Source organism: Echeneis naucrates, chromosome 4 (genome assembly GCF_900963305.1).
Source record: "Echeneis naucrates chromosome 4, fEcheNa1.1, whole genome shotgun sequence".
NCBI lineage: Eukaryota > Metazoa > Chordata > Actinopteri > Carangiformes > Echeneidae > Echeneis > Echeneis naucrates.
The window spans coordinates 20931336-21075049 of record NC_042514.1 but is presented as its reverse complement, the minus strand read 5'-3'; the positions used below and the strand labels follow the sequence as shown (position 1 = coordinate 21075049).

Genomic DNA, 143714 nt, shown 5'->3' with positions numbered 1-143714 from the left:
CACAACAGAGACATAAAAAGACAAACCGTCTGGGTGAGCGGCTGCGTCTATAACGAGGTGACGGAGAGCGTCGGGGTCTGTCATTGTCACGGTAACTGCGTCTGTGGGGCTCCGGGGTTTGGATTCGCTCTGGCTGCAAGTGGAAAAACCAAGGGCAACACATCATACAACTGACCAAAACCTCCCTTTCTGATGGTCGTAATTTACTTCACAGGAAGCTATGATATGTTTACCTTCTCTTCTTCCTCGTCTTCCTCTTCACTGCTCTCCACCTCATCCAGGTCTTCCTCCAGAGCGCTGATACGTGGATCCAACATCTCAGCCTCCTCCAACACTTGTCTCTTCTGTAACAGAAACAAATGAAGTTAATTTATAAAAAGAGTAAGGACCAGATGCAACATAAAAAGCAAAAAAAATTTCACTACGATACCACGGATGGCAGTTCAACTTATTTTGTAGTTCAAAGAAACAAGATTCTTTAAACAGAGATTTTTAGGACGTCAAGTGTTTAAACATGATGTAAATGTACCTGAAGCCTTGGCAGAATTATGTCACACATCCTCTCTGCATGAAGAAGCTCGTCGATGAACTCGTCCACGTGCATCAACTCAAACTCTGAATCGGAAAAAGACAATCAGCATCTAAAAGAAATTCATCATAAACCCACAAAATAACCAGTCTTCAGCCACCCTGAAGTTCATCCTGACAAGGCCGCAGACCACAGTAGACTGAACACACGTTAACAGGTTTTTAACTTGTCAAGTTAAACAAAGATATTTATATATTTTGCATACCATAAGGCGCAATATCAATGAACAAATATTTTCATACATAAGGTGCATGATAAAACAATTATAAAGCGAAACAAAACAGTCAGGTAAGTCGAACTTGCACTACATAATTAGCTATCTAACGTTGCAACCCACATCTAACCGAGGAAGAACATTGATACAACGTCCCTGTGTCAGCTGGGAATGCTCCAATAATCCATCAAGCGGAGCAGCAACTAGACTCCAGACTGCAGGAAAACTTACATTTGGAGGGATTAAATAAATGTTAAAAGCTAAATGTTTTTATAGGAGGTGTTAGTAGTATAAAATAATGATTTGCCTTGGAATCATTACAAATACAAACAGCGCAAATTAAAATTGTAAGTGCTTTAAATGGCTCAATCAGAAGCACATGGAAAGCTTATCATTCAATTGACCTAGAAATTCATCATAGCATCATAAGAGTTTTTGTTTCTCTATCCCTAGAGTACATTATATGCAACTCTATGAGCCTCTGATGTATGGTGAAGCAAGTTTTTCAGCTCTCAAGGTTGTGTAGTCAGTGTGACTCATGCAGCGACTTTAAAACTCACCTCCATTTCTGTTTTGGCTCTTGATCTTTCGGTAGTCATTATACAATGGCTCCAGATATTTGTAACAATCCACTGCAGTGCCAGTTAGTCTCATATACATGGCTCCAAGTAAACGAACATATCTGATGAAACAGAGAGACATCCTGATGAGAAATATGAGATTAAACAACAGCAGAATGAGTAGGCTGACACAAGCACATGCAAACTGACTTGAAATCCTCGTTTTTAATGAACTCGACTATGATGTCTTTCTCTGGCTGAATCTGAAGCATCTTCAGCGTCAAACAGAGGAAAGGAGTGGGCTTGATGTTCCCACCATAAACTCCTCCCACGTATTTCAGCTCCATGGCTTTATCCACAACCAGCTCAGCTGTGGGAAATCCAACACATACAGTTTCATTAAAATCAGAGAAGGTTGCATGGTCACAGAGCCTAAATTTCAACTGTGATGTCATCATTTTGTAAATTTAAATTGAATTTGTACAAGTAACCCAATTGTTATGTCTTCTATCATACAAGGAATCCAACATAGATTACAGATTTAAATATCACGAGAACATATTCAATTTATCCAGCTAGTTTCACTTAAGAATATCTGGGGAAACCTAAGAGTTCATTTCAATCATTTTCTGAAGAAGAAATATCAAATACCTGAAACAGAAACAGAATGGAGCTAACGATCACTATATGACCTGTTGTCACCTGAAATTCCTATTCACCTTCTTCACCAGCTCTACAGTAAACAAACTGTTTTCGTTAAACTGGGCAAATCCACACTGTGTTTCTGTAATAATCTATTATCAAAATAATATTTTTTTTGCCCCAAAGCTTTGGGAAGCGTTTACTTCCCGCTTTCATGATGATTCCTTTTTTTAAATAAGAAAACCGCCGCTTGCTAATTTTAGCTGCCAGGCTAACACGCTAACATGCTAACTGACCGGTGAGGCCGAAACATTCCTCTTTCCAGAATTTGGACTCGTAGATTCGAGTGCGGATGATTTTCTCCACCAGATACTGCGGATTGGTTCCGTGTATGCTGTTGGCATCTTTAACCGTCCTGTTAGCCATCAGAGAAAGACAGATGTGTTAGCGTTCTGGCATGGACAGCATCAAACTGCGGGCTTCCGCCGGAAACGACGCAAGAGAAAACGTTTCCGGGGTAATTCCTTCACATTAAAAGCTCCCACAGAGACACTGGCCGCTTGAACTACTGGACAATAGTTTGAGTTTTGTTTATTTGTACAGTTGAAATCAGTAAAATAACAATAAAAACAATGTGTGTGCAAGGAAAATTAATAAATAATAAATTAAAGAAGAAATTTCCTCACAGACGCTTTTGGAGTGCAACTAGGGACAAGGTGTCTGTGTGTCTCTGCCTCACTCAGTCCATAAACAACTTGGACTGCAATGCTTTCTGTGTTTGCCTGTTTGTGTATGCCGCTGAATGTGTGTGTGAATAACTTTGTGTATATGTATCTGTCATTAGTTGAATGAATGTTGAACTCAGTTTAGCGGTATGTCTACATGCATTTCCTCATCAATACTTAATTTTCCACATGAGCTTCGGCAGGAAGTTCTGCAGTGCATGATTTACATCCACTATCAATATTTACTGCATGCAAGTAACATGTCCTTTATAGAGCAGGCAGTGGCGCCTCCAGAAATCTTTCATAGGGGTGGCCAGATGGGGCCAATTTAAATCTTCAGGCGGCACACAGAAACTATAAGTCATAATTTCAGAATTTTATTCTACTTTTGTAGTAAACCGGCCTGTAGTGTGTTATATTTAATGTTACTAATGATTACTAATTATTTTGCAATTATATTTGGCAAAAGGTGTACTACAAACAAAACAATGACAGATACTGATACAAAGCAGATACTGGCATTTAAGTGATTATGTCATGGTTTGTAATTTAATGGAAACACACTAAACAAAGCATACATTTCTCCAGATGATGTTACTATCTAGGATAGCCATCAATTTCATTATTAGGGCCACATGATCGTAACCTGTTGGTCCAGGAACAGGTCTAACACCTGCTTTTGCTGAGTCCTGCCACCCTCTGTGACCAAAGGTGCTGACTGTCCCTGGTCTGCTGCTGTCTCATGCTGTTGGTCCAGGAACAGGTCTAACACCTGCTTTTGCTGAGTCCTGCCACCCTCTGTGACCAAAGATGCTGACTGTCCCTTGTCTGCTGCTGTCTCATGCTTTTCCTCATCATTGTGTTCTGTCACTAATGCTGCTCTGTCTGTTCCTCTCCTCCTCACTAAGCCTCTGTTGATCCCCTACCATCTCTTGTTCTCCTCCTGCTGTACTTTTCTTCTTAAAGTAAGAAGAGATGTCTGTGGACTTTCTATTCATTGTCTGAAAATTGACATAACATATACAAGCACCAGCTAAGGACGTTAGCGAGGTGTCTGCTGTGTACCAAAGCGGCTTGCCTGCTTAGTTGGCTGTGCGTTTGGGATGAAATGCGTAACTGGTGCTGCTGCAATTTATACTGGACAGTGGGGTGGCGCCATTGATTGTTTTGTTAGAAAAAATTAACTGCTTATAAAAGGGAAAAAGCTTGTTCATTCCTCACAGTACAGTTTTGTAAGTAGTATTGGATTATTAAATCCTGCACCCTGCGACAAGGTGTAATGGGGAGGAGTCAAATGCGCAGGACCCCCCACAAAAAATAAAAAATAAAAAATAAAAAATCTAAACATTTTATTAAGGTCCCACTCAAGGATAGCTGTGTATGTGGGGGGGCTATCCAAAACCAGCTGATTTTTGGCTTGGTGAAGCCCTCAAACTAGGGCATCTCATGAAAATACTCTTATCAGAAAACTGACTCGATAGTGATCGCTACAACAAGTTCCCGAATATGTGTATGGCTTTTGGCATTTCTAGAGCCTAAAATGTGGACAAGACGTAAATAATAGAGACTGTCCTGATGTTCTCCGGAGGAGCTGTGTTGGAGTGAATTGGTGAATTCGACTGTGGAAATGTCCTTCAGAGGCATTCAGATCAAATTCTGTCTGACTCACTGCTGAAGTAGACACATTGTCTGAAACAGGACAAGAATCTCTTCTGCTTTGGGAAAACAAATGGTGTGGCTAACTCAAACTGTGTGCCTGTGAAGAAGATTCCCTAATATTTTTTTCAGATAGTTTTCCCCTCGGCTCTGCACTGTAGTGAAACTGCACACCGCTATCCCTTCAATGCACGCTCATTATAATCAGACATTTTGATTAAGTTGAGCATGATATTTGAACAGTTGCTGCCCAAAAAGCATAAAAGGCATGAAATAGCTGAAAACTCTGACAAGAACACTTTTTTCAACGCTTTCAAATTTGCAGCTGTAATTATGGGGGAGTTGTACAGGTATAGACATAAATAGACATAATCGACACCAATTCATTTTTACATGGCACACTAATCCATCACACAAGTTTTGAATTGCATGAGTTGTTTTTTTTTTTAATCCTACGACAAGTGACGAATTAAAATTTTGACGAAAGAGAAAGAAGAAAAATGATCAGAAATGCGGCCGGTAATATTAGTGACTCCGTGCAGGGCTCCCACACACTAAACAGGATAGACATGCATAGGTAGGTCTCCTCCGGACCACAAGATGGCGGTCAAGTGATAAATAACACTGACACTGTAACGGAAATTACGCAATTTTCGCGCGAAATCTTGTTTGTGTGGTGTTGGTAGATTTTCAGTGTTTCCGGTGTAGTTTGATCAAACGTGGACAGACGCTTGGTGACCAGTGGGTTTTGAGAAATTTCAGGTTTTTTTTTGTTTTCAATATGAAATATTTCGGCAGACTGAGAGTCCGCAGGGTTTACAGGTGGAGCGAAGAGCCTCTGCGCTTCAACAGGAAACTGAAAACTTTCGACTATAGGTGAGACCCAAACTCTTTAATACACATGGAGATCGGTAGAGATCTGGTTGATGGAGCTTTAAATTAGTGGCTGATAATCGATCATCAACAGTTCGATCGTCTCTGTGAACGTTCACTCTTTAAATGCAGCAGTCTTTAAACTTTAAAGGTAGTTAAGAGTTTTAAAAATGCAGAAAATATTTATATTATTAATTCCTGCCCACTGTATATTAGTTTGTTTCTCTCCTTATTGATACGTGTTCAGAATATTTTTAAACCGTGCTAGTTATCTATTGATGGTCAAAATATTACATTTGGTTAAGTTATTCATCATTATTCAGAATTATTCTGCTAGGTTTTTCTTTGTTATTGAATAACATTGAGAATATCCAATGTTATATTTATCTTATTATTATAAATATCCAGAATGAGTTGGATTTAATTCACCTTAATATTGATTAGTAGTACCATTAGAAGTACCAGATGACTTGAACACTGAAATATTAAAAAGTGCATTTTTATGTCAACACATTGGTGTTTGAATCCACATGTTCAGAACCTGATGACCCTGGAACAACCCCAATAAAACACATAAAACATTTCAATGGGTTTACTGTGAAAGTTCCTGCTTTTGTTTCGTCATTCAAACTGTTTAATATCTCTGTGTCTCAGGTCTCTGGCCATCAGCGTGGATGGACTCCCAGGCGTCACCGTCATCACCACTGGCCAACACATCCTCATCGAGGGCAAGGACGAAGACAGTCCATACGTGGCGCGAGTCATGCGGCTTTTTGGTGATGGTGAGTCCCAGACAGCAAGAAGTTACTAAGCCTTTGATACTTTATCTCTGTTAATATAGAACTTGGACCTGATTTAGACCAGATGAGGATCTACCTTTAGGACACCTTTAGAACGTACGCCTCAAGGATGTAATTGTACATGAAAGTGACATTAAACCATAAATTTTATTTGTCTCTCAGCTCTTGCAAAACATAGATTTTCTTTGTGATAAAGAAAGAAATGGAAACATCACTTTGTACAAGAACATGGGACCTTTAACTGGATGAAAAGCTCCTGACTTGAAACATTTCCTTGAAAATATCAACACTCGACTGCCATGTGAAAAGCAAATCTCTTCTGTCTCGTGTTGTGTCTCAGAGAGTGGAAAGCAGAAGAAGGCATCGATTCGGTGGTTTATACGTACATCAGAAATTCCTACCGATAAACTGAAGCTGCTGGGCAGAGAGCCTCACACCCAGGAGATTTTCTACTATCAGAGTCTAAACTGTGAAGAGGAAGTTGACGTTGAGTCCATCCTCAGGCCTGTGCAGGTAAAAAGTTTTTCTAAAGGTGTGTGCATGTGTTAATTTAAATAATCTTTTCCTCCCAGAGGAATCTGGCCTTTCAACGAATGATGGAAAAAATGGCATCACTTAAAAAGGCAGCATCGTATGTGATTGGCCTGAACTGACCTGGACACCGCTCCCCTTTCACTCAGGTGAAGCACCTGGATAGTGCGGCTCCCTTCCCTGACTCTGATGGAAAAGACACCCTGTATGTGAAGCTGTCCTGGGACTGCAAGGCCTTCATGGAGGTGGACTCAACTGTGGTGGAGTCTATGTCTGAACCTGCTCTGACTTACTCCCTCCATCCTCACGCCTCTCGTCGCAAGCCTTCCCTCCCCCCCTTACTACCCTGCTCACCGCCTGCGGCAGCGCCGGCATCTCGAGCCCCCTCCTGCCACGCTCTTCCAATGCCAGACCCCTCCATCATGCACAGGGCTGCTTCAGGAGAAGCAAGGTACACAACTGAGGTCGAGTCCATGCACTCGGCCACCAAACTGTCAGCCTCCAAATGTCTGAGTGCCAAGAGGAGAAACGCCTCCAGCAGGACACCAGGTGTCCGCAAGAAGCTGGAGCTCAGCAGTAAGTGTTGAGCCTCTTTCGACTGGAATTTGGTTTGTGGGTTGATCTGGAGAAGGAACCCAAAATATTAGTTTAGCTGAAATAAGGAGATGGAAGATGAAAGTGAACACTTTCCAGAAATTCTGTCTTCTTCAGGGTGTTATTTAAAAAAAAAAAAAAAAATGTCCAACAGCCATAAATTGCCATGTGTGACTTCATTGATGGACTTCTGGGGATAAACTGATGGAGCACCTTAGTTCAGATTTGGATCAGGCTGACTATTTGACTGGAGCTTTGCTTCTTGACTTCTGTGTGTTTGTCCATCCATTCTCATCTTCCATCTTTGATAGTGAGACACAGGTTTGACCTTTTTACTTTGTGAGTTTGTGAACGTTGTTGTTGTTGTTGTTTGTCCTGTTTGTTTCAGGTCCAGAGAAGATATCCTGTGTGGACGCTGTGGACCGGCTGCTGGACGAGGAGCCTGAGGCCTTGCTTGCTCAGAGGCTGTCATCTTCTCCTCCTCAGGCGCTTCCCCTTAGCCATCGCCTCACGCCACTCAGGAAGAGCCGTAGAACCCCCACCAGTCAGTATGGTGTCCCCGTTAGTCCCTCCCTTGTGCTCAACAGAGTCTCCGTCTCTGACATCAATGGACACACATCGCCCTCCAAAGACGATGCCAGCAGGTTAGATTCTGAAAGTTTATTGCCTGGGAAAGACGAAGAACAACTGTAGTGTGCTCTGTGTTAGATTCATGGGGTTCCTAATAATCCAACCACCTCCATGGGTCATTGACATTTCATCAGTTCAACTGGGGTTAACAGAAAAACAGTTTTAAAATGGGACAAATTGAGTGCTATGAACCACAGATGGACTAGTTTATATGGCATTTTAAAACAGTTAAGGTTGTTTTTTTTTTTTTGTTTGTTTGTTTGTTTTGTTTTGTTTTTTTTAAAATGTCAAACCGGATTTGAACCATAAGAACTGCTTTAATTGTTTTGGTAGGTTGTTAAATGGAGATAAACAAACAGGATTAGCACAGTGGTGTAAATGTGAGATAAATCATTATGACCTCACAGACTGGTTGGTACGTCTTTCAGCCCTCAGCGGGGCAACTCGATGGAGGCAGAATTGCCCCCTGGCTCGGTTAAAACACCGAGGAGAAGAAGAAACACCACGCTGAGGAGAACGCAGTGAGTCTGAGGCTGCTCTGTTGGTTTAGTTCAGCAGCACTGGAAACGGGAGGTCTCTCTGTTTTTCCTCCCAGCTCCCCAGGAGCTGCTGGGAATGAGCACAAATCTATTCACAGCAGGTGGTGTTTTTTTGTTTGGACCCCCCCCCTCTTCCCGGAGTCTGCACATCAGCTTGGAGTCCACATATCACTAATGCTTTAGTAAAACTGGAACTTTTGATGATGATGCTGCATCATTATTACTGATGTAAATATGTGATTCAGATTTATCATCCAATTTGTCCTCAGAGCAATGACTCCATCCAGAAGACACCCAAAGACCCTAAGAATACCTACTTTGGGCGTTCTGTGAGTACAACGTCACGTCAAACACCAACATTAACAGTCAGTGTTTAATATCAGTCTTTCTAGCTTCATTAGCAGGTAAAGGTGAACTAAACAGTGTTATTTAAGGCATTAAACAGAATCATCACCAGAAACCTGGGAGGGGGGGTTGTTTAGTTGGGATTTTTTGTTTTGATTTTCTAGTAAAATAGTGATTTAAAAGAAAAAACTGTCACCATCCTTCAAGGGATACCTTTAAGCCGCACCAACCTGGGTCTGCCATCAAACATGCAGGGTTTTCTTTTTCTGAAGGTTCACCTCAAATCTATATTTTTGTGGGCTAATTCAGCCAACCAGAAGAGACAGTCAGACTCTTCTGAGAGTATCACACCTTTTGATGTTATGATATAGAGATTTAAAATGCCTCAATATCGTGGGAATGTTTAACCATATAGTTACAGAAATTGTTGTTATGAGATAAAAGTTTATGTTAGAGGCCTGATGATGAAACCTCAGTTTGCTCTCAGTCTTAATAACCTTCATTTGAAATGACTTAAGTGATTTTTTGTCCTTTAGTTTGTGTCTTGCTGTCTCTCTATCGTGATGATGTTTGTGTGTGGTGTCTACAGGGCCGAGGTCATCGATGAAAAGTCTCAGATGATGCCAGCTGCCACCACACCGAGGAGTTCCAAGAGGAAATCCGCCCAGCTGGTGTCAGACCGCATCAGAAAACAACTGTGAGTGCAGAGACAGCATCGGCAACCTCTGACTTCCTGGTTGTTGACAGAAGGATGTTTGATTAATTATTTGATTAGCTCTCTCAGAGAACTTATTTTTTTAGTTGACATTAGTTATTTGTTGTCAGGAAAACTGTTATTTCTCCAACACCAAGCTCAGAAAATGACTATCTAAAAGAGTAATCATGGTGGATGATTTACTGGCAATATGAAACTGCACTCAGATGGTTTGAAAACCACAAATATATCTACTTATGGTTATCAACCCTTGAGAGTAAAACACCAGACAGAACATACAAAACATGGACCTTTTATTAAAGTTATTAAACACACTTATAATATTTCATCATTTGTCATAATTTAAAAATGTTATATTTACTAAAATATTGTTTTGAATACTACATATAGAGATGAATTCTGATTAGTTTCCGTCAAAACCAAATCATGATTCTGCTGCACTGTATGAATTGTCTCTCAGTTGTGTTACTTGAGAGTTTTTGTTCAGGAATCTTCTGGACAACCATCAGGAGCTAAACTCAGACTGTGAGGATGAAGAAGAGTTTGTTCCATCGAAGAAGGAGCTCCAGAGCAGCAGTGAGGGTGAAGAGGAGTCCGGGCTGGAAAGTGATGAGGTGGAAGTGGTAGCAAAGAGGAATCGCCGCATTGCATCGGGATCTCTAACTCCTCGTTCAAAGCAGCACACCCGCTCCTCGAACAGGACGCCTCAAAAAACCCCAAGCAAGAAGGTAAGAGTCCATACTCCGGTCATTGTGTTAAAAGTGTATTAAACACCCAGAACAAGACCACAACCATCCTGTGTTGTTTCCTTTTCCCACAGATTACAATCAGCACACCGCGGACCCCCCGTCACGCCACTCCCAGCATTCCCAGCAGGTCACTGCCGGCACGACAGCCGGCAAATGTCCTGGAGGAGGCCAGAGCGAGGTGAGCACAGGGTCCATATCTTAAGCAGAAGCTGAATCGGACAAGCTCTGTACTCTATCCAGATACAGTCTATCAAGCACACACTAGCCCCGCCCCTGAATCCATCTGCTGCTTTCTGGTCCATTTTCCTCTAAATGACACCATCATTTAAAAAATGAACATTATGTTGTACTGAAGACTTGAAACTAGAGACTGAGACCATAAACTGATTAGGAAAAAGTTTAATGAGCTAATAAATCAGGGAGGAGAGACATTTCCTTTCAATACAGTCTGATGTCTAATTGTCATTGGACCGAATAAAGGTCTGTTGGACTGACTCACTGCTGGAACTAGAATCTTATGGTCTTTGGAGGACCTGCAGGTTTTAGTTCAGACCTGGAGTTTCACGTTTTGCTTCTTGTCCCACCAGACTCCATGTGTCCTCGGTGCCAGAGTCACTGCCCTGCAGGGAGCAGGAGTTTCAGGACGTCTACAGTTTTGTCGAGAGCAAGATCATTGACGGCACAGGAGGGTGAGTCCTCAAGCCACCAAACCCTCCCATACACCCCCCCACGTCCACTCAGTGACCTCACTTTCTGTCTCTCAGGTGTATGTATATCTCAGGTGTCCCAGGCACAGGGAAGACAGCCACCATCCATGAGGTTATGCGGTGCCTGCAACACGCTGCTGATGTGGACGAGATCCCCCCGTTTCACTTCATAGAGATCAATGGGATGAAGATGACGGATCCTCATCAGGCCTATGTCCAGATCCTGCAGGTCAGTGCTTGTTGACCTGGACCCAGGAGCCGTGGAGGGTTGTACCCTCTTGATGAATTTCATCATTTAGTTTGCGTTTCCTTTTTTAGATATTTTGTAGATAAACTAACTGTTTATGAAAGAAGGGAAAAGAAACCAGATTGTTTGTCCATGTTGTTCTTTGTGTTTCAGATGATGATGATTATTTTCATGTTCAGTGTGCTGTTACATTAGACCAGAGTCGTAACATTTAGAGGAGACTAACTGATCACCAGAAGGGAGGAGCTGCATTTACTCGATTTAATTATTTGAAAGAAAAATGCTTAATCGGTTAATAAGTTGATGAAAAATATTTTTTTCGCCTCAAATATTAAAAAAAAATGGTGACGACAAAGTGAAACATTTAACTTTTTTTCACATTTTATGGACTAAATTAGATTTAAAAAATTTAACTAGTATCTTAATAATAGTACAAATAATTGTGTTGTGGGGGTTTAAGGACAGTATAAGACACTGGTTTACATCACTTATGGCCGCTGTGGGGCAACAGTCAAAATGCAGGAGTCCGGATGTTCCCATTCAGTGTGTTTATTGAAGATTGGCGTACAGTATGTGCGTGTGTTTGTGGTTCTATAACAATAAAACACATAATACAGATTGATTAACAATAATGACTCACATAAACATACATGTAAGAGAGATCATCCTGTTAGCAACTATTAGCTCTATTAGCATTATTAATATTAGCAACTTGTTAGCCAAACTATCGGCACACATCGCCATAATAATATAATATGCACAAACAGCCATAACTAACATAACACTTACTGGTATCTGAACGCACACTTGCAAACACACTTCAACCAGCTGATATCCACAATAAACGGCAAAGCAGTCTCTCTCTCTCTCTTTCAGTGACACGCTTTTAAATAAGATAAAAAAAAAAAAAAAACAGGTTTATCAATTAGTTGATTAATTTTTGTACCTACTCCTATTGTGTTCTCAGCCAGGCTAAACCCATCCTGGAGCTGATGTCAGGCTTTTCCTCTAGGAGGACAAATCTCAGGGGTTTACTTGTGTGCTTCTGTGATAAAACTGCGTCTCATCTCTGCAGAAGCTGACAGGTGAGAAGGCCACCGCTGACCACGCTGCCGTGCTGCTGGAGAAGAGGTTCAGCAACCCCGCACCCAAGAAGAAGACCACAGTGTTATTAGTGGACGAAGTACTAACCTGTTTCATATCCAATGTTTATTTTAGGGGCATTTTTATAAAACCTTCCCCTGGACTGATACAGATATGGATCATGATTGGTTTTGCGCCCGATAACATTTTTTTTAAATGCTCTTTTTCTGTTTGAATCTCAAAGCTCGACCTATTGTGGACCAGGAAGCAAAACGTGATGTACAACTTGTTTGACTGGCCCACGAGGCGCCATGCTCATCTGGTGGTGCTCACCATCGCCAACACCATGGACCTGCCAGAGAGGATTATGATCAACAGGGTGGCCAGCAGACTGGTGAGAGAAGAGCGAGGGGGGGGGGGTTGTCTGTCTGTCTGAGTGCTGGAGCCTGCATTTTGCTTCAGTGTGTCATCTGGCAAGAGGATGGCACCTGTTTTAGTCAATTAGGGGAGACTAATGTCAAAGAAGGTGTCAGAACCAGATACTTATGAGGGTTGAGGGGGCAGAACTGATGATCACTCAGCCGATCACAAGCTCTGCTCATTACAGAGCAATAAAAGCCATGAAGATGAAATAATTCAGAGGATTTGACCATGTGGGATTTTCTCTGGCCTGATGTTGAGCTGTGTCATGTGATCCTCTCCAGGGTTTGACCAGGATGTCGTTCCAGCCGTACAGCTTCAAGCAGCTGCAGCAGATCATCACGTCACGGCTGAACAAGGTGAAGGCTTTTGAGGAGGATGCGCTGCAGCTCGTGTCCAGGAAGGTAGGCAACAAAGACGTTCATGAACCCCCCCCAGGCTGGTTCAAAGGGTTTCAGCGTTCCTCTCTTCTGCCAGGTAGCTGCTTTGTCGGGTGATGCTCGCCGGTGTTTGGACATCTGCCGTCGGGCAACAGAGATCTGCGAGCACTCTTCCACCACAGGATTGGTGGGAATGTGTCATGTGATGGAGGCACTGAATGAGATGTTTTCCTCTGCCTACATCACTGCCATCAAGTAGGATTCTCTCACATCGATTGGAAACCAACAGATGGTTTTGTCACAGTGTAAAGAACACAGTCAGTGACTGTTGTCTGTTTTCAGATGGGCAGCGGTGCAGGAGCAGCTCTTCCTCAGAGCCGTCATTGCTGAGTTTCGGCGGCTGGGTTTGGAGGAAGCCACCTTCCAACAGGTAATGCTTCATGAAGGAATTTCGTCAGAGTGACGCACAGACAAGGTTCAAAATGACTTAAATGATCTCAGTGGAGGAGCTTTAGTGTCTCTAAGATGATGATCTCAAACCACTCACTCCAAACAGTTGGCTGTCAAATGGGGCCTTTGATTCTCAATCAGGTATCAATTCTACAGTATGTCAATAAAGTGAAAGTATCAAAGGTCTGTCCGCAAAGAAATGTTCATTCTGTACAGAAACTGACCCTCAAAACTAGCCATCAGGACTCTCGGGAATTTATGAGTCACAACAATGCAGACATCAAGTGGCAATTTTACACATAACTTCAAGTGCAGAAGAAACTGCGCTTTCTGTGCTACACTGTGTTTCTGCCTTCCACTGACTTCTACAGAAAAGCTTGTATTTGTATAAAAAAAAAATAGACCACCATTTTAAGCCACCTTTGTAGTGAACCCTGCACTTTCAGTTTGGTTGAGTCATGTGTGGACTGAACCTGGTAGGGTGAACAGGTCAGTGTATTTCCTGGAGATATTCGTTATCCTTGGCTGGGTTTATTTTTCCACAGTTTGTGCTGTGATGTTTCACCTCATTTCATCGGATTCATCAGACAATTGTTCTTTTCTTTTAGTCTGCAATTTCTTTAGTACAGTTTTGAGTTAATGTAGAGGAGGGTGTCTTCTGTTCTTAATGTCATGTTTATATGTCCTGCTGTTACTGATGCCTCCTCCTATTGGCCCTGTCAGGTGTTTGTGCAGCACCAGGCTCTGTGTCGAGTGGAGGGCCTGCAGCCCATCAGCGTGTCCGAGGGCATGGCAGTGTGCCAGCGTCTGGGAGCCTGCAGGTTACTGCTGCTCGAGTCCAGCCGCCATGGTGTCCTGCAGCGTGTCCGCCTCAATGTCAGCCAGGATGATGTGCTCTATGCTCTGAAGGCCGACTGAAAGCAGGCCCCCTCAGATTCCTGAATCTTGATGGACTCTAACTCTGATCCTGCTCATGATCAGATCTGAACTGAAAATATTTTTTTAAAACTTGATGTACTGGTGAGCTTTTACTTTTTATATTGAGACAGAAATCACTCTCTTTAGACAAACTTGAGTTTTGAACAAATTTTACAGTGTATTTAGATTTAATGTTGTTTGCATGCGACCACATTTTTTTCAGATTTTTTTTTTTTTTTGCTTTCATTTAGTAGCTTTTTGTTTTGGTTGGGTTTTTTTTTTTTAGGTGGGAGAGGTTGTAATGTCCCCAGTTTATTGAAATCTGACATTTTGCAATTTCAGTTTATTTTTAGTGCATTTTATTTTTATGTTTCAGTCTTTGAATATGCAATAAAACTCGTATGAACGTCGAAAATGAAATGCATTCTTTTGTTATTGTTTTTCTTAATTTATTGTCACATTATATGGTGTCTACAAAGGAATTTGTCTACAAGCAATTTGTATAAAAAGTGTTTATATTTTCCCCTTTTTCTGGATTCCAAGTAGAGCTCTTACATTGAGCATTTGTAATGTGGGCAAGTGAATCATGTCAGACTTATTTAGAGAGCTTTTGTTATAACTGAAACCTGCAGAAAATATGTTCAGCATACACATACTCATAGTTAGTCATCCACTGGGATGTGGACATCACAACACAGCTCTCCAAAGTCTGGGGCAAACTTCCAGTTCCAGCTCACTAAATACAGTAAGACACCAGTAGGTGTCAATGTGTGAGCACGTTCTTGCAGGATTTGCTCTCACATTTTAGCAGGAATTTCATAACACATAAAAAAAAAATTGTTCAATCTGTTACATATGTTCTTAGTAAAGATGTCTCTGCACGCCGCCTTTCTTTGAATTGAGTTCTAAGGTGGAGTGTAGCGTCCCTGATTGAAGGAGTTTTCATTCATTTTTTCCATCTGAGCTTTTTAGACTGTGACATGAAAACCTCCCAGGTGTGTCACGGGCGATTCCAGGATCTGACTTCTTTCCTGTGTTCCGTCAATAATAACGCAGTAACCCGGTCCAATTCACTTCCGTTTGACTTGGGCACAAAGACAGCTGCATACAGTGACATTATATTATTTCATATTTTCCTGTTATATTTATCACGTGTTCACACTGAGATGTGTTTTTCGTCCCTCCCTTTCTCTTCTCTTCTGAATTTCAGAGACCTGAACAGCACAGTGAAGGTTTTGGTCTTTTGGCTGAATTGGCGGGAGGAAATAATAACCACCAATCTTAAACTGTCACTGAGAATGTCATTTGTGTTACATGTGCTAATATGCACACCAGGATCACGGTATGAAATGATGTAGTAAGAATGAAGATGTTCTCAGCATCATGATCCATCGATCTCCGGAATGCTCTTCAATAGAAGAGCCTGCCTTGTTAAAGCTACTGAGTTAAGATGATGCTTTCATATTTAATAGATTCCCTATATATAATCTAAACTGCGCCCTCCTGTCTGAATTCTGGAGTCCGGGCTGGATTTGGTATTTTTTAGGTCTGTATAATAATCTCTTATTCTCATTCTCATTTCCATTTCCTGCAGATAACAAATACAGTTCGGTGTTTTGATAACATTATGTCACTACAACACCACCAGCTTTGACAACATTATTACAGAAACTTTGAGATGGAAAATAAATGAAGAAAGTTCATACCATTTAGTCCCGTTTAAAATTTTATTTCCTTTTTTGTCTTTGTTTTCCTTTCTTGTTTTTTGTCTGTTTGTTTGTTTGTTTTTAGCTATAACTACGTCAGCCAGTCAGCCGCAATCGTAACTTTTGTTGCCTAAAAAGAGGCAGGATCCGGATTGCTGTGCGGAAGATACCAATAGAACGAGAAAGAGGGGGAGCCTACGTTATAGTGACGGTATCAGTTCTGACTGGCAGGCACTGTTGGAACAATCAAACCGGGAGATAATGATGAGTGAGATGGACTTTTTAATGTTCCAAGCTAAAGAATAAACATGTGGGGCCGGGAGAGGGTCGGTGGAGCCAGGAGGACCAAGACGAACCCCTCCTCATTCGCAGTGGTGGTGGGGGTCGGAACAGCTAGGAGCTCCGGGCCCTCGTGGACGGACCTGTTGACACCGATTCCGGAGAATTCCTGTCTGCATCAGGTAAATGTGACTTCTCTGACATCAAGCTCGGTAAATATTTCCGTTTGATGATGCCGTTTGTCTGGAGATGAAGGCGTTGGTGAAAATAATAATAATTTATTTCAGACGCATTGTTCCATATTATGAAAACTACAACAAAATCAGCCATATAAGCACCACAAGGACTAAAAAAACAACATAAGTAATGTTAATCATATTTCATATTATACGGCTCAGTGATTAAAACATAGTAATTCAATTGTTTCTCGGACAATTGTACTAAGACAAGAGATGTACGAGACCTACAGTAGGGTCTCTACACAACTTTTTCCGTGTCTTGCATAATTTTTCATGTTTTTTTTTTTGTTTTGTTTTTTTTTTTTTGCCGCTTTCTATCTTCACAGAACTGAACTGAACTTTTATATCACCCATATAAATATGGATGCGCATTCACCTTCAGTAATAGTTCAGTTATAAAAACAAGCCTGTTAAAATATTCATCCTGATTTCTTTAACATTCATAAATTGTATAAATATTTTAAATGACAAAAACATTGTTATCAAGTGTAATTTTAATTATAATGCACCAGTCTACAAAAATTTAATCACACTGATGTATGAATTATGTATATATTTTTTGTGTGCCAGAGAATGGTGCACATTGTTCCAATCAGCCGTCAATTCAATATAGAAATCCGAATTGTTCAAATTTAAGATTGTTAAGAAAGTCGAAACACAGGAAAACCGCGAGTTAACGTCATACAATATGACGTTAACTCGCGGTTTACGTTCGTGGCTTACTCACACACACACAGTGTCAGTGAAGAACCCCTTGTCAACACATTTTCATGGCTTTCATGGGATTTCATGACTTTGATGCGTTTTAGAGTCCAGATCTGGTGTAGATTTGAAAAAAAAAAACAAAAACTACCATCAGCGTGGTTTTTAAAAATTCTTATTGCTGATTCAGACTGGATCTTCCGTTCGTTAACTTCTGTCGTTGTTAAAAAAAAAAAATATATATATATATATAGAAAGAAAAAAATTCTACATTACATTGAATTCTTAGATTTTAATATTTTCTCTTAAAGTCTCAACAATATTTTGCCCTAAACGCAGACCAGTGTTTGGGTGGAGTGTGTGTGCGGTGGACGGAGGGTCTCCATTTTTAAGACTCCTCTGTAGTGAACTTAAAACAAGCCTCAGAATTAGAGCTGGTATTAGAAATAATTAGCATAACATAAATGATGAAACCAATGGAAATAAGGCCTGGCTCTAAGATCAAGATGCTGGCATGAGCGAAGGACGGGTCTCACGCTCGGCCTCATTAACTGTGTCTACACTTGTTAATAGATGAAAAGAAATTATAAACTAACTATAAATATAATTATCAAAATTCCACATTCGGGACCTTAAGGACTCGTGTGTTTTGCCTCTTTTTTCTTTTTCTTTTTTCTTTTTTTTTTTTTTAAGACAATGCGATTAAGCGCGAGGAAGCGCCCCGAGTAGCAATAACTGGTGGATGAATGCGGTGCAGAGGCTGGGAAACTATCTACCAGCCCATAGAAGCTGGCTGACTTTCTATCTGTAAGGCCACAGAAGCAGCCAAGGCTTTGGTTAAAGACGGCTGATACCTATGACCTCAAGTCACAACACGGATGAGACGTTTCTTCAATAATGTAAAAATGATGAATATTTTATTAAAGCTGCTGTAAGTCTACATTTGGGTATGGTTAAACTAGAAAAAGGGGGAAATGGTGACTATTTCCTGAGCTGTTGTGGATCCAGGAAGGTCATGTGTTTGAGTTCATTCAAGCCTTTGATAGAGATCTGCCTATACAGATGTCATCTGTATATATGTACATATACAGTTACACACACATACAGCGGGCACGGAAAGTATTCAGACCCCCTTACATTTTTCACTCTTTTACGTCATTCATGCTACAATCATCGAAGTAGATTTTTTCCTTCATTAATGTACACACAGCACCCAATTTCTATAGAAAAACACAGACATTTTGACATTTTTGCTAATTTTTTTGAATAAAATATCACATGGCCATAAGTATTCAGACCCTTTGCTGTGACACTTTTATATTCGACTCAGCTGCTGTCCATTTCTTCTGATCCTCCTTCAGATGGTTCTGCCCCTTCACTGGAGTCCAGCTGTGTTTCATTAAATCGATTGTAGCAAGCAAGTAAGGGATGATGATGAGCACTTTCCTAATGAAAATTACATCCACAGGGTTGTCTCAGCTTCTCTGTCCTTTTTACACAAATGATTGTACAACCTCAAAGTCAAGCTGAAAACCAAAATCAGTCACCTTGTGCAGACAGCCATGAAGGTGATGAGAAGTGATTGTTATCAGACCTTGCAGTATATTTTTGAGCTAATTGTGCTTAGACAATACCAGAGGATAGTGACTTTAGAACATGAGCTCCTGCCCTCAGGCAGACAACAGAGTTTCCTAACGGTAAACTGTAAACTCAACTATTCGTTCCAATCATATTGTTAAACAATACTGCTTGAGGCCGAAGATTGTGCAATAATCATTATAGTGCTTTTATTTTGGTGATCTTTTAGCATGCGCTGTGTTCGTATAGTGTATTTGAGTGTTGTGTGTTAGGGTTAGGATGTTGGCTGGTGATGTGCTGTTCGTTGTCTTTGCAGCTGTCAAGGCATTTATGACTCAGCTGCTGAGTCCATGACAAAAAAAAAAAGTGGGACAATAAAGTTTATCATGTCGTATCACGAGGTTCCTAAGAGCACTGTGGCCTTCATAATCCATAAATGGAAAATGTTTGGGACGATCAGAACTCTTTCCAGAACTGGCCATCCGGCCAAACTGAGCCCTGAGGGGTATACTAAATAACTATATCACCATGGTAACTTAACCTGGTCCGGGCCAGTTTTTGCTCCGACTTTCGGCTTAAAGTAGGCTGTAAAAATCGTTGCTCTTTCACCGATCATCCTCCTTGAACATGAGCTCACCTCGGCGGGAGAGAGTTCTTCCAGGCCGGAGCGATCTGTTGGCATTTTCTGACGATATTCTCAATGAATAGGCTGCAGATTCTCAGCTCAGGGAATATGTTACACATGCAAGCTTGTTGAACCAGCTGGAAGCAACGGGGCCAAACGAAGTCATTTACAGTAACGCAGCCGTCAGCAGTAGTTTTTCACCCAACTGAAAAAAAGCCCACCAATCACAGAATGTGTTTCATTATTTATTAAAGTCTGCCATTCCTGTGAATAGGAAAAGTCACAAGTATAAAATGTCAGTCATGCTTAACAAAACTTTTTAAAGTAACATTTACTGCAGTGCCTTTTTCTCATACTCTAGTTCAGGGGTGGGCAATTATTTTTTCCATGGGGCCACATTAGAAACAGAAAATATTGTGGAGGGCCGGACCAAAAGGCTGAACTCAATTCTGCATAAGATTAATTGTATTTCTTTATAAAAAGCAGTAAATAGCATTGTTTTGACAAGCTGGTAAGAGTATATGTTATAGTTAAGCAATGAAAAAGTGAGGTTGCCTTACAAAAAATTTTATTTATTCAATCAAATTTCCCAAAACGATGGTAAACAAAATGTGAACGTTTTTTTTTTTTACCATTTGTGACTCATATTAATGAACATTTTCCGTCACATTCAATCCGAAACACATTTGAGTTTCATATACTGTTTGAAAGAGGTTCTTAGCATTCTAAAGACATCACAATATTGTTTTTGTACTCCAAACAAGATACATCATATTGAACTGTCACTGAACATCACTGAACTGTGATTTTGAGAAAAAGGCTTCCAAAGAAACCGTCCCAGTTCACTGCTAGTTGGTGCCTCTACATGCCTTTGTAGTCTAACCACCTCATTTGGTGTTTTCTAAGTTCTTTTTTCTTGTTCAGTGAGAGAAATCTAGTCTCTGCTGGGCTTCAACGAGCGCATCGAAGTCAGGTTGAATGTCTGAGGTGGAGATGCGAAGCACAGCTGACAGATGCGCATCAGTGAGAGAGGATCGATACCTGGATTTCGTAAACTTCATCATTGAAAATGTTTGTTCACAGATGTAGGTAGAGCCATCTACCTTTCTTCTAGCAGGAGCAGACATTTTTGAGGACTAAAGTCGTCTTGTGACCTGCTGGTGACAACGATCCAATCATGCGCACGTTTTGATATACGTATCGCGTCATTATGAACGTGAATAAAAAACAACTTCAAGATAAAAGAAATGCAGCTTTAGTCCATGCATGAGGTGAAATTAGAAAATATGTTTATTTTGTAATTTCCAATTAACCTTAGACAGGCCGTGTGTGGCCCGGGGGCGTACAATGCTGTTTTAGTCCCATGGGCAAAATGGTGTGGTTTGACTTTTACCTCGCAGGGCCGGACAGAACCATCATGCGGGCCGTACAATGCCCAGGTCTGCTGTAGTTGCTCGATCTCAAATTTTAGTTTCTTGATTTCCAATTTTTTTTTTCTGATTATCCAGCTCAAGATTTCATTTAAGGGCCCTCAAATTTTCAGCTCCAACATGTATTAATAGGACATCAAGCAACAGAGATGAGTGAGATAGACTTTTATGTTGGTGTACTGTGATCATTGTTCACTTATGTGTTCTTGGTCAGGATTGCTTTAAAAAAGTAGACAAAGGATTGAAATGGTTAAATCCTCACCCCTTGTTTTTTTCTGTGGGCCTAGAGGTGGAGGCCACAGGCTGAGGGGACAGTTGCACAATGTCCCCTCCCTGTGACATTAATGAGCAAGAAAATTAACTGTTTCTATTTTAATAGGACGAATTAAAAATTTAAATCAAATTCTTATGTAGATTATTAAAATATATACTGCTTAGGTACCTCTGAATACACTGATAGTGTCTCCTCATCATTGATTGATTGTCCCCAAATCCAGTTTGTACAATATATATATGTCACATCTATTCATGCATTTCTTCGCTTTAACATTTACCAATCATCATCAGCAAATCTCAGCTGATGTGACTGGTGATGTGTGTATCTTCGCTGACTAATTTAACTCAGTGAAAGGCCTTTAATGTAATGGTTGAGTGTGCTGCGGTGAGGACCCAAGTGCACGAGCATGTGTAAGCAGGTTGTAGGCGGTGGCAATAAATATGTTTAATCAGCAAGACCAAGATGAGAACAGGCATAAACATATGCCTACTCACAACTAAACTGGAGTGAGAAAAAAAAAAAAAACCCAAGGCAGGGCTCTCAGAGAACAGCTGTGACCAGGAAGAAGACAAAGGACCAAACAGACTGGACGGAAACCAAGACTTAAATCCAAACTGAACTTAACGAGACACAGGCAGCACACATTAGAGCAGGAAAGAGAATCATCCAGCTGATGTGTGAAATCGAACAGGGAAGGGAAGTAGCAAGAGCAACTCTAGATCAAATGAATTAGTCACATGCTTTTGATACCGGCAACACCCTGAAATAAAAAGTGACAGGAAGGAAGGATGCAGGGGTGAGTCATGTCTGTGTATCGTTCTGTCTGGACTGAATTTTGTTGTCTTCTCCATTTTCTTGTCCCTCAGGATGAACTTGACTTGTTTCATCCCAAAAGACCAAGAGGCAGCATTGGACTCCTTTCAGCTGTATGACAAAAACCAAGAACATGGGAGCCTCTGGGAGAGAGGAAATACAAGTGTCCCTCTCCCGAAGTGTCTCACCCACACCCTTCCTGAGAAGGGCTGCTTTGTCTGCGATGAAGACATAGTGTCTGTTGTGTGCAACAAACTGTCCAGCCAAATAGAAGCTGTCCTGGAGAATCATCTGGGGAATCACATCCCTCTCCTGGAGAGCAGTAAGGGGTCAAACCAGCTCAGCAGGAATAATGATAATAACAATTAATCCAATCTGCTGCCTGTCTGTCCTGATCACTGCTGTCTTTATCTCCACAGCCTGTCCAGTTCATCCCAAAGGTCAGTGGCTTTAAAATGTTCTCTTGCTGTTCTGTGAGACAGTCTGTCCCTCAGATGTGCCATAGCCCCACTAAAAAACACATATCCTTGACTGAAGTATTGCCTGTGCGGCTTAGCCCTGACTTTGTGTTCCCTATCTCTGTGTGCCCATTTCTGTGGTTTAACCGTTTCCAAGTCACACTCCAGGTGCTGGAGCCAATCCCAGCTCACACTGAGTGAGGGTGGGGCCACCCTGGACAGCAACCAGTCCATCAGAGGGCCAACACACAGAGACAGACCGAGACCAACAACCACTCACACTCACACTGTAGCGACGAATGGTGAAAAGTCACTGAGAGGCTGAGATAGGGGGAAACAAAAAAACGAGCACATGAACATTTAACAAATAACTCAGTGAGCCACGATGCCTTGATGGTCCCCTAAGTCATAACAACTCCCACTCTTCTGCTGAGGTCATTTTAAGATTTCAGTGTAGCACAGTATTTCTGTGGAATCTTTGTCCATTCACTGTTGTTGATCTCTGTTCTACTTCATCTGAAAGGGGCTTCCTTTTCCAGTCACATTTTTCCACACTGGTATCACCAAACCTTTGCTTAGTCATGCGAGAAAAGAATACCTCCCTGCCACAAAACTGTTAAAAAGCTAATATTCTCCTGATTTGTCACCACAAAACATGTTTGCTCTGAGTGTGGTGACACTTGTTGTTCCCACCGCTGACTATACCTACTCATGATTAATGAAATCTGTTAACAGTTCCAGTGTATCACTGAATGCGCTGAGCTGTGAGGATTACTCAGAACAGGATTACTTTTTTCGTTCTTTTTTTTCTCTCTTTTCTTAACACTTGTCACGTTTAAATGTTTCAGATCATCAACCCAACCATTAATATCAGAAAAAGATATTGTGATATTGTTAAATTGTGAGTTAACTGTGGTTTACCCAATTTTTTGGAAGCTGAAGTCAATTTCCCACACCACACCCAGCTGCCAGACCTGTAGAAACAACACTCACTCCAATAATAGAACCTGTTTGGTAAAAGCAACACATCATGTCGCAATCCAAGAGGAGATGGGAGTCTGGGACGGGTAACAAATCCATTTCTAAGGCTTTGGGACTCCAGCCATATGTAATATAATTCTAATATAATTTATTTATAGAGCACTTTTCAAAGCAGCGTTACAAAGTGCTTTAAAGGGCAGTAGAACGTTTTTGAGTACAAAATAAAAAGCTACACCACTGAACAAACAAAATAACATAAGATAAGATGTAGGTAAAAGGATTAAACTCAAATAAAATTAGGAAAGGCTCTGCAATAAAAGTATGTTTTAAGAAGGGATGTAAATCTAGTCGGTGTCATGAAGAGATTTAAACAAAACATATGGTAGCGGTCAGGTTTTTCGCATTTGCTCTTAGCCAAAAGTCATACGTTTGGCCCCCATGCTGTCCTTCTGTTGATTTGTTGTTTTTTTTTTTAGCAGGTTACGTTACATTAGGTCACGTTACTGGTTACCTGTGTTTCTTCCAGGTTACATTAATTTTTATGTAATCTGTCTATTTCTTTCTCAATTTCTTGAATCACTGTGCGATTTTTATTTTGCTTAACAGTCTAGCACTTTTGGTTGTTTTCGTTCAGTGCTACAGTATATTGGGGGCATGGTTATGTCACTCTGTGGTGTCCTCCTTGGGGTTTTTGTAACGCTTATTTTGTTTTTATTTTAATTCAGTCGAACCTTCCTTCAAGAAATTCCTGTAGTTTTCGCCTTCTTTTTTAAACATGTTTAACATTTTTAATTTCCAAGCTTCTTTTATCTTGTCTTTTCTTACTTTTTTGTCTTTTATTTTCCGATCTTTGATTCGCCTTTCCATGTCCTCACACACTGACACGTCAAACGTGCCATTCTTCGGCCATGCAGAGGTCATTCCTTTTGTTTGCAGTCTCCCATTTTTTAGAAATATTAGTAATTTTGTTTCAAGAATTCTGGATACTTAGCCCTAATCAGGGCTGTTAGCACAGCACTCATCTTGCTATTAGCACCTAAACACCTCACTCTATTTGTTCCCTTCCCACGGTCTCCCCTCAACCATACAACACACCTCTCTCATCCATTCACTTACGCCCAGCTTTGCAGATCAACATACATTTATGCATTTTTTTCAAAACGACCACACATTGCAGATTTACCAAAATAAGACAGCTTGCGTTTTTAACAAACCTTATGTTCATAGCATGGAGTTTTGCTCATGCAATATACTTTCAGAATTTCAGTAGAGAAAAATCAGTACTCACTTTTCTACACTCATACACACACACACACACACACACACCGCCAGTCCAAGTCACGTCTGGTTAGTTTTCTTTGTCAGGGGAAATTATCCACATTCATTTTTTCTATTATTTATTTTATGTCTTAATTCTCTGGATTTTTAAAATCTTGTTGTTCAGGAGATTTATGGGACTTGATTTTATCCTTAACCAACTAATTTATTGGGAGTAGGAGAACTGGCTGGCCAGACCAGTTCCCCCTGTTGTGACCTGTAATTTTTCCCCAGTTTGAACTTTTTTAAGTTGGAAATTAGAGAGGTCTGAAATTCACTCTTAGCTAGGAGTTACACACAGGCATTTGTAATTATAACACACACATGCCATCATCAGCAGCCATTAAAGGGACCAGAGTTTGTTAGCAATGGATAAACACAAGCAGTATTAAAATATCAGCGACACAACCAGTAGACAGAACTATTGTTACGGCTGACTGGAACCAATAAAAGCCGTCAGCTGCGGTGGGCTGAACACGGGAGAAAGTTTGACACGCACCCCAAACTCCATTCTTGCCTCTTGCTCCTTTATTTTCATCTCACCACAGTACAGAAGCTCCAATACTTACAGTCGTCCATGCAAAGATAATAAGGTAAGCACAATGTGATGCAATAGTGCTGCGGTCAACAGAAAGTTTCACTCCTGATGCTCACCACGCGCCATGTCCAAAACGCCAGCTGAGTGCAATTACAAATAACCACGGATCACACCCCCACAGCGACACACAAATCCTTCAGACAAACCCATGAGTTGTGATTACAGGGATGTTCACAGTATGAGAGACGTGCTGGGAGGAGCTGGATTCTTAGTACTCAGTGGTGCCAAGTACAATGAGAGCTATTATCCAAATATTCTGTGGACTGATGAGACAAAAGTGGAACTTTTGGATGTTGTATGTCCTTTTAACAGGTCACTTCACGAATAGAAGATCATACAAATGGTCAACAAGTTTTCTAAAAATTCTTTAATGACAGCACAGTGGCACAGTGATTAGTGCTTTGAAATCACAGTGGTTATTTCAAAAATAAAGAAGAATTGGGATTTTTGGCTTTTCCCTCTGAAAAATTCTTCAATGCAAAAACAGAAAAAAAGGAACGAACATGACTTTCAGTTAACAATTGCTTATTTCCGACTGAGAACATGCATGTTTCAAAAACACTTCAAAACTTCACAAAAAAGCAAAAGAAAAACAACAATTTTCAATTGTGGATTTTTTGTAATTGCGCAGAGCCCAAATGGATATAGAAGCAAGAGCAGCTTCTAATGAAGAGCTTTTAAACAGCAAGTAATGTGTGTTGGATTCCAGCCGAGATAACCGCTGCTGCTTTCCACAGAGATTCTGTCACTTCACTTTGTAGGTGAAGCAGTTTCTGAGCTCACCTGTCCTCATGCCTGTCTCTGTTTCCTCTGACAGATGACGAACCCTGGCAGCTGACTACAGGTCATATCATCATCATCGTCATCGTCAGCATCATAATCTTCATCACAGTTTTAAGCGTCATCATTTGTCGCTGCTGCTTGAGGAGGCATATGAGGTGAGTTTAGTTGTCAACAGTGAACCAACCCTAGAAACAGAAGAAAGCCAGGTTCCCAAAGTGGGAGCTTGAAAGACCAGATTATTACTCTATATGTCAGGTTCTGATTCCCTCCTAGCTGCTGACTTGAGAGAAGAATGCTGAGCTGTTTCTGTCTTTGCAAATCACTGCTAGTTCTTTTTCTGTGGTGCAAATATCAACCTTCATGATCTTGTTTTCAAGCAAACGCACAGAGCAGTGACTGGTGAACTTGAGCTGATTCGGAATATGTGGAGACTTAGAGACATTTTAAAAAATTAAGAACACAATAGGATGACAAAACAGAAAAGCCTGAATGTGTCGGAAAGAACCAGATAAACAAGCTGAGCAGAGATCAGCAACAGCACAGTGAGCAAACTTTGATGTTCACTGTAAGAAGCTGCAGGACCACAGGCGTCACCAAACAGCCGCACATACTGTTAACTTCACAGTCAGATCACTGTAACAGACATGCAACAGTTTGTTATGGATTGTGGCACTGCAGAGCTGCCTGGTACTTTACTGAAAACGGATATAATAAAGCAAACAATGCTCACGTGTCATATTCTGGATCTGTTTTCTTCTATTTCAGCTCTATCATTTTCTTGTTTATAGGAGACAAGTTAAGAACTACTCTTTCCACACAAACACACGAAAAAAAACCTTTCTCATTATTACTTACACACATTCTTTGTTTTGATAAAAACACAACAAATGTAAGATTTGGAATTTCATCTATGTAAATTGACCATTCCTTCTAAAATCAAGCATTAAAACTTGGAAAAAGGAACAGACATAACTTTTACCTGATGATTTTTCTGGCCAGGCACGACCGGGACCTCGTCACCAATCCTGCCAGACACCCCTCCCTCCTGCCAGAAACATGAAGACGAAGTGATGATGCTGATACATACATGCATGCATGCACCTCAGTTACTTTTTCAGACATGGACTTATAACTAATCACTTTTTTGAAAAGTAACGTCCCCGTACTGTCTTTGACTGAAAGAAAGCTTCTGTCTCCTTCCGAGGACATTCTTGGTTCATGACATTATCAATCCACAGACAAAGGAGGCTCCCTTGAACTGAGCCCCCCACAATACTCATCTTTTCACACCATTGTGAGAAGACAACCACAAACTCTAAATCCAGCTGCCATTGTCACTGTATGACATGTGATCCAGGTCTACAAAAATCTCTTTTTATTCTTCTTCTTTTTATTCTGTATGTCCACCGTTTTTTTCCTTGTCAATGTTTTTTGTTGCAGTTTGACCTCCTAGTGAGAGATTCTTTATTTTGGATAGTTTTTTCTGTATTTTTAGTTGATACTTTATCATTAAAACATTTTTTATTTTGAAATTGTCTCTCGAGTCGTGCATTTGGGCTCAGTCCTTCCCCCCAGAAGTTTAAGCCTACAGCAGCATACCTAAAGAGTAGAGTATAGTTTAACATTTTAACTATAAGCTCTGTCATACAAAAATGTTTTAAGCCTGGTTTTGAAAAGTCCTCCCACCATACTGATACTGGAAGTTGGTTCCATAGAAGAGGAGCCTGATAACTGAAAGATCTGCCTCCAGATTTACTCTTGGAGACTCTAGGAACCACAAGTAAACCTCCATCTAGAGAGTGGAGTGGCCTTCTAGGACAGTAAGGAACTATGAGCACTCTGAGATATGATGGAGTTTGGCCATTAAGAGCTTTATATGTTAACAGAAGGATTTTAAATTCTACTCTGTATTTTACCTGCAGCCAATGAAGAGCAGCTAACAGGAGAGATGTGATCTCTTTTCCTAGTTCCTGTTAATATTCATGTAGCAGCGTTCTGAATCAACTGAAGGCCTTTCAGAAGGTTTGTTTGGACATCCAGATAGTAATGAGTTACAGTAGTCCAGCCTAGAAGTTACAAATGCATGGACTAGTTTTTCTGCATCATCCTGAGAGAGGATGTTTCTGATTTTCCAAAAAGTACAATAACTTCTTTTTTGTCAGAGTTAAGGAGTAAAAAATTTTGGGTCATCCTGATTTTTATGTCTTCAAGACATGTCTGCAGTTTGACTATCTGACTGACTTAATTTGGCTTCATTGATAAGTACAGGTGATAATAATGCTGTGTTTCCTGATAATGTTGCCTAGAGGAAGCAGAAAAGGAATGAAGAGGATTGGTCCAAGTACCGAACCCTGTGGGACTCCATAACTGACTACAGTGCATGAGGAGGAGCTGTTGTTAACATGAACAAAATGTCTATCTGATAAATAGGATTTGAACCACCTTAGTGCAGTTCTTTCAATGCCAATTTCATGTTCCAGTCTCTGTAGTAAATGTTATGATCTATGGAGTCGAATGCAGCACTGAGATCTATAGTAATAGTTTAGTCAATCTTTGATAGCCAGTCACCAATGAACTACCTGGCACCAACAAATGTAAGTTATAACACAACAATGTGTTTGTGGCACAAGCCAGAACAGAAGAGCAGCTGCCCTACTTGGGCTTGTAATACCAGAAACTGAATATTTCTCCCTATAAAATCGGTAGTGATCAGTCTGAACTGTTTATACATGACAAAGTATGTAGCACTTGTGGTTGGACTTGATGGTGTCATTGTTGTTGGGGATTTTTGTACTCTACCCTTTGTTTATCTGTTTTCTCACAGAGGGAGTGTTTGTGTTTCCACCCTCTTGGATCAAATGAAGATCAAGCCTGGACAGATGTCTCGAGTGGCGGACCAGAGAATCCTCATACTATCAAAGGCGCGGCTGACACAGTGATTGTCATTTATAACTGCAAAGAATTGCATCATGTCTTCCTATCAACCATATCTAAAATAGTTGTATTGACACAATGATTCTAAAACTGATCACATCATAGTGTCAGAGAACACATGTAAAGTTTTCTTCGGTGGCTGTCATGAAAGGGAACTGATTCACAAATTCATCCATGTGAGGGGACTTGGCTTATTTGAATTCCTCACTCAACACACCCTGGTACTCTATTATCATCCATAGTTGATATTTGGTAACCTTTAACCAGCTGCAGCACTGAAACATTTCTTTCACAGGCAGTTGGGCTCACAAATAATGTGAGTCCTTATTTAAGGTGACTGCTATTTTACGCAATCTGAAGACTTCATGAAACACCCCGTGGTCAGGCTCAATGAATTTTGGTTATTATATTTTTCATCTGTGTTTGCTTGTTTTCCTACGCCTGCTTGGCTTTTCATCTTTAACATTCTTTTTAGCTGATGTAATTAAAGTCTCAAGTCCTCAGTGTTGCTTCTATAAACAAACGCAACAGCTAACAGAGCTGCTTCGTCATAAAAAAAAAAACCAAACCATTTGTAGGATTTAATGCTTAAATGCTCCTCATCACTTGACAGTTTGTTTTAGAAAACTGAGCTCAGTGAGCGTATGGTCAAAGAGTGTAAAAAATAACTGTAAAAATTGTCCTTAATTTTCCCAGAGAGTCAGACATGTTTGATAAAATAAAAAACACAGGCCAGGATTGTGACTCTGGTTCACAGAGCTGTTTCACTCCAGGTCATCTTCGGTCTTAATGAACCCTGTCTCACCCTGGGCCCTGTTTCATGAAGATGGATTAACATGCCCTAGTCATTACCCAGCTTCACTTACCCAGAAATCCGCAGTCTGGATAAACGGTCTCATGAAGCCAGTAGTGATATGTCGGCCGTGAACAATACGGAACCAGATCCTACCTGGTTCGGACTCACTTCATTTTCTTTCTGTTCAAGCCGCACGTGATCGGTCAGCTACATGAGCACTGAGCAGGAGGGCCGGTGGCTACACACGGCACAGAGAGAGGTCAGTCACCAGCACAGCCACACAGAGACGCTGGAAACAGGTGGGAACTGAAAATGAGTGGCAGGAAAAGAAGCTAAATTTTGATGCATTTCAGTGTCATTGATCAAGCAAAGTCAGAGTGGGAGACAGAGGCTTCAGTCTACCCACGCCTTGCATATGTGATGGCACAGAGACTGAGTATTGCGGCCACTGAGCGAATCTTCTTTAAAGAGGGAAGGAACAGAAGCAGCCCTTCAAAGCTGAGGCCTTTCTCAATGCCAATCTTCTCTAAAGACTAGCTGAAACTGCTACCTGTTTATTGTGTTATTTTGTTCTTTTTGTATTTATTGTTGTTTCACACTAAATATTTAAAAGTTGATAAATAAAGGGTCTTATCTTTTTTATTATTTATTTATACATATTTATTTTTTGTAGCACTCTGCTCCGTGTTGTGTAAAATAGAATGAAACATTTGATATAATTATACATATTACACATAATTTTACATTATTTATGGTAATAAATTAATTTAAGCAACAGAAAATCTGAGGAGCCCCTTCGCGTTCACATAAAGGGGCGGGGTTTGCTGTATCCGACCAATGACCATGGAGCAGCGTGTTACACGATGGAGGAGCAAAGTATGACATTACGAAAATATCAGGAGTATAAATCCATGATTCAAGCAAAGAGTATCACAGCGGCAACAGAAAGAGATAAGAGATAAATCGCTGACTCTGTCAAAGCGTAAATTACCAGGATTATAATGTTAATTCTGCCCCACACCAGCGTGGTTAAGGTATGTCCCCCACAAATTCACGATTTATTTTTCTCACTTTTTATTATTTATTTCAGTTGTAACGCCGGTGGAGCAAAAAGGAGAAAATGAAAAACAAAAATATAAGAACGTAGTTCAAAGTTGTCAGTAGATCTGATGTAATAGCTCATCGGCTGTATATGTGTTCCTGCTGTGGGCTACAACCAACGTGTATAAAGCTTTCCTTTTTTACACTGTCTCTTTGTTTTAGGATGATCACAGTGGTAATGATTTCATGTTATTTTCAATAAATGTGAAATATGTATTGCGTTGAAATGGTTCAGTTCACTTAGCAAAGCTAGAGCACAATGAAAACGACTAATGGGAGTATTTATGCACTGTTTTGTGAAAGTAATACATTTATTTACATTCAGTTAACACTTCCTTGTAAACGCTCAAAGTCCTTTTGAAACAAATCAACAAAGTCCAAATCCCAACTTGGAATATATATATATATATATATATATATATATGTGTGTGTGTGTTTGTGTGTGTATAAAGAAGAAGAATATAAAGAATTTACTTCTGTGGACTTTTTGTAGGGTAAAAAAACGTTTAAAAAACAACCTTCTGCTTCTTTTTGTTGCCCATAAGAAGGTGCAAGTGTCAGATTACTGAAACCAGCAACCTTCCTAGTCTGATGAATGTCTCATAACGAAACTGCAACATTTCATCTTCTTTCCAGTCAGACGGAGAATTCAGGTCATTTCTTGGAACATTTTTTTCTCACTTACGGCCATGGAAGCTCCGTGACTTGCATGACTGATTTGTTTTTAAATACCCTTCATGTCACGACCCCCCGCTTTTATCCGCTCACACAAGACACAGGTGCTACTGGTTTGCATTTTGTGCTGGACTGGACTTTTCCCCGGGAAAATACCACTCAATAATACCTGTTATTGTACAGCCAGACACAGTGTGTAAATGATGTGGTCTACAACACAGTTCCAATGATATGACAATGTCATTTTGTAAGAAACTTTGTAAACAGGGCAGATAAATGCTGCCACCACCTAAAATTAGCCAATATGGCAGCGGATTCAAACAAATCCACGCAGGTAACAGGAAGCAATTAAGATAAAAATATAGGCTTTGTTCATTTCTTTTAAAATGAACAATAATTTAGGGTGCAGGAACGCGGCACTGGGACAAGGATACAGTGCTATCCACCCCTGAACAACCAAACACACAATAATAAGACTGACGCGAACCCCCTGGGGTCTTCGCTTGGCCCTTCCCCGGGAGGAACAGCAGTAGTCCAGCGGCGAGTCCAGTCGGGAACAACAGCAGTACCGAGCATGAAGTGACACTTCCCCCCAGGGAAGCCCCCCCACCGTACCCCCTTCACCTTCTTCCTCAGCAGTCACAGTCCCCAGAGAGATCTCACAATGAACACCTCTCCACTCTACCTGCCCGACCTGACCATTAGTCTCTGTCTTACAGGGAAACAGCTCCGCCTGCTGTCTCTCTACAGTATTTCATTTATATATAAAATCACTTGAATGTTTTTTCTTCATTTTTCTATTTTATTTTAAATTTTTCATTGGGAACCACAGTCATACAAAAATGAAGCTCAACGTACCAGTTTGTGTTACAGTTATCCCCCCTCCCTTTTTTTTTTTTTTTTTTTTAAAGGTGTGCTATAACAGCAACAAAGCAACAACTTCCTTCAACAACCCACCCGCCCCCAAACTCAGAAAATAACCAGAACACAAAAAACAACATAAGATAAAATCAATAAATAAGGAGAACTAAAACTCAGAGGAATGTAAAAAAAAGAGGGATGCTCAGGGTGCCGACTCCACTGGATGCGCAGAATCAGTTGGGGTCCAGAGAAGTAAGAGGAGAGATACATCTGACTGTCCAGTCTTCAAGGCTGATATGTAGCCTCTCGTCTTAAAGGCTATTTTTTCTGTTCGGCAGCTTAAAAAAAAAAACTTAGATCAGGTTTCTTTAACCTGTTAGTAGTGCACCCTACCACGCAACAGCTTTTGGGCATTTGTTTGTGTTTGCTTGCACATACAGAGTGACAAGAGTCACCTTCACACAATACAAAGTCACTGGAGCGCTCTTGATTGTTTTCCCCTCCGTCGTGGACAGGGCTTAAATGAGCTGTGTCTCTATTTCTGTTGAAGTGGAACCATCATTAGAGAAATTTCAGTGAAAACAAAAAGTAGACAAAATAAATAGTGGAATAAAACAACAACATCGGCAAATTTTTCTATTCTTCTAAGTCTGTTTATGTGCCCGGTAGCCCACCACATGTCCGGACAAGCAACCTTTGGACCTGGAGTATCTGAACACTGTGAAGGCAGGTGCTGCCCACTTTCCCCCCATGTCTCCTGGGCTGGACCAGCTGTGAGCTAAAACCAGGTTCATATCCAGACGAGTCTGAAGCTCCTCCTGTCTCTGCTCTCATTCAGATATTTGTTTTTATCCTGGAAAACAAACAAACCCACACAGGAAACTGAAGTCTGCAGAGCTTCAGTGTTATTGGTCACATTCTGAACTTTGTTGCGCACATGGTTCAACAGTCTCTTTCGTCTTCTTCTTGCTCTCAAACACAGTGAGTGCCACTCTGATCACGTGTTTCCTGGTTCCTTCCCCCTCAGATCTACAGTCTGAAGAGGGTGGAGACATTTTTACAGCAGAGAGCAAACTAGTTTCACTTTTAACGGAAAGACGAGACGAGACGAGAAATGGAGCAGAAAGGATTTCAGCTGGAAACCTCGTGTTCCATCTGTCTGGATCTACTGAAGGATCCTGTGACAACTTCCTGTGGACACAACTTCTGTATGAACTGTATTAAATCTCACTGGGATGGTGAGGATGAGAAGAACATCTACAGCTGCCCTCAGTGTGTTAAGGCCTTCAAACCGAGGCCTGTCCTGGAGAAAAACACCATGTTAGCAGATTTAGTGGAGCAGCTGAAGACATTTGGACTCCAAGCTGCTCCTGCTGATCACTGCTATGCTGGACCTGAAGATGTGGCCTGTGATTTCTGCACCGGGAGAAAACTGAAAGCTGTCAAGTCCTGTTAAATTTGTTTGGTCTCTTACTGTGAGAAACACCTGCAGCCACATTATGATATAGCTCCACTGAAGAAACACAAGCTGTTGGAGCCCTCTGAGAAACTCCAGGAGAACATCTGCTCTCGTCATGATGAGGTGATGAAGATGTTCTGCCGTACTGATCAGCAGTGTATCTGTTATCTCTGCTCTGTGGATGAACATAAAGGCCACGACACAGTCTCAGCTGCAGCAGAAAGGACTGAGAGGCAGAGAGAGCTGGAGCTGAGTCGACAACAAATCCAGCAGAGAATCCAGGACAGAGACGAAGATGTGAAGCTGCTTCAACAGGAGGTGGAGGCCATCAACGGCTCTGCTGATAAAGCAGTGGAGGACGCTGAGAAGATCTTCACTCAGCTGATCCGTCTCATGGAGAAAAGAAAGTCTGATGTGAAGCAGCAGATCAGATCCCAGCAGGAAACTGAAGTGAGTCGAGTCAAAGAGCTTCAGGAGAAGCTGGAGCAGGAGATCACTGAGCTGAAGAGGAAAGACGCTGAGCTGAACCTGCTCTCACACACAGAGGATCACAACCAGTTTCTACACAACTACCCCTCAGTGTCAGCTCTCAGTGAAGCTACAGACTCATACAGCATCAACATCCGTCCTCTGAGATACTTTGAGGATGTGACAGCAGCTGTGTCAGAGCTCAGAGATCAGCTACAGGACATTCTGACACAGAAATGGACAAACGTCTCACTGACAGTGACTGAAGTGGATGTTTTACTGTCAGAACCAGAACCAGAACCAAAGACCAGAAGTGAGTTCTTAAGATATTCACAGGAAATCACCCTGGATATATACACAGCAAACAGACGTCTGTTATTATCTGAAGGAAACAGAAAAGTTACACGAATGAGTGAAGATCAGTCTTATTCTGATCATCCAGACAGATTCACTGTGTGGTGGTTTCAGGTCCTGAGCAGAGAGAGTCTGACTGGACGTTGTTACTGGGAGGTGGAGTGGAGAGGAGGAGGAGTTTATGTAGCAGTCGCATACAAGAATGTCAGCAGAGCAGGGAGGTCAGATGAATGTTTGTTTGGATCCAATAACAAATCCTGGGCTTTAGTCTGCGACCAAAACAGTTTAACATTTCGGTTCAGCAACATCCAGACTCCAGTCTCAGGTCCTCGATCCTCCAGAGTCGGAGTGTACCTGGATCACAGAGCAGGTATTCTGTCCTTCTACAGCGTCTCTGAAACCATGACTCTCCTCCACAGATTCCACACCACATTCAGTCAGCCTCTACATGCTGGACTCAGGCTTTACAAGTCTGCTGGAGACACAGCTGAGTTGTGTAAACTGAAATAGACGTTATTGAGTTACCGTATTTTTTGCAGTATAAGGCGCACTTAAAATCCTTGAATTTTCTCAAAAACCAGCAGTGCGCCTTATGTATGAATTCTTGTGCTTACTGACTTTGAACCGATTATGTGGTACACTGTGCTCAAAAATACGAAAAGAACTCCAACAGCCTGATATTGTTGTCAACAGGGCGTTCAAATATAAATTCCGGGGGGGTGGGGGGTGTCTGAGTCTGTTCAGGAGCTGGAGCAGTGGAGATCACTGCTCCTTGTGGTGTTAGTTTGACCTAAACTCATTTGTCACCATGAAAACAAACTTCTCTGTGTCCTGAATGTCTCTTTATATATTTGTGTGTAAAGTTTAAAATGTGTGTAAAGATGTGTAAAGATGTGTTTGTCTCGACAAAGCAACTTCTAAAAAAAGATCTATGAGGTTTAATCAAACTGGTTAATGAGTCATTATTTCATTTCCCTCTCTGAGCTGAAACAAACCGGTTGTGCAAATAAAGTGAATGAGTTCATAAAATCACTGAACAAAAGTCATTTAACAAACTTCACTGATTTATTGTGTGGAAAAAACTGAAGCTTCAAATCATCAATAAAGTTGATTTTCCCAAATCTCAAATATTTTCTTGTGTCTTTGTTCCAGGATCAGATCCTCAGCCGTCATGGTCATCTGAGTATAGAAGAAACTATAATGCTTTTAATGAATATTGATTGATTGGTTTATGATGGTTTTTCATTCACATTCATTCAAAGTGAGGCTCCTTTCTTGGTGGGATTCACCTGAATAAAGAAAGCTTAAAAACATACATGATATGATCTCTCATCAGGAGACAAGCATCACAGTGTCCTCAGACACTTTAATGTCACATCTTTTATGATTCTTGGCCTTTTCAGAAGATTTATGGAGCTCCAGACTAATGAAACTTTGAATGAAACAGCACATCTTCTACTTGACAGTAATAAAGCCAGTCCTCCTCCTTTCTTCTTTCCACTAGCTTTAGTGTCTCTGTCCTTCCATATGAGAGTGAAGCCAGGTAGTTCCACACAGTAATCACAGATGTTTTGATTCAACCAGGTTTCAGTAAAACACACGAGACTGCACTCACAGTACACTTTCTGAGTCTTCACCAATATCCCCATCTTATCATGTTTGTTGGGCAGAGAGGTGACACTTCCCACGACGATTGATGGCAGAAAGGGCTTGTATCTCCCTTTCCTGGCCTTCACCTTTACACCAGCACAGCAACTACGAAAACAACTCTTTGTCTCAGCTGGAATCGGGTGGCATCCTCCAGATTTGCCCAGTTTCAATTAAAGAAGTTCTTCTTTTGAGTAAACTCTTCTCCCCACAGAAATATCCATCAGCAATTGACAAAAAATGATAAAAGCCTATTTTATGGGCATGTCGTGCAAGTGATAACAGATAATGTGTAGGCTTTCAGGGAAAAAATATTGTAAGTGTTCAGTGAATGGATCATTGACTTTCGTATAAATCATGCCCTTACTTGGAACTAACCCAGGACATAATCTAATTCCCAACCCAGTTTCCCAAAGGGCGCAAAGGTGATACATTCGGGAGGCCAGGATGAGCGTTTGTCATGTTTGTATGTTCTTAAAATGGTAAACTTGTGTTCATGTGAATTATGAAACATACGGACACTATCCGGTGGGTGTTTCCGAGGAGCAGAAATGTGTCATTCGCAGGCGCTCTGCCCGTTTCCAAATGAATGGTAAGCAATAGTAACATTATACGTCAAATATAATGTCATCAATTCGTCAGCCGAGCATGCTAACCAGTTAGCTAACCAGTTAGCTAGCAGTCCATTTCAAAGCGACTAACTAGTGTAAGTGATCCGGCAGTGAGGTTTACTTAACGTAGGCTACTCTCGCACAGAAATGCTAGTTGGCATCCATTTACACAAAGATTGACAAAGAATGGCCGAACAAATGCATTCTCAATTTATTTTGTTATATAATAAATAACACACCAATAACCTATACATTGGCTTGTTCCATTGCGCTTTCCGTACACCCAGCTGTGTTTCTATTTGTGTTTCTTCTTTAATTACGCACGGTAACTTAGCAACTACGCACGACTCAGCAGTAAATCAGCGTAAAGGGGAACAGGAACTTGGGGGGAACCAAATCGGTTGACACACACGCTGCCAGCAACTGGGGATTCTTACGAAGATGCTCTGAAGGCTCTAAAGGCATTTTTGTACCAAAACTGAATGTTGTCGCGGAGAGCTCAAACAGCTGATGAGTCCACAGCTCAGTATACAGCTGCTCTACAGGAGCTAATGGCGACATGTGAATTTGGGACATTGTCTGACGATAAGATGAGAGAACGCTTGTTGCGTGATAAGCTTACACTTGAAAAGACTGCAACAATTGCTGCTCAGATTGAAAATGCTGTTTCAAAGTTCATCCCCTGCTACACCTCTGTTGTGGAGCCTCTTTGTGTTCTGCTGAGGAAAAATGCTGAATTTAAATGGACTGATGCTGCACACGAGGCTTTTTCGCGCATCAAAGAACTGTTTGTTAGGAGCCCAGTGCTTACACTGTTGGACCCTGCTCTCCCTATTCTTGCTGTGACTACGGCGTAGGTACAGTGCTCACCCAGTTGTACAGACACACCGAAAAGACTGTTGCATTCGCATCCAGGTCCCTTACTGATTGTGAGAGGAAATACTCTATCACAGAGAAAGAGGTTCTGGCTTGTGTGTGTTCAGCTGAGCATTGGCGCACATACCTGTGGGGAATACACTTCACCCTGCGCACAGACCATAGCCTGCTCACAGCCCTGCTGTCCTGCCTGAGATGGTCTTCTCAGCTCATGTGTTTTAACTATACTGTGGAATACAAGCCAGGTTGTGATAACATCATAGCCGGATGTTTGTCACGCATGCCCCTGCCATCTACTGACCCACAAGAGCTGAATGAGGACACCATAGCAATGGTGTCTGTGGACTTTGCAGCTGTTACTACAGAGCAGCTATGTACTACCTACCAAGATTGCCCAGTGCTGCAGCAGGTTATGGCTTATGTTAGAAATGGTTGGCCCTGTACAGCTAAAGCCCTTGATCCTGCTTTTCAACAGGGTTAGGGTTAGATGTACAGACTGAGCTGGCTGAACTTGATGAGGTTTGGGTTAGAGGAACTCACCGAGTTGTGATTCACCCGACTCTTCCACCACAACTCATACAGCTTGCAGCTGACATTGAAGGTCGGCCATGAAGCCCTTTGTCACAAACTTCCTCCTCACTTACCAAGCAACTCCCCATGCATTGACTCAAGTCTCCCCTGCCAAACTTCTACATGGCCATCCATTCATCACCAAGTTCGACATCAAAAAAATTGCTTTGCCTCATGCATCTGCTCAGCCTGAGGCTGTGAGAGACACTGTGACTCTGAAATAAGCCAAAGTGAAGCGCTAATGAAGAGTTTCAGTGTGGTTCCTATGTTCAGATCAGGAAGCCAGGAATCATAAAGAAAGGACACTTGAAGTTCACACAGCCCCTCTGGGTTGTTGTTCAGAAAGGCCCGGCAACCTATAAACCTTCTGGTGGTAAGGTATGGAATGCTGTACACCTGTCCCCTGCAAGTTCTCCCTCACCTGAGGTGCACACAACCTGTCCCTGTGTACAGCATGAGGATGTTTATATCCATCCTCAGAGGCCCCCGCCTGCTCAACCATCTCCATCAGCCAATGGGGACATTGGTTGACCTACAACGTCAAGGTAGTCTCAAAATTCACCGTACACATTTCTCTCACAAATGAGAGGACGTTCATAGGTGGCAGTGTCACTCCATGTAACCCATGCACTGTGAAAATACGTTCCACTTGTATCTGACTCTTGAGTAGTAAAGACCGTTCCTCTGGAGTAGCTTGCCTGCTATCTTTTGGTCATTCTTACAATACAACAAAGTCAAAGAAAATGAAACTTTTTTTTTTTTTTTTTTAATGATTGTTATTTGTTGCTATGTGACTATTTTTCTGTGTGTTTTATAGTTGGGCCATATAGTGTCAGCTTTAACATTTCATACCTGCCAACATTTGGCTGTGAAAAAGAGGGAGATTTTATGGGGCAGTGGTTAGAATACGCCTCTCGCAAAATCTCTGCCCCCATTTAACTACACCACAAATTAAATAAAAGGAAATTAACAAAATAATTTTTAAAGAGCCTTAAATTCATAGCTACAATGAAATGTGCTACAATGTACATAGTATAATAACTCTACAGCCTTCTCGGATATGTTTAATACTGATAACCAAAAATAAAATACAGTTACATACATAATAACAATAAGAATTGCAACATTGTGCCTCCACTAGCTGTTTGTTTTGCACAGTTAGCGTGCCTGCTAACGTCATTTTTACCTCCGTGTTCCATGCTGAAGTCAGCCAGAAAGACTTTACAAAATGCACGGTAATGACTGACACGGCTCACGATGACAAATGTGAAAGTGTCACACCATGCCGATTGGAAGTTTGAAGCGTGCTTCCTTTTGTTTACCGTGTCACTCATTCTGTGTAGCCCAGGAAATGACGTGATCTTGAACGTGGGTAGAAACGTATGGCACGCAAGGCACGTAACGGGGGCATTTGGAGGGGATAGCCGGGTCGTTAGGTACCACAACACACGAAACACAAATTTGACTCATATCACTTTGAAATCGGAGTGAAGTGGGATAAATTACAAATCGGGAGCAGGGCGGGAGAAACGGTTAAACAAGAGAGACTCCCGCATAAATCGAGAGTGTTGGCAGGTCTGGGACTGATCAGTTTGATTCTGCAGAGGCAATTTAAGGGAAGAGTTTTTCAGACAAAAACGTCTGTCTAGTCAGATAAAGGTTCCTCTTATATCTGGAATAAAGACTACTGGTCCAGATTTCCCGTGTCTTCTCTGGTCTTTTGAATTGAAAATGATTGTAGCGATAACCAATGCATTAACTGGAAGGCAGGGTTGACTAACCTAACACCAATCAATTTTCCAACAGTGACTTTCGAGACACTGGTTTGTTTTGTTTGTTTGTTTACAATATTAAAACTCCACAGAGACAGGAAATTCAAATCAGCCTAAAATGAAAAAAAAAAAAAAAAATCATAACACATCGAGTTTATACACAAATAAGACTCAATCAAATGAAATAAGAAAAGATATGTTTAGACAAAGACGCCAGAAAACATTATACAAGACAGGATACGATGAGGCGAATACAATAACTGAAATAAAGTATAATGTAAATAGAAATACATTTCTAAAAATTGAATTTTGAGATGAAGTAAGGATTTAGACCCCAAGAAAGAGTTTTTTTCCACGTAGAAAACTGGAAACTGTGATTTTGACTGAATGGATTTTTTAATTTTATTCTAAAACTTCAATTTGGGTTTTGCTTTGTGCTGTTTTGTGCTTGAAAAGCATCACCGGAAGCCCCCCCCCCCCCTTTAATTTTGCGTCACTTCCGGATTAGTGACAGTGAAGCGAGTTAACGAAGCCGTACGTGAGCAGAGAAGCATGGGGCCGACAGGTGAGTGACGTCCAGGTGTCCTAACGGGACCGACCTACCCCAGATTGCCCACGTGGCGTCTTGGATTGGCGGAGCTTCCCTCTCCGTTATACTTGTGACCATTTTAACTCTTTTTAACTTACGTCTGCGCGTTAACGTCAGCTGGCCTCGGCTCGGTGCTAACGGTACCTGAGCCAGGTAGTTCAGGCTCCCCGGAGGAATAACAGAACTGTCGGCTAACAGGGTGATGGCCGACAGGAAGCCGGCTTTGGTGGTTAAATTGCGGCTTGATTTTCCGCCATCCCCCGATTTTATTAGCGCTTTAGCTCACTATGCTAATTCATTGAGCTAACCAACAAATGGACAGCTCTGGGTGTTAGCCGAAGTTAGCTTCCCACTGGGATGCTAAGGGACAAGTTAAGAGAGACTTAACTGGATTGGAAGCCTTAGATAAGGCCTTAACACAGTCTGAAACTCACTTCAACATGGTGAGACGTCCGCACAGGGAGATTTCTCTGCTTTTTTATGACATGCTGCTTCAGGTCATTCCTCCAGCTCAGTTCTTCAGGGTGAAATCCAGATATTTGCATGCGATTACATAACCAATAGCTATGCACTGAGTATTTTTCTGTATCACACCCCTGTTCAAATTCTGCAATTTTGCAGGATCTTTGTGGCTTGAGGGAGCAAATATTCCGTTTTAGAAAATAAGAAAGATCAACATTATCCAGCTACAGGAGGTTGATGCTGACAGAATTTGCACAGAAAAGAGGAGTCTTCCTCCAAATGAAATACTCTGTTGGCAAACAGAACTGAGCTGAGTAATGTCCAGGTATGAATGTTCAGTAATAGACTCACTCATTCACTTAACAGTGATTGAAGTAATATTTTCTCAGAGATTCAGTAACAAGCATGCAATTCTTTCTACAGATGCAACAGGCAAAAACTGACCATGACAGTTGTCTGTTCAGACTGCAGGAATTTGACACAGCAAGATCATTATCATTCAGAACTGTAGATCAGAAAAAAAAACTTAAAAGTTCTGGAAAACTAGTGTCAATCACTAGTAATAAACTAGGACAATTTTAAATTATGAATGTATATAAATGTAGTTTATTTACAAAACAGTATAACTATATAAGGCTGTGACCAATATTTTCAGTATTGATTAATAAAACAATTAGTTTTACCTATTAAGAATTTTGTGTTGCTTATTTGCTTGAAAAGTGATATACAAATTAAGTTTGATTTGAAAGATAGGGAAACACGTTCGTAACAGTTGCCTGAATTCTGAGACATTTTCAGTAATGGTCAGAAATGTACCATCAAAAAAATGTGATTAAGTCAGTATCTAATCATGTCCTGTGCCCTGTCCCTTATCCCCTGGTAATGTCTTCTCAGGCGATCTGGTGTTTGGCAATGTAGTGCCAGTCTGCTCTAAGAACAGGCTGCGTTGGGACCTGAAGCCCGAGCAGATCAAGCAGCTGTCAGATGAGCTCATCACCAACACCAAGGCGGTGTACGATCGTGTTGGAGCACTGGATCTTGATGCTGTCACCTTTGAGAACACGCTAAAGGCCCTCGCTGATGTCGAGGTTGAGTACACCGGTCAGTGTCAACAGAGATTTATTGCATGTTGACATTTTCTCCAAATGTTCATCATCTTTAAATCAGAGAATTTTCATAGCTGAAAGAACAATGTTGTGTTTCCAAGACATTTCTGCGCAAGGCATAAGCTTGTGATTGGTTTGTTGTGTGACAACATGTCCACAGAATGGAGCTTGGACTTTTGTGCGTATAGAACAAAAGTCAATAAAGCCACAGTCGGAAACGTTAAAGTTTCTGAACATGGCTGCAGCTATGTGGACGTTTCATACTGATCACTGAATCTGATTGACGTGCTTGAGGAATGTGCATCACCCTCTTTGCTGGACCTCTTCATACTTTCACAATTTTAAAAGACAACTTGTAGCTGCATGAAGCCCTGACAGAGCTGGACATTGTGTTGATCATCTCAGTACAGTGTCATTGGCTGGGTTGTTGTGTTCAGTCCGTACTGGGTGACACTAATCCTGAACGACACTTAGTTATCATAACATTGGGGGTTTAATTACAAAATGATCCGGTTAGTGCAATAATCCTGCTCCTACTGCAGATCCCAGGAAGTGGGAGCTCTTCTCTGCGTGTGTTGAAGGACTCATGGGGAAAAGATTTTCAAAATCAAAAGAATCAAAAATACATTTACTTATTGTAAATTCTGTTGAGTTTTCAGAGACTAAAATTGAAGTCACTTAAATGTGACTAGATGTTAAACTCAGGTGACAAAGTTCAAGCTTCTTATTGTAGCTGAAACAAAATCCCAGCCTCATTTTAAACAAGGCTCCAGATATTTCTGTCGATGACAGATACTGAACCTGAACTCACCATAACTAAACAGCATGAACCTGAGAGCATGGGCAGGTTGGGGGGGATTCATTGTGAGCTCTGCTGTAAAGCTCTGAATCAGCACAAATGGTCTGTGAAGGTAAAGACACGTCAGCAATTTGCAGAGAAAGCAGCTGAACAAGCTTCATCTGTGACAATAGACTCAATAGAAAATCTGAAAACACCTCGGCAAAGTTTTCACTGCACCTGGATAGGTCGCCAGTCCATTGCAGGGCCAAAACATAGAGACAGAGACAAACAACCACTCATACTCAGACCTACTGGCAATTCAGAGTCACTAGTTATCCCCAACATGATGTCTCTTGATGGTGCGAGGAAACACACATAGGTACAGGGAGAACATGCAAACTCCACATAGAAAGGCCCCAGGCCCAGGAATTGAACCCACAGCCTTCTTGTTATGAGACAACAGTGCTAACTACTATACCGCCGTGCTGCCCAACAAAAATGTACAGAGTGAAAATAATAACATGATCATATTGATGACTGTAACCTTTCCTTGAGTAAAAATAAAACCTGGATAAATATAAATATATATATATATATATATATATATATATATATATATATATATATATATATATATATATATATATATATATATATATATATATATATATATATATATATATATATATATATATATATATATATATATATATATATATATATATATATAACTAGGATGATCCAGATGTCCATATTGTTGTAAATTATCTCTTTGAAGGGAGAAGCAGAATGAAATAATTTCATGAGTCAGTAGTAACATAATGACTGCAGCTGTAACTACAGTAACCTAAGATCTTGTTGGATTTAATGAGATTTCAGTTGCTTCTGCCTCCGCCCCTCTAACTTTTACCCCGCCAACCTCCAGTCCAGAGGAACATGCTGGATTTCCCACAGCATGTGTCTCCATGTAAGGAGGTCCGAGCGGCGAGCACCGAGGCTGATAAGCTTCTGTCGGAGTTTGACGTGGAAATGAGCATGAGGGAGGACGTCTATCACCGGATTGTCGCTCTGGAGGTGAGCCAGTCAGACACAGAACAGGCTAGCCAATCAGCAGACAGATTGATAGGTAGAAAATTGATTGACAGAACTGCTTGTTGTAGGGCAAATTTCAGACAGGTTCACATCTCTTCGGCTGTTTGAATGGTTTCTTGGTTGTCAGTCTGTTTTCAATTTTAATGGAGGATCTGTAGCTGCCCTGGTGACATTCGACGTGTAGCGTATTTCTCATTCTCACTGAGTGATTTTCTTGGTGTGCAGAAGAAGATCGACCCCAGCAGCTTCACCGCAGAGTCAAAACGTTACATGGAGCGACTGATTAAACTGGGGAAGAGAAACGGCCTCCACCTGCCCAAAGAGACCCAAGAGGTGACCACTGCCTCTTTATAGAGGGAAAGTTTAACCTCCAGGAAAGAGAACCATAGCTCGAGTTCATCACCTTCAAGTCCTGCTTGATGTGGGAGTGTACAGCCTGACCATGTGTATTTAATAATTGTTTTTGTTTATTTCATGTCCTTAGTCATTCCCACATTCCCACAGACTTGGGGACAGATCTGATTTGATTTGGGCCTTTATCAATTACACACAAACCCTGCAAAAATCTGCTCAAGTGTCTCATTAAATCAGTACTATTGCTTTCACACTTTGATTAAAACTCCATCATCTCTCATTTTTTTTCTTCCTCATTTTCTTTCTCTCCGCTGTAACAGGAGATCAAAACTATCAAGAAAAAGCTGAGCAACCTGTGCATCGACTTCAACAAGAACCTGAATGAGGACACTACCAGTCTGTCATTCACCAGAGATGAACTAGGTGAGTCCTGCTGCTCCTGGAAATTTCAGCCCGCCACCCATGGTATTTCTCTTTGTGTATTAAGACTTGTTGGTTTCAGGCGGCCTTCCTGAGGATTTCCTTAGCTCTCTGGAGAAAGATGGGGAGAAGCTCAAGGTCACTCTGAAGTATCCTCATTACTTCCCCACCATGAAGAAATGTTTTGTCCCAGAAACCCGCCAGAAGCTGGAGGAGGCCTTCAACTCCCGCTGCAAGGAGGTGAGGCAGGAAAGTGGCCTCTGAATCCAGACACTTCATAAACAGATGTTGAGAGACACTGAACACGGTGATGCTGCTGGGTTCTGCGTCCTCACTCTAATCATGTTAAACAGTTTGGTTGTTATTAGTTAGTAAACCATGAAAGAAAAAAAAAAAAACAAAAACGCTTGTGAACATGAATCAGCAGAAACCCATAATCACCTTCTGTCTTGTCTGTTTCCAGGAGAACTCAGCCATTCTGAAGAAGCTGGTGGAGCTGCGGGCTCAGAAAAGCTCCCTGCTCGGCTTCACAACCCATGCCGACTTCATCCTGGAGATGAACATGGCCAAGTCTGGGAGGAAGGTGGCCAGTTTCTTGGGTGAGTCCTCTAGAATTTTTTTTTTTTTTTTTAGTTTGGTTTTCTTGTTTCTTTGTGTTTTTTATGCAGCAGCAGCTTTAGAATACCAAAAACTGAACAGCTTGAATTTAGGTTTTCCTGGGTTGGACTTGTACTCAGTGGCATTTTGACATTGAACTCAGACATAGGACCCTGAACTTTAATACTGCTTATAAATATTGTTCATTCAACTTTTACATTTCTTTTTCTTACAAAGAGCACATTGTCTTCCTCCTCCAATGGTCTGATAATCAGTAGCCAAACCTCCACAGTGACCTCAGACAGTTGTGGCTTTATAATGTTACCTGATACAACTTGAGACGAACTGGAGGTGTAACTGTTGAAATAAGAAACAGCTGATGCAGAAACACTATCTAATTCAGCTTCATGTTTCTTTCCAAGTGAAATGAAACAGTCAGTGTTTTATTTCATTGTGAGGTGTTGAGGGGTTGCACTGAAAATCTTTCTACTCTCCTCATTTGATTCTTGCCTCTCCCTCTCTTTGGTCTTTCAGAGGAGCTGGCCTGTAAGCTGAAGCCTCTGGGTGATGAAGAGCGGGCAGTTATCCTCAGGCTGAAGGAGAAGGAGTGTCAGAAAAGAGGCCTGCCTTTCAACGGAGAGCTTCATGCATGGGACACCCGCTACTTCATGACCCAGGTAAGAGCTGCACACCTGGGATCCAACTGGGACGCTACTGCTCCTTGAGCCACAAACCTGCACATGTAGAAACATACAGAATAAGAAAGGACATAAGCAAATGAAAAGGAAATCAGTGAATATCCAATGGGGCAAAGTGACGGTTTAATTCATTATGTTCTTCCTTTGTGAGCTGATCAGGAAACAACCTCTGGTTGTTCTTCAGTCATAAATTAAATTCGATTCAAATTTGGCATAAGATTAACTTTGACTTGAGGAAGAATTGAATTAGTTGTTAAAGGTCAAAGTCCAAACTATAATTTTGTTAATATAATACAGGTACAAGTATTCCGGCACTGTGCCGGATCTCCAGAGAGTGTAAAAAAACAATCAAAATAATATAAAATTAAAAACAACAACAAAAAAAAAAAAAACTTGTTGATGCAGGATATTGTCAAGTTCGGGGAGCCAATTGAGTTTGCCTACCAATGAGTAACACTAGCCAATCAGAGGTAGGGTACGGCGGGTCTTGGAAAACTCGGTTGAGGTGCTGCTGCATTCTGAACAACTTGGGAAAATATTAGCTACATAACAGTGAAAATATGTCAAACTTATTTTTTCTCCTCCTAGTTAACCTGCCGTGTGAACGCTATAATATTGGAAGTCGGAAATTTTCAAGTCGTAACATAGAATTCTCTGTTCCAAGTTTGCATTAATGCAGCATCCAAGCCGGCGTTTTTTTTTTTTTTTTTTTTCTTTCATCGAAGGCACTGTTGGAGATGATGTAGAGTAAGTTTGTGAAGCCAGGGGAGGACGTCCAACAGACAAAGGACTTAAAAGATATGGATAGAAGAGTGGGACAGAGATGACAAGCCTTTTGGTTACTTATTTCCTATTTTGTATTTAGAATCAGAATAAAATAGTTTATTGATGCACTGTTACTGTTTGTAATAGTTTTTGTATGAATTGTCCTTTACTGAATTAAATGGTTGCTAGTCGAATAAACACAGTTCAAACAAGGTACTGACATCTGTGACCCTGAACCCCCCAGGTGGAGGAGACTCAGTATGCTGTGGACCAGAACCTGCTGAAGGAGTATTTTCCCATGGAGGTGGTGACTCAGGGTTTGCTGAGCATCTACCAGGAACTGTTGGGTCTGTCCTTTGAGCTGGTGGATGGAGCCGCTGTCTGGCATCCTGACGTCACCCTGTACTGTGTGAAGGACCGCAGCAGTGGACAGGTGGTGGGCCAGTTCTACCTGGACCTGTACCCCAGGTGAGCCATTGCTTCTTCTGCCAGCACGGTCTTTATCAACATGCTCCCTCCCTACAATCAATCATGTCACATACATTTTAATTAATAAAACCCAACTAAATAACTGAAATACGGATGATTTAACCAACAGGTAATATTAGACACACAGCAGAAGGTGTGTGTATGGACATCAGCAGTGACCAGTGTAGCTGTAACTCGCCGACCAGTGACGTGACCTCAGGTGTCCTCAGTGTCTCCTCTCCCACCTGTCTTACAGGGAAGGAAAATACGGTCACGCCGCCTGCTTCGGCCTCCAGCCTGGCTGCCTGCTGTCCGATGGCACACGGCAAATGTCGGTGGCGGCTATGGTGGCCAACTTCAGCAAGCCAACGGCTGACGCTCCATCTCTGCTACAGCACGACGAGGTGGAGACGTACTTCCATGAGTTTGGCCATGTCATGCACCAACTCTGCGCCGAGGTCGGTGGAAAAATCTGCACTCTAGTTAAAGATCCACAAAGTGTCTGACATTCATGTTTGTTTAAGAATGATGTTTCCAGTCAGAGGCCCAGAAACACAAACTAAAGTGTCATTCCCACATTTGGGTTTTATGATAAGCTTCTAATCGTCTACAGGTCAGCGCAGCAGCTTTTTTTTTCCTGCATGGATTAATGTAAAAAGACACAGATACGGTCCTATTGGTTCAGTAAAGATACATCAAGTATGTTAGATGAAGAAAATTCATAACCAGCAGTTTTGAGGTTCAATCTGAGGGCAGTGAATTTATCAGACATCTAACTTCAATTCCACTAGCATCATCATTGCCTCCTCCAACTATCTGTAATGTTTGACCAACAGAAAGACCGAAGGTTGACTCTGATTGAGAGGGGCAGTCTCACCCAAAGACCCTTTTTCAGTGTCTGTGGTTATGGTCATAAATACTCATTGTGGTCAGCAAGTGGAGCTGTTGTTCCAACTGTTCAGTACTGAAGGTGAAGATCTGCATGATGTGCTGTGTAGTTTCATCCAGATAGTCCTGAGAGCAGCAGCTTCAGTTCAAAGATCAAGAATAAGACAGTGTTGGACACAGTGGGTCATCTGAATGTGCTTGCAGGCGGACTACGCCATGTTCAGTGGGACTCATGTCGAGCGGGACTTTGTGGAAGCTCCATCTCAGATGTTGGAGAACTGGGTTTGGGAGAGGGAGCCTCTGCAGAGGATGTCTAAACACTACAAGACTGGCAACAGCATCCCAGAGGAACTGCTGGACAAACTCATCAAGTCCCGCCTCGCCAACACTGGTACGTCCAGCTGAAGCTACACTGCTTGTGCAGCACTGAGACTGGAACTGACAGATGGACTTCTGTTTCTTTCTGTTTTATCTGATTCATCATGATGCCCCAAATGGACTGAATGCCTCACAAAAAAAACTATTTTACCACACAGCTGGTCTCCTTTGACTGTTCTTCTATCTTTAGTTGTACAACAAGAACAACCAATTATGAGCCAGGAAACATGCTGAGGTCATTCGTGGGTCACAAAAATAAACCAAAGTAACCAGCATCTACCAGATGTAATGCTTTAGAAGACAGAATTTCCACTGTTTGTCTCTGATGCTGAAGCCCAAACTCACCTCAGAGCTGGTTTGTACTGTCTCCTGCAGGTCTGTTTAATCTGAGGCAGATCGTTCTGGCTAAAGTGGACCAGGCTCTTCACACCAGGAACGGTCTTGACCCTGCAGAAGAGTATGGACGCCTCTGTCAGGAGGTCCTGGGAATCCCCGCTTCCCCAGGTGATCTTTAACATCTCGTTTTAGTTTATTAAGAACTCACTAACATCCTAGAGGTTCACAAAAACCAGTGCAGGAATTCAATTTTTACAGTCTGATCTGATTTTGTACCAGTAAAATCCACTTAAAATGGATAGTGACCACAAGTCAAATAAAAGGCATTTCTGTGTCCATGAAATGCTTCATCCTCTGTCTAACCTTTGACATTTGCTTTGTGCCTCACAGGGACCAACATGCCGGCAACCTTTGGGCACCTGGCTGGTGGTTACGATGCTCAGTACTACGGTTATCTATGGAGCGAGGTGTTCTCCATGGACATGTTCTACGCTCGCTTCAAACAGGAGGGAATCATGAACCCCAAGGTCAGAACTTTGAAGAGGAGCTGAGGGAGGAATGAGCTCTGAGATCTGGTTCACTTTCAGTCCACTACCTTTTTTCTTCATGATTCTTTTCTTTCTTCATGAGCACACCACCAACCTGAGGACACACAAGTCATTGAATGACCAAAATGTTCTTAAAAAGCTCTGGGACATCTTCCTCAGGCCCAAGGATGTGATTGATTGATTCATTTGTGAATCCAGTTCCTATACTTGGTGGATTAGATGTTGACTAACTTCTGTCTCCTGACTGGTTCTCCAGGTTGGTCTAGACTACAGGAAGTTCATCCTGCGGCCTGGCGGTTCTGAGGACGCCTCTGAGATGCTGAGGAACTTCCTCGGGCGGGAACCCAAACAGGAAGCATTCCTGCTGAGCAAAGGACTAACAGTGGAGCAGAATACCAGCACGCCATGTCCCTGCTGACCAATTACAGCAGCCGGGTCTGCCCACCCCCCCATCATTCATGGCCCGTAAACAGCGTTTTCTAGAAAAACAAATGTGCCCCAACATTAAAAGAAACAGCAACCTGAAAATAAAATTATTTGATGTGATTTCTGTCTGTATTAACTCATGTTCTCAGCGTAGTTTCCCATTTCATCTCTCAGTCTGGAGAGTGACATCAGGTCAACTAGCTAATCAGATTGATGATAAAAGACCAAATAGAGACTTACCTTTATACCTGTAAATTGTATTCACGTGTTTAAACATGAGGAAGAAAATTCGGTTTGTTCTGTTCAGAGTCAAACCAACTAATTGTTCTTTTAATTAGATTCTAAAGTTTGATTGACAGGTGCTCTGTGGATGTGACTCCGCCCCTGGCAGGTACAGACATGTAACTCCAACTCCAATCATTCTCGCCAACTGGGAAACCAGTTGGCGAGAATGATGTAATGTCCTAGGAGAGTGGCAGATCCGTGGCAGATCAACAGCTCAGCTTTAAAAACAGCCCGAGGGTGAAAGTGTAGAACAAACAGGTTTACAGGAGAGACAGAGAAGCTTTAACAGTTTATCTGTCGATTTTATTTAAACACTTTGTCCACAGAGAGCACAAATCTGAAGTGTCTGTAAGTTTCATTTTCTTGGTTTACAGATAAAAAATCTCCACTGACTGTGCAAGTCAAACAGGTTTAATGTTTTTCAATTAAATTATTCTATTGTTCCAGTTAATGAGAAAATTGTTCTAACTTTGATTTCAGTCACCCTCTGTAGGAAATCAGCTGTTTGACTTTAGCACATGATAAATGTGCCTTGAACCAAAGATATAAAAAAAAAAAACTGATTCAGGCAGAGATTAATTTCACAAACCCGAGGATACAATTCTGTGAATTTAGTGGGTGAAGGGGCCGGGCCATATAAAGTATAGAGAATTAACATAAATGCTACAGCCTAAGGCAACATACAAGTAAGAAAAGATGTCTGAAGTGGGCTGCTTGACATTCTTCCATCCATTTTTTTATTCCAGGCCAATCTGACATTGTGTGATGGAAGAGTCCAAATAATCATTGATCACTGAAAACAAATCCAAATCAATTAAAAAGCAAAACATGTAATGATGTAATGAATGTAATCCAAGGATATGTTGTGTAACTGTCTCTGTGCAGCTAGTGTCGTACATCTTTACATTATATTTATCCTCATTATGATTATCCATCATCTTCAGATTCAGTTCAATGGTGGCAGGTGAGGTTTACAGTCTCAGTGATTCATCTTTTTTAAAGTCTCTACATATTCAGTAATTCTGAGTATGTTGAGACTTTAAACAAAAAAAAAAGTCTGAATGTTTCTGTGATACAGCTGAGTAGCGATGAGCAGGTTGCAGTAAACAGTTGAACTGGAATATCCAGAGCAGGTTTAGTCCTGTGGGACAGCTGGTTGTCCTGGAGCGGATCCACAGAGGTGATGAGCGGGAGGCTGAAAAGCAGCTGAAGGAGGGAAGCTCACACAAAAGAAAAAGGGGACGGAGAAGAAGGAGACCGCGGCTTCACGGTGGACACAATGGCAGAGCATCCAAAAGCTGGACCAGGAGGAGGAGGAGATGTCAGCCCGCAGGACGTCCTCAGAGGACGGATGGACGAAGCACAGATGACAACGCCCAGCTCCAACATGATCCGAGTCTTCATCAGCTCCACTTTCACAGGTCAGAGCAATCACTGTCCACGGTTATTTATCATGTTTTATTAACTGTTTGTACAGCCTTTACTCGTGTTTATAGTCAGTTAGAAGCTGGCAATAAGAATGAATTGGTTGCCATGTTCTGGACCACCTCTCTCCAACAGAGACTCAGTCTGAAGTTGCATGTAAACAGTAAAATCCCCCACAGCTCCATGCTACTGTGATGTTTATGTCACTTCCTGTTGTGTGTCTATTCTTTGGCTGTCAGATATGAGCAGTGAGAGGAAGGTTCTGCTGGAGAGAGCTTACCCAGAGGTCCTTGCTTTCTGTCGCGGTCTCGGGCTTGTGTTTGAGGTTGGGCCAATGTTTAAAACAAAAATTCAAGTGTGGAAGATAAACTGAAGGAATCCAGTGCAGCTGTTCAGTAAAAAGCTGCTCATGGTTCAGTTGTTGGTTGTTTCCTCCTCAGGTGGTGGATCTGTGTTGGGGGATTCGAAATGTCTATTCTGGAGACCACGAGTCCTGGGAGATCTTCCTGCAGGAGATCCAGACCTGTAAGAGGATTTCAGCCGGACCAGCTTTCGTTGTGCGTCTGTTGCCTAAATCCTGTTTCACGTGATCATCATCTGGTTTGGCCATATTTTTCTTCTTCTCCAAAACATTTTCTGCTGCTGTAAAGTTTCTCTTTAATGCAGAGCTGCTGCAGCTAATCTACAAAATCACCTACTCGTGGTCTTTATTTGAATGATATAGATTTGAAAATATTTATTTAAGACTTACTTTTAATTTAACTTTAGTCTAACTTATAAGTAAAGCAGCAAAGCTGCATGCAACAAGTCAGTCTGATCCAAATCTGAACTAACTGGCTAAGGATCTAAAGACAAAAAGAGACCTTGGCTCACTGAAGTTGACAAAGATCAGTCAAAGGTGAAAAACTTTGATCTGTATTCCCTTTCCCTCCATTTATCTTGGCTGATAAGCTTCTGCTGGGGAACCGGTATGGTCACCGAGCTCTTCCTCGCGTCATCCCAGAGAAACAGTTTGAAGTTCTTATGTCCAAACTCTACAAAAAACCTGAAGGCATCAAGCAGCTGAGTCAGTGGTTCTTAAAGGACAACAATGCTGTCCCACCCACCTATGTCCTTCAGCCTATCACGGCTCACTTCCCCCACTACAGTGACCTTCGACCTGAGAGCAGGCCTCAGCATGACAATGATGTCCTGTCCTGGCGTCTCACAGAGACTCAGTTGTTGCAGTTCCTGCGACTGGCAGCCGCCAATGCAGAGGCTGCTGGTGACATCACAGCCGAGCAGAAACAATGCTTCCACACATCAGGTGAGAGACATGTCATAGTTTGTCTCCTTATGTTTCAGGGGGATTCTGAGTGCATTCTCTTTCTTTCAGTGATGGAGTGGGAGCTACAGCAGGGTTTGTGGGCAGATGGCAGTGAGCGGTCCACTCTGCTCTTTGTCCGAGAGATTCCCCGGCAAAGGGTGAGGGAGGGCCCCAAACGTCTTGCCAAGTACATGGACCTGACTGCCGACGGGCTGCTAGACGCAGAAGCTCAGGGACTCCTTGCTAACCTCAAGTCCCGACTCTACGTCTCATCACAGAAGATCCTCAACCTGCACTGTGTGGAGCTTGGCAAGGGGAGCGTTGACCCCAAACGCAAAGAGCACGCTGAGTACCTGGACAGCATCTGTGAGCAGTTTGTGACGCAAATGAAGGCCCGGATCATGGCAGCGGTCTGTTCCCCGGCTGAGGGGAGGAGGAGCAAGATGTGGGGAAGCCCAGAAGAAGAGAACAGGGGAACGTCAGACTGGATGTTTGAAGAGGCCGGACAGCATCTCGCCATGAGTGCCAAGCTGTGCAAAGGCCTCCATGGCAGAGACAGTCTGCTGGGTAAGCTCTGTCTTGCCATGTGGGAGTCAACCAATGTCCGTCACGCCCCACTGATCATCCACGGGGCTGCTGGGATGGGGAAAACGGCTCTGCTGTGCAAACTGGCACAGGAGATGAGGAGCGTCCTAGATGCAGGATCAGTGGTAGCGATCCGGCTGCTGTCGGCTCATCACCCTCAACGACCAGACATTGACCACGTCCTCCACAGCATCTGTCTCCAAATCTGTCTGGCATGTGGTTTGTCTTTGCCCTCACCACTGACAGCTGGTGCCCACCTGGAACTGCTCAGGTTCTTCAGGAACATCCTGGCTCAGGTCTCCCAGCATGGGAACAGTCTGCTCCTGATCCTGGACTCTCTGGACCAGCTCTCAGACCAGCATCATGCTCAGAGGCTTCACTGGCTGCCCACTGACCTCCCGCCAAATGTCCACCTGGTGGTTTCCATGGACACAAACAGTGAGGTGTTTGCCAACATGCGGCTGAAGTTGGCATCTTCGGGTAACTTCTTTGAGGTGGAGCATCTGTCCCATGACGAAGGGAAACAGGTTATGGAATCGAACATGCAGGCATGGCAGCGAATGTTGACCCCTGAGCAGAGCGATGCCGTGCTGCGCTGCTTTGACTCCACCGGCTGTCCTCTCCATCTCAAACTCATCCTGTCCGCGGCCAGACGCTGGGCCTCCTTCACCCTGATTGCAGACATACACCTCGGCACCAACACGCAGGAAATGATGTCACAGCTCCTCCAGATGCTGGAAGAGAAACATGGGAAGGAGTTGGTAGGCGGGGCCTTGGGATACCTGGTTCTGGCAAGGTGAGGTGATGCAGAAACACCTAAAAAGAAGTTCAGTGTTTATCTGAGCTCAGCCATTGAGGATTATTGATGTGAATTATTTTCCTTATTTTTGGGGGAGAAACAACTCACAAAGTTTTTTATCATTGTTAAATCGTTGCTAACAACAAGAAGGTAAACAATCATCAGCTGATTGTCACATATCCACAGGGAAGGTCTGCTGGAGGCTGAGCTGCGTGATGTAATGTCCCTGGATAATGATGTCATTAGTGAGGTATACAGGTACTCCCTTCCTCCAACGCCCTCCTTGATCCGGCTGCCCCCCCTCCTATGGGCCCAACTCAAGCTGGACTTGGAGGACCATCTGGAGGAGCGGTGGGTGGGTGGGGTCGCCACCATTGCCTTCAACAACCGGTACGGGATGAGCAACCTGACAGATACAGACGACCATAAAAGGTTAGATCTGATTTGAGTCACATGGCTTTTCTGTGCTTCAGGCGCCTGGTTGAGGTGGTTTCATCGCGGTATCTGACATCACAGCGCCGGAGGCGGAGTCTCAGCATTCTGGCGGAGTACTTCCTGGGTCAGTGGTCTGGGAAACTGAAGCCTGCTACTCTGCCGGGTCTGTCGCTACTTGTCTGTGACAGAAAGGTACCAAGAGCCCCACCCCCCTCTGAATACAAGATGATGATAACGTTCGTCATCCACAGAGGTTGAACCCTTTAGATTTCAGGCCCTTTCCTCTTGCACCATCCTTAGGAAAAAACACTAAGCATAACTTCACGTTTCGCTCCATAGCTGTATTGGAAATGGTATTTGTCGTCTGACATCCGTTTCCAACTTCATGTAGAAAATTGAGCAGCATCTGAGTCAAGATGATCAGAAGTGTCTTTTTTCTGATACAAAAAGTTGTTGTAGCCATGCAGCCTCGGTCGAGTTAGTTTTATGTTAAGCAGAAAATCCCCACCATGGGGCAAGTCCTTTAGCAGTGGCAGCCGTTCTGTACCATCCCAGTGAACGTGAAGCTAATTTGATGTTAGGTTGCTTTTCTGTTTCCTGTCTCTGGACTTCCTCGGTGTGTAAAAATACTGAAGGTTCTTGTCCTTCTCTCATGGGGGTGTCACAGGTCCCGCCCCAGCCACTGTGGTTCGCTCCAGATGTGGCGAACGTCAGGAAGCTGCAGGAGCTTCCTTATCACCTGCTGCATGCCGGACTGTGGGAGGAGCTACGACAGGAAGTCATTGGTGAGATGACAGAGGAAGCACCCAAAGATTTAAGTCCCGCCCACTCGTGCCGCACACCAACACAGAGTCTGATATGCTGAACCCAACTTTACTGGGCTTTACCAATATGCCTTGACATCCTGAGGATCCTGAGGATCCACAGAGAGCTGATTAGAAAACACCACAACCACCCCAGAACGACCCAGCAACATCAAATACTTTCTGTTTGTATCCAACAGAAATGTCCTTTCAGAGCTAAATCATAAGCAGTTCAGGATATAAACCATGGTGAAGTTATAGAAACAGAGCAGACCTTTCAGTCTCCTTTCGTTGTTGTTGTTTTTCAGGCAACTCTGAGTGGCTGTACTGTAAGAGCAGGGTGTGTGGTGTGACCAGTGTGATCCATGACCTGGACCAGTGCTCCCAATACATGGACTGCACTGAGACCAGACTGGTCCGGGACACCCTGGTCCTCATCAAACCCGTTCTGGACCTACTGAACAATCACATCGGTCAGTTATTCTGGATCCATCTATTTGTTGGCATAAAACAGTCTTTAGAAACAAGATGATCTAATTTGAAGGAGTTCATTCCAATAAGAGTGAATGAAAACTGAACATAAACAGGCAGATCTGTTTTTCAGACATGCCTCTGTTCTACACCGAGCTTTTGGCACGACTCTGCTCCTTGGCCTCCACTTTCCCCTCTGTGATTGGCCGGCTCTGCAGTCAGTGTGAGGAATGGCTCCTGACGTGTCCGGAGCCAATCCTCGTACCGAAGTGCAGCTTCCTGCAGCAGCCAGGGGGGGCGCTGCAGCACACACTAAGTGGGCTGCACGGAGGTCAGTGACCCTTTCGGTACAAATCTTTGGTAAAGATTCAGCCCAACAGAGAATTAACCAACTGTTGCTGTGTCTGCAGGCGTTCTCTGTGCTGACGTGAGTGTGCCGGCAGAGCTTCTGGCTGCCGGCACAGATGACGGCGTGGTCGCAGTGTGGAGCCTCGCCGACCAGCAGCTCATCCACACTCTGCTGGGTCACACTGGTTTGTCCGAACCCATTACACAACAACACAACCACAATGAAATGAATTAATGTTAACTATAACAGCTGGATACGGCCAATGAAACGTAAAAATCTAAAGCCTCTAAAACAGTTGTTTGTCATTAGGATTCATAATTTCCAGTTATTTTGGTGTCTCGTTCCAGTGTTGCAAATTGAGATTTATTGACCAATAAGCCCCACCCACATTTAATCTATAAACACTTTTGGAAAATATTTGCCCTAAGAACATGTTCACCAAATTTGGAGGAATACAGATTTGGATATTTACATGTGCATTTGTAGGACCCCCTCAGTGGTCAGGCTCAAAAGGCTTTGGCCTCCTTTCTACCACGGCCTGAAGGTTCATGTTGATTGGTCAAATGGTTATCGAGTTACTGCCAGTGATTTGCCCTGCCCTGTTGATGTTTAAATAAAATTTTAAAGTTAAATTCATTTAAAAAGCTATTATCAACTAGCCCAAAAAATTGGGGGTTGAACTTTCATATTTCCTGTAGAGACTGTTGATTGGCCAAATGGTGTGCGGGACTAGGCCTTAATTACAGTCACACCATGTTGGGACACGGTGTGTGTGTTGTGCACTCATTGTTTTCTTTCTAAGTTCAGCAAAATTTGAGCAAATCAGAAAAAATAGCACTTTATTATTCAACCACTTATCTGTTTCTGGGTTGCAATAATAGTTATTATGACAATAATAATAATGACTCTCAACATCATATGTGCCATGCAGGTGCGGTTCTGTGCGTTAAAGTGATTGACAACTCATTTCATTGCCTCTCATTGGCTGCGGACGGGTCTTTGAGGAGGTGGAGCTTCATCAACGGCCAGCAGCTGCTCTGCATCCACAAGGCAGTACCTGTTGACTCCGCTCCCTCAGCAATTCATATCCACATGTGTGAGAGGAGACAGGTGCTCTATGTTTACACCAGAACTCAGGTAAATCTCTTACAGACTTCTTGGTTCTGTCTCTGCTCAGGTTATCACTTTGTGTTGATGGCAAATATGAAATACAACTTTACACAATATTTTCAGTTTTATTCTGATGAATCAAGACTTCGTTTTCCGTGTTAGACCTGAATCTTGTTGTCCCAGGTCAAGGCCTGGAGGCCGGACGGCTCCCAGCTCTTCAGCAGTGACGATGGCTCGCTGGTTCTAGGAGTCCTGGGGGACTCAGTGGTTTCTGTGACTGACTCTGGCCTGGTCAGAGTATCAGGTCCTGTTCACAGGACTGTGGAGACTCAGCTGGAAAACTCTCAGAAGGGTTGGACTCTCGTAAGCGCGGTTACATTGCAAAAACTTGGGAAAGTGTTTGCAGTTACTAAAGAAGGTTTTCTCTATCAGGTACGTTTATTTAGCCTGAAGGGTCTGATGGTTTTATGATTGTTACAGTCCGAGTTAATAAAAAAAATAATAGCAATGATAACTTTATCAATACAGCAAATTCCAAAACTAAAGGGAGCAGGAGTAAAAAGGAGTATGAGGACTGATCGCAGTGGAAGTGCAGACGACTCACATCCGTCAATAGCGCATATTGTTATTCAACGCAACATTTATTAAAGCTTCATCATCTGTCTTGTCTGTCTTGTCAATATTTAAGCCAAACCTACATCAGCATTATTTCTAATCTTATTGATAAATTGAAAATTTCAGATTTCTTGTTCGGGTTGCGAAACAGGAATCGACTTTCCTTTGATTCCTTCTTTACTTTCAGTCACAGAGGATGAGAAAATCCTGATGGCAGGTATGCAGAGGAGACTTTCTCAAAACAGACTAATAATAGATACATGTCAATAAATAATAAAATAATGAAACAGTAGCTATGTGATTAGGGTAAATATGATGACAGCTGTTTTGTTTCTGTCTGCAGCTGCTGATCGAACTCTCAGCCTCTTCAACATTCATACAAACTCTCTGGACAAATTCCTGGACCTCCAACATGACGACATCATCCTGTCGGCCTCGATGTCCTCAGACTGCAGACTTCTCGCCTCCGGAGCTGCTGACCAGCTCATACGGGTGAGAGACAATCCCTCACTGACTGCAAAGCCTTCATCAGATAAACGACATCGGTGTTTCTTTTAGACTTCATCTAACACAAAGGGCTTGATGGGAAATCATCATGTGCCAGGCAACTTCATCTACATCACATCCCATAATCCTCCCCGTATCAATCATCATTTTGACAGATCTGGTCAGTCACCACCGGCGCCTTGTTGGACTGTCTGTGTGGCTCCAACTTCCCCGTCACCTCGTTGGTTTTCTATAAAGGCTTGGTGGTTTCAGCCTCGACGAAAACCGCCTCCATCCAGCTGTGGAATCTGAATTATGACCCGCGACACAAACCAATCGCTCATGCCCCGTCAGGCTGTGCCCACGTCGCCATCACTAAGGACGCAGATCGTGTTTTCTTCGTCCGAGAGCCAAACCAGACAGAAGTGATCAGCTGGAACAACCTCACAGGTCGAAGGTCTTACTGATTATCAATCAACTGACTTTAAGAATGAAAACATAAAAACATAGCTAAAAGTTTATTTGATGAATTTAACACATACCTGACTGTCCCTCTCTCTCGCTATCTGTCTGTTCCTCTGTCTGACTCTCTCCCAATCTCCCTGCAGGTTCTCTGTTGGACCATTTGTCTGTTTCTGCTCCGGTGTCCTGTCTGGAGTTGTCCCAGCAGAAGCGTTTGCTCCTGTGTGGTTTGACCTCTGGCACCGTCCTTATCTACCCATTACTGCTCCCCCAGGAAACGCTCTGCCTGCCCCCCCCAGAGAGCCTATCCAGGGTGCTGTGCCTGGTTGTCAGCTCCCAGGAGAGGCACCTGGCAGTGGCCTATGAAGATTCAGCATGTCTGTTTGAGATCACCACCAGAGACAGCTTCCCCACAGTGGAAGGGCCCCTGCAGAGGTTCTCCCTGTCCCTCCTCCATGCACCCCTGTCCTCCATGGCGCTGCTATCCGACTGCAGGCTGCTGTACGGGACCGACTGCGGGGAGGTTAGACTCCATGACTTCACCAGCGGTGGCGACTCCAGACTGGAGCCTCATGGCAGCAGAGTGACCTGCGTGACAGCCAGTAACTGGGGGACTCACGCCTTGGTGGGCTCTGAGGACGCCGTGCAGAGGCTGTGGGCCCTGAACCCATTGGCCCTGGACCACACAATGGAGTACAAGGTCAGGGTCAGTCTGAAGGTCTGCTGCCTCAGAGCAGCACACCACCAGTGGCTGAACTCAAGTTTTTAAAATCCACACCGCGGTCAATGAAAGAATGAAAACCAAAAAAAGACATTTTCAGTCACCACATTTATCACCAAATCAATATATATAAGTTAATAAGTGACTACTGTGTCATTCTAAGCAGATTTGAGACACCTAGTAAAGGACTGCTAATGCTAACATTAGCTGTGTAGCACTAACAAGCACAGTATCTCTACACAGTGTGTTATAATCAGTTTATTGTGTTGTGGTTGGGTTCATTTCCAGGGGTTTTACTTCGAGGGCATCCTCTCTGCGGCATTCTCTGACAGCGACCAGTTCCTCTTCACTGGATCTCAGGACAGAACCGTCAAAGTCTGGGACGTGTCTTCAGGTCCGTCTTAAGAAGGAAACAAAACACCAACAAACAAACAGCTCAGTTTTAATCAGTGCATCAATCCACCACTGCATCTGTCTGCGGCCAATCACATTAGAGTCAGCCAATTTCAGCAAACCTATAAAGGAGAGCAGTTCAGTCTCCATCCATCTTCTACCACTTTTCTGGTCGCGGAGGTGCGGGAGCCAATCCCAGTCAACGTTCCGGGCGAGGGGCAGGGTCACCGCGGACAGGCTGCCAGTCCTGAGTGTCAAATATAAAACCACTTTCTAAAGTGTGAAGGAAATGAGGTGTCACAATAATCAGTCATTACTGAAGCGCTGCTAGGCTGACTTTATGCTAAGCTGTGCCAGCCAGGTGCTACTTGTATCTTAAACTCCTCCAAGAATGGTTTCTTACTGCTTCAAAAAACCAATATGGCTGACAGACAACTAAGGCAATAGGGCTCAAAACTTTGACATGTCAGCGAAAAGTGTTTTTTGTTTTTATGCATAGAAGTTTGTATTTAGCTATAGGAAAGTATTTTGTAATCGTTTTCTAAATGAACAGACAATTATTTGTGTTATGTCTTATGCGATTATAAATGAGGTTTTATAACTGAATGGGGTCCAACAGTCCTAGTCTGGCTCTCAGATTTTGTCACAAAGTTTTGTCTTTGTTTCTTCACATCAGGAAACTTGTTGTACGTCCAGTTGGTGTACTCGCCGGTCGCCCGGATGGTGACCTACAGGAATGGCTTTGTGGCACTGACTCAGGAGGGCTTTGTTATCAAAGAGGTGTTTCGCTGTCCAGAATACATCAGTCCAGACTACAACCCTCTGAGGAACGTCAAGGCCCAGTACAGAGTGACCTCTAGGGAGAAGAACAGGGACGGCCAGGGGCCTTCTACGTCTGACCTGCAGGACTTCAACCCGGCCCAGTTGAACCTGAACCTCATGAGCATGCTCAGAGCCAAGCCCTCCCCTGCCTGCCTCATACTGTAGGGCTCTGGGGCCCAACTGGGGCACCAGACCTCCAGAGGCCTCAAGGTTCTGGGAGGTTTCACAGGAAATTAGACAGAAAAATATTTTCGCTTTTAGGAAATGTATTTATATTAACACATTGCTCATGTAGAGTACAAGTTTTTATGTAAAATTTGTGAATGTGCTGAGTTTTGATGAATTATCATGGAACCGACAACTATTTATAGTCTGTGGCATGTTTCCAAACTTGCGGATATCTTCCTTTAATCTGCTGGTTTTATGGAGCTATGGGGAAAAGATTTCTTTAGCGTTGCTTTCAGGACAGAAGCTGCAGTTGCTGCCATTCAGAATGTTTGGTTAGTGCCAACATCATTTTCTTTACTGATTTTCTTTCTTTAGTAATTTTCTTTACTAAAGAGGCCGTAACAATGTCAACACATTTCAGAGCAGGTTTCTGACCACAATTTAAAAAAAAAAGAAGAAGAAAAAAAGCAATACTGCTTTTTAAATCTTGTTTAATTATGCTAATTGTGGTTGTCCAGCTGAAGTTATCTATTGAGATAAATTCCAAGTTCATTAAAATGTCTTCTCATATCATCTTAATCTCTGATTGTTTTGTTTTAGTGACGTTAATGAGTACATCACAATGAAACTGTCAAAATAGCAATGAAAAAAATTCATTATTCATTTTTTGGTTCAACAGTAAAATGTTACATTAGGAAGGGAAAAGAAAAGCTCAGCTGTTGTTTGGCGGTTTGAATGTTGGACTTCAGTTTGTTTACCTGAGTGAGAACAGCTCCATCGTAAAAGATCTCTTCCTGTGACTCAGAGTTTGTTTTGTCAGGTGAGTGAAACATTAACTAACCTGAAACTCACAGCTTGACTCTGCTGACTGGGCACACCTTCCTTTTTTCATTTCTATCTAAGGCTTCAACTCTTTCAGGACTTTATTTTGGCAGTCGGAGCTGAGAAGCGACGATGGGAAAACTCTGTACAGCTACTTCCTGCTTGTTGCTGATTTTTGGAGCTGCAAGCTGCAACCAGGAAGGTATGAAGATACACAAAACACGACAGCTCAGAGAAAAACCCTGCATGGATCCTCAGTGACAGCTGCACGTTTCATTTTACTGACGTTTAAGATCCTTTTGAACAGCTTGAACAAAACAATTCATTTTCATATATAATATTGTGATTGTTAATTGTCAAACAAATATATAACTCATATTAGTTTTTGACACTTTTTGACATCAGCTGTTTTCTTTTTGTTCTTTTTTTTACCTGTCCTGTTCATCCGCTGGGGCAGGTAGTATGAATGCTCCTGGTGCCTTGTGCTCAAACAGTTTAACTCTGCGAAGGCGTCTGACATACTCCTCCTGTCGCCATCTGCATTTGACTTTATTGGTAATGGTACTGGCTCAGGAGTGGATAGACAGAGAGAACAGGAACAGGATAGGGAAGACAGGAGGGGGTGTACAAAAACAACAACAGCAACAACAATATCAAGATAAACAATAAGAGCACTGGTTGCAGGATGTTCCGTGCAATCTGAGTTGTGCGTATATGTATGCTGTGGGTAGCTGTGGGGGGCTGGAACAGCACTTATCATTGTTTTGCTGCTAATTACTGCCAAGTACCAAGTGATGATGAACTCTCTGATGAACTAAAAAAAAAAGAAACAAACAAAAGTTATATAAATAGATTACTCAACTTCAGCACATTTCCCACAGATTCAGATTTCTTTGAAAGTGAATGCAGCACTGAATTAATTGCCCAAATCTCCTGCCTGTAGGATTCCTTACAAGCAGGTGAATTTTAAGGGCTCAGTAAAATATCTGGGCCTGAAATGTAGCTTGCTGTAGCTTGATGGTAAAGAGGAATGATAAAACTACAGTTGTCTGTCAGTTTAGTTTTTAGAAAGCTGTGGATTATATGAAAATTTGATTTTGTTTTAGCAAACACCAAGCTTGACAAATACAATGAAAATTGCCCAAATTGTTACCCCTGGGAAAAACTTTCATTGTAGTCTGTTATCAGTTAAATTGTTTGTTTGCTAATGGTTTGTTTTAGCAGTTAAAGAGCGGGTCAGGTTCATTTCAGCAGCAGTGGATTAGTGATTCATTTGATGAAAAACGGTTGAGAGACATAAGGCAGAGTCAGCAGACCAGCTGAATGTGGCCGATCTCTGACCTCTGACCTTTGTGTTCCAGCTCACCGTCAGGTCAGTGAGCGTGTGCTGCCTCAGTGGCTTACCGGAATCATCGCCGTTGTCGGCTTCCTCTTTCTCGCCTTTGTCATCTTCCTGGTGAAAAAGGCCTGGTGTGAAAAGTCCAGTGGGTAAGTTGGGGTTGGGGGGTTCAGTCTTTTTAATAAGCTCAGAGAGAAAACATATTTATAAGGCTGCCATGTATCCGTCTCCTTTGCCTTATAAAGTCTTATAATAAAAAGTGAAATGTGTTTTAATGTGAAGGGAGACCGCTCTGGAGTCAGGGAAACAAAATGAGTCTGTACCTGCCTACGAGACTTGCCTGGAACTGGTCAGGTAAGACCCACCAACACCTGCAAGACTGAAGGTGCTCGGCAGAGGTGGAGGCCGTTGGCACAGAGCAAAACTATCCATGGAGCCTCAATTTGTAAAGAAAATGGCTGCAAGGCTCCAAAAACATTCAGTGATCCACAGTTTGAATAAAAACTCAACCCCCCCGCCCAACAACAACAACAAACAAAAAAATAACCCAAAACTCAGCTGTATAAACAAAGAGTCACTAATGATCAATCTTAGATGGAAAATCCAACAAAGGACAACAAACTGTTGTATGAAAGACACACAATAGTTAATAGACAATAGACAGGCGCGTAACACTCAGTCAGAGTTTAAACTCAATGATAAATAATAAAAGAATATGTATAAACATAACATTTTGTGTGTGTTTGCTGATCAGGAGCAAAGAAGACATGAACGCTTACAACAACCTGGTGATTGACAGCACTGACGATAAAGTTACTGCCATGTGACCCACCCAAACTGATCCCATTGGTTAACATCGCCCGGACTGGGACAAAGACACAAATGATTGTTTGATAAATGAAAATGGAGATTTACAGATGCTGGGCTTTTTTTTTTTATTATTTTGTATGTTCACAGGTTGTACTTGTTGCTTCATGTGGGTGGAGTCTGTTATCCTCTCTGACTGTTTTTTGTTTGTTTCCTGAAAAGATTATGTGACGTTAGATGTTATTAGTTACTGATAAGAATTTCTACACAATCTGACTGTAGACATTTTGCTTTGTGATCCTTGAGATCGTCCTGTCGCAGAGCAGCCGTCTAATTAGCTGAGCTCTGCTGATTAATAAGTGATCTTTTCTCACAATAACTCTCAGTACTGATGGTGGAAAGAATGACCTGTGACTAATCATTAAACAGTACAGGAAACGCCCTTTCCTCCACTATATTTATGCTCATGATACCATTTTTAAAAAATATCACTATTCAGTAGGTCTTAAAACATCAGAACCATTCACTGGTGTTGACTTTGTTTTACTTGTTGTAGTTTGGATAGAAACAAAGTGTCAGAAGGATATTTATTCGATGAAAATCTGAAAGATAACAACTTTGAAATGTATGACAAAAAATTGTTAAATAGTTATGGTCAACCATGCAAGCATTAAGGGATACATTTTAGACCATGAAACAGATTAAATGTTTGATTTAGATTTCAATAAAAACAAGATAGAAATAAAACATTATACATTATTGTGCTTTATCATTTTGTTTTTGTTGATGTTTTCCGATCATGTTTATCTTTTTGATGCTTCTTTTTGTTATTATTGTAAAAAGTTTACTCTCACTTTTCATGCACTGACTGGTGGGTCAACTAAACAATGCCTCAGGTCAACTAAAAAGCAAGGTTAAGGTGAGAAAGCCGACAGTTTCTAACAATTCAGTGATTCAGACAAAACATGATAACAACAATAATAATAATAACAATATTAAAACAATAACAAAATACATTGTTAATTTCCAGCAAGATCAAAAAATAAATTACAGTTCATCTGTTCTGAAATCTATGAATAAAGTAACAAAAATTAAGACAATTGTGACAACAAAATTGAAAATAAAGTGTTATGCAGCCGACTGATATGTATAAAATTCGGAAAACAAACTTCATATGGTGTCGAAGTTGGAGAGAGGAAGCAACAGGCCGATGGTTTGATAAATCTTTGTCTTCTCTCTCTGAATGATAAAGATTCATTTCATCCCCCACTACAGCTGAAACTGTTCAATTTAAAGCCTGCTTTGTGATTACTTATTTATAATCAGAAATCAGATTCCATTGTTTCATCTGGAATAACTGAAGCTGAGAGCATCAAATACATTTTCTGAATTTTACAAAAAAAAATTATTATAGCGGTTATTGAATGAATTTCTCCCTGTTGATTAACCAGTACAACTTCGAATTACTTAAATTTTCCTCATCACTAAAGAATAAATTTTGGTGTTTTAGTAAGTTTTTAAGTGGCACAATAGTAGATCTTTTATGTTGTTTTCGTTAGTTTTTTTTTGTGTTTTTTTTTTTTTAGAAATTGAAGCCGTTTGTTCAATTATTCTGAAAAACCCACACAAAGAATCACTTTAATTGTAATAAACACAGTCAAAAATAAAAAACACTAATGTTCATGTATTAGTTCAGAGTCTTGGAGCTCAAAAAGTGATTGAATGCCATAAATTTAAGATTAATTTTCGCTGATTAAAAAAAAGTAATTTTATGAACTGGAGTTTGTTGGTGTTGGACTTTCTAAGCCAACAGTTTCCATCTGCTTCCAGTTTTGCGTTAGGCTAAGCTACAACGTCTCATTAACGTCATCGTCATCACCGTATCTAAACCTGAAGAGAAGACGAAGATCTTGCCCCTTGCGGGCCTGTTGCTTTCATTCACACCTGCTCCCTTATTTTCCTGCCACAGTAACAATCACGTGGAAGACGCCAAGTTTGTTGCCAGGAGAAACTAGCTCCAGACCTGCCAAGTCCTGAGTCACATCAGTGTGTAACATTTGTTTATGAGTCACAACTGAAGAATAATTGAAGAAAGTCCGGAGGAAAAACGCTTGAAATGAAAATTTTTATTCTATCCATTTATGGCACTTTGTTAGAATAAACTTCCATAATTTAACAGCAATGATTAATGTTTGTATGTGTCTCCAACGTTTCAATAATGAGGAGAAAGGTCAAACTTCCCTGGCTGTTACACCTGAAGAGTTAAAGTATTTTCAACATTAATGTTGCATTATTTTGTTTAAAGGGAGTGTAAACCTTCATTTCCTGTTCCTGGATTTAGCCTTTAAAGGCCGTAAACCAGCACGCCATGAAGGTTTATAGTTAATCAGCAGATCTCAGGACTTTTAACGGTTAGTGCTTCAGCATTGCAGACATTAACGCATTTATAAATAATGATCGGTCTGTTATAAAGCAGTTATGTTTGAATGGTTATGAGGGAAACCATGTGACTGCATGTGTTGGACGTCTTCTTCTGAAATTGATCCTTGCTTTTTTTTTTTTTTAATCAATAGCAACATACGTTTCTTCAAGTAAAGCACAGACTGATCAGAGCGGAGGGTCAAGCTGCATCACCTGGTCAAAAGTATGTGGCCACAGCACAGTGAGATGTTAGAAGGATGGCAACTCCGTGGCTAACAGCTAACAGGTCGGTCACCACAGACGAGATCTTCCAGATCAGAAACAGAATCCTGAACGTCCCTCAGAGCACAGAAAGTGTCTGCATCTTGTAAAGAATCTCTGAACTTTCATTCATCTGCTGGATAGAATTGATGTGAACGGACCTGATTGAAGATCTCAACAGCTTTTGAATGGATTTGCCATGAAATTGAGACAGTCATGTTTGATGATCTTCACTTTCAGGAGAAATCAATTGTTTTGTTAAAAAAAAAAAAAAAAAAAAAAAATCAGAAAAAAAATTGCATTTTTCACTTCCCAGAGTTTAAGGTGATGAGTCTTCCCGGGCACGAGATTCTGGAGACAGAGTCATTTTCATTTGAATCCTTCATTTAAACCTTAAATTTCAACCTGTTTGTGAGGTTTTTCCTGGTCCAGGTCTAAGACAGACCCAGTTCGGTGAGAGGTTGTGCAGATCCTACAGGAGGAGACAGTAAACAGTAAAGTGTCTGAGGTTCTGTGGCTCTCCTGCAAACAAACAGACTAACTGATGACTTCCTGTTTGTGTTCAGTGCAAATTTTAGCGTGGATGCCAAAATGCTAACTGAGTCCAAGTCGAGAGCCTGAACAGAGGGAACTTCTCGGACTCCAGAATCAGGAACCATGATGCTCAGATTCCATGGCAACATATTGGGAAGCTGTTGAGATTTCCCAACAAGCCGAGCAGATCATCATGATCAGGATCAGGTAACAATAGATCAAATTCTCATGAGCACGCGTCTGAGTCCGAGGTTTAGAAATGGTTAAACATCTGAAGGTGGTGCGTGTATCTGCTGGCACTGTCTGAGGGTGCTTCTTTTTTCTTTTTTCGTTTTTGCAAGTTGGGAAGTTCAGAGTTCGTCAGGGTGTGTGTGTGTGTGTGTGTGGGTGAGATCAGAGCACGTCACAGGAGCTTCTGTGTGTGTACAGGTGATTCATATCAGCGTGTGTATGCAGTTATGTGTGTGTGTGTGTTATGACAGTACGTCTAGTGTGACAGTTCCTCTCTGTTTCTTCAGGATGGTGACAGCCTGCTCGTGTGTTGCTCCCTGCAAACTCTCTCCGTTCACCGACAGAATCTGATCACCTCGTTTCAGACGTCCGTCCACCGCCGCCGCTCCCTGAGATACACACACACACACACACACAATGACAGGCCAAACTGTAACAGCACCCTCCTGAGGCGGAAATGTTCACACACACCATGTGACCTTCTGGAACTAGAGCTTCACATCATCTCAACACTAAACCTGCTACACCTGCGCACATCTGTTTACATTTGTTGATCAACTTCTTTTTAATCTTTATGCATTTTTGTAAATTCCAACCAGTGTTTTGTTTTTTAATTTTTCTGTTGCTCCTCGTCTCGTTTAATTTCTAATTATTCTTTTGTACCATGTCCAGCTGTTTGAATTGTGCTTTATTGATAAATGACAGTAAACAGTTTATTTCTCAGTCAGGTGAGGGTTCTGTGTCAGTGCAGGTCCTGACCTTGCTGAAGACGGTCTTGACATAGATGGGCAGGTCTCCGTGTGGACTGCCAAATCCTCCGACGATGCTGAAGCCGAGTCCCTCAGAACCTTTTTCCAGGCTGATGCTGCGGGGCCGTGGACCCCTGTGGGGGGAGGGGTCAGAGTCAGATTAACGCTTCCTGTCCTTATACACTGGGCATCTCTGTTTATGAGTGTGTGTGTGTATATCCTCACTCTGGCTCTGCTGTGTGTGTGTCAGTGTTCGCCGACAAACTGGAGCTGCTGGACAGACTTTCCACCTGAGTGGCGATGGCGCTGATGTTAGTGTCTGCTGCCACCTGACACACACACACACACACACAAAAGAAAGGGCCAACTGCTTTAACAGTTTCAAAGGAAAGCTGTTAATTGTTCAGAAGAGACACTGAACCAGATACTGACATAAACAGGAAACAAGAGAGCTTAGTTTTCTGGTATAAAAGGTGAATTTTAAACCTGAAAACACTTCACAAGTCTGAACGAAGTCTGTGTGGACCAGATGTTCCATCTGTAGCTTTTAATTTGAGTCTTCATTCAAAATGAGAACTGAACACTTGGGAGTGTTTCTGTGTGTGTGTTACTTCTAGGCTGATGTTTCCGTAGCTGTTCTTCAACATGGTGACGACCTCACAGTGTGACAGACCTTCCACAGACTGACCGTTAATACTGACGATCCTGTCCCCCACCTTAACACACAAACACACACGCACTTTCAGTAAGAAATACAGACACACATGTACAAACTAACACACACTCCGTCTACCTTGAGTCTGTGTGTCTTGGCGGCAACGCCGTTGGCCTGTATCATGGCGATGAAGATTGGTATGTCACCCAACGGGCTGCCCTTCCCCCCCGCTATACTCACCCCCAGGGAGTCGCTGACACCCTGAGATACAAAGTAAACACAGGGGTCAGATGTCAAAGACCAGCAGGCTGAGCAGGTGTGTGTGCATGTGTGTGTGTACCCTTGTGATCTCCACTGTACGGATGTCTGCATCTGACGAGGAAGTGATGTCATTGGCTGGCCTCAGGTCGTTGTTGAGGCTGGTGGTTGGGGTGTTGGATGTGGGCGGGTCAGATGCGGTTTGAGTCTGTGCAATGGGTGGGGCCAAAACACCTGAGCTGTTCCCACTCACATGACTCATCTGTGGAAGGAAGAGAGACAGAGTGTTCACACTCAGTAGGACTCTGAGTTTCTCCATCGGATGGTGACCATAGCAACAGGCTCTTTCATTGTCAACAAAATGTGTACGCATTTTGTTGTTCATTCTGTCTCACACACACACACACACGGCTTCCCTGTGAGTTGTGTCTTGATGAGATCCAGGATGCAGCTTTGAGTCGGCCGAGCTCCAGATGGACAGTACCTCGAGCGCACTGTGCATCAAACAACAAGCAAAAAAGACCGTCAACACCTGGCCATCAGGTGAAGGCAGAAAGACACACTCAACAAATATTTTTGAAATAAAGCGGTTTGGTTGTTTCAGACACAGTGCCTGCTGACGCTCTCGAGGACGAAGTGGCTCTCGAGGCCTAGTGTGTGTGTGTGTGTGTGTGTGTTTGCATTACCTTCAGTATTGCGCCCACATTTTCTTGGGAGGCATATCTCGTGTCGTCTCCGTTGACTGAAAGGATCTGATCTCCTTGCATCAGACGGCCATCCAGCTCAGCAGCACCCCCCCTGACCACCTCCGAGATAAACACACCACTGCCACTCCTGATACACACACAAAGAACATACAGACATAGTTGTATTATAGTCATTATTGCAATTGTTGTTGTCCTGCAAGTGAGTTTGTTTTTTAAGGTGGAACCTCTTTCCGACGATACTAAGTCCAAGCCCTCTGCCACTCTTCTTCAGCAGTTCCACCTTAAAGATGTCCAGGTTCTCCTCATCTCTGTACTGAGCCTCGTCCCTCAGCACTGTCAGGTGCACTTTCGCGGGCGTCTGACGCAGGGAGGCAATGGCCTCCTCATGAGATGCTCCACGGAGATCAACGCCATTTACCTGTGCATGCACGCACGCACACACACAAACACAATATAATCTGGACATACATGCTAGATTTGTGTGTATTAAGTGTGTGTAAGGTTAGTAGTGTGTATTATGTGTGCGTTATTACATAAAATGTGTGTTGTTTATAACAGACTGACACTGATTGATAATTGATAATGATTATTAATATGATGTCAGAGCAGATCCAGTCCCAGACCAGTGGACTGGGTCGGTACCTCCAGGATCTGGTCTCCTGCCCACAGTCGTCCATCTCTGGCTGCAGCTCCCTCCTCATAAACCTCATGAATCACTATGGCATCCTGGTAGATAGACACACACAGACAAGGACAGAGAGAGGGAGGGAGAGAAAGAGAAAAGTTTTGATGTGAGCAGTTTGAAATCATTTCTAAAGGACTTTAACCATCAGCTCTGGCTGGGGAGTCAGCTCTAATAATAATGGCAATAATAATGAACAAATAATATTATATCATTAAAATAACAATATATAAAAATCTGCGCCAAGTTGAATAAAAATTTTTCCAGCTGTTGTCGAGGGCATTATATTTTGTAGCTGTCAGCAGGAAGCTCAGTGGTTTTGTTTAATTTTTTTGAACGTAATTGTTTGACTTCTTGTCCAGGAATAGAGTTCATTAACAGTCTGAAGGTTAACAAAACAGCATCATGCTGATCTGAATGAAGAGATTTGTACTGAATTGGAGCAGCGTGGGGTGGCACAGAGGTCCAATGGTCAGTTGTAGGTTCAACCCCAGGCTGGGACCTTTCTGGGTGGAGTTTGGGTTCTCCAGGTTCCCCTTCAGTCCAGGTACATGCAGTTTGAATGGTTGACTGTGAGTATCAGTGTGAACCCTGCCCTCACCCAACGTCAGCTGGGATTGGACCCACCCGTCCACAACAGGTTGTTTGTGTGTGTGTGTGTGTGCGCGCGTCTGTGTCTGTTACCAGCTGTGTGTCTCTTCCTCCCACTATACTGAGTCCCAGTCCTGATCTGCCCTTACAGATCTCCAGCACCGTCTCCTGACCAGGAACCACAGCACAGCATGATGGGTCTACAGGAGGAGGAGGAGGCTCATCTTTAAGTTGGGTGGCTATCAGAAGTCTCCTTTCATTTATTAAATACATCAGACCAGATAAAAACAAGAAGCTCATAAACTCATTGATATGTCCAGTTGTGCAGGCGAAAAGTGTTTGTGTTTGGCTGTGGCTCAGTGAATCAGGCTTCAGATGCTGATACTGTTCATATGTTTTTACCTCTGTTGGCGGCCTGGAGGTCACAGCTGATCACAGGAGGACACACTGCTGCCTGTTTACGGGATCTGCTGTAAGACATGCTGGACTGAACACACACACACAATAATGTGATTGAATTGATTTCCTGATTATTTACTCTGATCATATGTCTAAAGATGTAAATTCACCTGCTGCTCCAGAGAGAACTTCAGAGCCTGGAGTTCATTTTCTTGACACACTGCAGCTTTTAGTCTCTGCAGGAAACACACACAGACACACACATAGAGCGGCGGGGGTTATGGAGTGTGTGTCCTGATTCTGTCAATAGAAGCAGGTTTCTGGAACAAGTTGAGATGATGAAATGCAGCTTTTTCTTCAGCTTCATCACTTTTTTACCCCCAAACATTATAAACTAAAGGAGTGTGAGTGTATGAAAGGGGGTGAGGCTCGGAGCTCTGTACCTTTTTGGAGGTGGCGTCGACCGTCCTCAGACTGCAGGGGTCGGCGCTGCCACCATTGTTCCTGTTCCTGTTGTTGTGTTTGGCCTCGTCGCTTGTCTCATCCTGTCAGATCAGATCAGGTGACACAGTTATCTCGGCTGTTCACACTAATCACACCAACGACCAACAGGAAGCACTGACCGCTGCGTCCAACGACGGGGGGAGTGTCTGGCTGTCAGAGGGGCGGGGTCTATCTGAGAGGACGGGAACACCAGGGGAAGCAGGAGAGGCACACTAAATAACATAAAAACGCAAACAGACGTCATCAGACATGATGTTTGGTTGAATTCAATTGGAGCTGCAGGACAAGGCTAAAGTAGACGTTAATGTTTGAAGTTGGTTCGTTCAGGAAGTCCAACGTTGTCCAAACGCCTCGTGTATGAGAACTCATCCCGCTGATGTCACAGACAACTGAATCACAGTTTGATTGTTTGGCCTCCTCACTGGTGAAATTAAAACTTCAGAAAAGTTATGTTTAAATTTTTGGCCTTTCTCACGACTGCTGAATAGTAAACCTCAAACTTTCAGTTTTTAGTGTGTGTTTAACGTCAGACTGTTTTTAAATGTTCTCACACAGTGCAGTCTTATTTACTTTGTGACTTGTGTTATGTCTTATTGTCTTACTGTCTACCGCTCTGTGTTTTCAGGAATCAATAACTTTGTTGCACTCTGTTTTATTTGTGCATTAATGACTGTACAGAGTAAAGAATTTGTTGGAAAAAAGACCTTTAAATTGGATACATTTCTTCCTTCCCCGTTCCTGTGCGGGTTTCCTTCAGGTACTCCGGTTTCCTCCCACTGTCCAGAGACATCGTGTTTGAGTTAACTGGTGACTCTAAATTGTCCGTAGGTCTGAGTGTGAGTGGTTGTTGGTCTCTGTCTGTCTCTGTGTGTTGGCCCTGTGATGGACTGGTGACCTGTCCAGGGTGACCCCGCCCTCAGCCAGAGTGAGCTGGGATTGGCTCCAGCGCTCGCCACGACCCAGAAACGGATAAGCTTGAAGATGAATGAATGAACAAACATTTCTTCCTTTATATATTTTAAGGACACTTGTAGATGTTTGTAAGTGTTTTGTAACCGAGGAAAGTAGCTCAGTGGTAGACTGCATGTTTTGCATGCAGAAGCCCCGGGTTAGGGGGTTTCAAAACCCACCCACATGGCAAACCAGTGGTAGGCTTGTGCCAGTCCCAAGTCCGGATAAATAGGGAGGGTTGTGACAGGAAGGGTGTCCGGAATAAAAACTGTGGCCAATCATGCAAGTCACAGAGCTGATTTGCTGTGCTGACCCCAAAGTTGGGGAAAGCCGAAAGAGCTTGTGCTGAGCTCAACAGGGTAAAATATCTACTCAATTTTCCCTTTGATGACAAAAAAATTAAGTTCCTCAAGCCTCTGATATGTCCACAAACTTTTGGCCACATATCTGGAGCTATGGGTCTGTTTGTCTTTACCTTAGGGCTGGCGGGGCCAAGGACTGGGGGGGACGTGAAGGGAGCTACGGCCATCTGATTTATAGCATCTTCATTTCTACAGAGACAGAGACAGAGAGATGGAGGGAGGGAAAGAGAGAGAGACAGATAAGAGAGGAATCAGTTGAGGGAAAAAAAAAAGTGAAGAGCTGATGGAGTATATTTTTGATTGCACCACCTGAGCCGTCACACACAGACAGACAGACAGACGCACACACACACACACACACACACAGAGCCTGGTGTTTCATCATCTGTTCCTTTGAGATGGAGGAAATGAGCTGCAGACAAACAATTGCACAACGGGAGCAGACAGTTAATCTGAGCGGCAACAGAGAACAGAGCAGCTTTTCCTGCTCAACACATCACAAACGCTGTGACATTCCAACGCCGTGATCTTTACCAGCAATCACCGGCAATCACTTTTCTGAGGAGTTGACTGATCATCAGGCACGTTGAGGTTTTCATGTGTGCGTGATTCAATGCCCCAAACATGCATGATTGTCAAGGATTTACTGTAGGGGGCAGAAGGTATTTCCAAAGCTCCCTTCTTTAATCTATCACTCTGTGGTGATGTTGACCTTTGTTTACAGTCTGACAGGACCAGAGCATCTTCGGTTTGGAGGGCTGTTTTGTTTTGTTTGTTTCGTCAGTGACGGGAGACATTTGCCAGCTGATTGTCTGAGCAGATGATTTCAGTCCATTTCTAAAGCTTCTGTCTGATAAATGTATCTTAAATGGTGGTGGTGGGGGCTTCATAAAAACACAATGAAGGTGACAAATAACAAGGATTTTTCTGCAGCTTCCATCTGAAAAGCCCAGAGAGAAGTTGGTTGTATTTAACATCAGCAACAGGAAGATGAGAAGCACAATGTCAGAGTCATTCATGTGAACGCACCAACTCTGAAGCTCCTTTTGTTTCCTTCAGTCTCGCTGAGGGAAATAATCAGACCTTCACTCAGGAGGAGCATTTCCTGCCATATTGTCCTTTTCACACCACAAAGAAGAAAATGAAGGCTGAGATGATGAATCCAGCTTTTTAAAAGAAAATCATTATTAGCATCAAAAACTTATTATCATATATTGTTTTGTCAGAAGATGGCCCCTCCAGTGTGATTCAAATTTCTCTATAAATGGATCAATGATTACATAATGACTTCCTCATCTTCATTTTGTACCACATCCATTAAGGAAGAGGAAAGGGGAGAATTCACAGTGGGCGCAGAAAGAAATTCTCCGTCCAGCTCTGGATGGCTGAAACTGTTCAAATGATCCACTTTATGTCTTTAACACAAAAACTCTGTGGACATGAAAAACCACTTGGTAGGGCTGTTCCAGCAGTTCAGCACTGCGACACGCTTCTCCTCCTGAATCACTGAGAATGAATAAATATTTCAATGTGAGGAGTTTTACATCGGTTGAAACAAATAAAACGTTACAAGTCAACCATGAATGGCCCACACATGTGAACACCAGAAACTACAAAAAGACAAAGCCAACAATCAAGTGTCCAAGAAAATATCCATGTCCCAAAACACCTGAGAGAAGAGATGAACACATCTGCTCTCCAGTCTCTGTCTGTCCCTCTACGCTTCCCCATCCCCCTTGGGTGTCCTCTCACCCTTCCCATCCTCCCTCCATTTCCACTTAATGTCTTTGCCCATTTATGACCCGTTTCCAATTGCCTTTAATGTGTTTTCGTCTCCTTGGTCAATGTCAAGCCAACAGGAAACAGGATTTATGGGTCAGACTCCGTCACCCAGCGCTTCCTCCGTCTCACATCCACAAAGGATTCATGGCACTTCACTTTTCAGCTTATTACAGTCAAGATGAGATGAATCATGTTGTTGTGCATTGTGAGTCCAGACTGGTCTTCACAATTGCTCATCTTTCTGTAGAACTGAAGCAGTTTGTCTTCCAGATGGAGGAGACATAGGTAACGTCCCTGAAATATAAAAACCTCGGCACAACATACAGCGGGCCAGTTCCATCTCTTGTGCCTTGTGAACTACATTTGACATTTGATGTCTTGCCTATTTTTTTTTTTTTTTGTTATTTAAATACATGATGTCCATCCAGCAGCACAAACGCACAGACAAGATACCAACAATGAATCCACCACAGCCTGTGTCCAGGCCAGACACACTACTCATGTCATGTCAGTCACTGTGCATGATGAGACAGAAACATTTTAGAGGCATACACTTCCAAAAAAAAAAAAAATCCTAAAAATAGATTTAAAAAGAAGAGAAACTGAACATCAGGTCTCCTTCAAACTCTCTTTAAAGAAATGGAGCTGTAGCAGCAGCAAGCACACACATGCTATGATGCAACATGTTTTCTTTTTGTTGTTGGTGTTTTTGGGCATCATTTCTCTGCCCCTCTAGACGTTTTCACTTTTCAGACTTAAAGTTATATTTTGATTTGAGTTTAACAGCTTTGAAAACTGAATATTGTCATCACAGTGAGTCAGATGTGCACAGGGACAGACATCATGGCGGTCGAGCCACGTCAGCAGCGTGACATTTGACCGTCTTTGTTTCCATGGCAATGTGCAGCCACGCTCCTTCCTTTTGACATCCCATTGCTCATTGCCTTGGCGACCTCTTTCCAGAAATAAATCATGCAGCATTGGCCTGTGGACACGACTGTAACAAGACCTTGTCACCTGGCTGAGCACAGTGGGAGGGGCGTGTCGTCCTACCTGCCACCGCCATCAGATCCAAACAGAGCAGGAGGACGACAACATTAAAATCCAACAGAGCTAGCCTCACACACAGAGGGAATCATGGGAGGAAGAAGCCCTGACCACGCATCAGTTCAGTGGTCACAAGACATGACGACTTCTCATGATGTAAAAACACAACAACAATAGGGAATCCAAAGTCTATCAGAGAGAAAGACAGTAAAGGATAGATGTCACACTCAAACACGTCTTCTGTCAGGACAAGCGGTGGTGGCATCAGTCGTACCCACAGGCGGACTGCAGCTCGATGATGACATTATCCAAATTCATAAGACACACGTCAGCTGAATGATGGAGAAAGATGAGCAGAGACTTGGAAGTCCACACACAAGACTATCTCCTTGCCTCAGACAGAGTACCTTCAGCTGACAAAAAATGTGATCCAGACATCAACTACCAGCCTCAGCTAAGCCCAAACCCAGGGCCCCGCCCCCTGGATTTCTATCAGCCAATCAGAAGAGAGGATCAGAGCCTTTGATGTAAATTATTGAGCATTAAAATAAAAATAAATAAAGGAAAATATGAGTCTTTAACCCTGCGACCCGACCCTGGATAAGCAGATGAAGACGGATGGATGGATGGGTCTTTTTTAAGAGAAATCAAACTAAAAAAATCTGATGATTTGAAAATGAAATGTATCTTCATTTTTTTCCAAAGCATGAGAACAGTAGCCCAAAGCTGGGAGGAAGGAAAAAGAGAAGGAAACAACCTTCCTGGAGAAAGATCTGAACCCAGGCAGCTCATACTTTAAATCCAGCTTTGACAGGTATGTTTACAGTGTCATAAATACATATCTGGTTAGTTTGGCCCCTTAATGCTGCGGTGATGATACATGACGATGAACTGATAGAAATAAAAGCTGCCCCAGCAGCACTGATGGAAAAATTACTGCTGTGACAGTTTTGTCTCAGTAGCTGCTGTTATCACTTGTTGTGATAGTGATTTATGCCATGCACTGAAACGTGGGCGTTTCAAGAGCTCTTGATCCTGATGCCACAAACACCCCATCACTCAGATCAATGAGGGCCTTTTTGCCTCTGTCCTGACTGACAGCCTCATTATTCATGAATATGAAATATTCAGCTCTAGACACCAAAGGTTCATCACAGACTGAACAAAGACCCAGCAGTGATTTATCTCCAATCTGCCTGAGAGGAAAGTTCACTAAAAGCAGAGATCAGTGTCCAAATGATGACTGCAAATTATGAATATAACCCATGAATTATATCTTTGACAGAAGGTGCTTTCAGAGAAACTCAGTGTCTTTCCTGTTATCTTTTTTCATGTTTTAGTCTCAGAATCCTTTGGGAAAATCTTACATTTTTAACTCTTTCCTTCAAAATAATGACATGTGTAACTGCCAAGAAGGATGATTGTAAGACTGAATGTAAACTCTGCACCTATCTAATGACCATCACCATCTTCTACTTCTTCCACTGAGGTGGTTCTGTCTCCAGTCTTAGATCCAAGAGATCCCCATTGGGATCTGGTAGAACACGAGGCTGGCAACATGAATGTGATGCAGTCAAGTACACACAATCAACATCTGGACCTGAAGACCTGAGGAAGCACCAGAGTGAGTGAGGAGACTTTATAAAGTCCTCCAGAGGAAAGAAGAACTGAATTACATGGTCTATAATAATGTTCCTGTTTATCTGATCAAGATTAATCTCTTTGAAACAAAGATGAATTGAGTTCCATGTGTCAAGTTAATACTGCGTCCGTGAGAAAACATCACATAACAGCAGGCAGAAGTCGACCAGTTTTAAACTGATCAGTGTTTATCCTTTAGTGCTGAATGATTTCATTCTAGGGCTTTGGTGAAACCTCAATCTGTTTTTGTTGAAGAGTCACTTTGAGTCATAATAAAGTCAGAAGCTGGAAAGAAATAAGACTTTACTGTCGGCAATTCCACTGTTGTTATTTTTGTTTGTTATTCTTGTTATTACCACATTTTATTTTGCTTACGAGGCTTTGCAGTCGCCTTCAGCGTAGGTCACATTTACAATTTCACGTGAATATCACCAACAATAAAGTTCTGAGGCTGCAAACGGCCTAAACAACTTTCACCAGTAGGGGTGTAACGTTACATGCATTGGGACTGAACCGTTGGGTACAGCTGGGTGCAGTTTGGTACGAATACATGGAGCTACTTTGCACTGCTTGTTTCCTCCAGGTGACGGAACACTATTGCAAAGCCTGTATGTTGTTGTAGAGCCAACTTGGTTTAGCATACAGAACAGACCAGCTTCACTGAGTTTGACCTACCCAAACAAACTGGAGTTAATTAATATAACTAACCACCCAGTCTACTGTTAGTGAAGACATGTAGCCATCTGGCAGCTCGATTTAGCACCTAGCGTTAGCACAGAGGAGCGCGAGAATCGAAAGTTGAGTATTTTCTAAACGCCACAGTTTGATTGATCTTTATTTTATTACTTATTTTTATTGTCCTACCTCAACCCAGGTATGCATTTATTTAAAAACAACCATCCTTTGATCAGGAAATTGCGTCATGTTTAATATTTTTGCTGTTTTATGTTTTCAATTTGACAACAAATGAAAAACAAGATCAGGCTTTGTTTTTCAAAACCGAGGTACATACCAAACCGTGCCACCCTAAAGTCAGGTGTACTGTTACAGCCCTATTTACCAGTAAGGATGGACAAAATATATGTGGCATGTAAGGCAAAACTCCGGGCAAAAGATGTTCTGCTTGTTTAGCTCAGGGCTAAGTAAAAACACAATTTTGTCTCTTCACATTAGGGTCTTGGCTCAATGTGAAAATGTTCAGAGAGAAAATTAGCCTGAACCAATGGGAGTTCGGGTTATGCCCCTCTGAATGAAAACACAGATAGCCTGGAGTGTCATCTTCCACCCTGCCTGCTTCACTGCAGCAGCTTCCTGGTCAGCCTGTGGTGTAAATCCTTCCCAACAGAGAGACTAACCCAGCCTGACCTTAGAGGCTCTGGTGTAAATGAGACCTCAGTAAAACACAACACACCTGCTCGTTTCACAGCTTCAAATCAATCGCTGTAGCAGAAAGCTCATTTCTACAGCGGATGGGGGAGGAGAGCCGAGAGAGTTTAATCTTCTGCTGCTGAGATTCCCTGTCCTCAGCTCCTCTCATGACTCAAAGCACTCGTGTCTGAAAGTAAGGGACCATTTCCTCCTATTGACTTTCATCAACACTGAACTCAGCAGCGTCTTAAACCAAGAGCTTTGTGGCAGTTTGATACTGAACAGTGAGGCTCGCTTCAGCGGGCTGTCACTTTTCCTCCACATCACACTGCAGCTTTTAATTTACACTGAAGTCTCAGGAAGCTTCTGTCTACAACAGAGTCAAGGGAAATACTCAGGGCCTGTCTGTCTGTCCTGTGTGGTGACGAGTTACAGCCTGAGGAAAAGACGGTGACAAACAAGAAATCTGAAGAATGAGTGAGCGACAGGACGACACAGATGGTCTGAGGAAAATGGGCATGATCACCTGCTGTGACACGTTCTCACTTCAGCTTATAACCTAGGGGAGGGTCCTGGTGTCAGACAGCGTTGTCAGCAGATGATGATCTTTATGAAGAAGAGGGGTTATCCTCCAAGGACCAGGAGCAGAGAAGCTGTTCTATGGACACAAGGTGCAACAATAGCTGACAGAGACACTTTGGGTTCCATCTTAAACTGTCTTGGAAAGTTAAATAAAGCTTACATTTTCCTACTAAAGTGTAGCAGCACAAGTACAACTCTGTTATAAAAGGTGTGTCTAAAGGTCCAGACAGTCTAAAGCTTGATGTTAAAGGTCCATGTTTTAATTGGATCCCTCTAACTCAGGTTAGACTGAGAAGATCCAGGACCAGAATCCAAGTGTGTGCAAACTGTCAACTGTGAGGCCTCTGACACAAGTTTCAGGAACATTATTGCGAACCTGAAATGTGGATGAGTGCTTGAGGATGAAGGCCATGATGCCTCAGGGAACAGAGAGCTGATATTTCAGGGGAGCAATGTTTTTCCAGGCAGGTAGAGGCAGACTTGGAACAATGTGTTCAGGGACACGAGTACGTGAACCGGATCTTAAACACAAACGCTGTTCAATTATCAAGCCGCCATCACTGAAAGTGCCTGATCCGCCTGAGCTGAGCTTTTTCTTCCATGCTGGTTGGAGTTTCATCTGGGCAGAGGCCTCTGTAACAGAGATCCCCGTCTGTTCCAGGCTGCTGATAGCGGAAAAAGTGAGTTCTTGTCCCTGAAAGCATCTCATTCAGCTGCAGGAGCTGCCAGACCTCCAACACCAGCTCCGTTCTCATCCCCTCTGTAACCTAGCCACCCTCAATTTTTCTACATCTGATTAAATAAAACACTATTGATCCTTGCACTGAAATGAGGTCACAGTGGCAGCGGTGAAGACTAGAGCATCAGTGAGAACAATTCTAATCAGACATATAATATAATATAATAAAATACTATAAATCAGGTCGAGTGACGCCTCCAGTGGAGAAACCTGTTTCCTGAAGCTGCAGCAGCTGTAAGCTTCCGGAAGGAAACAGCCCAGAGCCAAAATAGCCACCCTGTGACTGAATAAGAAAACATCCCAAATCAGTAGGGACTCCATTTTCTCATTGCTGCTGTGTCATCCATTAGCATTAAGTTTCATTATTATTTATCAATATAGACAATGTGTGTGTGTGTCCACTGTCTATGTGAACACACACTTAAGAAATCTAGACATGAACCTGAGACACAGCTCAGGTCAGGGCCTTCTGGTCCAACTGGAGGTCCAGACAGGCTCTGCTCCTCATCCACATACACATGAAAATCACTCTCAAACACGTGCATGTGCCTGTTTGAAATTCCCAGCATGTCTTGCAGTCCCACCTGAGAAGGATGAGCTTCACCTTGGAGGTGGCACTCTTAATGATGGACGAGGCATTCTGGTGGCTCCGCCCATAAAGAATCTGGTTGTTAATCTGTCAGAAAACAAGAATGACAGCTTCAGTTACACACAAACAAGCAGACTCCTGTGAGGGTGAACCAGACACAATGTCCCACTCTGGTAAGAGAATACTCTGTCAAGTGTCTTTACATGTACTCTCTCTCTTTCTCTCACACACACACACACACACACACACACACACACACACACACACACACACACACACACACACATTAATTGAGACAGACATTAATTTAAAGGTCACTGAGCAGTTAGGAGTTCAATCAATAGGTCATTCCCACACACAACCACACACATACACACACATATTTGTAAATGAACCGTCTATCTATTTTCTTTCTCTGTGTTTTTATTCAGTGTGTTGTCCTTTTTTGGCATGAATCTATGCAAATTGCTCTCAGCTTCTGCATGTGTTTTAGTGATTGTGTGTGTTGTATTTGTCTTTCCTCTGTTGAACATCAATTTTTCACAGAGCCGCAAAACTCGGCTGCATAAAAGAGGGCAGAGTGAGTCACAGAGACACAAGGAGAGAGTGAGAACTCTTCCTTACATCCTCACAAACACACGTTCATTCAGAATTCATGTGTGTTTTATCAAACGAAAACTTTGATCTCCTTCTAGACCAAAAATATCATGACATCTATAAAGCTGCTCAGTTGGCGGTCCAGAACAAACAGTTAAAACAACATGTTACATCAGCCTCAGCCGCACTTTATTTCACAAGATGATGACAAACATGAGCTAAAGAAACAAAATTTTACAGTTTACAGTTTAACAGTTGCTGAGCAGCAGAAATAAATGTCTTCCTGCCTATAAAATCTGATGATTTTCTGCTAATTACACTGACAGCTGGTGATGTCAGTGTGTGCTGTCACACAGTCATATGTGACGTCATATGAAGTACTGGTACACATGCTGATGATGATGATGAATATTTCTCACCTCCAGCAGCTCATCTCCGACTTGGATGCGTCCATCACGAGCCGCCGGTCCTCCGGGATGGAGTCCGACCACGAAGATACTGAGGCGGGAACGGTCCCTGTTTCCTGCCAGGCTGAGCCCGAGACCCTGACGCTCCTTCTCCAGCTCGACGCACAGCAGCGACCCTGGCAGCTCTCCATACCGCTCACACCAACGCTCTGTGGGAGGATTCCAACATCAGAAACACAAGGTGAGTGGATCATGAGTTGAGATTTAACAAGAACACTTCAAATCGACACTTATCTTATCTAAGTCTGATCTTTTAGAAGATAATCTGTTTTCTGCAGATCAATCACTTCCTGACGTTTTATCAGGAGAGAATTGATTGGTCAGTAGACGGTCCCATATACTGTACCTGCTGAGCCCTTAATTTTGAACTTTAGTGCTCTGTGGCATGTTAGGCGTTCCTAGTAAGTTATCATGGCAAAGTACCCCCATAGAAAGTAAAGCACCTTTGTGAGACTGAAATCCTGGGGTTAACCCTGAAGTAACCTTGCTAAGATGAAATCCAGCTTTGTTATACAGCCCTCAGGTCAGATCATCACTGTGCATGCCTGTGTGTGAAATCACATGCAGACAGAGAGGACACGTCACTGCAGGCATACAATAACAACACAACAGGACCAACATCTGGTTCTGTGTGTACAGAGGACAACAACTGGTTTGGAGGTCACCAGCTAATGCAATTTTATTCCAAGTAATACATGCACACACAGACACACACTTCCTTCAGTGCGGTTTGTCTGTTACACATGATGAAAACTGTCATTCTAGAAAACCCTGCAGTGTCTTTTTCAGTGTGTGCTCATACTGTAGCAAGGGTGACATGGACACAAACATGGACACACCACATACATACCTCCTAAATTTGGCTGAGCAGCCTCTCATTGTGGGAACTGCAGTAGAGGTTGTAGCTCACCTTCAGCTATAGTGTGTAGTACTGTCTGTGTGTGTCTGTGCGCGTAGCTTACAGACTGTTCTGCCTGATCAACCTACAGCTGCTGTTTGGCCAAAATTCTTTAGATGTGCCAGTTTGCATTTGTCTGCCCCAGTTTAGACCAGTTCAGACTGTAATGTGTTTGAGAAATGGGAGATATGTGTATATGTGTGTGCGTGTCTGCAGCACACAGGAACAGATTAACTCAACACACACAGACTCATGAAATTAAAAAAGTCATCTGTTGATGTTTGATTCTCTATTGATTTGTCCAGGAGCTCTGTTTCCTGTTTTTAAAAATGCTCTAAAGATAAAAAGAAATTAAATCTGCATGTATTTTCTCCAGAGGTCGACGTTAAAACACTCGACTGTCTTTACCAAACATTATTTTTTTTACTGAGATTCAAGTCGCCCTGTCTTTATGATCATGGCCATGTCCAGTCTGGACAAACAAACACACTGTGGAGACACTCTGACTGTAAATCCACATTCAGATCACAATTCCCCTCTCCCAAAACCTTGTTCCAAGAAAAAGCTGTTCCAAGACAACAAAGGCCCAACATGTTCCTGGATCATCAGCCCAAGATTGGCCCATTAATGTCCACATCTGGACAGTTTGTCAGACTCTGGTATTGACTTTCAGATCTTCTCTTTGAGCTCAGGACCTTCTCCAGATGTGGAAGTAGCATCTGACAGTTGTGCTGTATGCAGGACAGATTTGGGCCATGGAACTGGGTCTATCCTGAACCAGAAGAAAAGCATGTGGGTCAAATACAGGCCAGATTTATCTCCCTACGTGGGAGAAAGAGACCTCATTAACCAAAGAAGAATCCTTTTCTCTCTGATGAATAAAACACGAGCTATCGCCTGTTGACCGGATCAGAAGTGCTGTTCACTACGTTGTGGCCAAAACAGCTGTTCATAACATCTGGAGTCTCACACTGACAGTTCATCTGCAATCCACTGAAACAATGAGCAGCGACCAAAGAGCTGAGACCAGCTGATGTTGACACATTTTTTAAAGAGTTTGGTCTAGACCTGCTCTATGTGTAAAGTGCCTTGATGTAACTATGCTATGATTTGGAGCTATATAAAAAAATCTGATTAGATTTTGATTTGACACAGCACACAGATGCTATTCTTTACACCAAAGTTTAACTGACTTGCTGTCACCTGTCAGATTAGTTTCTCTGTTTGTTTGGACCAAGAGCCTGACTGAAAAGCCTGAACCCTTTTAGAAAGATATTTTCACATTCAGCTTGTCAGAAGGAGCTAATTCTCCAGCTGAAAGAGGAAAAACAGGAAGAGCCATCAGGAGGAATTAAAGCTGATGATGTTCCTTCAGTTAAGGTGCACAGGAAGCTGGACTGACTAAGGTCAGCAGATTAGAGAAACGAACTGTACTTACTGAGATTAGTCAGTATGTGTGTTCCTGCAGAGTCATACTGACGCCCTGCGGCGCCACCCATAACCACGGTAGCTGCACATAAAAATGACGGCTGCGGGCCTGAAATGAGTGCAACTTAGAAAAGAATAACTTCATTGATTTACAAACAAATAGTCTGCGTGTGTGTTTGTGTAAAAGTCAGACAGAAACAATCCCTGTCTGTCAACAGGTCTCTGTGACATCATCATCAGCTTCTGTTGCTAAGCTACAGCACATCATAGTGGTGATGACGAGAGCAAAGAGGAAAATGACAGTGCAATAGTTTATGAGGGAACAAAGTCCATGTCAGGAAGAATATGACACAGGTGAGCACAGTTGGATTCCCATGTGGCAGGAACTGTTTATGTTGTTACTCACTGTTATTGTTACCATGACAACACACCATCATCCGATGTGGAGTTCTTATGTTAACACAATCTCTATCTTTTACTAAGATCAGAAGGATGTGCTTTCAGGAAAGTTGTATCAGATTCCAGAGTCCTGGCGGCGGTTTGGTTTGTCTTCCTATCATGTGATCTATGTACATCGACAGAGACACATGATGTAACAGCCACATAGTTCAGAAAATAAAAGCCTCGATTTGGTGCAAGCGAATCTGCTCTCTGTTTATTTAGGGCAGGAAACGGGAAGAAACTATGTCATGCAGATCACACAACAAACTGATCTATTTTCCTCCATGCTTTTGAAAAGAGAGAGAAAGAAAACGATAAAGAGAAGGGGTAGAAAGCAGAGAATAGCAGGCTCTGGTCTCCTTCCTCGGTGTATGGAGCAGTGCTGCAGTAGCTCCTGGAGGTCACTGCAATGCAACAGTAGCTCAGGCTGATGCTGCTGTGTGCACGCACGCGATCGCACACTCTCTCTCACGCACGCACGCACGCACGCACGCACACGTGCGCACACACACACACACACACACACACACACACACACACACACACACACACACACTTTAATCTACTGGCTCCACTGCCTGCACTGTACCAGTTCCAAACACCAGAGCAGCAGTAGAGGACCCAGCAGAAGCTAATGGTCCTGCAGTGATGTCATCATTCTGTGCCATGCGACAGTGTCATAGTGTCACCAGCAGCCCCTCCAAATGAAAAGGCAAAGGAACAATCAAATGTTCGACAATGAAACTGATCTGCATCAAACCCAAGCTTCACCCAATCAGGCTCACCCAATCAGAAAAAGGGTTACCTCGCTGACAGGTGTGGATAAAAAAAAAAAAAACAACCCTAACCCACACACACACACACCACTGGAAATGACTTCAAAGTGGGTGCACTACATGTCGGTGTGCTGTGGTGAGAATGTGACATCTGTGTGTCCCCTAAATTTTGCACATTTTACATGAAAACCAGAAGAAACCTGTTTCATTTATTTTAAACTCAATCTGGAACAGAATTTCAAATAAATGCTCATATGAGGAGTTAGGTGGTTTAGTTAAGGTGGTATGGTTAATTTTGATGAATTTGGAGGATGATGCCAGGGAGGAGGTCTGGACTCAGCCCAGGTTATAATGATGTGGACCTGAAATAATCAGTAGTGGGTGCAGCGTCTAGTGTGTAGTGTGTAGCGTGTTGTGTGTAGAAGGATGATTAGCTGAAATGGGGTCACGTGAGCAGAAACAGGATGACAAACTGAGCTCAGCTGGGTTGACTGTTTCCAAATAATGCATGAAGATAATTAACTGTCTCACTGTTTTTACAAGATTTTCTTAAATGTAATGTTGCCAAAGGTTTAAATTGAGCTTCTGTTCTCTGTTATATGGCATAAAAAATAATAACACAAAGACAAACTCATCAGAAAATTTTGAAATACTGATCCATCCATTCATCGTCTACATCTGAGATTTGATTCCAGAACCTTCTTGCTATGAAGCCACAGTGCTAACCACTGGTTCACCATGCCACAGAAATATTAGATTTTAATAAGGTTTTAATAAGGTTTTAATAAGTAAAAAGTCCCACTTATTATAGACGTGAGTGACTGAACCACAGACACACAGACCCTCTTCTGTTTAGCCGTGACCTTTAATCTTTGAACCTATAGGGCTGATGGTAAACATCTGTTGATTGAAGCTAAAACACATAAATATTAAATAAATCTGCAGAATGCAAACCTTCAGTATTTCTTGCTCTTTTTGTCGTAATAAAGATTATTCAAATCAGGATTGTTTCCTTTGAAGTTGATAAAAACTTGTGTGTGTATGTCGGTGATACAGTATCACATGGGAAGCCCGCCAAGTCAATCTGTAGGAGTCATCATTAGCATACACACACACAGACACACACACTGACTGAAAGAATGCAGCATGACCTTAATTTCAAAAAGTCTGTACCCACCTGTTTACCAGTTGTCTGTGTGTGTGTGTGTGTGTGTGTGTGTGAGACTATACAGACAGGTTAAAGGTGACCTCTGCCTGGACTCAATATATAGATAGAACTGTGGTGAAAACACACACATCCTGTCATCTCACCACTCAGCTCTAGAGCTTGAGCGGTGAGATTATGACACGCACACACACACACACACACACACACAAACAGTGAGAAAGCGTACAAACCCGGCGGGAGCATTGTCCATACTTCAGTCTTCACACACTGAGATAAATCCACATGTAGCGACGAGTGTGTTTGTGTGCACAAATGTGCGAATGTGCGTGTGTTGCTGTCAGGGTTGCTGTAATGCTCCAGAAAATAAGATGTGTGTGTCAGCAGGCTGCTATAATACTGAAGCAGAGAGCAACGAACAGCTCCGCTATGCACTCCAACCTCGACCGCTCTCTCTCTCTCTTTCCCCCTCTCTCTACCCTCCCCCTTCCGCCCCTCTCTCTCTCTTTCTCTCTCTCACTCCATCAGACTCCATTTCTCCTCCTCCTCTCCTGAAATGTAAACTTACATCCTAAAGTCAAATCACTGAACCCTTCAGTAAGCTTGAAGGAAAATTTTATCTTTTGTAGTTTTAATCGTCATAATTTCGAACAATGAGCCAGAGAAACGCAGCACGGTGGCATAGTGGCTATTGCTGTTGCCTCACAGCAAGAAGGTCGTAGGTTCAAGTCGTACTCTGGTTTCCTCCCACCGTCCATGGAAGACATGCATTCATTCATGCTCTACTGCTTATCTGTTTCCAAGCCAATCCCAGCTCACATTGGGCAAAGGAACCAATCACACTCACACTCATTTCCACGGGCAATTTAGAGTAACCAATCCTCCTAGAAACGCATGTCTTTGGACTGTGGAACCAAACCCACAACCGTCTTGGTGTGAGGTAACCATAGCGGTGATAACCACTATGCTGCTGTGCTGCCCCAAAAATATGCATGTCTCGGTTAACTGGTGACTCGCCCGTTGGTCTGAGTGTGACTGTTTGTTTGCTTCTGTGGATTTTCATTGCAATGGACCCCCTGTGACCCGGAAAAGGATAAGGGGTAGAAGATGAATGAACCATCAACTGATCCTTCAGGCAAACATGGAACTGCTTCTCTCTGTACATTCATTCATTAATTCTACACCCTGAACAGGTCACCAGTCCATCACAGGGCCAATACACAGAAATACACAGAGACAAACAGCCACTCACACACAGACCTACAGACAATTTAGAGTTACCAGTTAACCCAAACATGATGTCTTCGGATGGTGGAAAATAAAAACCCAAAATTAAATCCTCAGATACACCTGGATTCTCATGATCCACCTTATCTTTATCTCAAATGGGTTGGGAAAACAATCATCATCACTCTGTCCAAAACAACATCCAAAACATTCTTTAACCTCTTCAATCACCGTTTCAACAATGATTAGGACTTCTGGATTCTTGAAATGTCGACATGGTGTTGGTTCAAGAATTGGTCGGTCCTCCCCAAAGACTCTGGATGTCCTGAAAGGACCTGTCACCTAAGGGACAACAAGGATCTTGGTAAAACCTCCCGATCTTCACTTGCTTCCCAAAATCCTCTTATTAGTTGGCAAGAAAGCCCTTAGGAAGTCCTGATTGTTTAGAACACCGGAATCTAAGAGAAAACTAAAGCCATACTTTGCAGCAAAGAACTTCAACAACTAGATCCTTAAAGATCCCCCAACTTGAGATCTTGAGAACATTCTTAAAACCCAGCACCTTCCAAAAGACTCTTCTAATCTTTGAGACAAATATTACTCCTCAAGATGCTCTCCATCATCAAGCATGTCTGGAATCTCCTTAGACACCTGTTAAAGTTAAATAAGTTGATTCATGTTAGAAAAGGGACAAATAATTACAGCTAAAAATGCTGTTATTTACATGCCACAAGAAATAAGAAGTGGTTATTATTGTTTAATCAGAGATTTCATTTATTTAGGAAGTTTTGAGTTGAGCTACGTGAAATGCTTTTATTTTGATACTACAAGCAGGAAGTAGCGAAGTAACGCTCTTTAGTTTTGGCGGGTCTCTGTGTGAATACGCAAGTGTCAAGATGTAGCCTAAAGGTCTATTGTTTATCATTCTCTATGTTGGTTATAAGAAGCAGCTTTGACTGGTTATACGCTCTACTCATTGAAAGAAGCTCCAACTACACAATAACAACTCTTCTTTTCCCCTCCAAGTCCCCTGAGGACCTTTCAGTGGAAGATCCGTTGGGCTCTCTGAATCCCTCTAAAAAACTTTCACCTCTTTATCATGTCTGTGGTTTCTTCAAGGTTTTCCAGCATCTGTCCATCCACCAAAAAGCTACCTTCTCTGAAACCTCATCCATTGATCATATTTCGATCGTTGTTAACACCAAAGCTATTTCAGAAGTCTCTTCAATGACCTTCCACAGATCAGAAGATATCTCTAAAGACTTATGGATCCTTCGTGAAAACTGCCTCAACTGCCAGAAAGCATGGCAAAGTCATGTACCCATAGACTCCAATACAGTCTGACTTGTTTTTACAGCCAGTGGTTCCTTAGACAGATAGGTCCAAGTTTAGAGACAGTCATTAGATAAACCTTTAGAAAAGGCTCAGATCTGGATCAACCTCAAAAACCTTCGTCACCATTTAACTACAGGAATTTGCCCCATCATCCTTTCAACCTCCTCCAGACTGGATCATTGTTAACCACCCAGGACCTCCCCACATTTCCCTGGATCCTCGTCAAGGACTCCTGCAGCTCCTAAAAGAACCAGAGTTTCCGTCTGGAAAATTAGCATATTTAGCACAGAAAACCGACAAATGATCCTCGACATGATGACTGTGTGTGTGTGAATGGTGCAGCAATCGGGGAGGGGCAGAGGAATGATGAAGACAGGAAACAGAGATGGAGATGACTCTGAATCAACACCCCACACACACACACACACACACACACACACACACACACTCCCAATATCTTTAGGGAGCTGGTGCAGGCAGCCAACTGTTCTGTTATGATAGTTAATTGATCCAACAAGCACACAAAATTTGTAGACAGACTGACAAAAACACACACACACACACACACACACACACACAGAGCTTCTTCTAACATACAGCCATTGGCATGCACACAGGTTCAAAGACCTCAACATAAAATTAGAGTGTAATCAGACACACACACATCCATGACAGCTGAGACTGCACCCTTATCACCATTCAGACCAGCACCTCCAGTCTGCCTCATTATGACTCACAATTCAAACACAACCCATTCATCATTTCAGCGTCTGAGGGCGTAGCGTCAATTAACCCACACATGCACACACAGCTGGAGGAGGAGGTAAAATCCAGACATACAAAGACAAAATCCATAAAATACAAATGTTTGTGCTCAAGTCCCTTAAGAGATACTTGTGGTTTCTTTAGTATGGTGGCCCAGATGGGACAACAGGCGTAAATATGCAGCCGTATCGTTGATTCTTCGTCTCATTTCACTTCAAGTGCTGTACAAAAATGAAAAGAACACGGCAGAAAAAACACCAGGACTGTTAAACCAGTTGGCTACATAATCTGAGTAACCCCCTGTAGACCAGACAGTTCTAGTTAAGAGGTCTACAACCACCACAAAGGACCAGACCTTTGTAGTCCACAAGCTCCTGCGTTGGTCCAGAGCAGAGACAAATAATCCAGGCAGAGCTGCACATGTCCGCCCTGGCACAAAGGAGTTGTGTTGTGGTTTTTGCTTTGTGTTGACCACTGTGCTTTAGAGGCACCTGGATACTTCTAAAAAAAGGGGTCAGCACCTGAGGGTCCTTCTGGTGCTAAAATAGATTGTCATGGCAACATCATCACAAAATCAAATTCACTTTAGTTTTTTTTTTTTTTTTTTGTAAAAAAAAAAAAGTTTTTCCTTGATATATGTATTTCAAGCCACTTTGAACTTTTCTTCAAAAATGTTATGATTGCAAGCTCTTGAGATTCAGCTGTTTGATACATGTCTAATAAGACAAGTGACTGTTTAATGCTGACTGTGCTCTTTTACACACAAAGTGCTTGTGTTAGCAGAAAGTGGAGCTGTAGTGCTTCATTTCCCAAAGAAACAGACAGAAAAATGAAAAACTCTGAACCTGCATTGGCTTTTTGGCTCTGTGGGAAATAAAGCTGACTGGAGCCTGTGAAGATAACAGGGTCTGAACAATGACCAGAATATGAATATTAGGTAGTGTGTTGAAATATAAAATCTGAGGCAGAGGAGACTCAGTGTAAATGAATTGACGAGGTAGAAGCAGAAACCTGCAGCCGGTCAACAGTTTCACAGAGATACTGCAGATAAACCACTGCAGTTAAACAGAAGAGGAGGAGGGGGAACAGTGGAGCGCAGACCAGGAGGAAGATGCAAAAAAAAATCTCTGCAGAATTAAAGTCGGATTCATGGAGAGACAGTGAAGTTTTGTCTCATCATAGAGGAAGATGTTAATTAATAAGGTTAGGAATTAAAAGGCAGATACTTAACTGCTGTCGTCAGCAGGTTCAGTCGAGGACATCAGATAAAAAAAACCATCAGGGATGAAACTCTTCTCATCAATGAAGAACAATCACATTTAGCTGTGAGGGGCCATCAGAGACATTATACTGCAAATTCAAATATAAAACACTTCATCCTCAAACACTCAGACACAGAAAATCAATACTATCATATAAATACTAGAGAAACACGTAACCCCATCTGATTCATTAACTTGTTAAGCCCTGACTGTGTTTTCAAGGAAAAACACCTGAAAACACATACCTAAAGTAAACAAAGAACTGTTCCACAATAATAAGGTTCATATGCATGTTCTTGGTGTCTAGGGACATCTAAGTACCTGAAAGAATCGATTCCCAGTGTCAGAAATATTGTACCTGTTACTATGCCTGTGTCTTTCCCCCATTTGACTGAGGAGAACACCATGCAAACAATGACTCCAGGCACACAGGTGTTATTGATCCCCTTCGGCCACTCATTGACCACACATTTACCAAAAGCCTCCACAAAGGTTGGAGTAAGGATACCACTAGACAAATACTCAGTTTACCACAATTCAGGCTTACTCCAAGTGTGCCAAGTGTCCAAATGGCTTACTTTCCACTTCCATTGGAAACAGCAACTTTAACACTATAACAACTATAATTATAACAACTCTAACTATAGCAATAACTAAAACTTGCTATCAAAAATCTCCCAAACTCACTCACTAATTCATGCAACACACACACACACACACACACTCCGCCCACACTACGTGCACCGCTAACTCATTTCCACGACTCAAAATAGCCTCTGGAACTAAGTATCTTTACACAGGGGTTTGACTTCAACTGGGTGATGTAGTTTTGCGATTGTTTGGTATCACTCAGTTCAGTAGCTTTTCCTCTTTCATAGGACAAACGTGGTCGTGCTGCTGTTAGATTTACAATCATATTAAGCATTTAGTTCTCCTGCGCTTCCCATTTTCAATGTTATGTATCATTTCTAAACATAAAAGATCGTACTAAAATAAACTTTCGGTCTTATTTTGTGGACATTAGGACCTAAACCTTGAGAAAAAGCACCATTGTCCTGTTTTACATCATTTTATGGTGGTTTATTGTCTTGTTTTTTTTCCGACGCACAGGTGTGCCGAAAGTGTATAATGCCTTAAAGTTGCGTTAAATAATCCATTTCAGTTATTCTTTCTCTGATCTAAATTAATGTTAATTAGCGTAGGCACCACAACCAGCATGACTTTCTATTTATAATCTGTTTGTCGCTCAACTCGACTGTCGGCTTCATTGACCCAGTTTCCCCACAGACTTGATCAAGTTTCATCTGATGTGATTAAATTTGTAATGACTGAATGTTGACTTATTGTGGCGCAGCGGTTTAAACAATGTGGATAACACCACAGAGGACAGACGACACAGATCGAAGCCTTATGGTGCTACATCTGATCTGTCCTCTGTGGAGCGGGACAAAGACCACTGGTCTCCACGTGATTGGAGGTGGGTGAAGTTAAAACAGACAGGGTTTATCCTGAAATGGAAATCTGACTTTCACATATGTATATTTTGCTCTTATAATTTTTTTTCCTCTCATTCTATTTTTATGCGGTGCAGTTTGTCTGTTATCTGGCAGCTGTAACAGAAGCATTTCCCAGTACATCTATGTATGTATCTATCTATCTAAAACACTTAAGTCAAGGTGTGGATAAAACCTCATCAGGGCAGTTGGGAGTGTCCGCATTGGCTGTTGCTCTTTTTAAATGATGAGAAAATATTTTCTTTTATATCATTGGTCATTTTAATTTTAGCTGCTGTCTGTGATATGGGGGGTTAAGCTTCATCTCCATCAAACCTTTGTTTGCATCTGAGCAGCGGTATGGCAACTGCAGGTTGACTCTTGACCTCTGACCCCTACAGCCTGCATTTATATATCATATCATTTATTGGCTGTAAACACAGAATAAGAAACATGGACTGGAGACTGATTGATTTGTTCATGTTGATGTGAAAGAGAACTTCTGGATAAACACACTGATGACATCACAGCTGTATCAACATGTGTTGACCACACCGTCACAGTGTGTGAGAGGCAGAGAAAAAGAGGGAGAAACGTGGATACACCATCAATCTGACTGCAGCTCATCAGACAAAGCTGCTCCGACACACACAGTTCCTGTCAACCCTCTGAAGCTGTTGAGACTTCTCCCTTTGCTTTTTCTTCATCTTCCTTAAGCTTTCAGTAACTTCACTGAGCTGTCAGTGTGAGAGCAGTGGAGCAAAGATTCCACAACACACACAAAAGCCTTCCGTTTTCTTTCTCTGCTGTTCCCCCAGAGGGTAAATGTGAATGACCTTTGACATTTCTATGAAAACAAGCCGTCAGTGTTTTTTATGTCGTTTGAGGACTTCCTGGAGTCAGTCATATCAAAGTGATTATCCCTTAGCTGTGGAGAAGAATTAGCATTGAGCTAAGACAACCACCTCCTGGATGTAGCAGGTTCCTTAAAATTAGATTGATTTTCTCATCTCACAGAAGTTTGGGTTTGTCACTCCTTGGGTGAACTAAATGTTGAACTATTCTTTGAAGGTTTGGTCAAAAGAAGCAAAATGGTGTCAGTTTTTCATATCGCTACATAGCTAACACTTGCAGAAGCAGCTGTTTACTGAATCTCCTGCCCTGATTTGATGCATGATGAACTCACCAATGTGAGTAAAAGCATCTGTGACTGAATCAATGTGAATGCTGATGTTCAATAACTCTCCATTTGTTCCGTGTTTATTCATTTAATGAAATGATGGATGAAACTGCTGCTGGCATTTGTTTTCTCTCTGTTCAGGTCAGCATACATTTGAAACATGTCCACTCTTTGGGGGGGACAGATCTCTCTTTGTCTCTTTAATGAAACTGAGATGTTGGATATTTTTGGTGCTTCTGATCCGACAAAAATAAACCTGAAACAGCATTTGGAGTTGAATTTATTTTTTTGGCAACAGCCAATCCAAGTTTTCAAACAGAGCAGAGAGACAGAGGGAGGAGGTACTGGGAGAGCTGGAGAGACAAGCAGCTCTGATCAGCATCAACCACCCCAACACATTTATCACGAACAGAGACGAGACTTCTACTGTTCTCTCAGGTCCACCAGGGACTGAAAAAAACATCCCGACCTCAGACAAGTCAGAAATTTGTCCCTGCTTCCTGTTAGAAAATTTAGGGAGCTAGACCGAACAGCAGACTGGGTTCCAATATGTTATGTAGAGATTGTCCAGAGCACCAAATTCCTGGGGGTGCACATTTCCAATGTCCTGATCTAGTCTTTAAAAAACATCCTCCCTGACCAAGACAGCCGACCAGTGGCTTCAATTTCTGACACAGCTGAGGAGTCCACATCTCCCCGCTCCCATCCTCACCACTTTCTACAGGGGCACAGCAGAGAGCATAGTGTCCAACTGCATCCCCATCTGGTATGAGAGCTGCACTGCCTCAGACCAGAAGGCCTTGCAGAGAGTGGTGAAACCTGCTGAGAAGGTCATTGGCACGCCCCTCACATCCATCAAGTTCATTGCTCACAGCCACTGTCTGTCAAAAGCTAGCAAAATCATTTAAGACTCCACTCTCCCCAACCACGGACTGGTCTCCCATCTACCCTCAGGCAGACAGTACCGGAGCATGTGCTGCAGAGCATCTTCCCAACAGCATTAAGACTTTTGAACCCACCACCCTCCAACACACACACACCAACAAGGAAGTTCCATTTATAGTACTGTTTACTGTTTTATTTGCACAAATCTTGCAATTTGGACATCCAGCGTATGTACGGTTACGTCTGTACCCATGGCTGTATTTAAGTAATCTTTTTGTCTGTCTTTATGTGGAGCCAGTGGCAATGAAATTTCATTATGGAATGACAAAGAAATCTTGAATCTTCAATTCATTTAAAATTAATCTGCGATAGACCTTAGTTTCTGTTGGGCGGGAATTTTATGAGCAAAAGAAGGCAGAGTTTTTCATGTCTCTATCATTAATTGTCATATTCTACAGCTGGAACAGATTGAAACAATAAATAAAACAGTCACAACACTTACATTGAATCTGAAGATTAAAACCAAATCAGCCTTTAAATGTTAACTCTAAATCACAAGCCTTATTGCCTGTGTGGATCAGGTGACTCCTCTCATCAACATTAGCTGCACTGATTTCCGATCAAGATCATGTGAATCGGTGCTTTTGGTTTTATCATGTTTTCTGAGGATTTCTGGGCTTTTTCGCTGAAGTGGAGGGGACTTCACATTCTCTTAACCAACATCTGGTTAATCTGCTCAGTGTGGACACACATTATGTTCCTTTTGAATGATCATCATTTGGATTAATAAACTGAAATACAGAGATTATTTTGCTGTATGATGGACAGAGGAGGAGAAATTTGTGAATCACAATGTTCCAGCAGAGACTGGAGATATAATTGTGTGGGGTTTTTTTTTTTTTGTTGTTTTTGAGAGTCTGTCTTGTGGAGCCAAAGGTAAAGAATGAAATCAATATTAAGATAAAACATTTTATGAAAAATAAATAAAACAGGACATCATTCAATGGCACAGATATTTCAAGATTAGTATAATCACAATAACCCATAATTATCTCCAAAATTGGTCCAACAATTAAATTTTAGATTCAACAGTTAAAACAAATCCACCTCAGGTAGAAAGTGTTGGATAAAAATAAGACAAACAGGACAGACTGGCTTAGATTCCAACTCAGAAACTTTAGATCCCAGTAAAACCAGCAGCAAACAAATGGCTACAACCTTCAACCAGCAGCCCGGAGAAATTAAAAGGAAACCAACCGCCTTCAAAACGTACCAAACTAAAGACACCCAGACAAGACCTGGGAGGCGAAGGCAGCAAGAAAAGACCCAAAACCAGAGAGAGGAAGACCATAGAGAACCAGAGGAATAAGAAATAATAATGAAAACTCCTTCAGCCTGAGCTGTAACAGGTCTACAGACACGACGGAGGGACTGCTGGGTCAAACAAGTCCTGCAAAGACAGAAACATACACATTAACACACAGCTGCACTGGACAACAACAGCCTGTCTGCAAATAACACATACTGTACAATAAACAGATATCTGAAGTGATGCTCACAGCCGCAGGTACACAAACATGACCTGAGACATTGAGACAAATGATTAGAAACAAAAAGATGCACCAGGACACTGAGACAAAACTGATTCATATTCAGATTAAAGCTAAAAGATAAATAAAATTACACCTTGACATAATTGAAGATACCAAAATAACCTCAAAGAAATTGAGATAAAATGGAATACTGGACACAAAATGGACACAAAAATTTGCTAAACTGAAAAACTCGTTTTGAGATACTTTGTGAAAGATTTTTTTTTCCTGCTGTTGTTTTGTTTCCCCATTTTGGGGTCGCCAAAGCAAGTCAGCTTCCTGCAACTTGCATGATTGATTTGGTTACAGTTTTAAATTGGAAGCCGGTCCTGCAGTAACTTTCCCCATTTATCCGGGCTTGGGACCGGCACGAGTACTAACAGTGGGTGCCTTGTGGCTGGTGTTCCTCGTCAGGGAATCGAGCCCCTGGTCTCCTGCATACCACCCTCTTGGTATCTTGGTATGTGGGAGTATTCACTATAATAACAAGGCATACTTTGTGATTTATAGTAATATTAATAACTCTGTGTGTGCATGTGTGTTATGAACCTGTTCAGAGTTGAATTGCTCCATTTAGTGGCTACTGAGGCGTAAAACTAGAAAGTGTCAACAGCTGATGGTAATGCTAACACAGGCCGTATGTTGGTGTTTCAGCACCACAGTTTGAGACTGACTTGTCCATCTGTAAGAAAGCTTTGGTTCACACACACACACACACACACACACACACACACACACACACACACACACACACACACACACACACACACACACACACACACACACACACACACACACACACACACACACACACGGAGCTGCTGTCATGTGGTTTAATGCTCTAATGGATGAAGTGATTTAAATTAAACAGATGGTCTTCTACAGATGAGTGGTTACAACGAGGCAGACACAGAGCCTTTCACACTGAAGCTTCAAAACTAAGACTTTCTGTTTGATTCACACAAAAGGACAAGTGTCATGTTTTAATATTTGTCAGAGTCAACCAGCCACATGAACAAACTTTACAGCTTCAGGTTTGAGGCTGTATCATTAGGTGTGACCGTGGGAAATAGAAGGTAACAGAAGGTGGAAAGACAGAGGAGTGGACGGAGGACAGAAGGTGGAAGGACAGAGGAGTGGACGGAGGACAGAAGTTGGAAGGACAGAGGAGTGGACGGAGGACAGAAGGTGGAAGGGCAGAGGAGTGGACGGAGGACAGAAGTTGGAAGGACAGAGGAGTGGACGGAGGACAGAAGGTGGAAGGGCAGAGGAGTGGACGGAGGACAGAAGGTGGAAGGACAGAGGAGTGGACGGAGGACAGAAGGTGAAGGACAGAGGAGGGTATGGAGGACAAAAGGAGGAGGACAGAGGACAAGATGGGGGACAGAAGGAGAATATTATAGGTCATGAATATTCTAATTAGATTGTTAAAAAAGAAGCATTAGCTTCTTTAGCTTCAGGTTTTGCTCTGGTCTGTATTTTGGGTTTTTTTTTTTTTTGTGTATTTTTGAGGAGTTTCATGGTGGAAGAATCTGGAATGCACCTTTAGTCTGTATTTGACCAATTTTGATCTGGACCAGGGACCGAAACGCTGATCTGTGTTCTGTTGCGTGAATCTTTAACAGCCAAAAGACTCAAAAAGCAAAAAGCAAAAAGAGTTGTGTCTTCTGTGCTTGTCAACTATTTATTTTTACTAGTTCTCCTTGAATGCAGTGCTGTGGTACTGACCATGTACTAAAAACAAAGGGTAGCCTACAATCAAATCCAAAGCCTTATAAGAGTTGGGCTGAGAACAAAGGAACAAAGGATTCCTTGAAAACCGCACAAAGACAAACAGCAGGTAAGGGTGCGGATAAGGCCAGTTTGGGTGGACACAGGGGCCCCCATTGGTCAGAAGCACCATAAACTCTGGTCATGGGACTGCCAATGCTCCTAGATAAAAGTCAGAAGCAGCAGAGAACTCTCGCTTTTTTCCCAGCAAGCTCATTCTGAACTCGTCACGGTACCTGCTCCAAGGGAGCACCCTCTTTGTTCAAGCCATGGTCAACAACTCACAATTAGATTACTTTTGTTTGCTTTTTTACTTTTACTTTTTTTTTCCGCTGGCGTTTCCATTTGGAAAATAGATTGGACAGCATCTACGCCGATCATCACCTTAAGAAGGACCGCACCAAGAGTCCTTCTTCAGTCAGGTTGATCCAAAGCAAGAGACTAATGGTGTCTGTTCAGAACTGTTAGCGTGTAGTGTGTATTTGTAATAGGTGGCAGTCTTGTGATTAGACAGACTGCCGTGCTATAGACTCTAGACTATGACTCTTGAGACACACGCACACACCCACACACCCACACACACACACACACACACACACACACACACACTCCAACTCTAGTTCGTGCTATAGTAACCTTGGCAGATACACTAATTACTTGCTAGTTAAAGATGATTCACTGTTTGTACTTCAGGAACATTGATGGCTAATTGATGTTTTTGTTAAATAAATAGTGGCATTTGAAGTGGTTGATTTATGTCTTTATTGCGGATGATCTTGTATTAATTGCTGGTTGACTGGGGTCAGTGCTCGAACTCATGCCTTCCCGCTTTTGTTACTGGGATACGTGGTTCCTCCTTAGTTTACCCAAGGACCCTTTTTGAGACCATAGAGACCTGGTTGGCCTTAGTCACTGGTTCCAAGGTGGTGCCCCATCTTAACCAACTGTCAAGTTTTCTCCTAAGTCAACCCAACAACCTCAGATTCAATCCCAACACCGCCTTAAAAACCATTTAATGGATTCTTTGAGGATCAATATTCTACATTACGGTCTCCAGACAGGTGTCTTCCCCACTTTTAATTGCAAAGCACTTAATGTATGAAAAGTGCTATGTGAATAAAGTTTTTATTTATTTATTTATTTTTGAACAGTGCCTGAAGCCAGGGTTACAGGACAGTGGTGTAGAGTATGCCAGTGATTCCCAACCGCTGTGCCACGGCACATAGGCACACTGCAGAAGACCGACCAACCAACCTCACCCAACTGGCTCTCCAAGGCTTAAAGTACCAATCAGGTGAAACTGGACATTCCTCCACGGCACATCTATCCACCGCAGCACAGCAGTTGGGAATCACTGGAGTACGCAATGTCTGTGTGTGTGTGTGCGCGCGCACACGCATCCATGTGTGACTGACCTTTGGCCTGCTCCAGGTCAGAATTCATCTCAAGTCCTGTCTGGCTCGGAGGTCTGTAGGGTGGCGGCTGTCTCAGAAGGGAGCTGGACACTCCTGGGTTCTGCAGAAGAACAAACAAAAACCTTCATCAGCATCATCAGCGCTCTCTCTTCAGAGTCTGGCCAAGACGTGGACTCTGAAGCTGTGCTGCCCTCTACTGGACTCTTTGGGACTGTACAGGGCTAAATGTATCTGGCTAGTCTCCACAAGACTGATCATGATTCTTCAAACCTCTACATGACTTTTTCATATGTCACCACAAGCAATGTCTCCATGAACCATGACCATGTGATAAATCATTGGTCTGCACTCACCGGAGATGCTGTCACCTTCGCCTTGTGTTTGCTGTAGCTGGGAGCTGATACAGACACGGGCTAGAAACACACACAGACACACGCAAGGCCTCAGTGAGACTTCAGTTAGTTCCATGTATTATGTGTACTCTGAGTCAATTCCTGGTGATGCTGAAGGAAAATGAAAACACTCTGAGTGGAGTTTTGTCAGTTTGCAATATAAAATTTAATGAGACATGAATCTCTCTCTCTCTCTCTCTCTCTCTCTCTCTCCTCTCCTCTCTCCTCCTCTCTCTCTCTCTCTCTCTCTCTCTCTCTCTCTCTCTCTCTCTCTCTCTCCTCTCTCTCTCTCTCTCTCTCTCTCTCTCTCTCTCTCTCTCTCTCTCTCTCTCTCTCTCTCTCTCTCTCTCTCTCTCTCTCTCTCTCTCTCTCTCTCTCTCTCTCTCTCTCTCTCTCTCTCGAGTTTGGTCTAGACCTGCTCTATATGTAAAGTGCCTTGATGTAACTTTGTTATGATTTGGCGCTATACAAATAAATCTGATTTGATTTTATTTGATTTGATCTTACAAACAAGAATTGTGAAGATGCAAGTACACTTGCAAATTACATCAAAAGGAAGTGGAAGTCATGCAAGGTCAGGACCACGTTTGACTCAGGCTTTTGACCCTGTCATGTCTCCAGGCTTAAAGTGGCACTCTGAATAAAGACCCTGCCCGCTCGTACCCGCGGTGTAGCAGACAGGCTCTGCACAATGAAGACTACGGGACTTGGAGCTGATTTGATGGCGTTGACTGCCTCTTCATGACTGGCAGCTCGTAGGTCGACACCCGAAACCTACATATACAAACACACACAAAATCAGACAATGTCAATGTACAGAATCACAAACACACACATGTCATTACTGTAAGATTTTAGAGACCCAGGAATTAGCCCTGACCCTACCTCCAGGATCTTGTCCCCTGTCTTCAGACACTGTGTCCTGGCAGCAGGACTATTGGGTAGAACCTGCTTGATAAAGATCCCCTTCAGTTCCTCTCCGTTCCTCAGGCGCTTGATGACATGACGTCCCCCTACAATGCTCAGCCCCAGAGACTGATCCTCTTCAGCCCACATCTCCACCCTGCAGGGCAGAAATACTCCTTACTGCCCCTGAAGGCTCCTCAGGGTCCAAAACAATCTGACCAAGGAAGGAAGAGATCTGGACAAGCAGTGTGATCCTTTGCCCACCTCACCCCCAACTTCACCAGTGGAGCTTACCTGCGGGGGGGTCCCCAATGACTGAAGGCTGGAGTTTCCTCTCCCTCCCCGTCCTCTCTTTCAGGGAGGTGGCTGTGTGTATGCACACACAGAGACAGAGAGACAGAGAGAGAGAGAGAGAGAGAGAGAGAGAGAGAGAGAGAGAGAGAGAATTAGCTCCAATTCTCTGCAGGTCTCATGTTAACTTGTTGAGGGGCTGAGCCTGTTTCCTACCCGTGGCCTCCTCTGATTGATAGAGAGGTTCCTCCGTGGCTCTGCCTCTTCCTCTTCTCGAGGTCAGCCATCCTGACAGACCTCCAGGAAGAAAACACCAACAGAGAAAATATCATTGACCATATTGTTAGAAACGCCTGTAGGAGCCAACAGCTCAGCCAGGACCCAAACTTAAATTTTGAAATAGACTGGCCAAAAAACAGTCACACAACAGAATTTCAGGTGTTGGTTCATAAAGACAGAAGAAAAAGAATATTAAATAAGAGAAACGGTTTGGTAGTTTGCATGTTCTCCCCATGCATGTGTGGGTTTCCTCCAGGTATTCTGGGTTCCTCCCACCATCCAGTGACATCATGTTTGGGTTAATTGGTTAGGGTTAGTGAGTTAGTGAGTGAGTGGTTGCTGGTCTCTGTATGTTGACCCTGTGATGGACTGGCAACCCGGAAACAGAAAAGCGGTAGAAGATGGATAGATGGTTTGGTAGTTTGAGAAGAGCTTGTGGGAAGATGAATGAGGACATTCAATCATTCATTCATTCATCTTCTACCGCTTTCTGTTTCTGGGTAAATGGAGTTGCTGGAGCCAATCCCAGCTCACACCGGGTGAGAGCGGGGTCACCCTGGACAGGTCAGCAGTCCATCACAGGGCCAACACACAGAGACAGACAGAGACCGACAACGACTCACACTCACACTCATACCTACTGGAAACCCACCAGGCAAGGGTAGAATGTTGAAACTTCACACAGACAGGCCCCACAACATTCCTGCTGTGAGGCAGCAGCTCTAACCACTATACCAGGACTTGAACAGTTCGTAAATTATTAAAATGGTGTGAATCATATCCATGACCCAAGAACAGATAGCCAGTAGAAGATGAATGAACAAATCACATGGTGTTGAAGATAAACAACAAACAATAATTCAACCAGCAGAGGGTGACATAGGACCAGAGAAGAAAAAAAATTGAGGGTGAGAAGGATGAAAGCGAACAGGAGGACGGAAGATGAATATACTGACTCTGTGTCGGTGTCTGTCAGAGTGAACTCAGAGCTGGCTTCACTGTCCCTGGTGTCTGGAAGAGAGACACACACACACACACGTTAGTACAGGATCTAAGAGTTTGAGTTACAGCAGGTGTGTGTGTGTGTATAAAAGTCTACGGAATCGATGTTCTCATCTGATAAATAATCATTTCTGCTTTTCTGTAAAAAGGAATGCAACGGATGTTGCAAACATGAGGTCCAGTAGGTTTGTGTTTGCATGTAAAAGACCCTTCTTATTGTGCTGTTGTTGTGTTCTGTTATCTGGAATTGAATAACTGGAATTGGACTGGAATCAACTTCATCCTCGCTGACGAAACATCTCTCAGTCAAAGTCTTTTATTATGATAGATATATATGATGATAATGATGATCAGACTCTTCCTCACCCTGAATCAGGTTTCCTACAGACCCCATCCTCTCTTGATCTGGTCTAAGCAGGTCTTCCTCTTGATTCTTTCTTCTTTGGGTCTGGAAAAAAATAATTGATTAAATAAATAAGTAAATAAAAAAGAGCAGACCAGAACAAACTCAACACTTCCAGCAGCTGTTTCACGGTAAAAGACCCTGGCAGCTTTTTAAAGATAAACTGAAACTCTTCATTTCACTGATGGGACAAGAGGATGATGGATCATTCTCACCTCCTCAGCTCCTGCACGGTCCAAAGACGCCAACTTCCACTCCTCCCAGGATGGAGGCGGTTTCCTGGGGAGAGAACCCTTCCTCTCCTTCACTTCCTCCACTTCCTCCTCATCGTCCACAGCCATCTCCCTCCCCTCCTCTACAGTAGGGAGGTCAGAGATCACAGAGGAGGCGGCATAACGGGGCTGACCTCCATCCAGGATCAACTCTTGCTCCTCTTCCTCTTCCTCTGCGTGATGAAGATCACTGTCACTGAAACCCTGAGACACAAAAAACTATGAAACACTTCCCGAAAATAAGGACAAGGGTGAAACTGAACACTGAGACAGTGAAATGAAGGAAATATTGAAAAACACAAATATTTACAATAGAATTCAGACTAATGGCCCAAAACATTTATGGTCATCAGTACTCTGCCTATTTGACATTTACAAAATACATTTCTACACATTTTTTAGCTGACAAAAGAAGCATAAGAAACACTTTCTCAAAACTTACATTTTACTCTACATTTTACTGATTTACCTTTGATCGATAAAACTATATCAGCCCATAACAGTTTTTAATTATATAACATTGACATTTCTGCTCAGAACCCACTCCTAGGAACATTCGAAAGGAGATTGTTTTCTTTATTATTCAAACACATTTTTTACAGCTCTGCTTTCTAAAGAACAGAGATCTTTTACTTATATCTACCATAATATTAAATCATTTCCTGTTTTTTAGTGTATTGGTGAGTGATTTTATCTCATTCAAATCTGGTTTTAGTTGAATTTGTCAGTTCTTTTATATTTTTTCTCAGTTTTAGTTTCGAAACACTTTCTGACTATTGTGAAAAATGTAATTATGATAAAGTAGTTTATTTTTAAGGTATCTCTTTAAGAAGTGTGATCAATGAGACGTTTCACATTAAATAAAACACATATCAATATGTTTGAATGATCTTTGAGCAGTCATATCTGACTGGATGATTAGCTGCTGTGTGACACAAAGCTGTACATTACCCCCTGTCAAAATAAAAGGCTTCTTTGTCACCTAAGCAGAAGGTAAAAAAAAAAAAGACTCAGTAAAGCTGCAGGATCTGGAGACTTGGAGCCCGTTCGCCTTTAGCTCGTCTCCTTGGTGAAGAAACTGAGCTGAAAAGCTGCAGCTCGCACTAAATCTAAAACTTGACTTACTTTGAAAATTAGCTGTTATCTCTGAACACATAATGGTTTTCTCCAACTCCCCAAAGAGCCTCCCTCAGCAGATACTGAGGGGGTATCCTGTTCTTAACATTATGATGCAGACATTAGCCCGCGCTGGGAAATATTAATGACAACACTTAGGCTAATTTCCATCGACGAAGCCTCATCTTCAAGGACTCTGTTCCTCTTCTTTTAATTTGGACCTGGGAAGCAAGCCCATCTCGGCCATATAATGGAGGTGAGGAGCAGACGGCAGCAGCAGCAGAGAGCTCATAACGCTAACAGGATGTTCTGCAGACTGATGTGTATTGGCCGTGACTGCCTGGCCTCATATTCATAAGATTTAAAGACGTTGTCATTTAATATCTGTGCCATTAGACGATGAGGACAGTTGAGATGACAAGTCGGCCTCTTCAGACTTTCTGCAGCAAGTGCAGGGCAAAGGGCTTCTGGTCTACATCATGATCTTTGTTACAATGTTAAAAGTTGGCTTTTCTCTGCACAGAAAATGTGAAGATGTGTGAAGATGTGAATGTGAATGGCTTCAGGTTTCGTTCCCATTTCCAACAGATTTTAAAGCAAGCATTCAAATAAAAAATAAACACGGTGAAAATGTCCAGAGAAGAAGAGTTAAAGGTGATGGAGTGTTCCAACTACAGTTCAAAGGTGGAATACTTCACTTTAGAGACATTTAAAGCTAAACATTGAAGATTTTAACATTATGGTAATTATTATCATTAAGGGTTGCAATACCTCTGAAACTGTCAAAGCTTAATTTTCTGTCAGTTTGTTGTTGAAACCATCATCCACACATCCAAGTCTCCCTTTCTATTTCTCCAATTTGAGCTGCCTGTCAAAAAAAGATGTCCAGACAAACTGCAGCATGTGGAGACTGTCAGAGTTAGCACTAATTCTACTGAGAGAGTTTGAGGATGAGGATGAGGATGAGGATGAGGACTGAGGATGTTGGCACAGTAATCCAAGTTGCTGAGAAGTGTCGTATGACAAGAATGACACAATTGTCACCATCAGCTGCCTCCGGCTGGACCTGGACCTGTTGATCCAGAGTAGTAGAGGAAAAGATTTGTCCAAAAAGTCTCCACAGCACTGTACACCAAGAAGTAGTCCAGCTCCAGGGGGAGGGTTGAGATAGAAACCTGGAGTGATGAGGTTTCAGTCCTCCCCAACTGGTCTTGGCCTCTGGATTGTGACTGATGGATAAGTTCCCCTTTCTGAGAGCCTGGATTCTGAGGCAGGATGGGAGCTCACTTTCCTCATCGCCTCTTGCTCCCATCAACACAACCAGCGGTAGCTGTTGAGATTGGCAAATAGAGTCAGTTGGTCCTTTAGAGGCTCTCTGGACAACTGAATGTCATACAGACTTATCTTCATGGAGGTGCCATTGCCTGCAAGAATGTGTTGATACTTGATAAAACTCAGAACAGCAGCAGAATACAGGGTTTTGGCCCAGTTGCGGTTGTTCCAGTTGTAGCTCAGTGATGTTTGCAGACTAAAGCTCTTTGTGCTCATGTTTTAATCAGTTTGAAGCTGCAGAACAAAGAGGAAGAGAATAATGTAATGACAGCCTGTCTCCGGCAGCAGAAGCTCGCTCCTGCAGTCGTCTTTTACATATGACCTCTAAAAGTTAACGAGGTGTGGAAGTGTAACGGGGGTCTCTCTCTGGTCAGCAGGCTGGCGTGACAGAGAACGATCCGGTGGTGAAGTGACAGCGCTGACCCGGCTGTCTTTATGGAAACCCATCAGAGACCTGTGGACTGTGAAAAACCCTCTTCAGCCAAATGGGCTGCATATAAAACAGGAAATAAAAGAGCAGCGCAGAGGATGGCTGCAGCTGATACAGCTGGAGGACGGAAAGTAAGACAACAGAGCTCAGCAGACTTCAGTGGCATACGAAGCTAAAGGTGTCGTTGAGCTTGAAGACAAGACACTCAGATGATGATAGTGGAGCAGTGGTGAAGACGTTCAGCTCCTTGTCACCTGTTTCATAATTCTGTGAACACAAGTCTCTGGAGTTTTGCTTGAAAACTCTCAATGTGCCAACACAAGTTGTTCTTCAAAATCACTTTAGAGCACATCATTCAAATTACCTTTTCCCATAGATTTCAACGCAGTCTGACTTTTTTTTTCCTTACCAGCATAGAGATCTGCCCCCTAATGGTCATTAGATAAAATCCAGGCTTAGGACACTTCAGTTTACAGACCCCGAGTCGAAGTCCATGACAGACTCACAGACAATAAAATAAATAAAAGCTTAAAACGAAAATGATGAAGATGATGCATTTTCAGGTAGTTCTTATTCCCACCGTTGAACTAAATACAGAGGTCAGTTGAGTCTATCCTTCATCCAAAACCTGATTAATCTGGCTGTTCCCTTTCACTTGATCACCCATCTGTTATTTTATGATGTTTAAAAGCAAATTGAGATCAAAATTAGTTCTGCGTGTATATTAAGGACTGATTTTAAAAACAAGTGACTTTTTTCCTCTAATGTGGAGTCAGATCTTGAGAGGAGATGAGCAGGTGGCTCCTCTATGACCATTACCATCATCATACAACTTGCCCCAGACTCGACTTAGAAAGCATTGACCATGAGGGGTAAGTCGACACAAGTGTCTTATTGGTTTTGGGAGCTAGGAGACAGATTTCATTTAAATTTGTAAAATAAGCAGAAACACATTTGTCTGGACAGATGAACCTCAGAAGCTCTGACAGTATTGACGGGGAATAGTACTGCAGTACTGAGTGTACTGATGCTGTAGTGTCCTTACAGCACAGCCCCTTCCCCCTCCAACCCCCGACTCACTTAACAGAGAGAGAGATGCTGCTGGTTGAGCTGATAGAGCACTTTATACCATCCAGCCATTCAGCTGAGTCAGCAGCTTCACAGAGACAGAGAGGAGAGAGGAGAAAGAGTGAGGGAAGGTGAAAGGGAGGAGATGAAAGAAGATAGGAAACGACAGAGGAATGAAAGAGAGATGAAGGAGGGGAGGGAAGGAAGGAAGGTGAGAGAAAGGGGGAGATTAAAGACAGAAGAAAAAACAAAGCGTCTGCAGCAAGAAGAGACAGAAAACATGGCTGAGGAGAAGCGTGTGCTGTGACCCGCAGCCACTGCAGAACAAACACTGATTTATCGCCGCTATAAAAGATTCTGCGTTCAGTCGCTTTTGTCTGACTGTTCATGGGAACCGGTGGGATTTCATGAGCATCACTACAGTCACCATTTATTTTATCACTCAATTCATTGGTCCAGCACCTCCTGTAAGCCACGCCCATTTCTACCTAACACTTTAGTTTGGTATTTATATGCTGCTGTTGATTTCACCAATGTTTTTGGATGAAGCCATGACAGCCAGTACTCTGAAGCTGCTTCAAATTAAAGCTTTGAAAAATATACCCATCAGCCAATTTCACCATCTTCTTTTATAAACTGAATGAACGTGTTCCCGGATGATTCTAAAAGAACAGTGTGTGTTGTGTATTGGCAAAGCAGATGTTATTGACTGGTTTTAGCCAACTGAGGTCACATAGTGAAATAACCATCTCAAAGGCCTAGGGGGTCAGAAAAACACAAACTCAGTGTTTGATTATGAAATAAAAAATCTGTTGGGTGTTTATCATGTTACCTGCTTCCTCCATGCAACACTCAAGTTACAGGAAATATGGCCACAGTCTCTCTGCAGTGCCGTTATGTCATGTCACACTGAAGGTTGAACTGACGGTGACCTTTTGGATCATAATAATTATTAATAATTATCTATCTTTGAGCTGACAAATGATCCAGGTCATGTGATCTGATGCTATATTGATAATAGAGCTGGACAATATCGGCTCTGTCACTCAGTTTCCTATTTCTCAGAGACACTTGTCTGAATGTAAGTCTTCGTGTTGACATGGTTGTGTTTAGAGAGTATGTAACAACTATACGAAGGCGTAATAAATCTATCTGTCATGTCAGTGGTTGTTCTAATCCTGTTATTTCACAGCATGGTGAAGTGACACTGAACCTGGAAGCGGTTCAGATAAATCCAGCCTGAACTCTACATCTGCTTCTCTTCCATCCCGTCAGCCTCTATGTCTTTATTTACATTTATTTATTGCTCCATTTATTTTTCTGTGGCAGTACAACTCATCTGATATCCAGACCAATGAGGCAACGGCAGAGGGATGAGTTAAGAGAGGAGATAAAGAGCAAAAGATGAGAGATTTAAGGAAGAGAGAGGACAGAGAAGCAGAGAGAAGAAGGAGAGAAGGAGAGTGAATCGTGTGACAGGAGAAAATCCTAATTAGTGTGGGTTGACTTGATTAACACCTCAGAGACATGGAGACAAGAAACTAGCTCTCTGTTTAAAGACAGCCTTTTACAACACCCTCTGACACTTAGAGCTGTGATTCAGACAGAGGAATAACTCTAATGAGCCACTTCCATTCCATGATGAAGACCATAGCATGATAGTGAAAGCTCTGACAAAGCCCTCAGTCCGCGTGAAGGTATGTTTTACCTTCAGTCCAGTCACCTGAGTGCTGGTCCTAAGAGAGTCCACACTGCCTTCCTCCGGCCTCCTCTCTGGTCCATCCACCTGCAAAAACAGGAACCCGATCAGCTCAAACCATCACTCTGCTTCATGTTCAACCAAAGACCAGAAAAACTACGGGACCAAAAGCCAGCAAGCCACCAAGCTCCAACAGTGATCTGCAATGGCTGGTTTTATACTACATTCATCCTTTCTACTAGTCTGGTCAAGAGGGAAGAATCTTTCTGCATCTTAAATGAAAGTTTCTCCTCACACATTTTCCATCTTCCTGTCAAACTAGGAGGTGGAGACTTTATGATCAGGATTGGGATAAAAACCTGGGGACATTAGTCCTTCATGTGCAGATGGAAGAGCAGACACTTTGGGCAAGATGGTCCTGATCTGTAGATGAAATGTCTGGATTTAAAAGAAGAGTGAGGACCAACTGGAGAAAAATTTGGACCTTAAAGTACTGGACCTAAACCAGAAGGTCAGGATCCACAATCAAAATAAGGTCTGGAGCTGCAGGGATGAGGACGATTTATACAAACAGAAGACTTGAGGGCTTAATCCTTGACCTTACAGTACTGTATTTGGTCAATACCAAGACTTGGAGGTCTACACCTATAGCTAGAAGGTACAGTAATGTGAGTCCAAAAGATTTGGCCTGAACCTAAAACTACAAGGTTTATACATAGGTCCAGGGTTTTTGTTTTATTTTTGTTTTTTTGACTTTAAAACTGGGAGGTCTGGACTTACCACGAGAGGCTTCCGGATACCCAAGTGGACTGAGCCAGGTGGGGCAGACTTCAAGACCTCCACAGCCTGGGCCAGTAGGAGCATGTCCAGCCTGGTCTGATTAACTGAGACAAGCTGGTCTCCAGGAAGGAGACCACCGTGACGCTCTGCTGAGCCACCAGGAACCAGAGAACGAATCACCATCACACAGCGACCGGGATCTAAAGGGTCCTGGGGGAATGACAGAGACAGAGAGGAAATGTTCAAGACCATCAAGGACCAGTTGTCTCCAAAAACCACATTTAGATCTTGCTGCAAAGCTGAAAAGATCAGATCCTGGGACTCAAGACTGCTGTGCGAAGAATCAAGATGGGGGGTCTAATCTGACACATCCAGAATCAATATGTTTAAAATTCATTCCTTCAATCTTTGACCGTTTATCCGTTTCCGGGTCACGGGCATGTTTAAAAGGTACAATAAAAGTTAAATAGGGTTAAAGGTTGACCCTAACCCTATTTTACTTCTACCTATGTAACCCTAATCACAAAAACCACCTCTAAACTGAATATGTGATGTCCTGTATGACAGCGTTATCCATCACTTATCCATTCATCAAACATCCATCATTAATCCATCCATACTATCAAACTATAAGGTCTTGGGTTCTAAAAATAAAACGCTACATCAGGGATCCAGAGATTGTTGGACCCTGACTGCTGATCCTGTCACTCCCGTTACCCCCGTCACAGCGGAGGAATAGGGAGGAAGTTCTCCTCATAATTCAGAGTGAGACTCAGGAAAAAGAGAGAGAGGGAGGGGGAGGCAGAGCAGGGGAGAGACAGGCAGGGGGAGACAGAGACCAGAGAAATTACATCAATACGTCAACACAAAACACAAGAATGAACGTTGTCAAGCACTGGTCCTCAGCAACAGGATCAAAGGTCACACCCAAACAGTGATGGAAAACTGAGGTGGAAGTGATACAGTGATAGGAAAGATAAATCTCCTTCCTCATCTTTCTATTTGTTTTCATCTTTCGCCTCAAATTTTTCTTTATCATCTTCTTGTTCATGATCCTCTTCCTCTATCTTTTTTAAGTTTCCTTTGAAGATTTGTTCATCTCCCTCTTAATCCTCTCTTTCTCTGTTTGCTTCTTCATCTTCTTGTTTTCAGGTGTAAATCATCCTTTTCATGGTTGAGATGGCATCTCATTCTCCTTCTCTTTGTCAGGCAATTCACCATAAAGTTCCTCATGACTCTTCAGGTGACTGTCTGTTTATCCAGCGGCATCAAACAAAAAGTCCTGAACAACCAGGATCGAACTGTGTGACCCACTAAATTTTGGGATGATATTGATAATGTTGATGATAATGTGTATTAATAATGGATCATCTGTTTGATTTTTAATTGAACTTTTAATTGAACTTAAATAAAATAAAATGTATCTTTCCTCTCACACCTCTCTGAGTGAAGATCTGAGCTGAGCTGTTTTAAAGGACGACAAGACAGAGAGAAATTTAAGTTTAATGTGGATGCTGTTGACAGCTGAGGCTGTGACAGTTTTCTCTGAGTTTATTGAACCCCCAGCTGTGAGGCAGTGCACTCTTATGTAAAGATTAATTAAGTTACACGTGACAATTAATCAACAATTGAACAATTTAACAGCAGCTGCTCCACAAACACATTTTACTACACAACTTCTGAATGAATGAGTGCTAGTTAGAAACATGTCAATCTAAAGGTAGCATAAATGTTTTCTAGCTGGCACAAAGCTTTTCTGGCGTTTTAGATAGTGTTATTTTTGTTGTAGTAGTTTTATATTATTTTATTTTGTCTTTGATTTGAATTGATATCGTTATGTTTAATTGAGGATGAGGAGCTGAGACCTGGTTGGTGTCTACAGCTACATAAACACATTCACAGACATTAAGTTCTGAGTCAGTTTGGCTCCCAAGGGGAAGATCGGATATGTTAGAGCTCAGCAGGCAGGTACCGGCTGGATTTTTATCCAAATATACAGACAGAAAACATTTGAGCATCCTGCTCATGGAGTAAATAGAGTAAATCCACAAACAGCTCTCATCTCTGCTCCGCTGGTTTAACTGGGGCAACCAGGAGGCCGTCCCAGGCCTGCCAGAATCCAAACCCCCTCAGATCCTTGTAAAACCACCACCAAATCCTCTCCTGGTTATACTCGATGTACATTTTGTGAATTCCCCTGTGCTGAACCCTGGGCATCGCCCGCGCTGCAGTACAAGTTTCTGTGCCAAGTTTCATGCTCCCAGAACAAAGACAGGCTGTATTTTTAGACTGAGCATCATGGCTACAGGTGGTGAGGAGTCAGAACTCAAGTCCTCCACTCCTACAAGATCCTCCAGAAAAAGAAAGGCCTCCGCTGTCAGAGAGTGGAGAAATCAGAAAAACGTAGGAGACAGTGTGCAAAAAAAGAAATTAAAAAAGTACTTTGCCAGAAGTGCATATAACAATAAGGATGGTTAGGTTTTTTGGGATATGTAGGTTGCAGGGTGTCTACACAGAGTTGGGCTTTTTAAGACCTTCATGTTACCACAGAGATGGAGACCAAGACTATTTTACAACTGAAATAAATCAAAGAAATTCCAATAGCTTTGACACTGAACTTTTAGATTTTACTTTATTTGTTATCCTTCTGAGAGTTCATTAAACACTTCTAACACTTCCTCCCTCTTCTCCAAATGAAGAGAAAAAAAATTATGCAAATGCTCCAGGTCCGTTATTCCATGTTTCCAACGAGAACTGTGTCAGATTTTAACATGCACAAAAACCAGCGCCACAAAAAACCTGATGTGTTCCAGACCTGATCACCAGCATCAGAATTCTCACTCATGTTCTGGAGTCTCGGTCTAACCATCTCTAGATGAACCTGAGTTTGATTATATTCTACGTGATAACATTAAGTGGCAACTCCAAAAAAACTCTAAAAAAGCTCAGTTCAGCAGTCACGGCACAACTGTACTTGAAGCCAAGGACCTTTAAAGACGAAGTTGCTGCAGACCACAACCTTCTCATATCTATCTGGTGGTCTACGAAGGACCAGCTCCTCTAAAGGATGAGGCCTCTGAGTCCAGCCCCAGCTTTTAGGTCCTACCTTACTAACCTCTCTCTTCAACTGGATTCACTTCTTATTTTTTCAACAAGCTAAGCTGTCTAGTGCATCTATCGGTAGACCTGGATATGTGAAATGGGTCACATTTTAAAGATGCGTCAGGTTTTTGTGGAGACAATCAGACCCTCAGACCCAAGTCCCGACAGACACATTGGCTCTTCTTTTATTGCCTCTGACTATCTTTCACTCAACTTGGACAGGCCGAGTCAGTAACAGGAAACACTTTGGCAGGAACCCCGGCCGATCATGCCCTTGGGCGAGAGATATACAGAGGGAGGAGAGAGAGAGGGAGGGAAAGGAAAGGGGTGGCCCAATAACAGTTATTAAATACTGAATGTGTTTGAATAATGGAGGAGGAGGAGTGTCCACCAAATAAAATATAACCTTAACAAAATTTCAGATACTGTGAATGAAACAAGGCGGTTATAAAAAGTTAGGTAATTTTCTTCCAAAGCGGAGAAATTCTTCAAAAATGAATTCAATTCAATTATTCAGCGTTATTGGATGTGTAGATGTTGCCCATTAAGAGACAAACATTAGGCTGTTTTTCAAAGTTGAGATATTTTATGTTTATGTGAGACAAGTTTCTGAATTACATTTTTGTTGAGTGATCTCTGAAAACAGAATTCATGTTGAGATATTTTATGATATTTACACTTTGGTCACATGACGTCAGAGACACCCTACAAAAACCAGAGACATATATGTGTGTGTTTGGTTCAAGCTGGTCTCCGAACAGAAGCTGCTTTGTGCAAATATGAGGCTGAAGCCAAGATCGAGCAGAACGTGAACACAAACACACGCACACAGGTTACACCTCAAAACTGGTTGAATGGTGTGTGACCTCTGAGTTCATAAGATCACAGACATAATAAACACACAAACCACACACTCCAACTGCACAGAGTGTGAATCACTCTGAATGATCCAACTCAGACCAGACACAACATTTCTACACAGTATCTCTAAATTAAAAATCAAACAGTCAGTTAGCAACAGCTGATAAAGTCACCAGGCAACAGTGGTCAAGGAGACGGTTGGTTGATAACCAGTGGTTACAGGGTTTCGTCATGTAAGCTCAAGTATGTGGACAAATACAAGATTAGTTTGAACTATTATAGCTGCATTTGGAGACATTTTAGAGACTGACTTTCAGAAAGCACTGAAGAGAAATGAAGAGAAACTGAACATTTAGGGATCCTCTAAACTCTATGAGAACAGGTGGTTTCTGTTTGAATTTATTTAGAGAAAACACAAGAAAATAATAAAATAATCAATATATGACAACATGCATGCAGATGTATTTGTAGCTGTGTAATCAGCACCCACACATGAAAAAACAAACTTCAGTGAAAGAGGCAAACCAGGTAAATATTCGGGCACCCAAGGTCGAACCCTTCAGCAGGTTCAGTGAGGAAGATACTGAACTCACGGCTGGTCCATCAAAGGATACCAAAATTGCTCAGTCCACAAAAAAAACAAACTAATGAAGATTCTGTACTGGCACTGCTGCTGCCACAAAACGAAAACCTCAACACTCTGCCTGTGTGGCATTCAGGGGACATATGCAAATCATAACTCTCCTCAACAGGCTTCTTTCCTTGGGCTCAGAGGAGGCCCGGATCACCACTGTATCCATGACACAACCCCATCAGCTGTTTTTAGTACAGCGCAATGAAGCTAAGGTGCCTAATACACACACACACACACACACACACAGGCTCAACACATCTAATTCCATGTTAATAACTTTTAAGAGATAATTTCTAATTGATCAGGAAGTTAAAATGTCTTGTCTAAATAAAAAGACAACATAATGATTTTACCACACAGATACACCCCCTCACCCACACACACGGGCCTCCTGGGCAGATACTGTGTGTGCAGTCTGCCATGGATGTGGACCAACAGGGAGTTAAGCTGGATACCCCCCCCGGCCCCACTGCCTCAGCTGGATCTGACTGAGGACAAGAAAAAGGGGGAGGGAGGAAGAGGTCTTAGAGGTGAAGCTGTGCCTAAAGATAAAATGCTGAAGAGGGATGGGGGAAGAAAACATAACAGATTTACTCCCCAGACAGTGAAGACTGTCTCACTCAAAGATGAGAATTTAACACAACAAGCTGATTGAACACATGATACCAAAATACACTTAGCACACTGGCAACACACTCGTCACTCTTTCCCCAACAAAATGAATCTGTGTAAGCAGTTTTATGAAAACGCTGTTAAACTGTTAAAGGCGATGGACTTTTTCCCTCCTCCCTTTCTGCTTGGACTGAGGACACAAACCTGAGAGTCCTGAGAATGATGTCATCACATGCACATACAAACGACACTCACCCTTGCACGTGAGCACGCTCATGCATTGGAGGGAAAGTGGATTCTAGCGATCATGCAAATGGTCACATCTCTGTGCTGGGGACCCTGCAACTCCATCTTACAGGATGCTGGAGCTGAGCTGTCCTGTTTTAACAGGTGACAGGTTTTCCATCAATGCAGAACAAATAATAAACAAATACCTGTGTCCACTGCAGAGACTACTCCCTGTGTCTTGTTTAATGGTTTGATGAACTTACTGTATCTCAGAGAAGAACACAAAGCAGTGATTAGCGTAATATTAAAACATGTTTGTTGTAAAACAACGGCAGAAGAAGGGAAACATGAGCTGTGTCATGTTTTTACAGTCGCTGTTTGTCAGACTAAGGCCTGCTGGTCCAGGAGCAGATGAGTCACCGTCTGTCCTGCTGTCCACCCTAACACTCCTAAACCTCACCTGCCTTCTGCACACACGTGGGCTGGTGTTTATTTTCCACCAACAAACCACAGAGTGGCGAGCTGAGTTGCACGGCGTCACGCCAGCTTCAGCGTGTGTTCACCAGTAAACAGCTGCGGCATGATAATTATCTCTACAGGGGAGTTTATGTGTTCACCACTTGCACTTGGACAACATACTTTTTATATTCTGACCATGCTAGACTTTGGTCTGGACCCTTGCTCCGGTCCAGACTTGAAATAACAATGGGTTTTGGTTTCACATGAAGCTCAGTATAGATTTGAGGTGTTTCCATTACAGGGACACAAACCACCTGAGGAATCAGCATCTACATTCACAGCAGGGGACAACTTTTTAGAACGGGTATAAAAGACTCAAAGACACAACTCTTCCACTGAGTCTGGATTCCTGAAGCTGCTGGGAAGAGGCTTCAAAACACCAACCTACTTTATAAAAATAAAGCACTGAGACACAGAGGGAGGGAGATAAGTCATCTCTTACTGCTAAAGAAACTAGAAGATCTGAATAAATAACAAACACCAGCAAAAAGAAATCTGACAAAACATTTCTGAAAAATTCCTCTCCACAGAAAAGCTTGATGCATTTTATTTTTGAAAGGTCTTAAGAAATGTTCATTTTAAAATGCTACTGTGGCAGAGTGTTGCATTCAAGTCCGGTAAAAAACCATTGTGATTTATACAAGAAAAGGAAAAACAGATAGCAGTTCCCTGAAGTTCCTGCAGCGGAAAAATATCATCATAACTACTTTAACTTCATGCTTGTTCATGATTCAGCACAAAACCCTCATATTCAGTCATGCATCATCACTAAAACACAAATAATCAAATATCACATTAAGATCATTTCAGTTTAAACCTCAACACATTGTCAGTTCTCAATGTGTTGAGGTTTTGTCAGAAGCAATTAGACAACTGATTATCTATGTAGAAAAGGAAGCGGAAGAGGAGGAAGAGGAAGAGTACAGTATGTTGTTGATACCTGGTAGTCGAGTATGCTGAAGCCAAGGCCTTTGTCTCGCTCCTTCTGCAGCTCCAACACCTGAACTTCTGGAGACCAGAGAGCCAGCTCCCCTTCTTCATCATCATCATCATCATCATCATCATCTTCATCATCACCATCATCATCATTATCTTCATGCTGCTCTTCATCTTCTTCATCTTTTTCTTCCCAGCTCAGATGGCTTTTCTCCTCCACAGGGGAAACCTGCTCCTGACACGGAGATTAACACTGTTACAGCAGGTATATCTGGCGTACCCTGGTTTTACCCAGAGTGAGCTGGGATTGGCCCCAGCGTCACCCGCGACCCATAAATGGAAAAGCGGTAGAAGATGGATGGATGGACAGCAGATGTTATTTTCTTCCTGACTGCTCAAATACAAAATTGAACTCTTCAGTATCCCTGTCACAAATTTAACTTCTGAGTAAAAATGCTTCATGTTGACAAATACAATTTGCGTACTGAACCTTGTGTAGTGTCTGGTTTTTGTCATTTACCTGTTTTCCCGCTTGCTGCTCACTGCTGTGCTCTCTCAGAATACTCGGACTACAGAGTAGTGATGACAGTTTCATCTCCATCTGGAAAACACATCAACTCACAGTCTCTGACTTGATTCATCACCCTGAACCCTGACACCTGTCACCTGACTGCCTTACCTCCTCCACACTGGGCTGTGAATGTCTGACCAACTCAATTCCTGGTTGTATCACCGGTTCAGGTTCGGACTCAGGTTCAGATTCCGGCCCTGGTCCTGGGTCTGAGGCTGGGTGTCTGCAGCAGACCAGAGTGAACGGAGGCGGCACCTCTTTGAGGAACGACACCACCTCTCTACGGGACTTGCCATACAGCTGAACGTCATTCACCTGCACAAAAAAAAACAAAAAACACACAAACTAAATGTGATTTTACTGACAACACACCTCAGCACTGTCAATACAGAGTCCAGACCTCACAGCTGAAGTGATCTGTGATGATCAGTGATTTCTTATTATTCGAGGAAACTAAAACTCCAGCATATTAACCTTTTCCTGATTCCACTGAGGGAAGTTGTGTATCATCTGAGGCTAAATTAGGCATCTACAGTCATGGAAATGTACCAAAATCTACGGAGGCAACATATTTTAGATCTTGGTCACATCTCTCAGCCCAGAGAAGCCATTTTCAAGGCATTTTAAAGATCATCAGGATCAACAGCTGCAAAGTGTTTGGGGACATGTAACAGTAAAGATGAACACTGATGGTAGCAGTGAGTTATAGTGTTTCACTCCTATTTTACTCCTGTTTGAAGCCATCAGCATTGGCTAAAACATGTTTTATGTCGTCAACCTGATCTTTGACCACCAAAATCTAATCAGCCTGTTTTTGAATGTTTGTAACGAAAGTGACAAAGTTTCTTTACACCCACTTACTTTGTGATGCCATTTGAGGAGGTCCTCTAACAAAGGTTCACTTTTTTTTTTCTGGAGTCCCTATGACTATGACCTTTGATCTTTGATCATCAAAATGTATGAATCAAGTTCTTGTGCATCTACTGGTCTTTACCTCCAGGAGCTCATCTTCTGGTCTCAGGACTCCATGTTTATCAATGGGGCCACCGGGGACCACAGAGGAGATGTAATGGTGGCCGTCAAATGAGTCCAACTCCACCCCAAGACGCAGCGTGTGGACAGGCAACAGCTATGTGCGACAAAGAAAGACACACAACAACAAACAAAAGTTTCAAGATGATTTACGTTCATGTCAAGATCAGTCAGTCCTGACATCATGAAGGAGGCAGTTTAGAGTTGGAGAAGGTCTCTGACCTTGGAGGATCTCTGCAGCTCTGCATCATCTTCAATGACAGGATTCAAGTTCACCACCTGGACACACGCATGTACAGAGAGGCTCGTTCTGATCCTCGATCAACAAGAACCTAAAGACTTCGGGCAAGTTCTGATGCTGGATCAACAAGATTAGTGTGATTTCCGAATAAAATCAGAAGTTGTTGAATTTTATTTTCACAGAATAAAAAGATTAAGAGGATGATGATAGTGTGATGTTTGTTGGTCTTCAAGCCTGGGGAATATGATGTGTTGACCAGGACTGACAACACACAACAATGCTGTAACACATTTTTACAACTTATATAGTCACACATCAGTAACACAAGATGGACATCATCAGTGTGTGGTCTCACCAAGACTTGGTACTCTGGTCCCAGAGCCTGATCCCATTTAGCTCTCAGTTCTGTCTCTGTGTACACACACACACACACACACACACACACACACACACACACACACACACACACACACACACACACACACACACACACACATTGTACAAGCATTACTACATTGGTATATTGTGTTAATAAAATAACATATTTGGTAAGACACCACAAGAACACTGATAATGAAAGTGCTGCATCATTTACGCTGATTTCAAACATTTTTAAAAGAAGTCAGATAGTCTGGGAAACTGACCCTCTTTCCATCACACCCTTACATTTCTCAGTAAAATTTTACCTAATGAGTTTATGGTCTAAGTCTAAGAATGGTAATATTTTAAAATGATCAATACAACATGATGTTCATATTTTAAACGATGGTCCAATTTTTATAGGAAAATAGACCAGAAAATCGATTAGGGGCGGAGCTACTGTGTGCCTGATAGCACAACCAAATGCCAAAGGCATAGAGTACAGAGCAGGTCAGATCCACCATCTCCTCCAAAGATGATTTTAATAGTAAAAAAACAAAACAACAACCCAAAAAAAAAAAAAAAAAAACCTAAGATGTCAACAGACCAATTCTTCACAAATGTCACAGTGAGCTGTCTCTTGGTAAAATCACTGTGGGATTCTGGGAAATACAGGACTAAAGATTCAGGTAGGGGTCAGAGGTTTAACTGTGAGGGCAGTGTGGGGGTTCTGCAGCCAAAGGACGAGCCACAGTGCACAGAGTCAAGATTGCAAGTATTTATATGGCACAGAACTTGGTTTCTGGTTCTGCTGCAGGACAAAGATCTCAGTCCATCTCTGATAACACTGAAAAGTCATAACTGTGAAATAAGCAACTTTAGCTGTGCAGTCTGAGTGTCAGTGCGCATGGATTTTTTTAACACCAGAAAAATAAATGTGAGTGAACAAGAAGACAGACCATACACCTAGTCTCAGATCAGGTCTTGGGTCTGGTCTCTGGGCCTTGCAGGTCACTTCTCAGGTAGGATCCCTCAAGGCTGAACTTCAGAGAAAAACCACTCCCTGCTCCAACAACTCTCTCACAACATTAGGTATTTTGTGGCAGGTCTGGTTGTGTTATAACAACACCCTCTGATTACATTAACACTACTAACCTCAGCCTTCACAGTGCAATTAATCTGTAGCGTTTGACTGAATAAACAGCGTGATACATCGCTGCTCGGCTTTCAGGCTGCTCAGACCTTTTACATCTGTTGGCCCGGACGAGGCAGCTGGCATGCTAAGTGTTAGTGTGGCATTTGAACTACTTCGTAAAACTAATGAGGAATAAAAAGAGAGGAAATAATTCAGACAGGAGGCTGTTAGAGGCCTGTGCTGACATGTCTGCAGGAGGGTTTTGATCATCACGGCCGCGGATGGAAGAGCAGTGGGATCAATGTTTCTGCTGCTCATCCAGATTCACTGGACTGTGATGTTCAGACCTGGTGGGACATGTTTTACATTTCTAATTAGCACTGTGTTGTTTCAACATGAATATGTGAACAAAAAAGGTACAACTAAGCCAAATCTTGTCTTTCACATTTATAATGGTGACAGTAGATCAACTCAGCATCAAAAGCTAAACATATCTTCAAGCACTTGTAAACGTGCATGGGCCCATGGTTGTTGTGCATCTGTGTCTTCTGTGTGGCTATTTGTAATAAGTGGATGAAGCGTCAGTAAAAGTACATTGATCAGTCTCTGCAGAGCTGTGATTGGAGAGGAAATGATCAGCTGATTAAAGACTCTGACAGACTCCTCCACTCTGAGCTGTCCAGGAAACACACCTGTTAAAAGGGCTCTGTCTAACACTCACACTTAAACACACTTACTGCAGTGATGTAAACAGAGTTTGGTCTAGACCTGCTGCTTTGTTATAATTTTGCACTATATAAATAAATCTGATTTGACTCAATTTGATGTAAACAACGGTCAACCCTCTGTGATAATTTCAGCTCTGTTTATGATCCCAGCTAAGCATTTCTGATGTAAATCATGAAACATAAATTAACAACTGATATAGCTATGTGAAAAGAAAGAGTCACAAAATCTGTCCAACAATGTAAAACACAAGTCGCCCTGAAGTACTCAGCAGGTCTGTGCTCACTCTCAGTCGGTTAAAACCTTAACGGTAGACTTTAACTCGTCCAATCAAGGACCACCCAAGGTGGCTTTGGACCGCTCCTGGTCAATGGATCACACTGATTTGTATGACATCAGAACAACATAAGCAGGCCTTTTCTCTAATCCTTTAATATGGCCGCATAAAATGAACACCAACACATTCTACAGTCTCCACACACACAACTTCTATAGTGTCTGTCGGACATAAACCTGCTGACATTAAAGCTGAGTCCGGCCTATTTATAGTAGAATCCCTGTTTTGAAGTCAAATTAAATGAATGTTGGACCAACTGGACTCACCTCTGGTCGGCCCTGCAGCATTGGAGTTATTTGGTTCCAGGTTCATCATTGTAGAGCCAAACCCAGAGGAGCGAGCTTTGACCTTCAATGACCTCCGCAGGGACACGTGAGACAGCTCCCTCTCCACTGACAGACACAGACACACACACACAGACACACACACACACACACACACACACACACACACACACACACACACACACACAATATTCAAATAAAGATTAAAAAAATAAAAACATCAGCTTTCATAAGTTCTTAGGTAGACCTGAATGTATACCCACAGATGGTGATCTGACCTTTGACCTTCTTAGTGGACTGATCATCACTCTTGTTATATGTTTATTCTTATTATTATTATCATAAGTCTTTTGGAGATAAGAGTCTCATAGCAGTTAAAAACTTCAGGCTGGTTTCCAGTTCTCATTGTTTCGTCAGTAATGAAATAAAAGACGTCTGGAGGAGATAAGAGCCCTACACTGCTCTCTCCTCTCCTAAAATAAAAATAAAAATCACTTGTTTCTCTCAGGCCTGGAGGATGACCAGTGCAGGGCGCTGGCTGATGGTGAAACAAAAAAATGACCCTAAACCAGGAGAATTAATCTCTCTGGACTCTGGTGGAAGAGGAAACACAGAGTTTGGGAGAATTACACTGAGTTGTAAACAAATTTGTCATCTTAATCTGCGTGAGAGGACAGAAGCAGAGAGGGTTCAGACAGGAGGGAAGAACAAAACTCTGATAAGTTCAACACAGAGCAAACTTCTCCCACAGAGGCAGATTATTGCTTAAACACCATCCAATCACAACAGGCACAGAATGTCCCTGTAAAACAGTTTAGGCTGATAAATATGTAGCTTAGACAACAACAATCAGTATCAGTTAAATAACCATTTAGTTATTTCCTGTTATTTCACTTTGAATCTTTTATCACACAAATGACCAAAAAAGTCTGTGTAACACCATGTTGCATTATGGGACATTAGAGTCCCACTAAAGCAAATGAGCACGGACAAAGACCAATCAGTTCTTCTGGCTGGACCAAACATCCAGCTTCACTGACCTACAATGGGGTCACTGTGATTTCACTGACTGTAAATGTTTTTTCTTTGGGCTCTATTTACCACTGAGGCAGAAAACATTCTGAGCAGGCGACATGTGTCAGGAGATGATCCTATGCTGACATGCAACACAGGCCCTTGCACTGTAGGTACTGCAAGTTCAGGTCAGGTCACTTAATTTATATTTAGGTATGTAAAATTAAGTTCAGATAACAAAGGCTAAGTAAACGTGAGGTAAAGTAAGTAAGTTAGTTTGTCCCCTGCCCCCACCACGCCCTCCCTCACCTTTATCCAGAGACCTCTCCAGGACTCTGGTTTTCTTCCTGACCACAGTGAGAACCACAGTCTGACCCGTCTGCTTCATAACTTCAAGCACCTCCTGATTGGTCATCCCATGAAGACTGACGCCGTTCAGCTGTTTAGAAGGACAGTTGGACAGAGAGAGAGATGGGGGGGGGGGGTTATGACAAGTTAAGACCAGGTTCAGCAGTAATTTCTGTAGTCTGATAAATGCTTTATCACTCACTGGGTCAACGCACACACACATACACTTACAGAGAGCAGTCGGTCATGGACTCGGATGTTTCCACTCTGATCTGCAGCACTTCCTGGTACAACATGTTTCACAAACACACCAACTGCATCTGAAGGGGATGAGCCGGGGGGGGGGGGAGTGAGAGAGAGAGAGTATGTTCACGTTGTGTTGGAGGATTAAAAACAGCTAAACAATGTGTAGAAAATTAGCTTCTTATCAAAAATCTGAAACCAAATATTTCTCAACACTAACAAGTGCAGGAATGATTCTGTTCTGTTTCCAAAAACACAAGCACTGGAAAATATGAACTATAGCAGCCTTTCACAGTAAAAGCCTGAAAGCTGCTTCAAAATAAACAGAAAAATAAATGTTTCTTTGCTGCTGTATCAAAATAAAAGCCTGACAGTTGTAAAAGCCCAGCAGAAAAACCATCCCTGCTTTTACTGTGAAGTTAACAGCTATGCTGGAGTTTAATCTAATTGCATGTAATGAAGCTGTAGTGATGCTGGTGTTGCGTTTTATTTTTCAGGATGTGTTAAAGTCAGCGACATCATCTGTGTCTTTCTCTCCTACCCTGGCTGGTCAGGGGGTTGTAGCCGATGATAGAGATACCGAGACTCTGGCCATCCTTCTTCGTGAGGGGGACCTCATGGATCTCGAATCCCTCCAGGTTTGGCTGAAGCACAAAGAAAATGGGGGATCCATTTCAGAACCAGTGACCAGATCTGCTCAAGCAGAGACCAGAAGGTTCTAGCTTAAGGAGACGCTGTATAAGTTCTAGTGCTCACCGTCTTGCTGACCCGTCGTTGCAGGGGCGGCTCAGGTGGCTTGGGGGTTAAGGAGTACACTGGGGCAGAGTCTGGAGGTGGTGGGGGAGGCGGTCCTGTTGACCTCTGACCTTGGGGATCCCTGGCAATCAGCATGGTCACATGACTCCCGCAGCCCTGCAGCACCTTGACAACCTGGTCACTGGTGAGGCCACTGGTGGGTGTTGACCCGATGCGAAGGATGTGATCGCCCGTGCGGAGGCGCCCATCCTGAATGGAGGAGAGGAGGAAACAGACTGAAAGCAATACACTCCTGAACACACCTTATTCTTTTCCTCTGTTATTTTTGATGTCATTAACTTAACCAGCTGTGGAGGTGTGTTTATCTATTGCTCTTGCCTCTTCTAGACGGTTTTAAACAAAGATCAATAATTAATCCTCTAATTAATGTTGGCTCCATGTTGGTGGCTTTAGAATTAGTCATTGGTTCAGATATATGATTCAGAACTCATGGATCCAAACATCAGCAGAAAATGATGTATTTTGATCAGCTGTCTCCGATATACCTTGTCAGCCACACTGTGGGGGAGGAGGGTCCTGACCACCACACCCGTCGTCTTCCCTCCCACAATGCCGAATCCCAAACCGGATCCATCGTTGACCAGCTGGATCTCTTCCATATGACCCCACTGATCCTGCAGGAAAGGCTTATTAGTGGTTAATACTGAACACAGAAACAATTCAGACACACAGATGCCTGCAAACGCCCGAGACTAAATGTTTAATTTCTTTGTAAACGTAACATCTGAAAAATGGGCATAGGATTCTTGATTTATGTTATAAATGTATAAATAAATATGTCAGAGTTGAAGAGAAAAATAAAACCCACGTTTTAACATTAAATGACATTATTCTTCTTTTTCAAATTTTTAATGAAAACATTCAATGTTTTCTACTAAACTGCATTGTCCCTGTTTAATTGAACAAATAAACTAAAAACAAACAAGTTGGTTAAAATTGTTGGTTTTTTACTGTCAGCTCCATGACTGAATTGCTAAAATGTTGTGTAACAGTTGTGTGTTTTTCTCAAGGCAGTGTAGCAACAGACTCTCTGAGCTGCTGGCTTGCTATCTGTCCTGAGGTGAAAGGTCGTTAAAGTGAACCTCAGCAGGTAATTACCAGCTGAGAGCATTTCCTCTTGCTCTGATACCAGCTGCTGATCAATGAGAGGCTGCAGCACAAACCTTCTCTCTCTCTCTCTCACACACACAGACACACACAAAGACACAAGCTGTCTTTAACAAGTTGCTGTAATCAGAGGTGGCACTGGTCTCATATTACAGCTCTGATCTGATAGAGGAGGCCTCTCTATTTCTAATGAATCAAACCTCCTCAGCTGATCCACGGATGCTGCAGGAGGAAGTTTCCCTGATAAAGGCAGCTTATGCTCTGGGTGTTGAACATGCTGCTCTTCAGCACTAGTTCACTCTTTCCACAGCAGAGGCGCTGTCACTGCAGACGCTCGATGGAAACTACAGTGGGTGCAAGTGATAAACAGGCTGCATCAAAATCAATACTACAGTGGAATAGGTTTCCCCTCAGAGTTTACAGTAACTTAAATTTGTCATGTATCAAATGTGTTCCTCTGTAATTGTTTTACCCCAGGATACAAACTAACATCCAGGCTGGCAATTGACACAGACACAGACAGAAGTAGAGTGGTGGATAGTTCACCTGGTAAATAAAGATCTGGTCTCTGACTTCACTGTGTTTTTGACAGTAAATTAAACCAAACTGATCCATCAGCCAGTGCGACAGTGGTGTGTGTCAGTCAGGACGTGGAGTTCCAGGACACAACATCACCATGTCCCATCCATCATCTTTACCACATAGCCACTCAGGACGTTGGTGGGAGCCAATCCCAGGTGACAGTGAGCGAGGGAGCGGAGGTTCCTGGACAGGCTGCCAGTTTTCACCAAGACGGACGTATAGAGATGAACAACTTACACTCACCAATGGACAATTTAAGGCCAAAAAAATAATATAAATGTGTTAAAAACTGATGAACGGTGGGAAAAAGCGAGAGAACCTGAAAGGAACCCACAAAGAACCAGGCAGGGATTCAACCCAGAATCTTCCTTCTGTGAGTTGACTTTACTAACCACTGTACCACCGTTTAACTTAAATGTAAAAAAAAAACAAAAAAACAAAAAAAGGAATGATGCATTTGTGTTTTTGCTTCTCTTTAGTGACTGAGTTTTTAAAAAAAAACAAAAAAAAAAACAAAACACTAGGAACTTCCAGAATAAAAGCAGGATGAGCAGGATGAGAGATAAACCACACGTGGCTCTCTGTCATGTGAAAAGTTAATTTCAATAACCAATTAAATCAGTGATTTTTCTACAGTAAAGAGAAACTAAAATCTAGATCTGGGCCTTGTCCTGGGAGGAATAGCCTTCCATTCTTTTCCTATTTACCATCTAGATCATAATTTGTCATTTTTTATATTAACATCTTCAGGTGCCATTTTTGTGAATCAGAGGAGAATGAATCTGGTCTGCAGATCTCAGCTGCTGACATGACAAAACCTTGACGCTTCAATTGACTGGGTGGGGGTCCTGTAACTTGGAAACAGTGGTGGTTAATCTGAGTCAATCAGTAAAGTGATCCGGGTCACTTAAGTCACTTCATTCGGTGTTGTTGCATCCTGCCCCACCTGATTATAATAATTACAATAATCACTATCATCATCGTCATCATCTTCATAGCATGTACATAAACTATATTAGCCACATAGCCAACACCAGTGTGTGTAACCACTTGTTTATAAAATATTTACTTACTTCTTGCTTAGATTCACTGACTGGAGTGAAGTCAGTGAACCAAATCATCTGATTCAGAACTGTTTCCAGCAAGTTGCCTTGTGTACCAGCATACCAGTAGCTAACCAGAGGACTCATGAGATCTGAGTTAATGGAGACCTCGAACTCGTGATTCTTGATTCAGTATGAAGATCTGAATCTTTACCTGGGCAATTCAGGAACCGACCAGTTCTACTTGGAAATAAAAGTTCTGAGAAGAGCTCTCAGAAAAGTTTACCAGATAAGTCGTGCTGACGTTCATTTCCTCTAAGCAGAGACAGTTTTAAAAGCCCCTTCAGGTTTCTTTAATCACACAATCTGTTATTTTTTATCCCGAGTCTTTCTGCTTTTCATCATTTTTAGGAGCACTATAAATTAACTCCGAACTTCTCTGACACACTGTCCTAATCGATGGTGGGATAATATTCACTAAATAGACAAAAGCTGTAAAATCATATCTGACTGGCTGATTTACACCTGTCTTTATGAGACACTTTACAGTGACAGGTTTCCTGTCAGTGCTGGACTTAATCCAGCAGGAACTGGAGCTGAGCACTTCTGATGCCAGGACAAAACATCAGCTGTGACGGCAGACCAGAGTTGCCTGGAACGGCCCAGCAGAGGAGCCTTAGCTTTGGGAGACGGATAGTTAGCCAGGCTGAGCGAGCAGCAGTAAAATCCCATCAAGAGTTGGGGTTTTTTTTATGCCCTGGGCTCCATTAAACGTGACCTCGATTGAAACGGGACATGAATAAAACAAAAGCATGCGGATCGCAGGCCTGGTATGCAGGACATGGCCCTGATCCAAGAAGTTAGCAGGAGGAGGAGGGTAACAAACAACAGGGACAGTGTAATTCTGTGTGATAATGACCCAACAATGGAGCAGGGCAAAATCATTACGGCTGCAGCTAACCTGTGGGCCTCTACTCATATTAACAGTCCAGGTCTGCTCTGGTTCATCTCCACCTCGTTTTTCCTTATGAAATCTTTTCTTTTGGTTCTTAACAAGTCAACTAATATCTAATAAATGAGACCAGGAGATCCAGGACAACCTGTCAGGGTTTCAGGAGCTTCTTGAAAACAAAGGGACATCCCTGCTGTGAGAGATTTCAGGAGCTGATCCATTGTCAGGGATCCACAGCCAGAGCAGTCTGGACTCAGATGGTCTTGATTCAGGGATGCTGATGACAAACTACATTCATTGAGGAGCAGAGGGCCAGTAAAAGACTCAGTAAACAATAGAGACATGAACTCTTCTCAAGTGACAAGTCTCATGCTTTTGGTCCAATGTCTCAGTTTCATTGGCTCTACTGGAGGTCGGATAATACCCACAATCCTTTGCAACGAAGCCAGAAGGTTTCTGCAGAAATCCCTGTAGTTTGGGAAACTCCAGTTTAGTTCACCATTTTCCTTAATCTCCTTTAGACCACTTTAGTTGAAGTCATTCTCATCTCTTTCACATCAGTTAGTACAGCGCCTGTGGAGTGAGTTCTTGGTGACATCATTGTCTCTTTATCTCCGCTACCCCTCTGTGCTCCCTCCCTTCCGCCCTCCCTCTTCTCACACTGCCAGTCTTTGACTCCCCCATCATGTCGACATTCATTGATTGCTGCTCCTTTCAAACTTAAATACATATTGTCAGGAGCGATGCTGCAAGTCGAGCACTAACTTGATTTCCTATAGGATTTAAGGTCATAAAAATCATCTGAGTCAATGTCAGCAGACTTACGGCTCATCATAAACAGTAGGTCTCACTCTGCTACAGAGGCGTGGCCTCAAAGTGACCTCCAGCTGTGATTGATGCCCTCTCAGCACTGCTTGTTTTGAGTGACAGCCAAGCTGCTGTGTGTGTGCGCAGGATAAAGCTGATTTCAGCGATGCTCGTCTACACTGCTGTTGGTTTAGGATCATCCTTAAAAATAATTTCATAGAGCCATAGAATTCAGTGACAAACAGATGAGTGAGCGAATTTTAAGTCAGGTTGTGTTACACAAAGAGGAAATCTGACAGTGCTGCAGCTCAGCACTGTATAATGGTCAGTTTAAAAGATGCGGAGGGTCTTAACTTTGACATGCTCATTTATAGTTACCATCTAAACAAATCATGACATCACTCGTTTTTTTGAGCCTCAAGTTTTGAAGTAACTTGCCCTCACTGCAGCAACCCATGTTTAAAACTGATCCACAGTCCAATGCTCCACTCTTGCTTTGCCATCAGAATAAAGGCCAGGGAAAAAAAAAAACTAAGTTGAGTTTCCTTCCACAAAGCTAACCCTCCTGTGATGAAGACCAGGCTCCTCACCGTGTTGATGGTCATGTTGGCCAATGCTGCATTCGGGGGGCGGTCCCTGGCCACCACCAACTCCACCGTCTCCCCAGGCTGCTGCAGGAGGCTCAGGGCCTGCAGCTGACTGATCCCCGGCTTGAGGGGGGTGCCGTTTATCACCAGGATCTGGTCCTGCTCCTGGAGCCGCCCATCCCTGCAGACCACACTTCCCAATAAGATTATGCAGAACAAACACCTCTGCACATTCTTTAAAATGACTGATCTTACAGATTTCAGGAAAGCCCTTTATGTTGGTAAGTGAAAACAGAATAGGCCAGCTGCTTTTCTGGAAACTGCACAACCAGTATTTTCATTATGACACAACACTACAATTTTATATTTTATAATGGGTGTATTATAACAGACCTTTAATATCCGAGTAATAGCAAAGTTTCAAAATGTTCTTTTGGATCTTGGTGAGATGTTTTTTTTTTTTTATTATAGACAAACAAACCTGGACAAAACCACTAAAACTGTTGAAATTGCTATATCTCCCTGAACACATGATTTCCTTCTCATCATCACAGTGGGAAACTTGTTTTCTGCACCTATGAGCGATGCCTCCAGGCTGGATGTTTTTGACGAAGACTCCCTGACTGCTGCTTCCTGCAGGGTTCAGCCCAACCACGCTGAAGCCGAGACCTCCAGAGAGAGGCCGAGTCAGGCTCACCAGCTCTGTGTGACGTCCCTGACAGACATGCACAGACATGCACAGACATGCAGACACGCACACCAGACAGGTACAGTATTCATGCTGTGCTTTGTGTGTGTTTACATGGATGCAGCGTTTCTTCAGGGGTGCGTGTGTCTGTGTGCGATGGCTCCACCCACCTTGGCGCTGGTGTGGATCCACTTCTGGAGGAGGTCAGTCTGATGGATGGGGGCAGAAGAGCCATTGGTCAGGATGGAGGAGGTGGTCGACAGGATGGGCGGGGCCAAACTGCTGGAGGGATTAACGGCGCTCATGATCAGTTGACCCTTTTTGGAGAAACTGAACTCGCTGCAGGCATCGGGAGGCATGCTGCCTAACTGGAGGGAGAGGGGGGAGGAGGGGGAGGAGAGGCTGTCAGATGGAGGTGATGCATGTTTTGCAGAGCTGGCTCGATGCAGATTACAGGGTTGGGGACAAACAGGAAGTGAATGAACTGAGACTTTCTTTAAAACTTTAAATGAGCTAATTAAACATCAAAACTGCCTACTCACGCTTTTACTTTACAGGTTCTATGATTTAAATAATTTGATTTTTCAGGCTGTAAATTATTTAGACATGACTGTTGCGCTGCATTGGTGAATTTATAATAATCCATTAATTCTGTGGCCAAATCTTCACAACTTTTCTCTTTCCTGATTGTAAACTGAATAACATATATGCTGACAGTTAGCATAAACACTATTGTTGCTATTGCATGCAGGGGATGTCTCTCTGGTTCTGCCTCTTTAAAGGAAGTTTTCCAGGTGCTGCTGATGTAAATGATTCCCTACTGAGACCTGCCTGTTTGGAAAGTGCCTTGATTTAACTTATTATAAATCAAAACGGAGTGGACAGAAGAGTGAGTCAGATCAGCCAAACTTTGGTCCATGTTCAACTTATTCTGAGTGACTTTCATTATGATGCTCAGTGAATAGTTAATGTCCAGTCAGTGCTCTGATGTCCATGCAATGTGGGTATTTTTGTACTTGCTCTAGAGGCTCAAAGTGTGATGTCCATGTTGAACATCAGGTTTACCAATAAACATATAAACAGAGATCAAACACTGACAGACAGACATAGAGAGAAAGCAGGGGAGAGGGGGAGAGGGGGAAAGAGGAGAGGCGCCCTTATACGCAAGGACGATGTCGAGAAGAAAGAAAGACATGGAGGGAAAAAAATTAAGCGGAGAGGCCCGTGGGTAAGTGGGGAGGAGAGAGGGGAAAAAGGAAAAATCAATAGATTCCTCTGCAGGCTCCCTCTCTCTAACAGGTAATGTATTAATGACCTTTACACTCACATTGTGGAAACTTATCAGTCTGCAGCTTATTTAGGCCAGGCTGACAGAGCAGGATCACGAGCCATTTCATCAATACCGCCTCGACAAGGCCGTTACTCAAACCAAGACACTAGATATTAAAGCTTGATAGATCCGCAGAGGGCCGTGGGAGGGAGTGAGGGAAAATAAATAAAAAAAAAAAAAAAGAGCGAGAAGTCCCTGCTTCATACACCCTCCATCCTCCACCAGCCTCCACCGACGCATTCATAGACTGGGCTCTGACCTTCGCAGCACTTAGAATATGAAGCCCAGCGTTGGTTATTGCCATTATCTTAATTTGGCCTGCAGATTGTTTATTGTAAAGGGTCCGCGTCAGTTCAAGCAGGACCTGCATACTGATGTGGAACCAGTGGGGGTGGGGGGGATCGACATCCCTGCTCAGCTCCACTGACAGGTCACCGTTTGAATGGGAGGCGGCACAGTGCTGATACCTGATAGGTCGTCAACATTCGGGTGGAGTTACACGTGGCATTCATTACTCTGCAGTGCTGATGTTAAACACAGCTGAGAAAACAGCATCTACATTACTCTGACAGAGCAGGAGAAACACCTGCTGGCCCCGTCTGATGTAAAATCCTGTAATTCACTTCCTGTGGAGCCAAGCTAAAGTCACAGCTAGTGGTGAACCGATACCCCTTCCATGAAGGTTCCAACTCAGCTGTCTCTAAAATTAAAACAATCAGCCAAAACATTATGACCACATGCCAGACCCTGAAGATCTGGACTCAGCAGCAAATACTTTAAATCTTGCTCTACCAGACCAGACGAGCTTCTTTCATGTCTCCCTGGTCCAGTTCTGATGCTCACGTGTCGGAGGTTTTGGTGGTGGACTGGGTCTAGCATGAAGACCCTGCCTGGTCTGCAGATCCACAAACTGTGATCTCTGTGTGATCTGACATCAGAATCAGCATGACCTTCAGCAGCTTGAGCTACAGTAGCTCACTACAGTAGCAGTAGTTAGATCACACCATCAGTGGCCCTATGGTCCAGTGGTTTTCTTTCCTCGACTAACTTTGATAGGTCCTGCCTCACAGACCAGAATCAGCCCTCAGAGCTACAGTGTTGGAGAAGCTCTGTCTTGTCTCCACATTACATTTTTGTTCTTCTCAAAGTCTCTCTCATTATCAAAAAATTAAACTTCAGGAATAAATATTCACCAGCTGCCTGATAGACCCCTCCTACTGACAGGTATCCATGGTAACCAGGCGGAGCCCACCCACAGAGAGGTGTCCATGGGAAACAGGTATTCAGTCTTAGTGACGTCACCTGTCTAATTTTATGGCACCTTCCCTTATCATCTAAACTTGCAGGAGACCAGCTGGATCCCATCTAGCCAGTCTGGACACCGCTCAGCTCAAATCAGCCCAAACTGTCAGTGGCTTTAAGAAAATGATAAAAACTGCTCTTTTCTCACTTGCCTTAATTTGACCTTTAATTATATATAATCTGTTTTATACTCATCCAGTTCTTTGTTTGTTCAGTTGTCTCAGTTTGTTTTCTTTAGCATATTAAATACATACATACAATGATTTGCCACACAAATAAAAACTTTTATTTTATTTCTCATCACATCTTCACCTTTGTTCTGCTGTGTCAATTTACAGTTTTATAATTCACAGGGACAGAATCAAAAGCTCTGAACCCATTTCAACACAAACTGCCTCCATTGATCAGGCTGTTGGTTCAGGTCAGTTTTCTTAATAAACTGAAGAGTAGATTTCAGCAATTCCGTATTTGCTGTTCATATTGTCAGTGAAAGACCAGCATCTCACCTTGTCAATCAATATTCATACTACATTTCAACTATTGATTATTGACAATTCTCTTTTCCTTCAACTGTTAGGTGGTTCTACTGCAGTCACTGATGCATCTTTCTTTAAACAGATTTACTCCTAACCAAAGTCTTTTATCTTATCTGACAGGCTCATAAAAAGGTGATCTATGAATAAATAACTCCTAAAACACTTAAAAGTATATTTGAATTTTCCCCTTCATTGGAAAATTGTTTCCTATAATTTTGCACTCTGTGTCATGACAAGTCTTTTCAATGAAATCTGAGTTAAAGACTTTGATAAAACTTGCAATGGATCATATTAGTAAGAGTCCTCAATTGTGGCTAAATTTTCTCATTGGATTTATCTGAACAAATATTGTTTGCATCCATAAGTGGTTTGGGGGTTTTGACGTTTAACAGGGTTTAGAGATGATTGTGAACTGATTTTGCTGCAGGACTGACTTCTCAGGCGAAATGTGATGCCATATTATCTGTGCTGTCAGAGGAGGTGATTAAAGGTGAGGAAGGTGAATCTCAACGATTGTTTCTATTCAAGACAGAGAGCAAGGATTTTATAGTTTACTTTATGACCCGTGAAAGTGTTTAGGGACTCTGCCGGTTCTGGTTCTGGTCTCTGAGCTGCTAGGAGGCTGAAGGTATTCTCACCTGGCTGCAGAGCTGTTTGATGGAGTGCTGCAGGGTGAGGATGTGGTTGAACAATGGACTCTGCAGGGTCTCCCTCAGGTTCTGCAGGGTGTCACTGTGGGTCCACTCCTCCCTCTGGACCAGTTTCGAGTGCAAGCGGTCCACAGCTCCCATGACATGCTGACGCTCTGCTGACGACACTAAAAACACACAAACACACAGAGTAAAGCTCAAAATGTAAACACTAAGTGAACAGATGAACAGAGTCAATACTGATAAGAATCTTCACTCAGCAACAAAGCCAAGCTAACAGACTTCACCTGTTGGGACATTTTCAAACATGGCGATTGTTGTTGTTGTCGTCCTTGTTTCTGTGTCTATCGTTCTGCATCAGGATGAGAAGAGAGGAACAAAGAACAATATTATAAAGGAATATTTCAATCACCAGTCAAAAAAGAAAAGGCGACCAGTAAAAGGTGAAGGTGCCAAGATGACAAGTCAGGAAACCACAGAGAGATGCACAACCACTACAAACAGACACAGATAGACACTACAACAATCAGGCAAAGACACTGCAGCACTTCAAACCGACCACTTGACATGAAACCACCACAAAGAAACAATCCATAGATTTGATATAGATGTTAATTCTTAACACTGTGACTGAATTAAACCTGCCTCCTGTGTTGCGTTGAGATGTCTGCTGTTGGCTCAGCCGCCTGTGCTGCATTCAGGTGCCTTTAAAGTGTTCAGACTGTTTGCTCACTTTTCTCACGGCAAAGACACACAACTCATCAACATAGGCCAACGATCGCACCGCGGGACAGAAACCGACCTGAACGTCTCACCCCTCCGTTAAATCAGTGACGGTGGGGGGGGGGGTACTCACCTGGGTGTTCACCTGACAAAGCAGGAAGTGAAACTCAGCAGCTCGGAGGGTGAAACCAATCATGAAATAAACAGTAAACAAGCCCGCAGTATGTGTATTGTGTTGGTTTAGTTGTGTGTCTCCACTTTAAAGTTTTTTTTTAACTTGTTTAAACCCGAAGACAGGTTCACTCAGAACAGGTGCATCAAACTTTTAACACCTGAACAAAAGAGCTTAAAAACACACTTTAAACACACAAAGACGACTCAGACCGACAACCACGACATAAAGACTGTCTTTTTTATAAAAGTCCGCCTCACCACAAAGGCATTAACACAACCTCTGCTTCACAACTTCAGCGCAACAAAACGCTATCCGCTAGCATGCTAATTTAGCCGATTGACCAGCGTGTAACAAGTCGCAAATCCTCCGAGTCCAGTCCGGATAAAGACCCGAAGGAGGAGACACACACCAGGCCGATGGTTCACACCAAACAGGCCGCCGAGAACAGGACCGAAGCCGGAGGCAACTCACATCTACAGGATCCAGTTCGGCTACAGGTCGCTTTAATGCTGCGTTCCCGTGCCGTCGGTGAAACTGAATTCATCGGATGTAGGGAAATTGAATGCGCCTCTAAAATGTGTGAAACGCAAGAAAATGTTAGTTTTTTCCCCTCTTTTAGTTAGGTGTTAAGAAAAGGAAAAATTACGTCAATTTTTTTTTTAAAAAGGGACCAAAAATAATACCGTAAGACTGACTGCTCTATTTTATTAGATTTTTTTTTATATGTATGTTTTTTGAGGGGGGTTGACGTTTATTTATGCAATAATGTAAATGTAATCCATGTTGTACTAAACCATTTGTCATTCAAATTCAGTTTATTATTTTGCAGTACATTTCATTTTTCCCCCAAATAATAATTTCATAATTTATTTAAGTAAATATTTAATTCTATGGAAGCCACGCGCCATATCTTTAGTTAAGAAAAAGAAGGAGTCGAGATTGAATGTGTATTTGACAAGTAGCTGAGGTAAAGATTATAAAAACTTTACCTCAGCTACTTAGCTAGATAGATGCATCTATTTATCTAATATTAAAATGTATATACTGACAATTATATCTAAACAGAAATGTGGTTAATTTATGTGAAGTTTTAACATTCCAAAAACAAAACAACCAGTCAAACATCATCGTCAAGCATCAGTCAAAAATCATTTTACACAAGAAAAGAAGACATAATTCATGTTTTGTTTTTGTTTTTGTTTTTTTTTTTTTTGTTTGTTTTTTTCCTTTAATGATGACAACAATTGTTTTTAGTTTTGCAAAAACGATTTGCACGGAACAGGGCTCTTTTCAGAGAATTCTAAATTCCTATTTTGGGGGCGTCCTGAAGGCGGCACCGTGTTACTTGACAGTCAGTCATGGCGGCCTCCCGGACGCGGCTGTTGTGTTTGCGCTCCGGGATGTTGATCTTGTTCGTTTACTTTGTTTACTCCAAGCTGGACCCGGTTCTCGGCGAGGAGGCGATGAGCTGTGAGAGTCTGCGGCTCGGACAGTATCCTTTCCCCACTCCGCCACCGGAGACGTTCCGCTGGCCGGCCGGAGGGCGACGGCTAGCAGTTAGCAGCTGTTAGCAGCTACATGTTGTAAATATTGATCATTAGTCATGAAAAACTGCAGTTATTGTCTTAACCTAGAGGCATTTACTTCATGGACCAAGTAGGATTGGAGTGGATCGGAATGGTAGCGCCGATATAAATAGAAATCAAGATGCAACACAACATTGTTATTCTTTATTTTTCAAATAAAAACCTAGTTTCACCGTAAAAGCAACACTCAGAGTATTGAACATAAACGATTTTGGCGGAAAATCTTTTGCTTTGTACAAAAATGTATGTTCAGTGTGATCGGGGGCTCAAGACAATCTGATCAAACGTGAATTACAGTAAAAAAAAAAACTGTTTATTCCTGGGGATTAGCTGTTAATTCATGTTAAAATGCAAACAATTCATTCCGGATCTTTTCACACAGTTTATTTGTCCAGTAATAACTGACATCCCAGCTGACTGACAGCTTAGAAGTCAAGTTTGTTTAGTTTCCTTATAAAAATTAGGAAAAATCTATCTAAAAAAAAAAAAACTAACAAAAAAATGAACTGATGTGTAAGAACAGTCAACTCTTTAAAAGTAACAATTGTGGGAAAGGGAGGGAAATGAAAAATAACTACTATAGTTTTTTGTTGGTTTGTTTTTTGTCTTTTTCTCTTCCAGCTTTTTCCCTGTTCATGGTTGCCACACCAAGTGAGCTCAGGGACTTCCATGGTTGATTTGGCTAGTTTTTACGCTGGGCGCCCTTCTTGTTGTGAACCTCCACATTTATTCAGGCTCAGGACCGGCAAAAGCACTGGTTGTTGCTGGGGTTTGAATATAACCACTATAGTAAAGGTTATAATTTAAAAAAAAATGTGAAATAATGCTAGCAGGGAAACAATTTAATAAAATAAGATTTTTAAGCATCTGAATCATCCTATATCAGGTTTGGTTTTTGCGTAAAGCCAGATGATAATCTTAATCTTAATTTTAGTTGTTTTATCACTCCAGTACTTTTGAGTGTAGTCAGAGCTTGATTCAGGGGGTTTGTGGGTCTGGTACAGAAAGGGTGAAGTAACTGTGACTCTAACTCTCTTACCTGCCTGCTCCAGTGTAGATTCCTTTACTCTCTCATGTATCTGTGTAATGATCCAAAGATTGATGAAGCTACTCAGGAGCCAGAGAACTGCAGGGACACCACAGCCTGGGGTAAGTCAGGACCAGACTTGGTGATCTGGACAGCTGTTACATATCAAAATAGAAGAACCTTGGGGGTGGGGGTGTTGATTGCTGGTGTTTTCATGAAGAACAGAATAGATTGTGAAAGTGGATTGAATGAGTCTTGTCATCCTGCCAGTATTCAGTGTACATCAGAGAATGAAACAGCTTCAGTCTTCTAACTCACAATGTGTGTGTGTTTAGTGGAGTGTCTCCCAGCGCCAAACATCAGCTGTCGGCTCTCTAACGGGACAGAGTTCAGGTTCAGTGGGAAGGAGGTGGGCTTTAACAAAACCATCTCCTGCAGGAACGTGTGAGTAAACACACACACACACATACACCTTTAGACACAGCAGTTTCTTTGCTGTGGAACATTTAACACTCCACAGTGAGTCACTTCAGGCAGAGGCTGTGACCCATCAGACCTGGTCAGGGTCCAAATATGGGCCCAGGTCATTGGCGATAGTTCAGTATGTTACACATTAATATTGTGAACAGCCCTGATGCAAATGCGATAAATGACTGTAGTTGAATAACAATTACAGAGCTGCCTGTTTGTTTGCATCAATTAACAGTAACTCATACTTTCTGCTGTTTAAAGAGGCGAGACAGAAACAGGAACATGGATAATTGTTCTGGTTTCTTCCTCTCAGGAGCGGTTACTCCTATAAAGTAGCAGTGGCTTTGTCTCTGTTTCTGGGCTGGCTTGGGGCAGATCGCTTCTACCTGGGATATCCTGCCCTCGGTAAACATGCGCGCACACACACACACACACACACACAGGCCCACAAACAATTGTAGTCTATGGGAAATTGCCCCTCCTTCTCCCTCGATCAGTAAAGGTTTTATTAAAGAATTTATGGCCTGATTCTCTAGCTTCAAGTCTCCAATGTTACATGATGTTACTTTTTTAAATGATGGAAAATAGACCTGATAGCAGGGGATGGATAAATGGTGTGGCTAAATGCAACAAAAAAACAACAGAATGACCAAATGTGGAGGTGAAAAGTAGAAATTGATCAATACAGTGTTCAGGAATTGGCTGATTATTTTATAGCTGATCAATTAATAGTTCAAGTAATCATTTATCTGAAAATAAGGAAAATGGCATCTGAACAACTGTCTAGGGATACAGTGCATCTTTAAAAACAATCGATCATCAGCATTCATTTCTTGTAACAACAACACAACAAGCTCCGCAACTATAGTACAGGATGTACTTTAAACCCTGGTCGCTCCCAGTAACCAGGGATGACCCACTGGAATTGGTTTGATTGTAGTGAAACAGAATCTGATTACTTCTCTTCTCCCTCAGGACTGTTGAAATTCTGCACCGTTGGTTTCTGTGGAATCGGCACCTTGATCGACTTCATTCTGATCGCCATGCAGGTGAGTCCTAGCCCCAGTCTGGATCCGGTCTGGTCAATGTCAGGTAGTCCACTGTTACTGAAAGATAGAAACAGAAACCAGTCACAATAAACCAATTGTTTTCCACATTCAGAGATTATGTAGCTGGTTAGCTTATTTTAGGTTATCATAAATAATGGAAATTGAGGGAACAGGTAGCTAGGAGCAAAGGAGCGACTCAACCTACCTGCTCCTTTAAAGGTCAAACACAAATCCTGACAGTTTAAACCCTAGTGAACTTTGAACTCAGGCACTTAAGTGTCTTTTCCAGACCTTTCATCTGCAGACTGATCTTTGGATAAAGGGCAGTCAAATGTCATAGATGGAAACAATCAAAGACCCTTGTAGATCACAGAAACCTGGTAAGACATAGAGGATCCTGGAGGATCCATTTCAGCATGACATGCACTGGTCGAGTCTCATATTTTAGCAGCTAACTGCCCAGCTGGCGGGGGGGCTGATGAATAAACAGACGTCAGCCTTCAGATTATTATTTACGCCCATCAGAGAGGCCACAGCATGGCGTCTCTGAGGCAGCTCAGATGAATGATGCTTCTAGAAGTTTGTAATGGACTGGGAGAGAAGAGACAGATGGAGCAAAGGAAACCAGAGGTGCAGGGACAAATCACTCCTTCCTGTTGGAGTGCTTTAGATAATAGAGGAAGGAAATCCATCACAGGAAGAAGTGAAAAGGCCTGCCGTGGATAGATGAATGAATGATGGACAGAGTGGACTATGCCACCCAATCAGGAGCCAAGTTCCTCCCTCCTGATGACTGATGGGAAAATTTATGGGAAATACCTGTTTCCTATTTACTAAGGATTAAAGGAGAATTGAGCTTGTGGCCCCTTCGTATGTTTCAACCCGTGAAAGTCTCAGCTCCACCCATTCTCCACCTCCTTGTCCATTTTAGTAATAGTTGAGAATTAGGGGGCGGAGTCAGCCTCTCCTGCTTCAGACCTGAGGGTGACATCACAGAGTTTCCATCTTTCATGGTCTATGATCAAGGTGGGATGGTTACTGGCTGCTGACTCTATCACTGTGACATCCCAAAGTTCAAGAAGACCTGCCAGCTCATTGTGACACTCAGTTCTGTCTGTCTCCTGTGGAGTACATCTTATGGTATTGCAGAATTCGTATAAGACCAGACCACCTACATCATCAGAAAAGACAAGAACATTTCACTTTTTATAACACAAGACCTTAATTAAAGAATAAAATTAGTTTGTGTGTAGATTCTGGCCTAAAGTTCTATTGTTGGTTAGCCTTAAATCTAGTTTATAGACCCAGCTGGACTCTGGAGAAATATACTGATGGTTCAGATCAGTTGTGCATTTCTATTAACCTCCATCTGTGTTTGTTGTGCGTCCTGCAGATTGTCGGTCCAGCGGACGGTTCAAACTACATTGTTGATTACTACGGTGCCCGGCTCACCCGCCTCTCCATCACTAACCAGACGTACAGGAAACCCCACCTGTCCCTGTGAGCACACCTGGACACGGCCAAGGCACAGGTGGACAATTATCAAAAAAACCCCAGGCCTTAACTCACATGCTCAGAGAGTTTGAATATTCAGTGATTACAGTCAGCGACAGGCAGGCAGTGCACTTCCACTGACCTCATTAATCAACAATGTGAAACTGGAGTCATGGATATATCGCAAAAAGATTTATCCTTAAAACTCTCCTGAGATAAAACAGATTTGGTCCAAATGAGAAAAATTTGGTTTCACACAAAAAGTGAAACAGAGAGAAAATAAAGATAATAAAAATAATAAGAGCTTGTGTCATTGTTGGGGCTCATAAAGAAAATACGGGACTCACATCAGTTTCCATCACAGTTTAAGACAAAAATGAAATATTTTCTTTTCCTCTTTGTAAATGTTCCATGAAGCATGGAAGCAAAGGGAGAAAATGTCACTGAAAGAAACAGACAAAAATATTCCATCAGGATGAATAATGTGGATGACTGTGGCCAAACAGTCAGGGAGAGATAAAGAACAAATTGGAATCTGCAGCAGGTTTCATGTCTGTAAATATTATGACACATCCCTTCTCCCAGAGTAGTATTTTTCCCAGTGACCATCACTTCATTAATCTTTCACATCCTTCACCTGCAGGAAACTATTGTTGATGCTGACAGTCCGATAATTGTTATGCATTAATTATCCACCTGAGAAGACAAATGAAACCTGTTGCTGCTTAGGCTCACTGGTTTGGAACTGAACTTTGGTCAACAGAGAAGTGGATTATTGTTATTTATCTGGCTTATTTATAATATGAAATACATATGTACTCATAAATAAATGTTCTCTCTATTGCTCTCTTTGTGTTTAGGTCTCACTATCATCACTGTCACCATCATATGACAACAGGCTTCTGTGAAACCACGTTTATTGACAGTCAGAACGCAAACATCAACAGACGTGACATTTGCTGATCAATTTGTTCAAAAATGATCAGTGTCCAATCAGAATGTTCAAGGAGCCATTCTGTGCTTTCTACTTTGTCGATTGACAAACATTGAAGCCGATCTTCCATGAATCATCTATCAGGTCTCACTTCCTGTTTGGTAAAATCAAATTTTCCTGCCTCTTCCGGAGCCTGCAGATGTGAAACATGTTGAAAAACTAAGACAGACGGCATCACCTCCTCTCACATCTCCATCCTCACAACTGTCCAACTGTGTCTTTCTATTTATTGTGATTTTTGGTGGAATACGTTAAAATGTTTCACTGATGTTAAGTTATGTTGTTTTTCCTTTGTAAATAAAGTTTCTTTTGCCTTAATAATCTCCATGGGACTGTTGTTTCTCAGATTTTGCCATAGGATTATTATTCAGGTGAATTAATGACCTTTATAATTCTGGAAACACCTCTGCTGTTTGGTCTTTTTGGAAGGTCGGTTTCTCCATTGTTGTTTTTCTCGCGACACAACGGACAAACAAATCATCAGTAACCTGTGAGAACTAAACACCATACTGCGCAATAATGAACACAAATCACGTGAAGTTCCTCACACCAACTTTCACAGACAAACTGTATTTATTCAATGAGCACACAGTGTTTAATGATTCCTCACAAACTAGTTACTGTCAGTGTGTGCCTGTGTGTGTGTGTGTGTGTGTTTCCTCATTCAGGTAGAGCCATGTGGTTTTCATCAAAATTCAATTATCATACTGCAACACGCTTCACAGGACACATACATACACACAGTTGTGTTTCCATTACTTGAGGGGACATCACACTGACTTCCATTCATTTCCTGGAGACCAAAGATGAACCTGAGTCACCAAAACATCCAGTAATTTACAGTACAAGGTCCCCACAGGGAGGCTGAGTCAGCACATTTACGTCCCCATAACATCTGGAATACAAGCACAAACACATACACAGTTAGGATACTCAAGGGTGTCTGTGTGTGTGTGTGTATAACAACATACCCAACAGAGCATGATAAATATCATTGGAGGTTAAAGGTGAAGTTTAACATACACACACACACACAGTCTGGAGAATTAAAATCCAGGTGCAGGTAGGGTTAGGGTTAGGGTAAGACAGGTACTCTGTCTGAGTCCGAGTCTGAGTTTGGATCAGGATCAGGGTCAGGATGGAGACATGGGGATGATACTGAATGGGTCTTTGTCCTGGACTGTGTAGGCCCCGTTTTATGATGAAATCTTCAACAGGTTGGACTCAGAACTTTGGACGACACCTGTCGAGGACCCCACATAGACCATACTACACAAACAGTTTCTGAACACATTCATAAGTCACAAGCTACATACAGATACAACACACACTCCAATCGAGCTTCAGACTGATGGAGCTTCAGACTCTGATGGACGTTCAGACTGATGGAGCTTCAGACTGACGGACGTTCAGACTGATGGAGGTTTAGACTCTGATGGAGTCAAGCAGCTCTGAGTCTGACAGAGCTTTTTGATTGGATGAAGGAGCTCAGACTTGACCACTTGTCAACATCTGTGTTCTTTTTATTTACTCGTCATGTTTGTGTGGAAGCAGCTGCTGTTCACACTAAACATATGAATAATAATCAAGCTGGTTTACATTCTGGCAGGGGCCACACACACACAGACACACTGTCTGCACGGGAAGCACAGAAACCATGAAATTACAGTTGCGCCAGTCGGAACGAAGCACAGAAGGAAACTTTACTGATAAGACGAAGGCGTCACGCAAACCTTCATCAAGCAGGATGTGTGTGTGTACGTGTGCATATGTGTGTGTGCGTGTGTGTGATGGAGGGAGGCCTACTAAATAAAGAAATCCCCTTCTCTGTCTTTATAATCCCTGTGTGAGAGTGTGTGTGTGTGTGTGTGTGTGTGTGTGAGTGTGTTATTTTGGATGGTCAGGCCTGGTGTGTCACCAGATAAGTCCGTTCAATATTCACACTCGGTCTGTCACTGGGTGGCACTCAGAGCTCAGCTGCATGAGTCTGCGTGTGTGTGTCTGTGTGTCTATCTATGTCTGTCTATGTGTGTCTCTGTGTTTAATTCTAACATAATTAAAATTCTTCTAATGCTCAACATTAAATAGTCAACACATTTACATTTTTCTGAGCAGGTTTTTAAAGTTGTTTCTTAAAGCTGCTTCTGTGTTTATCAATCTGGTCCTGGTCTCAGGATCCTGGATCCAACCTGATCTTACCATATGAGCCCTTTGCAATAGAATGTTTAATTTAGTTTAGATGCATGCAAATTAAGATGATTGTTCTGTTTTCATTCTTGATAAAATCAACACATGTATTTCCTTCCATCACATTCACACAGTCAAAAACTGTTTGCTCCTTCTGACGCCTTCCACACACCAGTCAGCCACACCGTTCAACAACCTGATTTCCTCACTGACAGCAAAAACAGCTCTTACTCCAAGAAACCGCATCTGATCCTGGTCTAGAAAGCCTGGATCCAACCTGGTCACAAGAAACCCCGTCTGATCCTGGTCAAGGGAGCT

The 143714-nt window shown here is 42.4% G+C and overlaps 7 protein-coding genes and 1 pseudogene across 20 annotated transcripts in view; 6 read left to right on the top strand and 2 right to left on the bottom strand.

The window, feature by feature from the left end:
* prpf38a (pre-mRNA processing factor 38A) overlaps positions 1-2488 on the bottom strand; it is a 3725-nt gene extending 1237 nt beyond the window's left edge. For all 3 annotated transcript variants that reach the window (XM_029500545.1, XM_029500546.1, XM_029500547.1), the window contains exons 1-6: positions 2302-2488; positions 1574-1733; positions 1364-1485; positions 530-615; positions 234-344; positions 27-133 (exon numbers count right to left, since the gene is read on the bottom strand). In XM_029500545.1, the coding sequence (XP_029356405.1) occupies positions 27-133; positions 234-344; positions 530-615; positions 1364-1485; positions 1574-1733; positions 2302-2431 (716 nt within the window). In that variant the 5' untranslated portion in view covers positions 2432-2488. The remainder of the gene's footprint in view (positions 1-26; positions 134-233; positions 345-529; positions 616-1363; positions 1486-1573; positions 1734-2301) is intronic.
* A 2659-nt stretch (positions 2489-5147) lies between these two features.
* orc1 (origin recognition complex, subunit 1) lies at positions 5148-14600 on the top strand. 2 transcript variants are annotated; one of them, XM_029500183.1, is made up of 17 exons: positions 5148-5262; positions 5914-6041; positions 6400-6572; positions 6740-7166; positions 7573-7828; positions 8623-8682; positions 9288-9395; positions 9901-10141; positions 10234-10340; positions 10750-10851; positions 10927-11098; positions 12192-12299; positions 12444-12593; positions 12904-13023; positions 13097-13254; positions 13342-13429; positions 14173-14600. In XM_029500183.1, the coding sequence occupies exons 1-17, from the start codon at positions 5168-5170 to the stop codon at positions 14365-14367; spliced, it is 2688 nt and encodes an 895-aa protein (XP_029356043.1). In that variant the 5' UTR covers positions 5148-5167; the 3' UTR covers positions 14368-14600. The 2 variants fall into 2 exon arrangements, with proteins under 2 accessions (XP_029356043.1, XP_029356044.1); XM_029500184.1 differs by lacking the exon at positions 14173-14600 and having other exon boundaries at positions 13101-13254; positions 13342-13427.
* Positions 14601-33617: 19017 nt separating this feature from the next.
* Positions 33618-35905, top strand: LOC115042334 (tripartite motif-containing protein 16-like; annotated as a pseudogene).
* A 4876-nt stretch (positions 35906-40781) lies between these two features.
* thop1 (thimet oligopeptidase 1) lies at positions 40782-50299 on the top strand. The gene is made up of 14 exons (XM_029500484.1): positions 40782-40842; positions 42223-42429; positions 44141-44289; positions 44533-44640; positions 44982-45084; positions 45164-45321; positions 45545-45680; positions 46213-46355; positions 47386-47609; positions 47866-48067; positions 48702-48888; positions 49251-49379; positions 49602-49738; positions 50016-50299. The coding sequence occupies exons 1-14, from the start codon at positions 40830-40832 to the stop codon at positions 50175-50177; spliced, it is 2058 nt and encodes a 685-aa protein (XP_029356344.1). The 5' UTR covers positions 40782-40829; the 3' UTR covers positions 50178-50299.
* A 1286-nt stretch (positions 50300-51585) lies between these two features.
* On the top strand, positions 51586-61417 carry nwd1 (NACHT and WD repeat domain containing 1). Its single transcript, XM_029500720.1, is given in 20 exon segments — positions 51586-51891; positions 52135-52220; positions 52336-52452; positions 52847-53201; positions 53271-53615; positions 53664-54582; positions 54772-54975; positions 55059-55212; positions 55688-55805; positions 56132-56296; positions 56428-56625; positions 56705-56827; positions 57575-57780; positions 57937-58185; positions 58495-58585; positions 58712-58860; positions 59031-59304; positions 59463-60016; positions 60326-60431; positions 61107-61417. Coding segments are annotated over 20 exon segments (4866 nt in total). The 5' UTR covers positions 51586-51749.
* A 902-nt stretch (positions 61418-62319) lies between these two features.
* Positions 62320-65060, top strand: pdzk1ip1 (PDZK1 interacting protein 1). Its single transcript, XM_029499231.1, has 4 exons — positions 62320-62444; positions 63604-63730; positions 63864-63935; positions 64336-65060. The coding sequence occupies exons 1-4, from the start codon at positions 62375-62377 to the stop codon at positions 64406-64408; spliced, it is 342 nt and encodes a 113-aa protein (XP_029355091.1). The 5' UTR covers positions 62320-62374; the 3' UTR covers positions 64409-65060.
* Positions 65061-65913: 853 nt separating this feature from the next.
* Positions 65914-135116, bottom strand: patj (PATJ crumbs cell polarity complex component). 10 transcript variants are annotated; one of them, XM_029499222.1, is made up of 48 exons: positions 134547-134839; positions 134336-134422; positions 133978-134042; positions 133679-133857; positions 130043-130240; positions 129760-129899; positions 129188-129365; positions 124592-124720; positions 124047-124295; positions 123832-123934; positions 123279-123367; positions 123009-123138; positions 121668-121793; positions 119199-119254; positions 118825-118881; positions 118565-118699; positions 117679-117885; positions 117520-117600; positions 117004-117234; positions 110108-110317; positions 109337-109414; positions 103626-103886; positions 103374-103455; positions 102962-103016; positions 101943-102023; positions 101730-101801; positions 101415-101592; positions 101193-101303; positions 100491-100550; positions 100138-100237; positions 82458-82654; positions 81437-81528; positions 73807-73882; positions 72500-72592; positions 72320-72421; positions 72047-72112; positions 71880-71964; positions 71571-71677; positions 70847-70930; positions 70429-70622; positions 70184-70331; positions 69914-69991; positions 69580-69759; positions 69378-69500; positions 69196-69300; positions 68810-68913; positions 68595-68718; positions 65914-68224 (listed from the first exon to the last, which is right to left on the bottom strand). In XM_029499222.1, exons 3-48 carry the CDS (start codon positions 133997-133999, stop codon positions 68078-68080), a joined length of 5703 nt encoding a protein of 1900 aa, XP_029355082.1. In that variant the 5' UTR covers positions 134000-134042; positions 134336-134422; positions 134547-134839; the 3' UTR covers positions 65914-68077. The 10 variants fall into 10 exon arrangements, with proteins under 10 accessions (XP_029355082.1, XP_029355084.1, XP_029355081.1 ...); XM_029499224.1 differs by having other exon boundaries at positions 134336-134395; XM_029499221.1 differs by lacking the exons at positions 134336-134422; positions 134547-134839 and adding an exon at positions 135060-135116.
* An 830-nt stretch (positions 135117-135946) lies between these two features.
* On the top strand, positions 135947-141524 carry tm2d1 (TM2 domain containing 1). 2 transcript variants are annotated; one of them, XM_029500352.1, is made up of 7 exons: positions 135947-136080; positions 137232-137323; positions 137537-137645; positions 137986-138077; positions 138648-138721; positions 140115-140252; positions 141076-141524. In XM_029500352.1, exons 1-6 carry the CDS (start codon positions 135947-135949, stop codon positions 140223-140225), a joined length of 612 nt encoding a protein of 203 aa, XP_029356212.1. In that variant the 3' UTR covers positions 140226-140252; positions 141076-141524. The 2 variants fall into 2 exon arrangements, with proteins under 2 accessions (XP_029356212.1, XP_029356213.1); XM_029500353.1 differs by having other exon boundaries at positions 135953-136080; positions 137250-137323.
* The last annotated feature ends 2190 nt before the right edge of the window (positions 141525-143714 follow it).

Coding starts and splice junctions, on each gene's coding strand:
- orc1 (XM_029500183.1), top strand. CDS start 5,168: ATGAAATATTTCGGCAGACTGAGAGTCCGCAGGGTTTACAGGTGGAGC. Junction 5,263..5,913: donor CTGAAAACTTTCGACTATAG/GTGAGACCCAAA, acceptor TCTGTGTCTCAG/GTCTCTGGCCATCAGCGTGG. Junction 13,430..14,172: donor AGGAAGCCACCTTCCAACAG/GTAATGCTTCAT, acceptor TGGCCCTGTCAG/GTGTTTGTGCAGCACCAGGC.
- thop1 (XM_029500484.1), top strand. Junction 42,430..44,140: donor TGTCGAGGTTGAGTACACCG/GTCAGTGTCAAC, acceptor GCCAACCTCCAG/TCCAGAGGAACATGCTGGAT. Junction 45,322..45,544: donor TCAACTCCCGCTGCAAGGAG/GTGAGGCAGGAA, acceptor GTCTGTTTCCAG/GAGAACTCAGCCATTCTGAA.
- pdzk1ip1 (XM_029499231.1), top strand. CDS start 62,375: ATGGGAAAACTCTGTACAGCTACTTCCTGCTTGTTGCTGATTTTTGGA. Junction 62,445..63,603: donor TGCAAGCTGCAACCAGGAAG/GTATGAAGATAC, acceptor TTTGTGTTCCAG/CTCACCGTCAGGTCAGTGAG. Junction 63,731..63,863: donor TGGTGTGAAAAGTCCAGTGG/GTAAGTTGGGGT, acceptor TTTAATGTGAAG/GGAGACCGCTCTGGAGTCAG.
- patj (XM_029499221.1), bottom strand. CDS start 133,999: ATGTTTGAAAATGTCCCAACAG. Junction 102,024..102,961: donor CTGACAGACACCGACACAGA/GTCAGTATATTC, acceptor TTCTTCCTGGAG/GTCTGTCAGGATGGCTGACC. Junction 68,225..68,594: donor TCAAGACCGTCTTCAGCAAG/GTCAGGACCTGC, acceptor TGTGTATCTCAG/GGAGCGGCGGCGGTGGACGG.
- tm2d1 (XM_029500352.1), top strand. CDS start 135,947: ATGGCGGCCTCCCGGACGCGGCTGTTGTGTTTGCGCTCCGGGATGTTG. Junction 137,646..137,985: donor ACCATCTCCTGCAGGAACGT/GTGAGTAAACAC, acceptor TCTTCCTCTCAG/GAGCGGTTACTCCTATAAAG. Junction 138,722..140,114: donor TCATTCTGATCGCCATGCAG/GTGAGTCCTAGC, acceptor TGCGTCCTGCAG/ATTGTCGGTCCAGCGGACGG.